This window comes from Sinohyriopsis cumingii, chromosome 5 (genome assembly GCF_028554795.1).
Source record: "Sinohyriopsis cumingii isolate HCF-2022 chromosome 5, ASM2855479v2, whole genome shotgun sequence".
In the NCBI taxonomy this organism is placed as follows: Eukaryota; Metazoa; Mollusca; class Bivalvia; order Unionida; family Unionidae; genus Sinohyriopsis; species Sinohyriopsis cumingii.
Window position 1 is genome coordinate 3,372,251 of NC_142965.1, and position 110,945 is coordinate 3,483,195.

The 110,945-nt window shown below is 39.6% G+C and overlaps 2 protein-coding genes across 3 annotated transcripts; one reads left to right on the forward strand and one right to left on the reverse strand.

Moving 5' to 3' along the window:
• The first annotated feature begins 1,491 nt into the window (after positions 1-1,491).
• On the forward strand, positions 1,492-4,759 carry LOC149798540 (BTB/POZ domain-containing protein KCTD6-like). The gene is made up of 2 exons (XM_089957349.1): positions 1,492-1,782; positions 2,668-4,759. The coding sequence occupies exons 1-2, from the start codon at positions 1,592-1,594 to the stop codon at positions 2,930-2,932; spliced, it is 456 nt and encodes a 151-aa protein (XP_089813475.1). The 5' UTR covers positions 1,492-1,591; the 3' UTR covers positions 2,933-4,759.
• A 32,750-nt stretch (positions 4,760-37,509) lies between these two features.
• Positions 37,510-66,307, reverse strand: LOC149798541 (uncharacterized). 2 transcript variants are annotated; one of them, XM_089956939.1, is made up of 6 exons: positions 66,033-66,307; positions 62,597-62,722; positions 44,986-45,170; positions 43,138-43,338; positions 39,113-39,317; positions 37,510-37,779 (listed from the first exon to the last, which is right to left on the reverse strand). In XM_089956939.1, the coding sequence occupies exons 1-6, from the start codon at positions 66,196-66,198 to the stop codon at positions 37,583-37,585; spliced, it is 1,080 nt and encodes a 359-aa protein (XP_089813065.1). In that variant the 5' UTR covers positions 66,199-66,307; the 3' UTR covers positions 37,510-37,582. The 2 variants fall into 2 exon arrangements, with proteins under 2 accessions (XP_089813065.1, XP_089813066.1); XM_089956940.1 differs by having other exon boundaries at positions 39,173-39,317; positions 66,033-66,306.
• Between the last annotated feature and the right edge of the window lie 44,638 nt (positions 66,308-110,945).

Sequence of the window (110,945 nt, forward strand, 5' to 3'; positions counted from 1 at the left end):
TCTTTTTATAACTGACAGTCTGAATTTGTACTTGTATAAATTGTCTGTTTACATGTAAAGATTTTGTCTGGGTTTAAATTATAAACAAGTCATATACTTAAAAAAAAAAGGAAAACATTATAAAATATGTCCATATCAAAATAATTTATCAGTTCAGGTCCTTTTGATAAAAAGATAGGTATATGCACTTGATGTTAAAAGACACTAACTTTCTAAGGTAATAAAAGTGTACAAAATGAATCAAACTGCATTGTATTGTTCTTTTAAGTGATGTCATATTTCTAATTATTATACTATGTATCATGTCGAGATACTAACAAATAACTGACATAGATGATCATGTACTTTTATTCATACAACACCTGTTGCCAGCTGCTGTGTTTCAATAGATTTCAGTAACGTAAAATATTCCATTAAGACTCTATCGATTTCCTTCACTTTTGTGCCAAAGTGTTTTTATCAGATGCACCTGAAATTGCGGTAGAAATACTTCACCACCAAAATTAAACACTTTTATTTCAAGCAAAAACTTTCAGGCTTGGACATTTTACGGCAAACAAATTTCCCTTTTTGTCAGTATGTGGTTCCTGTCCGAGCTGTTTGATTATAGATGGTTCCACGCAGCAAAGCGAATGACATCAGAGTCTATTTCTCACTGAAGTTTCATGTCGGCGTCTCGAAATTACCGAATTCGATTCGTCTACGCTATAATTTAAACATAAATCATAATGGCATAAAGCGCAGCACAATTCATTAGATACATGCTGGAAAGGAATTGTCTGTGTACAGGTAATCCGCCATATTTGTCCTGAGTTCTGGAATGGTACATGTACATGTATCGGGATGCAAACCAACAGGAATGAACGGGAAGCAACTACATTGTGGCCAAAAATGGCCTCTAGGAAAGCTGATCACACCTTAATTAACAAATCGACTGTTCCACAGGGCATGTCGGCATCGCAATATTTGATGTAAACAGACAACCCTGTTTAGAAATGTATATAGTAGATGTGTTATGCTGTATGTAGATTCGAATGGTGTTGAAATATGTCGTGCGTAAAACAAAATAGGTACTTGTAGCTATATTTAATGACGCAGACCAGAAAGTTACAGACGCGGATATCATTCGCGATGCTGTGCGGAACGAACTATTTATTAAAGTAATGAAATCGCAACAGTTTCATAATGAAAACGCTACTCGTGTAATGAAAAATATGCACCAAGCTAAAACTGTTATCAGGCAATATGAACTCCTATTGTATTTAAAGGCAAACATAAACTCATTTTAATATGTGAACAATGGGAAGGGCATAAATGTAGTTATGGTATATAGTGGTATCTTTATCTGAAGCTATGTGTACCTCTCACACCTACGTTAAAGTTTGTGTTTAGGTCATTTCTATGAGGGGACATCCATGTTACATGCACACCTTTCTAGTTCTAATCTATTCCGGACATTTAACAGACTTTCTTTTGCAGCTCATTAGTCGCTGGGTAACTAACAGGGAGACGTATATCCATGTAATAGGACGGTATTGATTGAAATACATCGTAACAGTATTAATCCTTCTTGACTTCCCTCGCGGAAGCCATGTCGAAATATCACTACTCTGCGGAAAAGGTTTTTAAAGTCAACGTTGGGGGCACACTCTATACTACCACTCGATCTACCCTGACAAAGTACGAGGGAAGCCTAATATCGAGAATTTTCACTGGAGACATGGCGTGTCCGAGGGATGAGAGGGGCACTTACTTCCTTGACAGGGACGGGCACGTGTTCAGGTCAGTGTCTGATACTTGTATTTTGTCTACAGATTTTCATTAAACTATAAATATTTGAATCATTACGAAGAAGCAATATATCCTTGAGTTTGATCTAGAAGCAAAACATGAGTGAAAAAGAGAACGTTATTGCTATAGCTGATATCGTTCTAAAATTGTGTGATTTGTTTATTCTATGCATTGAAATAGGGGGTGAGGTGGACATGGCTGGGTGCACATTTGTCTTTCTTTCATATTTTAGTTTAAAAATTATACAATAGTTTATGGTTATCGTCATAGTAGCAGTTTCCTGTCATCAACGCTAAGAATGTATGCACGTGACTGTAAATGTTAAGAGGAAACTTCTATTGAAAAAAGGAACAAATCAGATGTTTCTTTGGCAAAGAAAGGGTAAGGTAGGTCACGTGATATTGTTCCATCAAGTACGGTGTTATTAATTCAAGCAGATACTTTAATAGGTGTAGAATCAATAAGTATATCACCTTATATGTATTGTTCTATTTTTAGTAACTCAACACTAGCAGAAGTTTTCAGAGGTCCCTACTTCTTGAAGTTTTACTTTGAAGTGTTATCACTTGTGACATTAATAGCCTATTATGTAAAGAATTCATGCATATAACGGATGTAATCTGTATATTTCATTTTCCTTCGAAGTTTTTAATAACCTATCTAAGATTATTGGTCTGCAACGGAAGCCATTTTAAACAATTTGTCTTACCAACAATGATACTTCTGAGCAAAATAAAAATTCCGATACTCTAATAGAAGCTTAAAGCATGACACATATCCCAAAAAAATTCAGTACTAGTTTCCCACCATCGGCCATACTGGCGAACTTGATTCTTTCAAAAAAGTACACAATTTACATCTGTGTCTCTATTTCAGATTCATCTTAAACTACCTGCGTAGTGATAAGCTCGTGGTTCCTCAAGGTTACCGAGACCTAGATATTCTGAAGGTAGAGGCGGACTATTATGGTCTGGAAGGACTAGTACAGGAAGTGGATTCTCTCATAGCCATGCGCAAGCGTAGACGACGCCCTAGGCAGAGGAAGAAATCTAGTCAGAGTGCTGGAGAGTTACATCGTCTGGTTGAGAGGAATGGTGACCTATATTTATCTGACGAGGGATCTGACTATTTCTACGACTGATTTCGATGAGACTGGTTTGACCCAATTTGTGAAAATTTCCGGGATATACAAATCAGTGGAAAGCTTTTCTCATATTCTACTGTTACCGGTGGACAGTAATAGTATCTATACAGCAGAAAATACCACCAAAAAATAATAAAATTTTCCGAAATACCATAAAAATATGGTTGTGGTTTTCTGCGCTTATACCTTACTTTGTACCTTCAAACTAAGTGGTATCTATCTATTTACCGTGAAACATCTGTCTCAGGATATGGATATCCAGTTCTTGATATGTGTTGCCCACCAGGTTATGCGTAGAAAAATCGATTTGTGTCAACCGGTGAGGATCAATGTGACACAGCTGTTGAATTTGCAAAGGAAAAAATGGGTTTTTAAGTTTTCTTCTTTAGAATAAAGTTCTTAAGTATAGATTGAAATTTTGCTTTAAAAATTCACCTTTGTATCATAGAACTTGACATTTTCCGTACTAGATAATAGACACATCGCAACGACGAAGAATTTCAGAATATGAAAGAAAACGAGGTAGTTATCTCACTTTGTCTGTATGTGTAGATAAAAAGAAACGTTCTGTCGATCAAATATGTGATGTGAGTGAACATTTGTTTCTGGTTAATATGTATTTTGTACACAATCATGTACATATGTACATCTACATACTGCATATACTTGAGATTATATCGTGTCGGAAATTCTTGTCTGTTATAGTTTAAAATACTAAGCTTGACTTCATTCCAAATTTTGAAATACTAAGCTTGACTTCATTCCAAAATCAATAGTGTAATGCTGTTGCTTTTTATAAGGAACGTATTATGTGGCTGGCTTCCATTTTATGGATTTTGTTTTTAAAGGTAATTGAAATATATGAAATAAAGATTTGTAAATTTAGGCAGAAAATGGATATATTGAATATCGAAATTCTTCGAAGTTCTAGAAAAAAAAATACGTTCCGCATAAAACTGCTCCTCTACGAAGCACCAGATAAGGGGACACAACTCGCTCATGAGGATGTCAACGATGTTTAATTGCATGAGGAAAAGTTTAAAGCAATTTGTAAAGCCTAAAAAGTGAACTTAAAATAATGATATCCTTTATTAATTTTGTTTGATAGCCTGATCAGGGGAACGTCAAAACAAAGCACACAACAGTAATAACATCGAACATCATGCAGCTAGCTAGGATAGATACGTGACCATAAAAAGGTGAATACAAACAGGTTCTAGACACTTGTCTTATTTGGTAACGAGTATATTCGTAGACTAATCATCAAAGTGATGTTCAGACCTAATCTTTCAATTTGCTTTTAGGAGTTTTTAAACCTAACTTATGAAACCAGTCAGGGAGGAACAAACAGAGCAAGCAATATAGCAACCAGTCAGGGAGGAACAAACAGAGCAAGCAATATAGCAACCAGTCAAGGAGGAACAAACAGAGCAAGCAATATAGCAACCAGTCAGGGAGGAACAAACAGAGCAAGCAATATAGCAACCAGTCAGGGAGGAACAAACAGAGCAAGCAATATAGCAGCTAGTACGTATTGTTAAAATCACGCCATTACGTAACACTGATAATTACTGGGGTTTGTTATTTTATAAATAATAATGGCCATTCTTAACTCAAAATCGACAAAATGCACTGCAATAGTTTGTGAACAGCTCGCACTTTTTTGCAAATAATTGTTGCGAAAAAGTTTAACAATACTGTGGTGAAAACGTTTAACAGGAATAATACTTTATTCTTGGTTCTTTTTTTCTGGTATATGTTCGTCGTACGTCGCTGTAGCCCAAAACAATGGCACCCCTTAACATTGACCCCAAAAGATGACTTGATTTTTAAAAAAAAAATTAAAATAAAATGTACCTGATATAAAATTTATTGTTTCCCTCCTTCTGGGAGTATCTTATGAATAATGCTTCTTTTATATCAAACTTTTGATTCTCTAAAGCTTTCCTGGATATCTTGTCCATTTCTTGTTATTTTGCGATACTGACCTTAAAATGAAAATCAATTTCCTTTTGCAATATCTATAAATACCATTTAAAAAGAACATGTGTGGGTATATATTTATGTGGCGAAAAAGCTTAACAACAATGAAACTTAATTCTTGTTTGCTTTTTCTGGTATATGTTCATTTTCGATCTCCAATATTGTAATTTCGAGAAATTATGTAGCAAACGTTGGTAAAGACGGTCATTCTTGTAGATACATGAATACTTTTTACTAGTGAGACGAAATATTCCTTGCGTAACTCTGTAGTGAAATTAAAGCGTATTAACAGCCAACATCACTCGCACAGTCTGTTTGTATCACACTAATATTTATAAATTTTAAATGGAAAGCACGTTGCTTTACTGGTGGCTTTCTGAAATTAATTGACTAACTAGACAACGTTTTCTTGTCTTAAAATTCTCTTTTCCTTATTTGCCTTTTTCTGTGGCTAAAGAAAGAAAGTTTTGTAGTGAATATCTCAATGATTTACATTCATTGACGAAACTTGAGATCATATCATTACATTGGGGTGTAGGAATCCGCCTTCCTACTGAGACCGGTGTCTTTGTAATAAAGTAGTTTCGGTTTTGTTTGTACTGTTTTAAAAAGAAATCGCTCCCTTGAAAGCTGGTCCATCTTTTCTCGCACCTATTATCCTAGGTCTTTGATATTCTTTTTATCCTGTCATAGCTCCTTAAGTTCATTGCATTCCTCATTTAGTAATGATGAATTACAAGCTAGTAGCAATCAGGCCTAAGTAAAAGTTGACTGACGCCAAATACAGAATTAAAAAACAATAGCATCAGGCCCGAGATTAGGTCAGAGATCAGGTCAGAGATTAGTCTCGTTCAAGAATAAGAAACTGGCAAAGATCTATTGAAATCATGTGAACGCAGCAAATTTAACTTACCAAACTCTAGTGCATTAAAAGTCGCTGATTAGTCGCCCAACTGCTGTTCATCAGGGTCTGGCTCGCCTGAGAGAAAGGTATACTCGAGTACATGCTAAGAACGAAATAGCAAGTGTACTAAAGCATATACTAGTAAACGTAATAATAACTACTTGTAATAAGAACTACTTGTTCGAGCGGACTAGGACCTAGTGAAATTTCCCTACAGAGGTCACAAGACCATTTCTGTCTTGTCAAACGCAAGAACAACGTTATCAGATTTGTTTGTATATCCAACGCAGTAAATATAACCTGTTAAGATAGGACCGATATTAGTGTAGACACGAATATTCTGCAGACAGTGCAACGGTGTTATACAATACGAGCGACACCGACCGGTTGCATTAACAAGTCCATACTTCCACCAGACACTTGCCCCGCATAGGTCATTCGGAGTCACTCGAAGGTCAAATTGGACGAAACTTGCTCGAGGTGTAAATGGTTGTGGAAAGGTCAGGGAAGCAGTTTGCTAACCAATAGAAGGGATATGGAGAAAATGCACACTTAATATTTTTCAACACATGTCCGGGAACTTGGAATGTTTACAACCCCAAACATCAGTACATCCTTTTTGCAAATTAGGTGAAACAAAACAATTATTCGCCATAAAACTGACATGGATGGCGAAATAAACCATAGCGAAAGTATAGTTAATGAATTTTGTCTACAGTTATTTACAGACGTGAATACGCAAACGTGAATACGCAAACGTGAATACGCAAAAACTAAAAAGCGGATACCAAGACATGTTCAAATTGTCTATTTACAAAAGTCATGGTTATGGACATGAAGTGAAAATAAATGCGTTACAAAAAACTTTTGTTTCCATTAAAGAGATGAACCATTAACACTATCGGATATATTGTTTTTTTTTATTTTTGCATTCTGTATATTTAATTAAAATCTTTTATTTTGTTGCTATTATGTATTATTTAATGTAAGTCAATAAAAGACTTTCCCTTTTTATTTTTATTTGTTTTGTTTTGAATAGTTACTGGGTATTGTGTTCTGAATAGTTACTTGTTATTTTGTTGTGAAAAAGTTATTTGCTATTTTATTGTGCATATTTACTTGGTATTTTGTAGTGAATAGTTATTTGCTATTTTGTTGTGCATAGTTACTTGCTATTTTGTTGTGCATAGTTACTGGGTATTTTGTTGTGACTAGTTACTTGGAATTTTGTTGTGAATAGTTATTTGCTATTTTGTTGTGCATAGTTACTTGCTATTTTGTTTTGCATAGTTACTGGGTATTTTGTTGTAAATAGTTATTTGCTATTTTGTTGTGCATAGTTACTTGCTATTTTGTTGTGCATAGTTACTGGGTATTTTGTTGTGCATAGTTACTGGGTATTTTGTTGTGAATAGTTACTTCGTATTTTGTTGTAATTTTTTTGCTATTTTGTTGTGCATAATTACTTGGTATTGGGTTGTGAACTAATTACATATACCTTATGCATCCTGGAAATAAATTGAAAAAGAAAATGTTGGAATCACTTTCTCTGTCTCTTTCTTTCTTTTCTGTATGTCTTTGTGTCTCTCTCAACGAGATGGCAACACAGTTATGTGCGAAAGATTATCCTTGGCATAATCTATAGAAATGTACGGAATTTTATTTTTTGGATGTCTTTTTATTAAAGAAATCGTGTTACATGTATTGATTATTTCGATGTGCATGTGTAATATGTGCATGTATAGGGGAAATTATTTTCAATGTAGTAAGTAAATATAAATTATGTTAGATAGTGGTGTATTTAATATTAGTGACAAAACTATGTTGTTATGGGTTATTGATCACATAGACAAAATATAATATGTGGATATGCTTATGCCATGCATAATAGCAATCTTGTGAATGGCTGAAGTATTCATATGTACACAATAGAGTCAGACATTGTTATGCCGACAGTACAAAATGCCTCTCAGCCAACAGAAATGGTAATTCCCTATCATGATAAATTTAAGCCTTTTGAAAATAAGAATACACTCTATCCTTTTTTCTCATTGAACGATTGTTTTACGAAGGAACATGAATTTTTAATGATGAAGTGAAATGTACTGCCGTCAGGATAAAAAATTACATATAACAATTAGATAATATTCCAGTGGAATTGAAATTCAACATAAACAACCATCTTGTAACCTTATGATGTTAACCTTATCGCACCTGTATCACACGTGGCATACAAAGCTATAGTTGCTTTTGCATCACGATCTGGAATCGAACGAAACCACTTACAATTATAAATCTTTCAAACCTTCGGAAACAACGATTTTATTACCATTTGCATTGCAAATTATTTAGCTATAGGTGCAGAGCGCAAAGGCAAGAGAAATATGATCTTAGGTGCACCTGTAAACAGTCTGCGGAAAACATCACCAAGGCCAGTTTCGTTTTATTTCATGTAAATGAATTTTCTGGTGTTAACAACACGCACTGGCATCACATGTGCACGCGCGAGTGTCATTAAATATACTGGTGAGAAAATACATACCTGGATACATTTAATGTGGCCCTGGTATATGACTTGATATATGACTTGATTCTAACAACCAACCTAAGCCTGACAAAGCACCGATAAGTCGTGTGGATGTTCGACATGCCGATATAGATATCATCTGCTGCCTGAATGCAATTAATCCTACACTCGAAGGACAAATTCCTAGATGGATCATCAACGGGGGCATACAATCAAAGATCGTATCAGTAGGCCACTTCGTTCACTGAACTGAGATAAAATATTTTCATATAAGCAAGCATGGTTTCTGAGCGGACTTTATCCAAATTATATAATAGTCTTTGAGATAACTGGAAAGGAGAAGCTGCTGTTGAAAAATTGGCAAGCGCAGCAATGGAGAGGCTTGGAGCTTCTAGAGAATAGTTGGATAAACAAGTGATGTGGCAAATTTATTAACCAGTGTCAAGAAAGAATTCACCTGGTCGGCTTGATGTGCAAAGAACTAATAAGTTTCATCAGGCTGATATTTTATTTGTTCCACCTAATCGTGTCAAGTGACTCACCTACAAATACGCGTTAATTTGGTAATGATGATAAACTTTAGCACTGGACGGGTTAAAGAGACCGGCACAGATCCAGCAATGAGTGGCCTCAGAAAATGCCCAAATATCATCCTTAGTCATAATTGTGTCAAAGGGATATGAAGGCGGTTGTTCGATGCATTTTTCCGTAACACCAAGAGAGTTTAGAAACACTTCACCTGGGTCCCTATCACCATACAACATTGCATCGTAGCAAACCCAGCTGTGTAGCAACCTGCGTCTGTGTTGTATTTGTTGGAACCATCAGTTTGGGAAACATTGTTTCCCACTGGAAAGTTAAGATATTAAAGTCCGTATAGATGATAAACGGTACTTTTATTTATCGTTGCACCGCTGTAAACTTTAGAATGTTTTACCAGAGTCTGGGATAATCTGGCTTTTTCTGGATTCCACCAAAGTAAACGTTTAGGTCAGTGAGCATTTGTTGTGTGCTAAAAACATGGATGTACTGTCGGCATGGAAAGGTACTAAGGACATGCTTGCTATGGTCGAGCATCATTCGTGAGAGATGTATCAATCAATACATACGGGTACATCGCCTCTGAACCATGCAATGCCAATAAGCCAATATTAACTCGCCTGTTTAGTGTATGTGGGGATAATCGAAATAGATGCAGTCCTTTGTTCCAAACAAACAAATTGATAGCAATATCAAGGCTGAGTCGTTCAAACTTACTGATATCAATAACCTGTACAGAATATTTAATGCTACCAAAATTAAGTTCTCTAATGTATTGTTTGTATTTTTGAGGTTTATATATATTATCGCTCGCTAGATGTAACGCTTACAGAAGACCCCATTCAATAATTAGGGTGTTATTAATCTTTACACTATTCACTTATTGTGGTGGAAATTATGTAGATTCGAGGATAGATCATCACGAAGAGATTTACAACTCAACAACGCATCTCAAGATTCAATCCTGACCCTGTATTAGTGAATTTTCCCAGTGTTTCGAGAACCATTTCATTGCATTGCTCGATTTTGTCATTAATAGTATCGCTGTCTTTGCGGCTAAAGATTATAAGAGGGTCACATGAAGCCACGAGGTTGCGATTTGTAATCCATCCTTGCCATAGTTACTTGCTTACTCAAATGCACAAATAAAGTAATATCTGCTATAAATCCGAAGGTGCCTGTACTCTGTAGTATCGGTACGGGTTCCTGAACGCATCTTTGCAACGATTTTACCTGGTACTTATTTAATCGGATTAATTTCCCGAGAATTTTCAAACTCATCACGACGTTTACGTAACTGAAAATCCGGTATTTGTAACTGCCTTGCTTTCGCGGCAATCACATTAAAACGACGACGACGATTTTGTTCACGGACATACTCAACAGCGATCGCGGCAGAAATACGTCGACGGTCTTGTTCATTCTCAATCACGAGTGCAATTTTGAGTTGCCGGTTTGTGGAGGAATTTTGATATTTATTCGAAGTGCAATTTCACGAAGCAGCCTCACAGTCTATAATACCTAATAGCGTAGGTAATTCGGCTTTTCGCACGCGAAGTTACTTCATATTCCGCTGTGTTGCCATTTGTTTTAAATGAATAGTTGGCATGCTTATATAAAGGAAAATACTTGTCTAACTGAGAAATATTCGTATTATTGTTTTTACTTTACCAGGATCAAAAACTGCAATCATTTCAATCCTGACTATTATTGAAGTAATTTCTGTGTCTATTTACTCAACTTTATCGGGTATTTCAACCATCTTTCTTTGGTGCGCACGGTAATATTCGCGAACATATCTGCATGGCCGACACAATTCATTATATGATTCAACTTCAATACCACATCTGAAATACATTATAGCACCTATATAAATTCGTAACACGAGCAAAGGCGATTTACAGTATGCATAATGGCAGGTTTTGCGCATTAGTTTTGGCTTCATACAATTCTTTTAAAAATCTGAATAAAATATCATTCAAAGTTGTGTCATCCCTAATGAGCTCAAATGACCCATGACCAATAATGCACCAATTCGGAATACAACCAGACATTGTCATTTGTATCGATAACGTCAAAAAAATTGGAGTGTTTGTAAATTTCCTCAACAGTTGTTTTCTTCATTGGCTTTGGCAATAGCTTTTGAGAATTTTCTCAGTGCTTCTGCTGCTCCACCTCTGTTCATGCGTACGTTATTTCGTAACACTTCTGCTCGTTTGTACTTTATTTCGTTACACTTGTGCAACTTCTTTGATTGAGTGGTATCATCTGCATATAGGTCGACAGATAGAATCCAGTTGCCTGGTTTCAGAGGCAGATTTGTATGAAAATGAGAAAGAGGTAGGATTAATTCATGTGCTGATACATATGTCATTAGTTCCTATTTTTAGGAAAGCCGCAATTATTTTAGTACGCGGTTTTTAATTTTTAATAAGTAAAATGTAAAGCAATCATAATAAATATTCAATTTATTGTTAAAAATACAAACTGGTGCGACATTAATGTCTTAAACTAAGTAACAGTTGTGTAAAATTCAACTATTTTTTTCCTTAGAATACAAAGTGAAAATTTAATGGAACTTACAGTACTGTGAATTCAATCTCAAATAGTCCTAAACGTTCCATCACAAGTCCAAAGGTATAGTGTTCTGAATGAATTCCAGTATTGAGTGTGCTGACGTGCCAATAGTCTAATTACAATGCTATAATCCAGAATGTCCTTGAATAAATTAACAATAATCCAAAATTAGTGATTTAGCCCAAACGAGGAAAAGCACTTTTGTAATTCCAATTAATAATTTGTAAACTATATGATTTCTCTCAAGTTATATCTGAACATAACTAATAACGATTCTAGAGCTGAACTTAAAGTAGGAACGAAGAACTTTGTTTATTTCGAAACCTTATATAAAAACCGAAAAGAGAGAATAAGGTGAGCAGAATATGAGTCATTTTTCCCATCAAATTCGGAAATAATGTCTCTTCAGGAACATTCAAGGGGTGGACCTTGAAATCAGATATCAGTAAACAATTTATAACTTAAAAACAAGACAAAAGCAAGAGCGCTTTATATAACCTTCAAAAGTCAAAAGGCCATGTCAATATGATTTCATTATCTTAAAGTATACTCTGTAATCATGGAGAAAAGTTAACTATGTAATATGTTGCGTACAAATTACTCTTACAAGCTACAATGATGGACAAACGCTAAACACACAATATTGATATACATACCAATAGATATCTTTATTTTAACAATATCAATAAATAAAATAGGGCTTTGAGAATAGTTTATTTATGCTTATCAATTTCTAAATATATAAAAAGATTATATTCAAAGAAGTATGATTATAATTTACCAAAATCATGTATTATTATTATTATTATTATTATTATTATTATTGTTGTTGTTGTTAGTAGTAGTTGTAGTAGTAATAGTAGTAGTTGTTGTCGTTCTTGTTCTTGTTGATGTTATTGTTGTTTAAGGTGTAGTAGCATTTATGAGATAATCCTCTTAAAAATATTTGGGAATGGGTTGGTGGTAGGAGGGGTTGGTGGATGGTATATCACGATGAGTATATGTTAAGACATATAAATATAGGAAGGGTTACTGTATTGCCATTAGACCTATTGGTCCCTCAGTATACATGTATAAAGCAATTCAAATTAATGGAGGAAGGACAGCTGTATTGTCGTTAGACTTATTTGTCCCTCGATATACACGTATAAAGCAATTGAAAATTAATATTGAAAAATTAATTGCACTGCCTTTAGGACTATTGGCCCCTCGGTGTACACGGATAAAGCAATTGAAAATTAATATTGAAAAATTAATTGCACTGCCTTTAGGACTATTGGCCCCTCGGTGTACACGGATAAAGCAATTGAAAATTAATATTGAAAAATTAATTGCACTGCCTTTAGGACTATTGGCCCCTCGGTGTACACGGATAAAGCAATTGAAAATTAATATTGAAAAATTAATTGCACTGCCTTTAGGACTATTGGCCCCTCGATATACACGTATAAAGCAATTGAAAATTAATATTGAAAAATTAATTGCACTGCCTTTAGGACTATTGGCCCCTCGGTGTACACGGATAAAGCAATTAAACAGTCAATGATAGCAGTGCAATTATTATCTATGTGATACACGGGATAGAGTAAAGGAGAAAGTTGGTATTCATAAAAGACAAAACGATCATGTCTATTGAATTAGGATAATATTTCAATTGAGGAATTCTTTGTAGAAATAAATACCGGCACACATAAGTACGTACCAATTAAATAGTCTGTGAAGAGTCTGATACTTGATCCTCGTTTAATATAAAATTTAATTACGTATGACGAAAAATACCCACTAGATTAAGTTGTTGATGTTTTGAGGTTTAACGCAATTTTTCAGCCAATATAAGCTTAAAACACAGAGGTCAGTATAATTGGTGGAGGAAGAACACGTACAAACCCCGGTATTAACGACCGGCAAACTGGAAGCCACTGGCAGATTCTCACATACCCACATTGGATGAGCCCGAGAATCGAACCTAGGCGGACAGAACTGACAAGTCAGTGATCAGTAACGGCGACAAAACACCGTTTACTACTTCGTGTTTAGTCCAATTTATTGACAGGAAAACGATTATGCCTCGGATTTGTGCAAATATTCATGAAATGTAATAATGTCAACAGCTTGAGAGAATCTCTCTCCCTCTCTCTCTCTTTCTCTCTTTCTCTGAGAAATGTGATATGAAAGACAAAGCAAGCTAAACTTTTATTGATGTGCAAAATATATTTCATGTGCATCTCTATGACTAAAGTGATTATCGCCCCCGCCCCGCCATATATTGGCATCTATTTATAGCAGTTAGATGCAACTTCGCACGATCCTTAAGTTATTTGACCTATGTTGTCAGATTATATTCAATAACTTCCTTTTGTACTAACAGATTCAATTCATAATATTTTGAGATACATTTTGTTTTGGTTTTGCTGAATTTAACGGTCCTATTACCCCTTATTGGCTCTATCATGCAGTACTAATGGGAGTTTAAGTCCAGTTCTCAAACACAAACGGAGCCGGCCAACACGGACTGGCAGGGCTAGGTATCAAACCCGTAATTTTATAATATACGAGCCCCACGCTTTTCCAGCTTAGCCGAGACATAATAATATTCGAGCAACGGCCTTTGAATTCAATTTTATCCGGGCCGTAAAATCTGTACAATCTGCCAACGAAGTATATGAAAGGAATCCTGAGAGACTCGTGCAGCTTTTTTAATCAAGTATTGTAAAGAAGAGAATCAAAATCGATGGTGTTTGTAACTCTATTTGCACTGTTTTGTTCTCTAAACTGCGTCTTATTAGCATTGCAGTACACAGCACGTGTTTACATTACGAATTTAACTTAACTGTGAACATGCAAAAGTACGATATAAGGTTTTCAGTGCATTTTGGAAGGATATATGCACATGTATAGCATTTGTTCTTATTTTGAGGAGCTGTGGCGTCAGTTTGAATTGCTTTATGCCATAATCATATTCACTTTCAAGCTCGTGTAAATCCACTAGCTGCTATTCATAATTATAGAGCAATCGCAGTTATACTCAGCGATAAAGCAATGTCACTTAAGGGCATTGGCGGGCGAATGCGAATCATTGACGCACCGATAGAAAACATGTAACATTTTCAGTTGAAAATAACCTATTACTTATAGAATGTCTTTTCATCATATTAGCGTTACTCTCACTCCTGGTCAGATTAAAAGGTTTCAATCAAATTCAGCAATGAACTGTGGAATATGATATCACTAACAAAAGATCAGATCATAGGTAGTCAAAATATGAACATCAACTCAGGCATTTCAATGATGACAAACAATCAAAAACAGGCGTTAAACTCAATCTTTCTGCGAGCGCCATTAAAGACTCAATCAAGACTGGTGGAATATTTCCACTTCTTGCAATTATACCAACTTTAGTAGCCGCTGCATCCTCAGCTGTTGAAAAAGCAGCTGTACTTGGTGCAGCTGGAGCTTAGCAGCAAAACAATAATAACAGGAAAATGAATAAAACAAGGGGAAGGGTCTAAGATTACCAGGAACCCATTATCGATATGAAAAAGGTCTGAGACTTCTAGGAACACTTCGTTGATTTGTACAAAGTCAAAATTTGATTTACTTCATGCTGCTAAAAAATTAAGCATAACAAATTGATGCTGCTAAAACATTAAACATAACAAATTTCAAAGGTATTTTATTGTGAGTGATCAATTACCAAAACAACCCCACCAAATTTCAGAGGTGTTTTTTGTGTGTGATCAATTGCCAAAACAACCAAACAATATTGAATCTGGTATTATTAATCTGATAATAGTTCTGGTCCTGGTACTCATTGGGTGGCATACTTAATTACTCCACGTTGAATTATTTATTTTGATTCTTGTGGACTGGCTCCACCAAAAGAATTTTTAAATTACGTAAAAACAATAAACACTCAAGTCAGGTATTCAACATTACCAACAAAACAATAATGTGAAGTAATTTCTGTACTCGACGGTGTGTCATCATCAACATTACCACCTCATAAAGTCGTGCACGATTATACAAGCAGACGCATCGTTTTAAACAGATCTTAAAGTATAATGGTTGATATTTACGGAAGAACTTCATCTAAACAAAAACAAAAAACTAACGGAATAACTCATGAAAATATAGTTAAACAGATTAGTGATGAAATATCTGAATAATTAAATCTTGCAAATGTAGATCCAAACGAAGTGGTTGTATTTCAAGATAAGCAAGGAAAATTAAAGCAAGCAATCTTTCGTTGAAAGATATTATCGTTAAAATTAATGGAGTAACTTAAAATAGAATAGCTGTGTTTGATAATAATGGAAAAATTAAACCTGGTGTTATTATGTCAACATTAGATAATTTTCGTGGACGAGTACAACAATCCGGTGATACAATGACTGGTTCTCTCAGTACTAATACTAAAATTACTGATCTTGGAGAACCAGAATCAGACAATGACGCTGTATCTAAGAAATACGTCCTTCCAGTGATGAACTCGTTAGTTTCAGTTAATAATGAAATGACCTCATTTCAAACTAATTATTCTAATCATGTACAATTGTTTATGAGTTTTCGTAGAAACATAAATAGATCATTTAATGAATTTTTTGGAAGTCCACCAACCATCGTTATTAAACTCTCCGACATAAAACAATATCATCGACAGTGTAGTATATACAGTAGTGTCTGGACATGCATTATGGTCACCACTTAATAAATCTAACAAACATCGCGCTGAGCTTACTGGTATATCCAGGCTCTCGGTACTTGGCGTTGCAACATTTACAATATCTACCACAATTTCACGGCGTTATCCACTTCTGACTCCGTCAGGTGGATCTCCAGGATATATGTTAGTGATGTTGGAGCAAAACGACAAAGAAACATTTACTGTAGAACCGTGGAACCCGAGCAAAAACAACTCGGCTTCATTTATTATTAATGTCTTGAAATAGTCGCCAAATTCCCACCTAATTAAAATAAAATGAACATTTCAATCAACGTGCAACGTACAGCGCAACATTACAGATATAATCAAGTACATGAATGGCAAAAAAAACCTAAAAAATATCGTTGACGAATCTACGGTAAAAATAAACAAATATCTCAGACGTGTAGTTATTGTTGACATAATTGTTTATTCAGTGTCTGCTTTTATCGCTGGAACCGTTGTATGATTATCACCAATAACAACATCGCTAGTGATGGCACCAGCAGTTGTACCAATTTGTGTTTCAGATGCAGCAACAATTGCTGGTCTTCTTAATATCATCGCAGAAAATATTCACTTGTACAAACACAAAATTACATGATTATATAATAAAATTACATACAGCGACACTAGCATACTCCAAATTATCCTTGTTATTATCATCAGGCCTTAGTGATGGAAAAATATAAGATTCTGAGTTCACAGAGATGATCAAAATCTACAAAGTAGCAATGACTGTGATAGAATCCGCGCCTGATTTAAATAATAATAATAATAATAATAATAATAATAATAATAATAATAATAATAATAATAAGAAGAAGAAGAAGAAGAAGAAGAACAAGAAGAACAAGAAGAACAAGAAGAAGAACAAGAAGAAAGAAGAAGACGAAGAAGAAGAAGAATGTTAATGCCGAAAGAATTACTTCAACAGATTGTCGTTAATACAACTCCGTCGGAAACAACGATGATATCAACTAATCCTGAATTTAATGGTAACTTTCCAACTGCAATTCCAGCGAAAAAAATAGCACTATCACAACTATGAGAATGTTGCAGCTGGCCAAATATTACATTAAAATTATTCCGTGGATTGACAGTAAATAATTCACTTGTATTTTCAAATAAAAATAAAAATGATGGAACTCCCGATTGGCAAGTTGTCAGAATTCCCACAGCTAGTTATCAAATCGAACAAATCAACGATGCATTCCAGCGCAGAAATGAATCAAAAATAGTTATCACCATTCACGAACCAACTTTATCAGCTGCGATAGAAATATGTTCAACATATGATGTTGTAGATTTTTATCAATCATCGATCCGATCTGTTTTAGAATATAAAAAACCACCAGAACCAAACTTAACTGAATTCGTCACAAATGAAAAAATATTATAACAATTCCAAAATATCGAGAAGAAGAATCTCCATTACACTCTGATCTTGAACATTTCTATTTTTCTAGGATAGTCAGATCGGTAGGAGGATTTTATGCTGTTAATGAATAAATATTCAAATCATTAACTAATAAAATTAGAAATGATTATATAATATGTCTGCATCATTAGTAAATCTATTTAAAATTATATTCAGGAGTGTCCTAATGACGATGTAAAAAAGAAACTCATTGAAACAATACATCATTTAACTTTAGTTATATCAGACCTTGACTATATTAATCGAACAAGTATTGAGCATATAACTAATGCAGAGATTGCACTGCAACAATATAATAGAAATGAAACTTATAAAGAAATATTTTTCGATTATTACTGAAGCAGAATTACCAACGTTTGCAATACCAGGATATGAAACAGAAGGACTAAAAAGAAAACTCATCATTATCAATGAATATTTTCCACAAATTCTTGAGTCATGGAAATAAAAACACCTCCACCATCAATAATTCTAAGACATTACACCAGAAATTGTAAATATAATTTCAACAATCGCAGTGAATCTTGTATGTGATGTAATTGATGGCAGCTATTAAATAGATCTTGACAAATCTTGTCAGGCCCAGGAAGGACATATTTTATATACATTTACACCTCAAGTACCTCCTGATATTTGATCGTACAAGAGCCTATTAATCATGTTTATTATGTTGTCATAATCCGTTATTATCAAGAATAAATTTCAAACTTACTGACCAGAGCTAACACTTATTGATTTAAGAAATGAAAATCTGAATATAAAGTTCTACGCAAAATGTTAAAAAAGATACAAGGTAAATATTTGTTTCTATTGATTCTTGCCATGACAGGAACCCTAGTTGCCATAAATTTCATTTGTATTACTTTAATTTTCAAAATCCACTTTACTACTTGCACTTTGACTTTCATTAATAACTTTGTCATTGTTATCTGACATACTTTTTTTCAACTGCCTCAAGAGCATGTTAGTAATTTGTTTCTTCTCACATTCGTCAGCTAATTCTGATCTAATTTTCTCGATCGCGTGTGAGAGAGATAAAAAATTTTAAACTTCTGTATCTTTAACAATAACCAAAGATTGGAACATACACTGTTGGGTTTGCTTTATAAATCTGTATTCTGCGGGTACTTTATATCTATCTTAGAATTTTTGTGCTTGCAAAGATTCAAACTCACAAATAATTTTTTTTGGATCAAGCTGATTTTTTATGCAGTCATGTTTTAAATTTTTAATTGTAGAAAAAATATCATTAGTGTCTTCGTAATTCATTATAAAATATATATCTACATATGTATTGTATTAAGCTATTTACAGTTTATAAAGTAGCATATTTACAGCATTGTATATTAAGCTATATGCAATCTTAATTTTAATACATATATTAGCATATTCACAGCATTGTATTAAGCTTTTTGCAGCACTATATACAATCTTAGTTCTAAGGACGGCAAAAATATAATCATAATTATAGTAGCATATTTACAGTATTGTATTAAACTATTTACAGCAGATTATATACAGTCTTAATTCTAAGGACGGCACAATACGTGGTGACATGGTGGGGAGGGTGTTTTATTTTTCTGTTGAAGTTTGTGCATGGGGTGGACCCCCACTTTTGTAAAGAAAAATTTCAAATTATCGCCTCCGTCGACAGTTGTCAGTCAGTCGCCGGACCTCCTTGAGTATGAGAATCCAACACTCTAGCATTGTACCACTGTACACATCTTACAGATACATGTTTCAGAAATTATTATAAAGTTACCTTTGCTGGATTTATAAGTCGAAGTAATGTTATTTTATCAGACGGAACTAAATTAGGTACAATTGTGAGTTATATTGATGGGGAGTCACCGCAGTTTAGTCATTAGTCTTCAATGCTTGCATACGTTTCGATAAATCTATTATCGATGATAGAGCTTCTGAGTTTGCTGTTAGAGTCGCTACGGATTCACTTTATATCAATAAAAAATACAGGATTGCAAAAACATCTACATATCAGCACGTATGCATCATGGGGCGAATGGAGAATAAAACAAGAAAATAAATTTGATTATTCTGAATCCGCCGACGTTGGAATTAAGAATATATATTACCGAAAAAAATTAAATATCAAAATTTTCATCAGCACCATTGTTATATGATCCTGTAGCTAGACATAAAACAGTTTATCTCAATGGGCCTGGAGGTTGTGCGAAAACAACTCGTGTGATTACATTATTCTTGAACTGTTGTTCAGAAATAGTTGTAATAACACCGACCCACAGACTCGCAAGAGAAATGAGAGAGAAAAAATATTAGCTCATGCACTTATCACAATTTTTTTCGATGGAAGGAGACAAATGGACTCCTGAACGAATAGGAGAGAAATTTATTCCAAGGATTATTGTTTGGGATGAAATATGCACCGTCTAATTAGAAACGTTACAAATATTTCTTGATTGCTGTAATAATGTGTGGCGATCATCGTCAACCACCATCTTTTGTTGGATTGTCTGCGCATTAATAGCTGAGATTTTTTTTCTCGATTATTATGAAGAAATAACTGATGATTACCTAGCACTTGATCCAGAATTAAGAGAGTTTAGGAAATTAATCTAGCTAGAATATTTTCTCGAGGCAGGCATACACATACGGATGTAATTTATGTTATTCAGCGATACACACCAATACCAAAAGTGATCAAAGATAACTGCAATAGTTTAGTTGTGTTTAATGGAGTTGATACACTTACTGTGCTAAATGTTCATCAGACTTGGTGTAGTGGGGACAGGGACATGATTAAGTTCAAAACATTCTTTTCATAAGCAACATCTACTCCACACGGATTTATAACAATGAATTTACATGATCCTCGATCGCGATATCGTATAGGTCTTGATAAAATATTTGGCTGAGAGACTGATATAATAATGATTCAATTACTGCAGCAGAGAGGGTGCGACCACAAATAAGTGTCACTACAGGTAAACACAATTTTTTGAAAAACACGAACGACAAAGATAAAGTAACCCACGGAAAGTTGACGTTATTGATCTTATTTCTTTCGGGGTTTTTTAGTGTGAGGTTTTATTTTCATAAATGGACTTTAAAGCAAGTGGTCTGTTCTCCATCTCTGCTGCTAGTGTATTATATTTGCAAAACCGTCTATTCAGTTTTAATTTGTTTCCGGTCAGTCTGATTTGTCATGAGCGCTCGGTGGTAAAATGAAAATTATAAAATATATTGATCTGTGCTGATATAATTGATCTGTTCGATCTTGTGAATGTCAGTTTCAGTAAGTAATTTGATACCAAAGACGATCAATGCGAATGTTCAGTAACTTTCCATTATCTGGACTCGATCACATGAATAGGCAATTTCGGAATAAACTGGGTCATAAAATCTGTCATTTGTGGTATGATGTGAAATATAATCGTAACAGAAGGTGTATATACGGAGAGAACGGAGCAATCCGATTCGTTCCATTTTGGAGTCATCCTCATTTTTTGTGTTCCGATTGTAAGTCTGCAGACGTGTTTTATGTTGTACTTAGATATTATTCGATAGGAAAAACATTTGTTTGGATTCTTCAGTGGAAATAGAAAAATGCTAATTATTTTGACTTTATTATTATTGTGGAACAATTGTGAATTATTCAAAGGAATAATGCACAACGCCATATTGATAACGTCACTGTTCTTGGCAGTTTTGAAATTTATGTAGAAGTTTTCATTGTTACGACCTTCACAAAACTTTATCAATATTTGTTTGGATTCTCTTCAACATACTGTTCTTTTCTCTGACAGTTTCGTTGATAATATTGAAAATGTAATTGTTATATATATATATATATATATATATATATATATATATATATATATATATATATATATATTGCCAGGAATTTTGATAATCATTTGTCTCACTTTTCCAAAAGGACAATAAAACTGCATTTTAGATCTTTGGATGGTACAAATCCTTTATAAAGGTCATATATGCATCAATATTTATTATCATAGATGAAACTAACGTTTCCTTCTTTGATGTAAATGTGAAAGAGTTTGAAACGTTCAAGACCTTGATTAACAACGGCTTTCGACAAAATCATTTCATGTGAAATTCCATAATATCACGGAAAAAGTCAGTTCAGGCTATGTAAAGAAATGACGAGCTGCTGAGTATTTTTCTTTTAGGTATCTTTCAGTACCTTCCACGATTTCAGAGACGTTTTACAACTCGTACATTTTCGGTAACCAAGCATTAACAGTGCGTGTAAAGATTCCAGTTTTGTTTCTCCTTCCAGTGGAGACTGATACAGAAGAGGCGAGAAGGGCTATATCAACATACGCTAAGGATAATAAGTTGACGACAGTCTCTCCCTCAGACAGCTCAGCATAAAGCTACAGCATACAGCGTAAAGCTACAGCATACAGCGTAAAGCTACAGCATACAATCAAACTGAGCCACTTCACATTTCTCCATTCTCTGCCTATTGCTAAACAACTTCTCGACACCAACATGTCCAAATTCGGAAGCAAATAGAACTCGTGGTGGTTTGACTAAACGTGTTTAATTACATGTAACAATGTGATGTAAATTTGGATGGTGTCACATCGACATGTGAAGAATCGCCTTTGATACGTACTGTACGTACTGGTCTCCAATCAAAGCAAATGTCTCGAACATCATACCGGCAAATTCATCAACTGAAACTTTCGTGTGTTCCTTTATTGTATCGGGAACAGACTTGAAATGAATCACGAATAAATCGTCTTTGTCTGGCGAATGTTCCTTCTTCTCACTTGCAGCTCGAGTATCACATATTTTCTTTATCAACTTGAGAAGAGCTCTTTTCACACATTGCAATTGGTGGATGATTGTTCCATCTGGCTTTAAAATTGACTGGCAAGAACACATGGAAGTGTGTATGTGTGTGTGTGTGTGTGTGTGTGTGTGTGATTTGGATTGTTTAACGTAGCTTTAACAGTCATATCGCTAAGATGTTTACAGTGTGGCAGTTTATAGTGATGTCTAGAAATGAAGCATCGTGCCGCAGACACTAGCATGATGTTCCACCCAGTCACATTATCCTGACACCAGGCTGACCAGTCATCGTCTTCGTTTTCCTTGTTTTCTCCTCTCTTTTCCCTCGCAAACTCTTTCTTGATCCATTTTTGATGCCCCTTTAGTCTTGACTGTTGATCCTTTCGAACTTTGTATTCTGTTAATGAGATGTTTGTGTCCGTTTATCGATTCAATATTAGGACAATCACTAGTCATACCAAAATATACTCTCTCTAACTGTGTATCTGTGAAGACTCAATTTTCCTATCTCTTCTGTGGCTGACTCTTACTGCTGCACCTCTGAATTCATTTTTGAATGGGGTGAAAACCTAATGACATTCCTTTCTTGGATGTATCAGACCATCTCTTCTTACAGTACGTTTATAATCATTATCATGGGCCTCTATCCCCATGCATATCTTAGATCATGGGTCGGCAACCTATTTTACATAGCGTGCCACTTTTTGCCGAATTAATTACAAAATGAACGAGCGCGTGCCACCAGTAAGAGAGTCCCACTGTTAAAATCGAGATTTTTGGCTGCCCTTTGCGTGCCACACAAAACCTCTTGACATGCCATCTTATGGCACGCGTGCCGTAGGTTGCCGACCCCAGTTTTAGATGCTGTCTCCTCGTCGCTTGTAACACGTTTTCCTGAGATGAAAAACATGATCACTGTGTACACTTCTTCTTTGCTCGTCTAATGTTGACAAATATATCATTACATTTTATAGTGTGGCAAACGGTTGATTACATGTCTTTGCGTGTATGTGGTAAATCTCTCGGGCAGTATCTAATTCACATATAAAAATATTATCATTATAGGATGTACAGACTAGAGCATGAATAATTTGAACGTGATTTGAATTGTATTTTTCTATCAAAAGCCGCGTGCATGATCTAGCATGACTGGAAACCCCGAATAGCAGTAAAGTCTTCACATGACATGTATTTGGTTTTCATCATCCTTTGAATCCATTGGTTTTGCACTTTTCGCCTTTAATTGGTCGTACACTATATATTTTTGTTATAATACCCAACTACTGGGAAAGCCAATTATCCAATTAGGGCCAGTATAAATTAATGGTCTGTAGTATTTACCTATGGAGTAACTACTTGTAAAATGGTTAATGGGTACCTATGGCGTAACTACTTGTAAAATGGGATATGTGTACGTTTGGAGTAACTAGGTGTAAAATGGGATATGAATACCTATGGAGTAACTACTTATAAAATGGGATATGGGTACCTATGGATTAACTACTTGTAAAATGGGATATGGGTACCTATGGTGTAACTACTTGTAAAATGGGATATGGGTTCCTATGGATAAACTACTTGTAAAATGGGATATGGGTACCTATGGATAAACTACTTGTAAAATGGGATATGGCTACCTATGGAGTAACTACTTGTAAAATGGGATATGTGTACCTTTGGAGTAACTACTTGTAAAATAAATTGGATATGGGTACCAAAACTATCATTAAAATAAATAGCTTCACATCATTATTCTGTTTTTTATTTCATAATATGATATTTAAATAGGTCAGTGGAGAAAAATGATCTCGCCACAATGACGATATCATTTTCATCGCCACAGTGGCAACAGCATAATTGAAACTACTTTCTTTTTCTATTTAGGAGGTATTCTGCCCTTGTTTATGTTAATACGACCTGTATTTTAATATTTAGGCTTATTCTGACCTGTATTTTAATATTTAGGCGCTTTTTTGACCTGTATTTTAATATTTAGGCTTATTTTAGTTTTTCTTCTTCTTTTCATTGTCTCTCCCCCTTCCTCCCCCCCCCCCGCTCTCTCTCTCTCTCTCTCTCTCTCCACCAGAATGAATAGACCTTAAAATGTGTCACGTTTGTTGCCTCATTATTATTCCTGTTTATATTCAATAAAAAGGCGCCATCAAGAATGCGTAAAATTGAACATCAAACCACAGAAAGCATGAAACATATGTCCACTCTTCTATAAATAGTTTTCAGTATGAATTATGCAAATTGTCAGTGGCTGAACTTACACGACCTGTTGCTATTCGATATTCTGTCAACCGTACAGTATCGTAGACTTGTTGCAATCAGCTACAGACGATACACATTTTTGAAACAAATCTCTTGATTACATGTGGTATTAACAATGCTCCTACCTGAAAACGATGTCAGGCATTGGTTAGAGTCGATTATAAACCGAAAATAGCGATAATATAAATTTGGTTGCAGCGTCATTACCGATATAAGCTTGCGAGTCCACAATATTCACGTCTGAATGCAGATATGATAAAACTAGTTACCAAAATCATTGCAGTGAACTCACAATCATTCAATTATGTTCTTTAATGATGTTACAATCTGAGGTGTGTTCGAGAGTATTGTTGTGTGTCTCGATTCCTGTCTCAATACCTTTCGCTCAGTATGATTTGTTTGATTTTATTATGTGGTGATAGTTTGAATATGGAGTGATCACTTTTATGTCTTTTGTTTGACCATGTTTCTTCCTTCATTTTTTTCCAATTCATATGTAACCTAGTCACCTAATATCACACGATTTAGAAAATTCCATCTGTACGATTAAGCAGCAAACGGGGACTAGGCTGTAGCTATGTACGATTAGGTTACAAAGGGGGACTAGGCTGTAGGGCACTTCCGATCAGTATTAAGATGTCCTCAAAATGGCAACCTCAATACACCTGGCACTTCTCCACTATCGTATGTAAATAGCTGACATTATTACATTTGGCTTTCCGTACAACATATTCGGCGGAAATGAAGGACAATATCATTTTTCAGTGCAGTAAACCTAAATAAACGAATACACGTGAAAACCTACGACTACGTTTTAAATACTTTGGAGATCATTTAACAAAAATAATACTGCAATGTATGATAATACTTGCGGAAGACCTCCGTATTACGTCTGTAGTGAATGGGGATACCATAGGGACAAGGCGACTTCGATGTTAAAATTTGCGTATTTTCAATATAGGGACAACATTTATAGGGACAGTGGGAATTAGTATTTTGACAAGGTCTTTGTACTATAGGGACAAAAGGTATAAAGGAGTTGGACTGTATAGGGACAATATGAATAGAACAGGGGTGACGTCACGGTACTGGACACTGGCAACAATGTTGCAAGTGGCTGACCTCAATCGGGCAGAACAGTGTGGCAAGGGGTTGACCTGAATACGCGTTACTCTAGGGACAAATAGAGACATAGACATAGAAACGTGGTTAGAGACAGGGTCAGAGACATACACAAGGGCATATACATATCACACAAACATAGATTTATGGACATAAATCTATCACACGAAAAATCTACTAAAGCATTTTATAGGCAAGAGAGAATAATATCTTTTCGAGGCAATGGAATGGCACTGAAAAGGACCTTTATATGTTTTGTTAACGCCATTCAGTTAACATAGAGAGCATCGCACGGATCTTCTTCTCTTCCTCAAACTTCGTCTGACCTCTTAATCGTAGATTAAGACTCTCTTCAGATAGCCTGGTTTCTCCACATAGATCCTTCGTTTCAAAAGGGCTGTCTCTATGAAATGGGTAATTGCCCATGATGCTCGAATATACAGATAGGAGGGTATACGATTCTACGTTAGTCCACATCTTGTAACAAGAACAGGTGAATGGAATGAGGTGAACCACGGATACTTATAGTGGAAGAGCGGACTGAATTCTTTCACCAATCCTAACACGCGTTACAAAATTCAGTCACGATGTGGAGTCTGTCTTTCAATCCGAAGATATTTGCCTGTAACATCACATTCCCAATGCAGGTGCGCTAGCGTCTGTGCGCAGTGAATCCATGCGACAGGGTTAGAAGATGGCGGAAGCTAAGAAGACAATGATTTGGGGTGCACCGGCCGTGGAGACGAGAAGTGATGGCTTAGCAGCGGCTAATAAAACAACCACAATCCTACTTCTAGAAGAGAACGATTTTAATTGGGATTTAGCGGATTTTATCTCTTCACAAGAATGTGTTCATGTACCTGCACCTTCGCAGATTTCTCCTTCCTTACCGTACGTCGAAGATTTTAAACAGGGTCAGAAAGAAGAATTGGAGAATGTTTTGCAACAACAGAAAGAAGTAGAACAAACCTTTCTCATTTAACAGCAACAGCGAGAAGAAAAAGAGGCAAAAAGAAAACGGCAGCAAAGAGAATTAGAGAAGAATCAATGCATATGAATGAATTAGGACAGTGAAAGTCAAAAGGTAACGGTACTCTTAGACATTTTGGCAGAGTTAAGGAGTCTGAAAGAAATGTATCAGACTTCTTTAATACGACCCAAGAGAAAAAAGGCCTTCCCGAGCCAAACCGGCCAACCCTGTCCACACAACTACTACGCCTGAAATACCCAACCTATTGATTTCTACCACATATCGACATGAGCAGGTCCATAGGTAGGCCATAGTCGTGGCAAAAGTATAAGGCTGTTAAAGCTGATTACTTCCCTTTCCTGATTATTGTTTTTAAAAAAACAATCACCCAACGGTCCTTTTCAGGACCACCCATCTCTCTCGAAAAGAGACTACTCATTATTTGCCAAAATTAATTAAAACCCTTTCTTCCCATGATGTATGTGTGTGAGTGCGTGAGTGTAGGTTCTTATTATGATTATAAAAAATTAAAACCAAGAGACACTTACGTTTTTCTTTCTGTTGTATTTTCTTTAAAAATTACAATCCAATTTCACAACACAATGCTTAGAAAAGTTCATAGACTTCTTTTGTCTTTTCACTCTCTCTTTTCTTTTGAATTTCTTCACTATTACCGATATTTCATCTTCTTCCTCACTTTCTTCTCATCTTCTTTTCTTCTCTTTTTGAACGTGTCTGGTTTCTACCTTTTCGGAGGGTACGTCTTCTTCATGTTAAGAATCCCTCTTTGCCGCCTGCTGCTGCTGTTTCTTAGGGCAGTCTGAAGACTAATGTCCTTTTTCTTGTCAATGATAAAGGGTATCTTGACCTTTGTCTCTTTTGACACTTGACACTTGTCCTGCTTTGACGGTTTGGAAATTCTAAAGACCAATGGCCTTTCTTCTGACAGATATAGCTAGTATCTTTACTTCTACCTCGAAAGAAGGGGGAGTAGTCCGTCCTCTTCTTTGAAGAAAACCTTCGTATGACGCCTTGCAAAGCTCTGATACGGAGTTCTATCTGTATTGGCTCTTCCATCATTCTGGTGGGATTGATAATGAAATGATTTTGATGATGATATGAGTGGGCTAGAAACCAGACCCAGAAAGTCAAGGTCAAAACAAAGTCCACCACCAGCAACCCCTGAAAACTACTACCACATTCGAGAGACGGACAAACGCTCCTCTTGAAAATTTAAAACCACGGTGAAGTTTAACGGTTTCAAGTCCGACTCACCGTCAGAGGAGGCAGAGGGGTTCATAACCGATTTGTGTGATTCTTTGTTAACCACACTGAAACGGCAATGTCGAGCCAACGAAGACGATCGCTTGACACTTTCCATTTATCACTACAGTCTTAAGTCCGCCGTTTGGATCGAGTTTAGCAGGCCATCATAACTGACACCTTCCAAAGTCATCGATAAGATTCAACACGTTCAGCATTCCAACGACAAGTTTCACATCACCGATGGAAAAGCGACACTGTACATGGCCCATGTTTCTCTTCCAAAAGGGACCGGACCCAAACAGATGTTATTGCTGGACGACCTTCACAGAACCAAACACACCTCGTCCGAATTAACAACCCTCAAGACAAGATGTGTTTATTCGGTGCGATCGTGGTGGGACGAACGTATGGCAGAATGGAAAAGAGCTTGGGAAACTATTTGAAAATCGAACCAAGCCAAATAACAAAGAGAAACAGAACTCCTGTTACAGCAAGCGGGGCTATCCAAAGACACTGCCTGTGGCATTCATGAAAGGGAAAAATTGCAAAACGTCTTAGATACACGCTACACCTTGAAAGTACACCTTTAAGAAGTGCGCGGACCACTGTTGTTTCGAGGCGAAAATTTCAAAGACGAAAAGTACATTCACGTCTATCATCACGATGAACATTTTGATGATATTACTAGTATCACCGGACTCCTGGGACACGGTTATTATTGTGAGAAATAATCTATGGGTTTAATAATCGGGAGCAACACAAGCATTGTGGATCGAAATGTGAGGGATGTTTGGCCTCTCAACCGTGTTTTGACGAAGGACAAGAACGAGTACATTGCCTTGCCTGTCAGCGAAGTTTTGTCAGCCTTACCTGTTACCAACAACATCTGAAGACACAAGATACACACTGGAAAAGTGCTTGTCAACTCCTGACATTGGGCCAGTACGCAATCCTAATTTCTGCGTGGCTCATCGAGCGTGCAAGAAGTGCATCCGAGAACCGATCTTTTGTCATTGCCCCCACTGTAGCAAGATTCCGGGAGGACATGAAAAAATCTTTCGGGGACCTAACACGATGGCCTATTTTGGCTAATGGATCTTAGACAATATCAACGATACGTGGAGCCAAGAAGACATCGAACGTTATGGAGATTACCATCACTATGCCACGGTGATGGCTCAGAATTTCTCGAGATACGTTGGGCAATTTTTCTGATGTACTATACGGAACGAAGCACCGCACGTCCTAAACTAACTGGCCAAAGGTTATTTTCCGCACTTTTTCAATGCCGAAGCCAATAAACTCTTCGTTTTAACCCATTTGCCTGATGCTCACTACTACGACTCCGACAACATGCGAACCGAACAACGAGAAGATTTCTACGCTTGGTGCCACACTTACGTTTCGGACCTATTCGACTTTCAGGAAGAAATGTTAAAGATATGATGTGGACATTTAACGACGATGGTGAGGAAAATTTCGAGAATTCTTGATGGAGCACGGAGGGATCGATGCTTTTATGAAAGCCTGCACCATCCTGAAAGCGTGTTCCTTAGTGTACCGCCAACGATTCATGCCCGAGATTACCATGGCATTCATCCATCCTAAAACGACCAATTTTGCCAAACGTCAATACTCAATCAAAGCTCTATGCTGGCTACATTACTTGTGTGACAAGGAAGATAAATGGATCCAACACGTCGGAAACGGAGGAGGTGAAAATATCATTGGAACGTATTCGGTGGATGGTTAGGGCTCAGAAAACCCTTAGATCGTGTACGAGTTTAACGGTTGCGTATTTCACGGATGTCCCATCTGCTACACTCAACGGTACACTCAAAATCAGTTTTTTTACTACGTTTCATGGAAGACTTGTACGAGGGCCCTTGTCAGCGATCCCTAAAGTTAGAACAACAAGGATACAAAGCAGTGGAAATGTGGGAACACCAGTACCATCACCGTTTGAATACCGATCCCGAGTTTAAATGTATCGTCGAAAGTTACAAGTTGGTGGACCCTGTAAATCCACGGGACAGTTTGTATAGACGACGGACGAATGCCACCTGTTTTCGGTACGTAGCCGATGAGGAGAAAGGAGAAGAAATAAAATGCCTAGAAGTGTGTTCGCTGTATCCGTACGTGTGCAAATATTGTCACTTTTCCGCAGGCAACCACAATTGCTGACGAAATACATTGACCTGAACAACATTCGACAATACGAAGGATTGATTAAATGTAAAGTCTTGCCTCCCACGGCCTTGTACCATCCTGTTTTACCGCACCATTGCCAAGGAAAAACTGATGTTTCCTTTGTGCCGTACCTGTGCCGAAACTTGCAACCAAGACCAACATTGTTGGCACAACCAGGAAGAACGTGCCTTGACAGGAACGTGGGTCAGCGTGGAACTGTTCAAAGCTCTGGATCTGGGATACCAATTGTTAGAAGTGTACAAAAGTTACATCTTTCGCAGGACAAAATAGTACCACAAGAGCGACGAGAATCAGAAAGGCATTTTCGCAGACTCCGTGGATGCCTTTCTGACACTGAAACAAGAAGCCACCGGATATACTTCGTGGTGCCACACTCCCGAAGACCAAGATAAATTCAAAGAGACGTACTTCGTCAGAAAGGTTTCATTTTAGACTACACAGAGAAAAACGAAGGAAGGCGTTCGTCTGCCAAAGTGATGTTGAATTGTTTGTGGGGGGAAAGGGTACAACGACCGTGTTTACCCAAGACGGAGTATTTGACAAAACTTTCCCCCTACTTCCAGATGATTCACGACACAACCAAATACATGAAATACCAGGACGTCCTTCGTGAAGACTTGATAATGTCAATTACGAAGAAGAACTGGACTTTGTACAGGACGACGAATTTGGAAATTAAATGAAGCTTTAAACTTGAGCGAAGCTTTAGAACTGGTAGGAGATCGTGTGCTGTATTTTGACACGGACAGGTGCAGGTACATTAATCAGCGTGATCACCGTGACCTTGACATCGAAGGTGACCGTTTAGGAGCCTAGACTGACGAGCACCCCGATGACAAGATTCTAAGTTTTGCAAGTGGCGATCCAAAATTTACGGCTACAAATACCGGGACAAACAAGAAGTGAACACCGAGTGTACAGTGAAAGGATTGACTCTCAATTATCGCACCAGTCAAGTGGTGAACTTTCGGTTATTGAAAGAAGCCTTGCAGTGTGGTGAGGATCAACATTTTAATGTGCCCACCTATGATCTGTACAAGAATATACGTTTATCCACACACCAAATCGTCAGTCGACCTTTGGAAAAACTGTATCAAATCGTGTACTATACGTGAGTACGGCTTCGTAACCACTTCACTTTACCGAACGGACACGTCGATATTGGTCAGCATATAAAACATGAAAACGTCCAAGACCAATAGTTCATTGTGGCTACCATTGCCAAGCGAGGAAGATGAATCCTTTTAAACAGACACAATTCGAGTTCGGTGATTCTCAAGTGGAGTGCCATGCTGTGCCTTGTGATCACAGGTATGCCGTACGCTTGACCTCAGCAAATTAGTACCACATCATGAGAACTTTGCTATGACTGCTACTACTACACCTACCACGGAAAGTAATGCTGACATGCTATCATCATCAACGGGAAACGATGCGGCTATCATCCTACGGATGTCTTCCATACCTGAGCAAACTACTGCGGGTTTCAACGTACCCTCATCGAAATGAGCCTGTGAAAGAAGAATATTCGTTCTTTGCACGTTTGTCTGAATACTGCGACTTTGAAAGTCGTTTCCGAAATTTCCAACGAAAGTAGCCTAAATATATGGGAGGACCTACCCCCGCAGAACTAGCCAGAGCCGGATTTACCTACTTGGGAGAAGGTGATAAGGTCAAGCGCTCCAGTTGCGGTGTCACTTCACCAGTGGGAGCAGAAAGATTCAGCTTACATAGAACATGCTCAATGGTCTCCGCAATCTCACTACCGACCTTTAGTGGGACGACCTCAGTAATCTCTTGATGGATACTTTACAAGAGAACATGACTGTGGAGATGAGAGAACTCATTTACTGAGAGTTTGTCAAAATACTAGTCAAACGCAAAGAATAATTTCATTCATTACGTCACCAATATTTACACCATTGGTACTTGAATGATATAAGAGGACTGATTCTGATGAAAATGTTCCAATGGTCACACAGTGATGAACTAATCAATGACCAGTATGACTGGTTTGCTTCTGATTTTATTTACTACAAGGCAGACGTACTACAATGAATTCCAGATAAAGAGTTAGAGGGTTGTTACCACAATCTTTTACACAAATCAAACTTGGTTCAGAAGGACACTTCTGTACGGTCACTGATGTGCAAGTTAGTGACTAAATAATTAAGATTCGCCACTGGTGTACGATCAGCTCTGTGCAGAAAGAACACTTTTTCTCCGACAAAAGGTGATACAGAAGCTTGCTACCATGCCACGACCGTTATCATTAGCGATAAAACAATTGCCCTGGAAGGAAAAGCAATGACATTATTCAGACTGTGGAGGATTACCAACACTTTTCACGAGCACGGAGTCCAATAAGTATGGCCGTCGTGTGGTATGTGTTTAAGTGACTTCCTTTCTGGGATTTCATTTACCAGCCGATTACCTGTGGGCTCTCTACGATCTGCACCTCACAGTATCACCATAAACATGAGGCTGGCACCTTTTAATGTACACGAGAGATTCATTCTGTTAAAAGCCTTGCGATTTCATTTTGATACTTCTCTACCTCTACGGGAAAAAAAGATTCGTAAATTTTTAGTCACCGAAGATGTTTACGAAGATGTGTGTGTAGCTGTGTATTACACCCTCACTGGCACGATGTACGTGACTGGACAAGTATTGGTTTCGAGACTTGCAAAAAAGAAGCGTCAAACTATGCCAAAGATTTGTGATCATGATCTCCATCCTTCAGTGAAAAAAGTAACTTTTATACCTGTGTTAACCTCAGTGCCAGAAGAACCCGACACCAAGAAAAACCACCCGAATCAGGACAGGACTGTGATTGGCATGGACATCCCCTAAAGGACATTCCGGCAGGACACCTGTGTGACTGTGCGAAGTGGTGTAGAGACTCTAAGAACATTACCCAGGGTCCCTTGGACACAACACCTTAGTCACAAAAAATGTTGTAGAGTTACTTGTTTATATTCCACTTTGATCTGTTTGATGTGTATTTCAACAATGTAATTAACCATTTGGCTTTTATGTGTGTTTGTCTTTCGTGTTCAATTTTTAAAATGTTCTGAAAAATATATATATTCTCTCTTGCCTAAAACAATTTTCAGTCGATATTTTGTGTGATAGATTTATATCTATAAATCTATGTTTGTGTGATATGTCTATGTCTCTGTGCATGTCTCAGACCCTGTCGCTAACAACGTCCATATGTCTACGTCTCTATTTTTCCCTAAGGTAACGCGTATTGAGGTCAACCACCTGCAACATTGTTATCATTGTCCGACCCTGTTAAATTCCTTTTGTCCTGTACAGTCCCACTTCTTTCATACATTTTGTCCCTATAGTACAAAGACCCTGTCTGTAATGCTAATTCCCACTGTCCCTATAAATCTTGTTCCTATAGTGAAAACACCCAAATTTAACATTGAAGTCCCATTGTCTCTATGGTATCCCCATTCACTACTTGTGTCATTTAATATGCTACCTTGGCTAGCAAGAACAATAACTCTTCCGGTCATGTGGGTACGTAATAAATGCAAACTATGGCAATATGCGGCATAAATTGAATTAAAAAGACACAAAACTTTATTTTATGACAACGCGGACATTTATACCAAGGATATCGTTCTAAATGTATTGAGATGGAAGAGGACATTTCTTGAATTGGTCCCTGTCAAATTTCTTAACTTAAGGATATCGTGTGACTTTTTCAGCTATTATTGTTGAATAATTAAAGACACGGATATATTTATGAGCTAGGTGTTTCGGGCTTGTCTTGTTCTTGAAACTGATGTCAGGCATGTACACCTTCCATATTTAGTGTGCAGTATGTAGATAGTGAAATACCAATAGCCGGTTAGGAAGAAAAGCTGGCCTCCCATGGCAGTAAACACGTGAGTTCGGGGCAAGTAGAATATCTGAAAAACGGCTTGGAAGTCAACTTTTTTCAATTACATCAACCTGTTTTGTACACACTCTTTTGCAGAATTATCATCTAGGAAAAGGGCATCACATGGTGTCAAAAATGACCTTCGGGCGTGAAAAAAATGCCAGTATAAATTTGGGATTAGGGTACATAAACTTCTTCTGCTATGAAGTGCCCTTGACTTCTCTGGTCAATTGGATAATATTCTTATGCTTTGTTTTAATACAGCTATCCAAAAAATATGGACATTTTTTTACCTTACTTGTGTAGTTTAGTTTTTACGACCTTTTATGCTAGGCCGGTGAATGCGGCAATTAAATTTGTGCATAAAAACTGTTCCCTGTCCCTAAAGAATTTTGGCACAATTTTAGGTGTGAAATGTATTGTTGAGGTTATATTTGGACTTTATATTTACAAATGCCAGGTAATATTTAGAGGCATTGGTAGGCTATTTTAATTTAAAATTGTCATGTTTAGTAAAGGCGAAAAGGAAGTAAAATTTAAAATATTCTGAGGAAAAGAAAACCAATTCATGGCATTTGTTGTGAATGTCAATCTATTCTGTATATTGACATTATAAAAATCAAACATTCGATCTGTACTATATCCCTTTATTAAAAAATAAAATAATTCTTGAGAACTCAATGCCAGTTTCTGCTCTTCTCTCTCGTTCTCACAGTTTGATACTATATATACAATAATACTGTGATGATTATGCACTATTAGTTTTGTGAGTAAGATATAATTTCAACTTGTGTATGACTCATCATTATGGTATTTCAAGCAAAAAGACACTAAAAGACCTCAGAAGTACCAGGAACAATAAAAAAGTAAATTTATTATTAAAGCTGAATGTTCGCAAACATTTCTATATTACCACATGCAAGAAATATGCAAATTTCAGCTTGATATAACCACGAGGTTAAAATTTAGACCAAAGACGAATATTAAAAGGGTGGACGATGCATGTGTTTGAATGCAAGCTGTGCATTTTTTTTAGATGATATCACGAACATGAGTTCATTTATTATTTCTACACACTTAAAGTTATCAACTACATTCCGCTTTTATATATTTTTTAATTCTGAAAAATCATCCCCTTTTGCTGAGTTAGGTAGGGGTATAACCGGTTCATCCATATTGTCTTCAGCTGATACACTTGTATCAGTCGTTCGACAAAAAAATATGCTTCATTCATATATTTGACTTATTGTTAGGATCGCAAGTGTAAATTGGAGGTATATATATATATTGACCTTGTATATGTGTCATTATATCATTTAATTGATTTAGCAGTGTATTTACCCATTTTCTAGTTAAGTTTTGTGTGACAAATATATGTGTTTTATAGTTATTAAACGTTTATGTTACAAAAACCTTTCTCCGGAGTATGCTGGGAAATATTTGAGGCTTTCTTTCTTCAATAAATCTGGAAATTGCTCTACTAACATTCTTTCTCTTCATAGAATTGTACATTGCCTGGTGTTCGTTCTTTAAAGATGTTTCTAAATGAGCCATATATCTTATCCCCTACTTCAGACTTCACCCTCTCAGCTTACACATATTTGGAGAAAATACTTATCCCTGTAAAAATATATTTATATACGTTATTACCCTTTTCATATTCCTGAAAATCAATAGTGTCTCACTAACAATGGGAATTCGTCATGACATACTTTTCCAAGCATTTTGTTTTCGCTTGTGTTGGCAGATTGTTGACGTCAAACACATTCCTTCAATTATCTGTATTTGATCTTCATTTTGTCTTTAGTTTTAAAATTGATCGCCACAATTGACTGTTGTTTGTTTATGCAGATGTACCTTCAGGTCATAGAATAAACACCTCAAGCGCTTTATTATTTATTTATTTTAAAATTACTGTCGCATTTTATATGAGCTTAAATGAATTTTTTTTAACGTTCTTAAAGAAGTCAAGGAAGTATTTTCTTTTGCAGTATTTTCGTAGCATAAAAACGATTTTGATATATGAAAGTAATTTTTCTTTTCTTCTAGTTTGGATGGGTAGAAGCACAGTGTTACATCGTTGTTTGGATAATCAAAGTATAAGAGAATGCACTTGTTAATGTTACAATATCTACCATTAAACATCTATTATTCTGTCTTTTAAGAAAACAAGGATTTCACATACTTTTCAAATGATTAGTATCTCTTTTCTTATCCCCAGTGGCCCAAGAAAACCAGATAAACTATAAAGTATGAAACACACAGCTCCCGTAGCCTGAGTGATTTCAGCGTCCGCCTCGGATGCGGAAGGTCGTAGGTTCGAACCCCGACCCAGTCATAGCAAATACTTATAAAAATGGTACCAGCAGCTGCCTCGCTTGGCGCTCAGCATTAAGCGGTTCATTTTAGGACTGGTCGCCTTGGTGTCAGGATAATGTGGCTGGGTAGGACACCATGGTACATGTCTGCAGCATGATGCCCCAGTGCCGGACATACTATAAATTGCCATACTGCACTTATCATAGCGACATAACTGGCAAATTGTTAAAGCTACGTAAAATTACAAATCACTTGTTCATCGTTTCTTTCCATAATTGCTTGGTTATTTTCTTCTTTTAAGCGTTTGCAATACCTCTTTAACGTCTTTATTCTCCGTTTCATATTTAATTATTGTGATTCTTGATGTCCTTGTTTACATTTGCACATTTTGTTCCACGTGCCTTTGGAGTTCCCTTCTTGCTATATAAACCACTGTAAATATCAGTACATTACCGTATTTACATTTAAATTTATCCTTGTCAATGATTTCTGCTATGTAAAAGAATGCCATAGAAAAGCCGTAATTACATTAGCGTTTCTATATATGCTCAGTCCTTACATCGTTTGTACTTAGTGCCGCATTTATACATTTTCTCTGTCTTGTTCTCATTGCATATGTCAGGTCATGTTATGGTTTAGTGTTTCAATAGTTTGATATTAAACTACTATAGTTCAGTTTCAAACGAAGGATCTACCTCTCATGATCTTTCAATTTTATGCCCCCATGTTTTGTTGTCTAAAATATTTTGAATTTGGCTGCAGATCAGTTTGAAAATAACTATCATTCCTGCTTCAGGTTTTATTTCCATGTGCCAACCCCCCCCCCCCATCCCCCCTCTCCCCCATGTAGGTTACTTGTTTGGTTAGAAATCAGAAACCATCATTCTACTTATGTGCACCACCGCTACAAAGGTGTCTCAGTTAAGGTTATAGTTTCAGTCTGGTGGTCTTACTCTATAATTCGCTGTCACTAATTTTGGTATTAACCCCCCCCCCCCCCCCCCCAAAGAAACCAAACAAACAAAAACAAGCGAACGGACGTCAGATCAATGTAATATTCAACTCCTGGAAATATACAGACCCTCTAAAAAAGATTAGCACGGACGTCAATTAAATGTTATATTTAACTCCTGGCAATACACAGAGCATCTCAAATAACAGATTCGCAGCCGTCAGCGCCGTCGTCCCAGTAGGGTCGTAAGGTGGGGAAACCTCAACCACATCTCCGCCCACAATGTTAAGACCACGGCATCCCCTGATGATCTCCAGGCCTTGGATTGTTGTTAGACCGCCTATTTCAGGTGTTCCTGTCCAGAAAGACTGAATTATTATTGAACTGTAAAATCGCTAGAGACAATACAGCCATGTTGTGCTATCCTTCTTACATGAATTAATATTGAAAATGTTATTTTGGATTGAAAATTTAGAAAGCTGTATAAAACGAATCAAGTTTATATACATAGTGTAAGTCCTTTATGTGCCATAGTATCAAATATAAACTCTCTGACAAGTTCTGAATGTAGATGAAATGTAATGTAATGTCTCACTCCTAACATTATATAGCATTGGTCAAAAACATTTTTGCAATTTCTTAAAGTTTTGACGATAGGTTGATGGAGTCTGCAGTTCTTGATTAAAACTTCACTGGATTAATTTACTAAATCTATTAAACAAAATATTCTACAATAATGTTAAAGTGGACAAAAATAGTTTGAAAATCTGACTACCTGTCAATTATTTTCCAAATTATACTAACGTCTCCAGCTAAATCCATTTGTTTCTTCTCTCCTCAAGTGGCAAACCCTTTTCACACACAGATACGGACATGAATATCTTTCACTCGAGAGAAATGCTTCGACGATAAAACTGCGAGCGGTATTTCCCATTAATTAAATGTCTCAAGAAGCTACGAACAACGAAGTTGTCCGAATAAAACTAACTCATTTTCTTCTTAAAAGTATTTTTATAACAAAATCTCAAAATAACATTTCACTCGACTATGGCAATTTTAATATTATTGCACAGTACGTTTTATTTGTCTTAGCTATCTTTGTCTGTAGCGAAGTCAAGCGGAACAATGTAGACATTGAATGATAAATGTACTCAGTTTTATCGTCATAACAATGTGCAGTGCATTAAAAAGTTTGGCAACTGAGATATAAAAAATGCGGATAATATGGCACATTCACTCATGTCCCTAACGTACATATGGGTATACTGCTTTATATATCACGGTTTGAATGTCTGAATATGGAAACTGCGCAACAAATACATTCTTCCTGATACAAAGATTATTACTTTCTTTGTTTTGTTCTATTTATAAATTGTATTGGTCAATGATAAAATAAACGTTTTCGAATGATTGCTAGAAGCACATCATATGCTTTCTTCAGTAACTGCCTTGATCAATATCTTGAGTCCTCGGACTTAATGTCTCCTATTTTTTGACATTCATATTTTCTACGCCGTTTTCAAATTAAATGTTTTCTGTTTCCATTTCCTTAAATACAGCCACCAAGTGTTACTTCTCTTTATTTCTTATCTTAAATACGTATCGAAATGATTCTTATGAAAACATGATCGATACAAGTTCAAGCGTGTATGTTGGAGAACTTATCAGAGGTTACATTATTGAATTACCTGTTCCTGGGGCATAAGCGGGTGAATTACCTGTTCCTGGGGCATAAGAGGGTAAATTACCTGTTCCTGGGGCATAAGCAGGATCAAGAGCATCAATGTCAAAGCTAATGTACACGGGCTTGTCTCTCATCATATTCCGTACCTCCTCCATTAGCGGAGTCAGGGACCTGTGCCAGCACTCCTCGACTGGGACAATACGAAAACCCTGAAAAAGAGTCATATTTACTCCGTACAGGTATATATTGTTTATTATATCGCCATTCTAACTGCAAGAATACTGTCCTCTCTCTCTCTCTCTCTCTCTCTCTACACCCACATATATTAAAATTATCTATAACATATAAGATAATGCTCTCTATTCGTATTTAAAAAACTATATTAGCATTATCAAGCTTTCTTCTGTAGAATACCGAGTTTCCTTTATATTTGGTGCATACATATATATATATATATATATATATATATATATATATATATATATATATATATATATATATATATATATATATATAATTTTTTTCTATAACTAAATGGGGTCATAACAATTAAAAGACAAATATGGTACGTATGCACCCCCATGGAAGGCTCTAATGTGGGTAAATCAGTGCAATGACTCAATGTTGAAGACGCACTCAAGTGTTCGCCAAATTTCATTTTCGGAAAAAGCGAGGACTTTAGTAACATTAACAGATCATTACGTCTAAAATCAAATTAAGTCTCGCTACATTTAAACCCAAAAGGACAGTTGTGTCTTATGAACTGGTATCGTGTATTTAGACTTTAGATAAAAGAAAGACTTTTTGTAAGGGAAGTTTTCTTTAAGCAGGTTTTATCTCCACATGGACAAGTTTAACTTTATATCTTTATATTCAACATTACTGAATGAAACCTGTAAATGATTACAAACGATGATAATTATCATATATGAGGCAATTAGGATTTCTAACATACCTCTAAAGTGTTTCCTATTAAACCAATGTAATCAATCAGGAATCTATCGGATAATCAATCGTATTAAACTACAGATCTAGAGTAGAGTTGATGGGCATATTCTCTTGACCTTTCGAATCGCAAATCAAAGTACAGCTTTCATATTTCATAACTTGGAAAACATAGTTCGAAACGTATCGTAAATAAATTTAACTCACTGTAAAAATAAAAGTAACGCTTTATCTGATAGGCCACTAAAATAGGCGGATTGATATAATTCAAAGGTCTCCTAGGGACGGGATATCTTGATTTGAATCATTACTTTGTAAGTATTGATACCGTGTCATACCATATGAATATAATGCCGACTATTGATACAGGTGTCATACCATATGAATATAATGCCGACTATTGATACAGGTGTCATACCATATGAATATAATGCCGACTATTGATACCGTGTCATACCATATGAATATAATGCCGACTATTGATACAGGTGTCATACCATACGAATATAATGCCGACTGTTGATACAGGTGTCATACCATATGAATATAATGCCAACTATTGATACAGGTGTCATACCATATGAATATAATGCCGACTGTTGATACAGGTGTCATACCATATGAAAAAATGCCGACTATTGACACAGGTGTCATACCATATGAATATAATGCCGACTATTGATGCAAGTGTCATACCAAATGAATATAATGCCGACTATTGATACAGGTGTCATACCATATGAATATAATGCCGACCTTAGCTCAAGAGCGCACTATCTATATGTATTGATGGATAATGTATCTATACGAAGGCTACTAATGAACAACAAGAGTAACTAAAACTATATATATATATATATATATATATATATATATATATATATATATATATATATATATATATATATATATATATATATAATGTTTTGTGTGTGTGTGTGTGTGTTAAAATCACAAATGGCTGGGCTTTATTAAGTCGTATGGAATGTAAAATACAATCTTTTGGGTAGCTGGCCGAGTAGCTAGTTTTCATTGAACCATAAATACATGAAAATATATATTTACATGTACCAGAACGTATCGTACAGTTCTGTGTTTTGACACTCCCTTGTTTAGACGCAGTGTAATAAACCCTCGGTTCTTTCAAAGATATTATGATCGCAATATTTCTTCACACCTGTGAACAATAACCCAGGTAAATAGAGAAAGTTGCAGTAAATACAGTTATTAAAACTTTTAAATTTAAACAGATATGCATGCTGTGAAAATTACTCCATATTTTTGTACAATCAGTAAAGTTTCACAAAAAAAATCTTACAAATTACCCTAACTGGGCACATGAACTTTCCCCCAGTTATAGCTATTCATTTACCTACAAAGTATGTGACATCAACATGATTGATGGCTTACAACTGCATCACTAAGCCTGTTCAGAATGGTATACTGGATTATAAGAGTTTTAGTTGGAGTTCTCATTATTTAATTTCAGATTTGGCTCATTATTATTACTTGTGCAAATCAAGTGTGTGTGTGTGTGTGTGTGTGTGTGTGTGTGTGTGTGTGTGTGATTTGGATTTTTAACGTAGCTTTAACAATATTTCAGTCATATCACTACAATGTCTGCAAATCAAGTAAAAAGAAACTCTCACCATATTTCTATATCAAATACAATGCAATCTGATTTTCTGTCTTTTTCCTTCATACTGGTAACAGTTTATGTCTGATGGTAAATTATCAATTTTACTTGAATGACTTTTTAATGTTTTATTTTTATTTCTCTTATTATCTTAATCTTTAAATGTAATTAATCTTTTTTTTAAATTTGTAAATAGTGTTTATAATAATTAACAACTGAAATAAAACCGTTCTAATATACCTTGATATCTTTTTTCCCGAATATGTACACTGTGAATGAAATAACTTAAGGAATACTGTAATAGGTTTGGAAGATTCAAACAGTAACTTAAAGTAGAACACTTTCCATTTACTCACATTGCCAATTATTTTAACAGTTCATACATTAAATAAAATATTTTAAACTTTCTAACAAAAACTGGTCTTATAATGCTGTCAGGATTCTTACAGTCAGACTATGACAAGAACACTGTCTCAAAGTAAAATGTTGCCACTGATCTTACGTACAATAGTGTCATGACGAGATTGGATTCATGGAGGATGCGTGACAGCACAAGACGTATCACTATTAACTTTCCGACAAGGGACCGACTGGTTGTAAGCATTCCAACAGCGTATGAAAGACGATATAATTGCCAATTTATATTCATGCTTTACTAAAGGAAATTAGTTTTTAAATGAAACAAATTTTACCAGTAGGAATGGAGTATATTTCTCAGTATGTAAAGAGAGGTGCCTAAGTGCGTAAAAAAATATGACTCGTTCTTTTAAACATTATAATTCTTTAATTAAAAGAACGCTTTTGCTAGCTAGACAAAACGTTGTTTAACAGATAAATAACAGTTGTGAGGCATATTCACAGCTAGACAGGATGTTGTGTAACAGCGAAGTAACAGTGGTACGGCATATTTATAGCTAGACAAAACGTTTTGTAACACGTAACAGTGGTAAGGCGCAACTATAGCTAGACAAAACGTTTTGTAACAGCTAAGTAACAGTGGTAAGGCACAGCTATAGCTAGGCAAAACGTTGTGTAATAGCTAAGTAACAGTGGTAAGGTACAGCTATAGCTAGACAAAACGTTATGTAACAGCTAAGTAACAGTGGCACGGCATATTTATAGCTAGACAAAACGTTTTGTAACAGGTACGTAACAGTGGTAAGGCACAGCTAAAGCTAGACAAAACGATTTGTAACAGCTACGTAACAGTGGTGAGGCACAGCTATAGCAAGACAAAACGTTTTGTAACAGCTACGTAACAGTGGTAAGGCACAGCTATAGCTAGACAAAACGTTTTGTAACAGCTATGTAACAGTGATAAGGCACAGCTATAGCTAGACAAAACATTTTGTAACAGCTAAGTAACAGTGGTGAGGCACAGATATAGCTAGACAAAACGTTATGTAACAGCTAAGTAACAGTGGTAAAGTACAGCTACAGCTGCATACTTGTTTCTTTCCCCAGTCGTAGTCTTGTAATGAATAGCACGAGCCTCTCAAACCAATCTGAATCACGCGGGTGCCATCAAGACACCCTTCTTCAAAAGCTCTCCGAAAGGGTGTTCCGTGTGCAATCTTCTCTCCCAGCATTTCATCATGACAATCTGCATGAGCGTCTACGTGAACCAAACCAACAGGTCCATGCTTCTCCTGAAGAATATACAGCAACTAAATCACTACAGTTATTCGGCATGCTGTGTTCACTTTGTTGGGTTACGTGTTTAGTCTCTTACAAAACGTAACAAGAAAAAAGTGAAGACAACAAGCTTTATAAAATTTAACAAATAATTTATTTCCCTGAAAAAAAAACAACTTAAATGAGAAAAAGAACTTACGGTTTTACGAATCAAATATAAATAAAAATAATCCAAGAATAATCTAAGAATTAAAAAATAGATGTCCTAGGAATAAAACGTCATAATGAAACTGAGTTCGAATTCCAATGAAATCCAAAATGGAAGGCGATGATGCATGCTGTAGTCTGCGTCGTACTGATGCGTCAACAAGTCTTTGTTGAATCACAGAAAATAATATTCCAGTGTTTGAATTCTGTGTAAATTTCGATAAATGTCCTTGTCCCAAAATTAATTTAGACCACTAGTATTTCCAGCGAAAATAAACTCGAAATTCAAATAAATTGAAGAAAACAAAATAATTAGTCCAAAACTGGTCACAACATAAAACACTCTAACATCTCAAGTGTTAAGGCACTAATGACTATTATTTCTCCAAACATCAATAATAAATCTAGCTACAATGCAAAACATGTCCGGATGTAAGCCAACCCTCTGGAAAAACCTAATTGATATATGTTATTTTTCACGTACTCCAAATATAGCATCGATTCTACTTCATGAATATTACTCTGAGAAATAATACAATTCTTTTTTTTAAAGTTGTTTACTTCAACTCTTACTAGTCCTAAATCAAGGTCAGGAACTAGGTCAGCATTAGACACAAAGTTTCTATTATTAGTTATTAACTTTGAAAAATCAGTCAGAACTGAACAATATCAAATCTAGTAATACAGTTACATTATAATACTGTACTGGAATGAAAGAATTTAAAACTAACAAACAAACAATTAAATTAAATCAAATATACATTAAATCAAGTACACATAACAGTAGTTATACCGTTTTTCAAAAAAAAAAACATTCTACTGCGAACACTCTTAGAATTACGTTTGTGTTACTAAGGTAACAGTTCATAGTATGAAGGGTACTGCAATCATTGAGTTTGTTAAGTTCGTAATATCAAGGGACAATTATACCCTTTGGGGTTGTTTAGTTCATATTATCAAGAAGCACGCATATCCTTGAATTTGTTAACTTCATAGTATCAAAGGGCACTGACAGCTTTCAGTTTGTTAAGTTGATAGTATCAAAAGGCACTGATAGCCTTCAGTTTGTTGAGCTAATGGTATCAAAAGGGAGTAAAATCCTTGAGTTTGTTTCCGATTAATACTTTGTTAATATATAACAAAATGCTTCAACAAGCATGTTAGAAAATAGTTTTAATCATAAAATGGAACATCTCAATAATACCTGAGACAAATTATAATGCATTTACATCACGCTAATTGTTGTTGAAGTCATGGAGCTCTTACCATTCAATTTTAAGTGCTATATCCTTTGCAAGAACAGTATGTGATTCTGGTGTACCTAAGCATCGATAATTTGTAGCTAGACTATACACACAACTGTCAATTCAACCCGATGTACATATCAGATCTTAAATTAGGTAAGCGATACAAAATTACTTGCTCTTAACACGAAGACCACAGTGGTATGTTACCTTGATAGCCTGCAGTATTGGATAGGTCATTGTATGGTCACCGCCAAGAACGAGGGGTTTACAGTTGTGGCGGACAATCATCAGGATACCTTTTCTAATGTCTTCAACTGCCTTTGGAAGATTGTATGTGTTAAGATTAATATCCCCAACATCAGCAACATGGATAGACTCGAAAGGACATGCTCCTGTTTGATTGGAGAATAAGTTCTGAGCTAGATTGTTTTAGAAATGTCATTGCAACCAAATATGGTCCAAATACGGACATTTATCTACATATTAACAACGAAACCTAGTTAGGCGTCATGTGTAGGTAACATGGCCTCTTAATTACCATTTGCCAGTCAGCTATCGGATTTGCAAAGCTGAACATCAGATCAGGTGTCATGTTTCTAGGAAATGCCTGTTTGTATGGCAATAAGGTGGCCTCAAAAAGGGAGATTACTTCGTTCGCCGTTCTCATTTGACTGTTGACTCCATCATTTCGTTCCTACCGCTTTTCTTTCGATGTTATCTTTAACACTGAATAATGGACAGACCACAGATTAAAATATGCAGTCTCTTCTCTCTGTCTTACTTACGCCTCTGTCTGTCCGTCTGTCTTTCTCTCTCTCTCTCTCTCTCTCTCTCTCCGTTACCAGTAGGGCATACATATGTGCAACTTTTATTTCGGCATGATTTGGTAAACATTGAATCTTGACGAGCAGCAGAGAGACTGGGCCCACCAACTTTTTCGTCCAACAGGACCATCTATCAAAAACTCTTCTGACAGAAGTTCTTATTTCGCAAAATAAACCCTTCTAGCCAGAAACTATGATGACTAAATCCTCTTTTCTGGCTAACGGGGTTATTTCGACAGCGATAACCAGCCGCTATAAACAATAGTTTCTTCACGGGGTGACGTCGACGACGACGTTGGTGGCGTAGTCTCTCTGCTACTAATCATTTTAGGATTTGGAAACGCTAGCGTTTCTAGTTAAAAAATGTATCTAACCCAACTCGGTATCGTGTCCGAGGATCATGTAAATTTATCGTCACAAACCCGTGTGGTTTTCGTTGAGCATGACTAAAGAAATTTTTTAATTTATTGAGGTCCATGTCACCACTGCACCAAGTCTGATGAATATTTCTCAGCGTGTGTGCGTCAACTCCGTTAAACACTGCAAGAACGTTACAATTATCTCTGATCACTTTTGGAATTTGTGTATACCGTTGAGTCACATAAATGACATCAGTGTTTTTATGACGCCCACGGGAAAATATTCTCGCAGGGTTTGTTTGTTTATCCAGCATGACATCATCGTACACTACTAGATTATTAATTGATCCATCGATGTCATCAATGCCAGGTGCATCATTTATGTCAGTTATGAATTCAACTACGTTTTCGTCGGCCTCAGAAATGCTTGCATTTCCAATGATTGTTTTTGCACTTTCGTTAAAATCTTTTAGCACTTGATAACATCGCTGACGGTGCTATCAAATATAATTTATCCCACTTCATCCACTTCATTATCAAATTCAGCAACAACTGTGTCTTACCCGACCCAGATGGACCTATGATAATCATTCGAACAGAATTTGGTAGCACTGAGTTATGCTTGATTGGCTGTCGTCGCTTTGTCGCGGAAAAGTCAGTGATTTCCATTAGATATATCATAAAATAATATGGATTTATATTGTGTGAAATGCCGAGCACGTACCCCAACTACGGATACGACAACAATTACAACAAAAAATAATCAACAAGCGCTCACGGGTAAGTGTGAACGATGTGGCACAAAAAAATTTAGATTTATTAAAAAAAAAGCGGAGGTGATATCGCAGCCAAGTTAACAGCGCTGCCAGGAGCTCCGTGGGCTAAATACCCAGGAGAAAAACATCTTCCAGGATATAATCACTGTGGTCCAGGAACCCGACTTAATATCAGACTTGATGCTCAGGATCAACCAAAACCCGGTGAGTATCCGATAAACGCTATCGATGCAGCGTGCCATGCTCATGATGTAGCTTACCGAAGCAAGGATTTGCAACAGCGCCATCTCGCGGACGTGAAATTAATTCATGCGTTAAATGCCATCCCTGATAAATCTTTCAAAGAAAGGTTAGCATCCTGGTTGATAAAAACTGCAATGAAGGGTAAATTAGCGTTAGGTACTGGTATATAATGGAGTCGATTTATTATTCCCCAAGCGGATATTGGAGAGGTAACGCAGCAATTGATAAACTTGCCAGCGCGGCATTAGTAACACGCGCGGTTGCCAAAAATTGGTTATCCCGACAGGCAATATGGCAAATTTATCTACCGCGCCCCAAACAAATTCACTTCGCGCATTTCGATGTTAGTGTGCCAAATGAGGTTCATCAAGCTGATATATTATTTCTGCCACATGATACTATCCGAAGACGCACATACAAGTACGCGTTACCCATAGTTAATGTTGCCAGTAGATACAAAGATGCGGAACCGTTAACAACTAAAACAGCATCTGAGGTTGCTTCTGCGTTTGAAAGAATTTATCGGCGAGGACCTCTGCGATGGCCACATCTGCTACAAGTTGATCCTGGCAAAGAATTTCAAGGTGCGGTATCATCGTTGATGAAACAACATAACGTCACCATACGACGAGGACACACTGAAATTCACCGTGATCAGGCAATTGTTGAGCGATTCAATCGAACACATGCTGAGCGGTTATTTGGATATCAATACGCGAAGGAATTCATTCAGGATACTAGATCGCGCGAATGGGTTGCAAGATTGCCAAGCGTGATAGCTGCGCTAAATAATGAAATAACTCGAACAACCAACATGAAACCTTCCATCGCGATCACAAAAAAATATATACAAATACAACGAAATAATATTTCAACACAGCCAGTGTTGGGTAATGTCACAGTTAGATATTTATACGAACCAGGCGAACTTGAAGGTGGTAAACGAAGAGCGACTGATCCCATCTGGAGTGTTACCACACATAGCATATCCACCGTGACAAGATCCACTGGCAGACCAGCAATCTACGGGTTGGATTCAACTGCTCCTCAACGCGGATTCACCCGTGAGCAACTTCAGGTAATTCCCGAGGACACACAATTGCCGCCAAAATCACTGAAGTGACTTAACTAGCGCTGGCACCCCGACGTCGATTACACTCAAGACAGGTCAACATGACATTATCACGTGTATGACCGCGATTGTTATCTTTTCTGTCTACGGTAAATTGTCTTGAATTTTTATTCGAATACTGCCATAGCATTATACAATTACAGCTCGCACAGTGATTATTCTGCTGTTGTTTCAGCGCAACAACGAAGTCAACATCAAGATCAAAATCGCGATTATTTTTTTTGTCACTCTGTTTGTAACCGGCGAGTTTTTTTCTTATTACATCACCATCGGTGATGCTGTTGTTTTCATTGTTTGATTTAAAATCCGAAGGATTTTCCAAGATAATTCTTCGCAGTTGAGATATTCTTCTGACTCTGGACACCGCCAAGTAGACTAGGTTGGACCATTCGATTCGATCATCAATGATCCAGACAGTTGTATCTGAAATAGTCAGTCCTTGAGAACAATGAATGGTCATTGCGTATCCTAGCGTCCACGGGGATTTATTCATCGCTAGTGCATCCTCAACTGCATCGATGTCAACTAACACAATATCATTCAATACTAAATTCTGTTTCTCTGTCTTTCCTGGAATATCAACATCTATATTTTGTAGCCGTGTATCAGTTGGTCTATAACATAACGGCGTTGGCAGCATTGGAAACTTTTTTTTTGTAACTGAAATAGCTGTTGTTGAAGTGTGTCTCTGACTATCTTTCTACTCGCCACTATCAAATCGTCTGGTTTCCACACTCGTAAAAAGTCACTCATCAAAGTTTCAGGAATCATCTCGCGCATGATTTCACATTGAATTTTATTCGGTTGTAGCCTGATTAGTGTTTTAAATTCTTTCAGCGTTGCATCAAGTGCTCGGTAATCATCAGTTACTTCTTCGTGATAATCAACAAAATTCCTCAGCCAATCATGCGGAGATGCGCCGACAAACGGAGGTGGTTGACCGTGATCGCCGCACATAATCACTGCGGTATTTTTCGTTAGCAGCCAATCAAGAAATGTTTTTAACGTTTCCAGCGGCACCGTACATATCTCATCCCAAATTATTATATCATTGATATATTTTGTGCCCATTCGATCTGGCGTCCACGTACCGCCGCTGTATTTGAAAAAGCTGTGATAAGTACAAGAATTGACTCCTCGCTGTTTCATCTCTCTGGCAAGTCTGTGTGTAGGTGTTAGCACAATCATATCTGAATTCCGAAATAATTCAATCGCTCGAGTTGTTTTACCAGACCCGCCCGGCCCGTTCAAATAAACAGTTTTATGTCTGGTGATTGGATCATCCACAGACGGTGCGGAAGATATTTCTGGCATTGTTGATTTATAATAATCGTCCTCGATTGCAACATCAGCGGATTCACAATACTCGTGCAACATCTCGGCTTTTATTCTCCACGAACCCCATTTATCTCCGCCGCAGAATTTCATTATATCGGTCAGTGATTCTGAATATTTCTTGTCGATGTAAAATGAATCCGTGGCAACTCTGACTGCGGTGTCAGGAAATCGATTTACCATCGATAACAAATTTATAGAAACATAAGCCAGCATTGAAGATCTCAAATGTGTGTATTGAGGCGATTCTCCGTCGATATAACTTACAATTGTGCCCAACTTTTTCCCGTCGGACAAGAACACATCCTCCCTGTTACAAAATATGTCTCTGGCAACCGCGTCGGCGATTATAAAATCCAATTCAGCTTCATCGATAATCAACCGCGAGTGATGCATTTTATGATCAAATGCTGCACCCTGAGTCAATTTACCGATTATTCTTCGTCCAAGATCTTTCGCTGTGCTTTCACTGTTTTTGAGTCTAATCTTGAGAATTTCAGGAGCTCCTTCGCGGATAGCATCAATAGGAGTTTCTGGACGTGCTTGTGTCCATTCTTCGATAACTTCGTCGAGGGTTACACGTTCTGGTGTTGGTAACCAAACTGATGTCTGCGGTCGATAACATATGATTGCTTCGCTGACAGTCAACGATACCAGTATGCCGTTGTCAAGCATGTATCGCAGCAACACCATGGGTACCCAGCGCTTTTCGACGAAGTGTCTGCCAAACCAAACATAACAGCACGGATGAAGTCCCGTGGCGAATTCAAACAAAGTCACACGAGCAAATCCTGTCAGGTCAGCGTCGGGTAAACTGCCGTTTACGGCGACTCGTGTCATCGAGTTCGTGGGGTGTCCAAACCGCGCAAAGTATTCGCGGCACTCGCCGTTTCCGAGAAAGCTTCCTGGGTAGCAGGCAATCATATCCACGGAAATCATATCCCGGTAGTCATATCGGGTGTTCCACAACCCGCCATGACCATACTCGACACAACTTAATTGTATATCCGAAAGAAACTGACTTCGGGTTGGTCTCCACGAATTTCTTTCTCTGGCGGCGTGAGCGGCAACACTTGGAACTGTAAAACAATTAACCAATAATTGCTCATCGCTAGCATCTCTCATATACGTTTTTGCGAGTTTTTTCATTTGTTGGTGCAACGATTCTGTTCTGTATAATTCTCCGTTGGGTCTCACAAATTGATCATAGTCGCCATCTTCGGAGCTCCTAAATAACCACACCGACACAGGGTCGGTTTTACTCAGCACGTAAATAACCTCGTATATGTTTCCACGATAAAACTTGACAACACGGTCTCGTGGAAATATTGTAACCGCATCAGTCCACGCGTGCGAATTATGACCAATAATTTCAATCGGTGTTCCTGACTTTTTATAATGCTTCGAACTGTATAATATTTCCCCGGTTAGTGTTTTTACTGTTATTGAGTATTTTAATTTACTTGATAGCGCAGCAACATCATTTATTGTTGCCCCGGTATTCTTAACCGATTCAACCCATGATGTTATTTTTTTACGTCGCAGGTCGCTTAAACCGTTTCCTCGTTTTGTGTTCTTAAAATGTTCCATTACTCGCTCGGCTACACAATTCAACACCGTCGAAGTTTTCATCGGAGCGAGTTTATCAATTTTTGGTTTTTTTTACCGGGTATATTCCATAAATGACTGCGGTTACAGGATACGCTCGAGCGTAATATGGTATATCAATCCCGGTCAGCATTCCTGGTTTACAATTGCTGCTTAACAGAGCGGTCTTTCCGTTAGCAAGAACAGGGTCGAGTTTGTCACGGATAATCCACGTATCGTCTTCAACGTTGACAATAAATTTTATTCTGAAAAAATATTTCTTGTCGCGTTGATGAAAATTAATATAATCAATAATTGTTTTTGCTCGGGCATCAGTCATTGTAGCATCGATGATGTCCTCGTCGCGGATAATTTTAAATGTCGACCATACATGAGATGCGCCGTTGTCGCGGAATTCTTTTTTACCCTCGTTGATAATATCGAACAGATCAGTTAGATGCCGTCGTCGTGGATCCGGGTTTAGCCTGTCAAGATCGAATCTCCCGGCGCCAACTGCGGTTAGCCCAGAAAACTCCTCCATTGTTATATTTAAGACAAATATTTAAATAAGAAAATATTATATATACAATGAACAACTGCAGATGGTTAAAAGTTGGATCTGTAACAGTCTGTGGTAAGCCCTGTAGGAAGGAATTCTGCGGTGAACATATACAGAGCATCAAACGAGGAAGTACAGGACCTATTCGCTGCCTGCGATGTGGCATTGGTGTCAGAGGTAAAACACAATTATGTGCGGGGTGCGGGGGGAAACGATACCGGGAACTCAAGCGATATTACAATAAAAAAAATAACGGAGACGCGCTAAAATCGGAGAGTGATTATATAACTAGGTTTTCAGACAAATTATAAATTAGACAAATATATTATTATATAAATGAGCCAAGAATTTGTCTCACATCCAACCATTAAAAATTACGAAGCATCTCGCGAGGGAATAGTTAGAAATAGCAGATTGAAAAAACCAGTTGGTGCTGTTACTAATTCTGGTTATCTCCAATTTTCTGTTGGGAGAAAGAGGTATCTTAATCACAAGTTTGTGTTTGAGGTATTTAACGGTGAGATCAAAAGAGGTCTTGTAATTGATCACATTGATAATAATAAACTTAATAACTCTCTTCAGAATTTGCAAGCCATTACTCAGAGCGAGAATTCTGCACGAGGTGGCACTGGCAAATTTGCAAAAATCCCAAGAGCTGTAAGATCTCTCAACAAAAATACTAACAAAGAAAATACATTTCGCTCAATGAGCTTAGCTGCGAAGTATTTTGGTATTGAACCGCGTTCGGTTCAACGTGTCGCAGAAAATGTTATCAAATCAACTTTTTCAAATAGGTTTGATAGCTGGATTATATTTTATTATGTAGATAACTCTGCAGTGACTGCGTGAAAATCCGAAAGATTTTTCAAGTCAATGATACAATTATTTCCCCCTTGACGCTGTCAAGGATGTTACCTTGACAGCGCGTTAACACTTCCGCATTCACAGGTAACGAGCAGACGATTTTCTGCACAAGGAAGTAAATAACTTCCCTTGTTTCCCCTTGACAAGTCAAGGTGACAGCGCAAGAATGATTTTATCTTCCGGATTTTATCAGGTAAACGTGTATTTATCTTTTTTTTTTTCACAGACAATATTGCTATTTTATTACACTTGTTCTCGTTTATGGTTCATCTGTGGTTTCCACACGATAATATTTAAGAATATACGTTTTAAACAAATCACGCTGAGCTATTTCTGGACTTTCAAGTATCAGTCAGTTTATATACAATATCGTCCTAGTACCATATTGGGGTTTCGAAACCCAACGAAGTTGCACACGTACTCTGTTATCGCCCCGTTTCGGGGTAACCTTTTACCCGGAAACAGGGTTGATTTCAGGGGGTAGTGTGCAACTTGTTGGATGCAGAATTATAACCTCGCATTGTGTTTGTACCGTCTTAGGATAAGTTATGTGTTTGTGCCGTCTTAGGATAAGTTATATGTTTGTACCGTCCTAAGATAAGTTATATATACAATTGTAAAATACAATTGCTGTAAATAGCTTCTACTGCTGTAAATACAACTGCTGCTGTAAATATGCTTCTACTGTAAATACTATCTGTTTGTGCCGTCCCTAGGATAAGTTAGAATTAAGTTATATGTTATGTGTTATCCCCGTATGAGCCTTGCTAGCATATCAAATGGTAAGCTAGGAGGTTCACAAATGGGGAATGTCTCGTCGTTTCGCAAACACACCCTCTGGGCCTTCTAGACTGTTATTTGGCAGTTTAGGGGCTCAATCGGGGGTAAGTGTTTCCGCCCCTTCCTGAGTTTGGTAGGATGTCATAAGACACCCTAGAGACTCAGCGAGATGTGATGTTTTTTTAATTTAAATATTTAAAAATATATATAAATATGAATCAAGAAAATATCAATAATGTGATTGATGCTATTCAAAAATTAGAAAAACAAGGATTTAAAATATTACTAAATGTTGAAACTATTCTGTCAGATTTTGAATCATTATACGAAGCTAAATGCGCAGGGCGTTATATTCTTCCTGCTCAATATCGATTCATAAAGATGATCCAAAATAATTTGTATAAATCGCTGGCCAGCGTAGCGGAGACACAAATAAATGAATTTGTTCCACTGTCTCGTGCAGTCGAAAAGATCAGGCTGGCACTGGCAGCCGAGTATGAAACTAAAAAAATAATTAACAATCGGGTCCGGAAATTAAAGCATTGTATGTCCGTTGACGAGGTCAAGGATGAAAATTCAGAGAATTTATCAAGCAATGATAGCTTTGTCACCGATGACGAAGTCATTCACGTTGACGAAGTCAACGGGAAGTAAAAATACCTCACCTTGATTGCATTTTACCTGGAAGTGAAATCGAAAGTAAAAAAAAAGTAATATTTTTTTTTTACTGTGTAAATTATGCAACTGTCCGATTTCGTTGGTTTTCATAGCAAAATACCGTTATGAAATCGGGAAAATGGTCAGTGGTAAAAAAATATATATAAAGTAAAGAATTTTCACTGAAGTATCTTATCAAGATGATCCCGTGAAATGCACGCGTGAGCAACATTGAGGATTTGGTCTGCATCACAAGTAATCATCGTGATATTGTTTTCGCGGAGTTGCATCAGCTGAAAATCTGTCAGTAAAAAGTCATCATTGCCGTGTTTATCGATGATTATTTTAACAACGCCCGGGGAATGATTTCCGGTAAATATTTTTCGGATGAATTCTTCAAGCGCACGCTTGTCAACGATGGAACATTTCACGTGTTGATACATACTATTATTTTCGTGTTCATTTAATATAATTTATTATGACAGTGCTGTCGCTGATGGTGATGTCGTTAGCGTTTCCCACAGTTCTATCATCGTCGTCGTCGTCGTTGTCAGCGAAATCACTGTCAGAGACATCTTCATCACTGACAACAAAATCACTGTCAGAATCACGCTGTGATTCACAATCACGCTGTGTTTCCACGCTAGCGTCAGAACTGTCAGAGAGATTTTCATCATCATCATCATACTGTTGGTAATTCGAAGATTTTTTGGACATTATTATGATATGATATTATTAATTGAAAGTCCTTGAAAAATACTTTGTATTTTTACGATGGAAATCGTTTCACGATGAAAATCCTTTAGGATGAAAGTCTTAAAACGAAAATCCTTTAGGATGGAAATCGTTTCACGATTTCACCAGCAGATGAATACTAACAGTCTCCCCACGCAGGTCCAACAGTCTATGTTGTTGGTCAGTGACTTTAAAATTCATCCTTGTTAGCGTCGGATTATGACACCGAAGAAATACTGGATTGATTGGCTCCTGCACAATTAAAAATCCAGGCGGTTGTGTAGGAGTAAACGAATACAGTATAAACCCTTGCTGGGCTTGATTTGATATTGTTGTGTCTATGTTGTAACTGCCATCGATGACATCACATACAAGATTGACCGCGACGACATCAGTGATTGCTACGATGCCCGGAGAAATATGCCGGCCATCGCTCGCTGTGGAATTATCATGTGCCAAGATAACGGGTTCTGGTAGTGTTCGCGCGTGTTGTGCAAGTATGTCATCGAAGTATTCATCGACGATATCAGTGACGAATTTTCGCAAGATGACCGGGGAAACATATCCTGGTAATTTAAAATTCGGCAGTTCAGCTTCGGTCAGCGAGTACTTATCCAAAAATTGTTGTTTAATGATGGAGCTACTGTCGGTTACTACCTGAATCATTCGTTGGTTAATATATTCCATATCTGCGGCAATCTGATTTAATATTTCGATTTGCTTAATAATTTCTCCACGTGAACCTGTTACATCAGAAAGATGTTCTTGGAAGCGTTGCCGTAGATGCGCTAGTTGGGCACGGTGCTCCACATTAATAGTTTTAAAAAGTTCAGTAATTTCGCTCAGATAAACACGAAATCCTAATCCTCCCACTCCCGTTGAATATGTTGCACGAGTAAAAGTCAACACAATATCGTCGCCGTCACTAAGAGGCGGGATCCACCTATCCACCGTTGCACCTTTTATATCATCCAGACGCGGCCTATAACCGGGGGTAATTCCGTGATATGACTTCGCGTCAGTGATATAATCGGATTTTTCGGGTGCAACGGGTGGTGTCGGTGGTGCCGGTGGTGGATTTCGAGGCCACCCTAGCACGGTTCTGATTGAACTGTTATAAATGTCTACGGCGTAACCCGGCGCGGAGATTTCGATGATCGTTGACAGCGTTGGCTCGTGTGCAGTGATTGATATTTTTGCTTCTTTTCCGGTGATACGTTTTATTTGACGCTGTATTTCTTTGTTGATTTCCTCTATCTGATAACTCCCAGTGGGTAACGCAATGACGTTCCAATCCCGGGTTCCATCAGTGTTATTCTGATACGAAAAAACAAATGAGTTATTTGGCAACAGTCCGTGAAATGATGTCGACCTGATATTGGGCCAACTGTGATATACTCGTAATTGTGCCAACGCGATTTCACTTACTGGAATTGCAGTTGGAAAATTAATGCTGAACTCTGGTTGCGTCGAGGATATTGATATCATTGTGGTCCTTGTCGGAGTTGTATTTGCTGCTATGTCCAGCAGCGCTCGATGCTGAAGTGTCTCCATCGCTATTGTTACTGTTGGTTTTCAAATGAAAACCGTTTGCGGTTTCAGTATTCGCTGCGCGCTCGTAATCGTTGTAAATGCCAGACATCAGCGTGAATTCAGAATCTGATATGTTGTTGTCGTCTACGCTGGATGATATCAACGAGGACAATTTCGAGTAGGCGCTGTTGGCCGCGTTGGCTAGTTGCTGATACTCGTGTAATTTTGTTATCGCACACGAGAATATTTTTTTCGCGATGATGTTGGCAACTCCCGCAATCGTCGTTGAGGCCGAAATCGCGATGGGGATAGCGATTGCAGCAGTTACTGGTGTCAGCGCAGACAATAGCACACCAGTGGATGCAACTACCGCGGATACCGAGTACACTATTGTGTCTAGCACAGTTACACGCCGTTTGTATTTTTTTATTTTTGTTGCGCATCTGTCAATGGTGTTTTTCAACGTTGATTGCCATTCGCGTACCTGATCATATCGATATTGTTGAGCATCTGGAAATGTTTCGGATTTCAACGTTGTCGTTGACATTATTCAATTACGCGGTAACCAATTGAGGTGTTTCTGCGACGAATTCCAAACACCACCAGTAAGATGTTGCGGTTAATTTCTTGTCTGCGGCTTCAAGTATAAATATTTCTTCGGTTCCGCTGTTTAGTATTATAGTTACAACCCCGGAATACTTATCGGTGGAATGTCTCCAGGGAAACGTTGTGAAGATTTCAAATTTAGCGGCGGAAAACACAGACAACCTGTACACGCCAGTGACCGTTGCTGTGTATTTGATAATATTATTTTGTCGGGACCATGTTGCGAATCCCGATGATACCGTGAATACGATGTTGGTGATATCCCCGGGGGTAACTGTAACGGGGACTTTAATCGAACTGATTTTGTTAACGATCTCAGGAATTCCCGATACGATATCCTGCTGTGTTTGTTTGATCGTGCTGATGTCGTTCTGTACATCGGTGAGTTTCACATCGACGACTGGAGCAGTTCCAAAGAACTTATCCACGGTATCACTAGTTTTTTGAAAGTTTCTTTGGAGTCTTTTAAACCCGTTCACGTGAACATCATACTCTGACCGCAGCGTATTTAGTTTACCGTTGACGATGTCCACATATTGTTTGTTTGACGCATCCTGGTCGGATTCGGGATTCGCTAACGCGGTTATTTTGTTGCCGCTCATGCGGAGTTCGCCGGTCATTACGTCGCCGGATTTTGTTACTTTGTCGCGGACTAACGGAATAACGGTGCTGTACTGCGCGTCGACGTATTGTTTATTTGCGGCATCTTCGGGACCTATTGGATCCACTAACACAGTTATTTTGTTGCCGTTCATGCTGAGTTCGCCGGTCATTATATCACCAGTCTTTGCTACACGTTCCCGGGCGACTTTTCGTGCATCATCTCGCAGCATCGCAATTGATATCGACGAATCTCTGATTCTGCCGCTGTCGGTGAACACAACGATGTTGTCCGTGACAGCTCCAATAACCCTGCGAATTATGTCATTCCACTTAATGTTACTGGTTCTTAGTTTGCCGTGCCTGTCCTGAAAAATAACAACCTCATCTGGGTCTATCCCGGTTAGACTTAAAAGATCATCAATTTCATCTTTAGTGGCATACTTCGATAAATCGACGTCTTCGCGGCGCTCCTTGGATCTGCTTGATCTTCCGTAAATATCAACCATTATCTGTTATGGGGTTGTTTAAATTTGGAGATGATTTTTCAACGTGTATTCGTGCACGACTTTATGAGGAGGAATCGCTGGATGTTTTGTTATCGCGTCAAGAACATTCAAAACCTCTTGACCACATATCGGAGGATCGGTTAGTGTTTGTGTTGGTAACGTTGACTGCCAAACTGGAATTGGAAATCCTTGGACGTACCTGAGAAATTCAACTGGCGGTGCTAGCCCGTACGAATCGAAATAGACAATTCCACGCGGATCGATCGCGTAAGCAATCCAATGAGTCCCAGGGCCTTCTCGGTTGTCAAGATTAATAATTCCTGTTTCTGGATTATTCGGTCGTGCTGGTAATTCATCTCGCATAAATACACCTTTGAAGGATTTTATACGTAATTGTTTAGCAGCATCGAGTAGATCAAAATTACTCGCTGGAAGCTTCAATGCTGGAAGTGTTTTCAAAACCTTTTTGGGTACCATGACGCCGGAGTTCCTGGAAGTCTTAGACCGGATCCCTTTTTTTGTATCCTTTCCCGGTGGCTTTCTTTAGTGCCATTCCAGCTGCGGTTCCAACAGCTCCTAACGCGGCTGCTTTTGCGACTGCGGGAGCAGCAGCAGCTATCAGTGCTGGTATTGCTGCGAGAAGAGGAAATATACCACCGGTTTTAACCATATCTTTGACCGCGGCCGGAGAGAGATCAAGTCGAACTCCAGTCGTTGATTGCTTCGCGCTATTGAAATGTTTTAGCTGAGTTTTGGTCAGCGACAGCTTGTTTGGACCTCCCGCTAGCTGATCGTGCTTTAACGTTATTGATGTCCCACATGTGCTCGCGTTCTTCGATTGTAATTTCTTCGCCTGACCAGGAGTCAGAGTGACATTAACATGATTGTATGACATTTTATTTAATACGAGATTGATCTAATTGTTTACATATTTTCCACTGGTGCATCGATGACTCTCATTCGGCCGCCAACACCCTCAAGCAACATTGTCTTATCGGAAAGTATGACAGCGATCGCTCTAAAACCACCAGGAATTGCAGGTGGACCAACAACTGCAGCTGGTATAGGACCGTCTATACGAGCTTTGAAATGTAAATCAACAACAGATTGTCTAACAAGATCAAGATGTTCCAACGAAAAGTAATATATCGGATACAACGTTGTAAAATCTTTTTGTGATATTTGCAGACCAGTATCCACGTTAAGGTCGCGTCCCATAAATGACATCAAACGATGATACGCACGTGCAACACGATTACCCTCGTAATCTATTAATATATCCTCGGATGGTTCTTGATGTCCATTTATTCTCAACGAGACTTCAGAGACATTAAGATTGTCAAATACCATCGGATTTCCTTCCTGACGGTTTAATCTATTATTATTCTGAAATGCGATAAAGATATGTCGTGGTGCTGCTAATCCACGTTGCGATGAAATATGCCACGTGAACGATCCAGTATTATCGCCCTGAAGAGTGTCTGTGGTTGTCGTTTTCCAGGACAGTAGTGTTTTACCACCTGTATCCATAAAAGAAAGTAGTTGTTGTTCTGCAGCGATTGACGGAGACATCACTGGCATCCACTGCGATAATTTAGTTAACGTCACTCTACCAACGTCAGCAACATCAGCATTTCGCCAGATAGCATCATTATCATCACCTTTTCGTACAAGTACAAATGTGTGTTTGGAGCCGAATATAACCTTATGGACCTCTCTGCAAAATCCAAAAATATGAGACAGCGGAATCACACATGAGAACTGACTAGCAACATTTAACATGGTTCTACGCGCTGCAAATCCTTGATTATGATTCGGGTTTGGAAAATATAAATCTTGAACATCAGCATTAGCGGCTCCAGCATTGTTCCGTGGTTGTCTAACAATATAAGGACCTTGATCAGCAACGTCCCTGGTATCCTTTGCAAACATCATTGACGGTCCAGCTGATCTAGTATAATCATCCGAATATCTTGCTAAACCGATAACTGTTGTAGCAACGTCGATATTATCATGAATTGTTTCAATTTCTTTTCCATCTATCATGTATATGGCGCTTTTAAATAACGCCATGATGCCGTTGTTAACAAAACCAACTTTATCAGCTGCGTCATAAAGGGTGTTATCATGTTTTGTAAATCTACCCTCGACTTCTATGAAAGCCTAAGCGGGTAAGAAATATCTACTTGTATCCTGGACTTGCAGTTCAATTCGCCCACGCTGATCAGGAGTACGAGCATCATAAGAATAATATTGAAAATCACGTAAAGATTCATCCCTAAGTACTGGTTTGGACATATTAAACGCGTCATTGAGTTTGGGTGCAAACATTTTATTATGAATACAACGGTTTAAATAAAAAATGTTTGTCACCGTCGGAAACCACTACCGGCTATCAAAATAGCGGTTAAACTATCTTGCAGCGCTTTGGAGGCAATTCCCGTTGTTGCGAGCTCAGTTAATTTTTGATTTACAGCCTTATTTACTACGTTACTAACATTTACCGGCATAGCTTCGGTGGATGGTAGTTTTACTGGCGGTTGAACCACACGTGGTTTTCCTCGTATCAATTGTGCTATTCTATCTTTGATTGATTGAAATACTTTCCCGGCAAGATTACCAACAGCGCCAATGGATTTATCCCTGACAACATCAACAGCTTTCATTGCGAATTGTTTTGCTAACGGTCCTGCCTTTGGAGCAATCCTTGTGACTAAATCTCTGACAACATCACCGACTCCATCTCCGTAAACAACCTCGTATACTGGTAATCGTGAGTTTACTACTCTAACCATTCTTGGCCTGTGAAAAGAATCATGTAGTATCATTTTATTTAATTATTGTTTCTCTAACTAAAATTATCAGTCGCTGTAATAACCGTATGCGAGTTCGTTAATGAGTTCTCTATAGATGTGAGAATCCATGATGCGGCCGCGAAATAGTCGCTGACAGATATCAGCCGCTTCATTAATTATTTCCGGAGAGTTATTTCCGGCACGTTTTCCTCCGATAAGCACTTCTAACCGAGATACATCAGCGATGATATTATCGGGGCAAGCAATAAAACCAGACCCGGTTTTAGGTTCAAGCATCCCCAATTCTTCAGGAACATCTCCTTCTGGATCAGAGTAAGACGGCGCTGGTTTCTCTTTTTTAGGTCTTCCCTTTCGTTTAGGTGGTTCAGATGGCGGTGATTGATCTCTCTCTGCGGTAACTTTCTTCTGCATTTCCTTCGCTTGTATTTTCTCTTTTTTCGCTTGTTTTTCTGCTTCTTTTTCATCCCTTAATTTTTTATTATACCCAACTATACCCGTTTTTATATAATTATAAGTATCATCACCCTTAGATATTCGGGGAATATCTCGATTTACTTTATACACATAATCAGCCCACTCGGATTGAGACATACCCTTGACAGCTTCTGGTTTTAGAAATTGGTGTCTGCGACGATAATTATCAACAATCCAAACAGAAAACTGCTAAAGCTCATCTAAGTTACTCAATGGAATACTTTTTATTTCGTCGATACCATCTTCGGTAAATTTTTTAAGAAATGTTTCCTTGACAGTTGCAAGTGGACCTACTGCACCTGGACCTACTGCACCTGGATCAGCTGCGGCTGCTACTTGTTGTTCACTAAGTTGTTTTATTGCCTGAAGCAAACCCCGCTCTGGTTTTCCGCCCTCAATTGCAGCCTCTTCTTCAGTTCGTCCTTTGATAGCAGTTAAAACCTTTCCAGTGACTGTAGTGATAGGTTTAAATAATTCCCCTGTGGTCGTTGCGAAGCCTTCCTGAATTTGCTGCCGTGCTTGTAATTTTTGTCTGACACTATCACGGACAGGAAGAAAATTTTTTATTGCTTCAAGTCGTTCTCGAGCTAGTCTAGCGGAATGTGCTTCTCCGATGTTGGCCATTATTGTTAACCCGAATTTTTAATTCACAACTAAAAATCCTAAAATGATTAGCAGCAGAGAGACTACGCCACCAACGTCGTCGTCGACGTCACCCCGTGAAGAAACTATTATTTATAGCGGCTGGTTATCGCTGTCGAAATAACCCCGTTAGCCAGAAAAGAGGATTTAGTCATCATAGTTTCTGGCTAGAAGGGTTTATTTTGCGAAATAAGAACTTCTATCAGAAGAGTTTTTGATAGATGGTCCTGTTGGACGAAAAAGTTGGTGGGCCCAGTCTCTCTGCTGCTTGACGTTTACCAGTAGATTCTAACACTCACATACAGTATTAATATTTACTTTCAGAAATACTGAAATTGCAATTTCTACGGCAAATTCAAGGATCATCTCTGAAATACTAGATGTTTTTCTTTCCTTTTCCTTCTTTTTAATTCTTTATTTCTCTGACTCTTAATTGATTGATCATTTAATATACTGACATCATGCAATATCATATGTTTGTATTGTCTGTATCGAGCTAATTTATATCATCGGTATCGAGCAAATTTGTATCGTCTGTAACGAGCTGATTTGTATAGTCTGCATCGAGCTATATTTCACAAATATCGGCGATTCAATATTCTAAATAAATTTAAAACAATCCAAAATGAAGGTAAACAAATCTGTATACGGTTTTGGGGAATACCAGAATGTTGCTCAGAAGATTACACATAGAAAGAAGGATTATCGAGAACGAGTATCATGAACATTTAATTCTGATATTGATACTACCCACCAAGAAATCAATCAGTCAATCAAAGAAGCTTACCCGTGGCTATGTTGTTCTTCCGTATCATGCATGATTCAGTTCTAATCTGTCTTGGACCCAGCCGTGCTCCGGATCTGTTGGATGTCCCTATGTCTAGAGGTATCCCAACAAAACAGGCATCAAGTCCTGTATAAACATTAAGAAAAATGAATGGATATATATATATATATATATATATATATATATATATATATATATATATATATATATATAAGCACTCACGACCCCCAAATCCCCTCACTCCTAGTCCCAAAACCAATACCCCCATAAAAATTAGCACATAAGTGATAAAATGTAACTATGGTCCTATTGACTGCGCATGCGAGACTTACGTTATTTCATGGACAGATATGGTTTTAGATATAACTTCACCAACCTGTGATTTAAATGAGAAATGGGAGTGATCTTAATGTATATATATTGTATGTTATACTCTTTTAAGACTAAATCGGTACGCTAATAGTTGAAAATATTATCGTCAGCTTCTCATTATGGTCATTAATATGAGTGTATTTATGTCCGCATTTTCTAATCAAGAAGCACCTTCAGAAGTAAGCTTAAAAAAGATTATGAATGCATTGATTCCGTCATTCGCACGTTACTTTACTGGATAGAATACGGCAGATTCACTCATGCGCAATAAGGAATCAAACTCAAAGAATTCATGTACAATAATTTCAATTATGGTGCAACTTATATATATATATATATGTGTGTGTGTGTATGTGACTAAAGAATGCACGCATTAAGGGCTATTTTGTATTAGTAATTGGATTAAAAGGTGGGTGGGTGTGGTCACTGTTGCATTACCCATTAAGCCCACAAAACGCGTGCTTTGGCACCAGCCGAACAGGAGCACCATAAATAAAATCAAATTAATTGTTGATGCTAAAATCGAATAAATTATATTTCGACATGCATGTACGAGTATTGTGATTTGGAAAGATGTCAACACTGGTGATTTCCCACCTTTTTAGCTTTTAATATTGTTTTCATTTTAGAGTTTCTCATTTGGAGAGTGGGGCACCATACTATTGTCCGTACTTAGGGCTCTGGAGGGCCTGAATCCGGCACTGGGTGTGGTATAGTTAAATATCACGTATAGTACGTAATAAGTTCAAAGTTCTGTATTATTAACTTTAAAACCTTCTATTCAGTGTTTATTGGACTAACAGGCATTTGATATTGCAATACGTCACGGCATTGAGATAGTATTTAGCTGTTGCACCGTAATTATCTTGTTGCACGAAGAATAATCAAGATGCAACGAGACTTACATTTCAAATATACATTGAGCCTTGCATACGATGTACACACACACACACACACACACACACACTGGATTGTATCTTCTGTCTAATATGTCACATATAGGGAAATAGTTAACACTTATTTATACAGTTATGTATATATTAGTGGTGATTTAGTGACACTTTTATGTATTTATTATAATTAGTTATGTATGTTGTTTTTGTATGACATTTCAACACTGGACTGGATAAATTAGTTTGTATCGTTGTACAGTGCATTCATTTGCAAAGACACAGGTACTGACAAAACAGGATACAAGGAGGCAGTTGAATGTGGCAGGTGGTCTACATAAAGTGAAAATATTAGAACAAAGTCTTAGATTTTGTATACTTTGCCTCGAACCCATTATTATGATACCAAGAAAGTGGTTAGAGATTTAAACTCAAGATTCATTCATTAATAAAGGTAAGAAAACTGATACAATAGATATTTTATCATGCACATAAAGACAGGTGAGCAGTGAGGACATGAATATTCCATCCAGAGTCTTGATTTTTGGGAACATCATAATGTTTGAGACTAAAATTATGATTTTTAGTATTATTGCCAAAGTATGTGGAAAACTGTGTTGTTGTCTTCATCATAAAATGCTTACGAACAAAATACAGGCCTTCCTACCTTTTTTAGGAATTACTGTCACGGTTTTTGAGGACTAACATTTTATTTGCATATATACTATGTACTGTTCTTAATTCATTGTCACTACATACAGGCTGTACACTGCATCAACCTCTGTGGACAAAAAGGCATGGTATTGTTTTTATTAGAAGTTTTTCTTTCACACACTCAATGGTAAATGGTGCACCTTAATTAGCTGAAAGAAATGGGACATTCTTATTACCATACCTTTTAGCCATTTCTTCACAATCAGAGTACCATCCCCCACCCACTTGTATGGAATTGTACATTCGCAATAGTCCTTCAGGAATTACAGATGGCAAAGGACTACAATGCTGTTGGGCATTTCTGCGCACCTAAGGTTTCCGTTTCTAATACTGAAGCAAAACGCATACTGAATTCGACTTATTGATGAAAATAAAATACAGCAATGCTTACCATTTGAAAAGATACAAGTGTCACAATAATATTATATTCAAAATAATATTATTTTTGGACACAGGGGATACCAACCCCGTGTTTTCCTGACTCGCGATATGTCGGCCTATTCTGCGCACAGCTTTGAAAAGATGTCATGTTTATCCATCGGGCTATATAAAATGAAATACATTACATTGGATTGGTTCTGTCCGCAGTTCAGTCGAGTAATTAGGTCAGGTTTATAGTTAGCTTTACAAAATTCAACGTAAAAATGCCAATAAATGGCAAGAGATATTAAGCAAACTAAACCGATCTTGTAAAAAAGGTAGTAAAGTTCAACATTTTATGAAAAATAATCTGTTGGAAGAGAAACGACAATGAATAGGATGCAATGTGTTGACAACGTCTTCTTCAAGGGGAAAAATTAGTACAGAATTTAGAAACAGTCTATACACCGGTGAATTTCTTGAGAATTTATGTTTTAGCGAGCAGCAAGTTGACACGTTGGGTAGCAGACGATATTGTAAGTGTGGGACAACTTCTTGCAAAAATGAAACTTGGATTAAAATGCAGTATTGTTTTAAGGTATACATTTCCATCTTTTATATAATTTATTTATTTATATGATTCTTAAAGATACATAGTAAATCGGATTTTCTAGTTTACCGGTTCAAGAAAGTCATGGAGTGGATTTTCATGTAGACATTTAGAAATCACATTTTCATGAGCATTTCGAGTCGATATGTAGGATATTTTTGTACATTTTATGAATATCACTTTCCTTGATTAAAGTACGATCGTTCTTTCTTGATACAAAATGGATTTTTGAACCAAAATAACACGTGATCCAATGTTTACAGAAATGACTTATCGTTGCGCAGAAATACCCGAAGCGCAGAACTGGCCGACATGGTGGTATGTCTAGTAGACAAACGCTTTATACGCCTAACAATCAATGGACAAAATGTTTTTAGATCCGTCTACATGTTGAGTAATTTTTTTACTTTAGTGATGAAATATATTGAAATATCCTGCTGAAAAGTGAAACACTGTCTATTGTTAAAGAGACCATATCAGTCAAACAAACCTTCAGCAGTACTTTGCACTGGAAGTCGCATCATAGACGCCAGCCCTCCGGCTCGTATCATCTCATGTCCAGAGAGTGGTTCATTGAATTTTTGTAGCCATGCGCTTGTAGAAAAGAGTTTTTTCCAATTTCTGGCACTGTGGTTGAATGCTCTTAAAACAAACATTTCAGAAAATAGCGTGGATCAGGTTTTCCACTCTAGCTGATGTTTAGTGAGAAGCGTGACTCCAACAGTTGAAAAATAGGTCAGAGTATCTGGCTGATTACAGTCATAGTGTGTACTGATCCTAGTACACATGTACACCTGTATATACCATGTCATTCAGAAAGCGCGTGGAGTGTGTGTGTGTGTTTGTGTCTCAGGGACGTCATGGGGGTAAGTGGGCCCCCCTATGAGTTTGCACGTGCTGTAAAATTGATGTAGCCTATATACGAAAATTAACAAGCCCGTCAAGTTTTGGCCCCCCCCCCCCCCCCCCCCCGCTCGACAAATTGAAATGACGTCCCTGCTATTACTATCTGTCTAATCTGTTATTCAGCCTGAGCCAGCGCGTTGATATTTGCATGAATCAAGTTTTGGCCCCCCACCGAAAAAAGTTGAAATGACGTACCTGGCAGAGGCGTAGCTATGATATATTGCGCCCGGGGACGAACTATAAAATTGGCGCCCCAGCTCCCTCCCCCTTTAATCACATTTTTGAATATTACCCTTGTTTACTTATTATAATGTAACGTTGTAAGCCTCATTTTGGCGCCCCTGTACCTTGGCGCCCCGGGACATATGTACCCCCCTGCCCACCCACCCCGGCTACGCCTCTGGTACCTGGTGTGTGCGTGCGCGCGTGTGTGTGTGTGTGTGTGTGTGTTTCCGTGTGTGTGTGATTTGGATTTGTAACGTAGCTTTAACAATTTTTCAGTCATATCGCTACGATGCCTGCCGTGTGGCAGTTTATAGTGATGCGTAGCACTGGGGCATCATGCTGCAGACATGTAGCATGATGTCCTACCCAGCCACATTATCCTGACACCAGGTCGACCAGTCCTAACGTTAACCTCTTAATGCTGAGCGCCAAGCGAGGCAGCTGTTCGTACCATTTTTGTAAGTGTTTGGCATGACTCGGCCGGGGATTGAACCCACGACCTCTCGAATCCTCGTGGAATATGCATAACGTGTGTGAAGACATGCGTGTACATTTCTGAAAAGTTCCTGCACTGATTAAATTGTGATAAATTATGTACATCACAGTTACGATACCGTTCTCTTGTATTACAATGGTGGCGGTCTTGCCTGTGTATTTTCCCTGCAATTCCTCTTTATGATGATCCTTCCATAGCGCTGCCGGAGGTGATAGCTACTACCGAGAACTGTATTCGGTGAAATTGCCTTCAAGTCAAGTAAAGTAATTGCAAACTACAAGAAATTAAAGCAAATGCTGCTATGAATTTTTTTTCGTGCGACAGAAATCTTTATAAAGAGTGTGTCAACATAATATCCTTCGAACAAAATCGCATTACCACGACACATACATTAACACGACACATGCATTAACACGATACATGCAATAACACGACAGTAGTGAAGGGGGACGATTCAGGGACAATGGGACTTATCATTAAAAACACCCCTGGGACGATATAGGGACTATGTAAATTTAACATGGGGAAAAATCGTGGGACGATATAGGGACAAGGGGAATTAACATGGGGAAAAATCGTGGGACGATATAGGGACAAGGGGAATTAACATGGGGAATAAATCGTGGGACTGTCTAGGGACAAGGGAAATTTAACATGGGAGAAAAAAGCAATTCTAGGGACAAGGGGAATTGAACATGGGAAAAAAATGGGGTAGGCAATTGAAACTCTATCTCTTTTCGAGAAATGTGGGTGGCCCTGAAAAGGGCCTTTGGGTTTCTTCTTCTTCTTCTAACTCGTCCACTTCTTTATCCATCCCCTTATTTTTTCCATCATTCCTTTCTTCTTCTTCTTTTCATTTTCCGGTATCCAGTCCGGGTGACCCATGGCTCGGAACTTCTGTTGGATTTTTATCCAGTTAGCGTTCAGTTTCTCTAGTTCTTCCTTTTTCTTTCTATTTTCTTCTTCTTTTCTATCTTTTTCCCACCTGTCCTTTATTTTCTCCACTTCTTCATCTATCACCTTTCTCATCTTTTCTTCCCCTCTTTTCAATCTTTCAACACTCCTTTTGACAAAGGGCCACTCTGACCTTTTTCCTATCTCTTCCAAAAACCTTCTTACTTCTTCTACCTTCTCCAGGGCCTCTTTTAATGTCCCCACTCTGACATAAGGGGGATTTATTAGCCCTCTCAATCTCTTCACTTCTTCTTCAATTAATCCTTCTATCATCTCCCAGGCTAATTGTACGTAGTGCACACTGGTTCTTAACCTCCAATCTCTTTCAATCCTTTCAACTCCATATTCACTATCCACCATCCAAAAATAAACATGCCTTAAATCATTAAACAGTTGGGACACTTCCATCTTCTTTTTTTTATTCCTTAGAATGGTGCGAACGACGAACTTTGTGGGTTCTTATAGTGAAAGCGCGGACGTGATGGAAAACATCCCCCTAAAACAAAATTGATATTACCTAGATCATGACCAAACAACGCGCGGACGTGAAGGAAAACATCCCCTACTTTTCTCATTTCATATTATCTATTATCCACATACGAGAACCAGCAATAAACAAACCCAAAATCTACTATTTACACACAAATCATTAAAACTAAATCCATAATCTACTATCCACACAAACGTACGTGAGCGCTTACAAAACCCCATAATCTACCATTCACACAAACCTACTTGATCACTTACAAACACTAATACATACACTCGCAATTAGAAAAAAGAGTCAGTGTTTATATTCACACTACTCTACCTACACACATTGGGAAATCGATTACTATATCTTTTCTAGAGATTGGGGTAGCCCTGAAAAGGGCTGCTTGTTTTTTTTGAACTCCATGACACCTGGTTAATGATGGCACCTTCCAGGCCTGGCACCACACACACATCTTCTTCCCAGTCTCTTTTCACTCTTTTTTGGGGGAGAGCAGAGGCGGGATAAGTGGCTTCAGAATCCCAATTTTCTGTCTCTGGGATTCTGAAATTTCCTCTCTCCTCTTCTTTGTTTCTTCTCTCCTCATCTTCTTTGTTTCTTCTTTCCTCCTCTTCTTTGTTTCTTCTCTCCTCCTCTTTCATCCTTCCCTCTTCTACGATGGCCTCTGCAGCCAGCTCATTCACTATACGCCTGGCATATTCCAGGTGTACATGAAGTTCAAGCAGTTTAGCTAGTCTGGTGTTCATTCTGGTGGTGTTGATCAATCAACAAGGTAGCTAGACTGCCGAACGATTTTTAATTTATACTGAAAGCGCGGACGTGGTGGAAAACATCCCCCAAAACAAAATTGATCTTACCTAGATCATAACCAAACAACGCGCGGACCTAAAAGAAACACTCACTCACTTTTTTATACTACCCATTACTAATTTAAAAATTTTCATTAATCACTTCAATATACTATCCACATAGGCAAAGCAATCAAACCCCAAATCTACTCTCCCCACACGTCAAACAGCAAAGAAACATTATCATAATCTACTATCCACACAAACTTACGTGAGCACTTACAAACACACAATCATATACACAAACACATACACTCACACTATAAAAAAGAGTTAGTGTTTATATTCACACTACTCTACATACACACATTGGCAAATCGATTGTTATTTCTTTTCTAGAGTATGGGGTAGCCCTGAAAAGGGCTGGGTTTTTTTGTTTGCTATGGCAATCTTTTAGTTTCTAAGAATGCGACGTCCTCTGAAGATAGACTTTCTGACGATAGGTCTGCTTCTTCGGAAAGAGAAGAAGAACTCTTTGGTGTCGATACGACAATCGACAAAGCCTCTGTCAGGTTCAGGTTCCTGCTGCTGTTGTTGCTGTTGCTGCTCTCTCTGCTGTTTCTGAAGTTTGTACTTCTCTGTCCATTCTTCTTTCTCCCTGTTCACTTCTTCTCTGAAGAGCTCTTCTATCAGGTCATCAGTGACTTTTAACATTCTCACATTCTCTATCTCTTCTGGCTTCGGTATCAGACTGTGTCTGACCCTGTGCAAATTCACGTAGGCTTCGTTTAGCTTAGCTAGTTTGGAGCAGATCTTCGTAGGAGGATGAGTCGACAATGAATGGTTAGACTGGAAACTTCTCCGGTTCTTAAAGTCAAAGCGCGGACCTGAAGGAAAACAGCCCTCTATGGTTTTCGAGTCGCAACGTTCAATGAGTGTCATGAGAGGGATAGTAAGAAGTCAAAGAGCATGAATCAAGATTCCTATAGCCAAACAAAAGACAAAGGCATTTTTTTTCAAAACACAACATTTTTTTATTCAAAATCACTTAACACTAACAAACAACTATAACATTTTTAACAATAATCCAAAAATTTTTTTTCAAAACACAACATTTTTTTATTCAAAATCACTTAACACTAACAAACAACTATAACATTTTTAACAATAATCCAAAAATATAATATCAAACATTTTTTTTCAAATCACAAACATTTTTTTCAATTAACACTCTACTTTAAACAGGGCTGACAACGTTGTGAATGAAATTGTGATTTCCACTGTTGGAAGTCATTAGGCCATTGATGGACACTACGTTTCCTAGCTTGAGACAAAAGATAAGCATAATGGTCACAAAACCATTGATCTACTTTCACATCGTTTCTAGAAGAAGAACGAAGATCAAAATGAGTCACTAAATGTTCTAAGGAATAGCCCAGGCTGCGATGATGCATAAAATACACACAATATTGTCCACACACCAAGGAATCTGTGCCTTGTAATTTCACATTATTGAATCGGGTGGTCTGAGCATTTCTTCTCATAAAGTCAATGATATCGTCTTCCAAAGAAGGCAATCCGTACGAATCGAAATATTCCACACATCCTTCTTGTGGAAAGTAGACGGCTACCCAGTGGGTTCCTGGGAGATGACTGTCGTCCGTATTGATGACATAAGCTAGATGGTCTTGAGGTTTGCGATGAGGAAGTTCATCTTTAGCACAGACGACAGGATTCCAAGAAGCCGTATACGAACTGTGGTTCAAAAGATAATAAAGTTCCCAGGTATCCATTGATTTGTGTTGTTGTTTTTTTTTCTTCACAGGTAATGATAAGTCATCAATTCGATCCTGACTTTTTGCTTCAAAATGTCTGACAAGTAAAAGGCGTTTAGATCCGACTTCTTACTCTGGTCAAAGAGAGATTCGATGCGACGGCGCTCCAGAGACGTTAATGGAGGAGAAGAATGTTTATCCAAACCTTTATACCACTCGTTCAACACGAATTCTATCTCGATGACACCCCAAGCTTTGTCCAGATATTCGTCCAATTTTTCTTCTTGGCTCAACATCAGACATTTGTCGTGTTGAATTTGACTGGGATGATCGTTGTGACATCCATAGCACTCTTCCTTGATCAATTCTTTCATTACATCTGTCAGGAATGTAGCAAAACAGGAGACTAAATGGGCTTCTTGTTCTGGCCATCTTGACTTCATCATGATAACTTCTTCGTCTTGGGATTCTTCTTCTTCTACCACGGTCTCCTCACATTCCATTTCCAAAGTTTCTCCACTAGGTAAAGAGGGATAACAGTCTTCCATGGCTTCTAATAGTCTAGAATGACTTCTCTCAAACTGTTGATTTCTATGGTATTATCGAATTCTGCATACAGGAGGACGTTCACCGTCTCTGGTAGATTTGTAGTAAACTGAATTTCCACACGAATCTGACCAGATTTTATAGGGTGGAAATGTCCCTCGTCGCTGCCTTGGTCTGGAGTGAAATCGAAAGCCCACAAAGCGTAGCCTCCTGCGTCATCCTCGTACGTAATGCCGTGACTGGTGTTGGTTCCTAACTGACCGGTAGCTTCGTACAGGGACAAGTACGACCTCAAGTAATTCTTCGCGGCACCAAAGTTAGGTTCGAAAGGTCGGGTACACAAGGTTTTGACATCGCGACTGACTTCAAGTTTGGACACATTGTAGGGTTGAAACTCAAAAGGGTTTTCGTTGTAGGCTCCGTTGAAGGCTGAATTCTTGACGATAGCAACGATTAAACGCTTGGATAACTGTCCTTGGAACAGATGATCTTCGATCATGGATCACTGTCCAGTGGGAATCGTGAACGTTTTCACTTCCACTCGTCGGATCGGATACTTGGCGGTCGTTCTGCTCAACGTCTGACTGATGTCGTTTCCCACTTTAGGCAACACTTCCACACGACGCACGTAGAGTCTGGCTTCTTGAATGATAGCTGTGTAAGTGGCATCAGCTGCAGCCATTAAATGGAAAGAGGCACTGCTACGATTAAGTCTCAGGCGGATATCCACCCCGTTCAACAAATATTTTTCTTGTAACCACATGTCTAGATGCAAGCGATCCCTCAGTTCTAAACTACGACTTTGTACAATTTTCGTTCGTCGTTCTACAAATCCCGTTGTATTTTGAGCATCCCCAGCAATTGTAAGGCTGTTGAACTTAGTCGCTTTGTCAGGTTTCCATACCACGCAAGCATCCAGATGAGTGTTCTTGGCTTCTTTTCCGTACGTCAAGAGATTTTCCAGGTAGGCCCGATAAGGGTAAGTATCCATGCTGCTGCTGACCAGTTTGTTATTCAAGTACAAGTCCACTTCGCTAAACAAGGAATGCATGAAATTATTGACGGGAGCTACTGCTTCATCAGCGTCTAGGTTAGCGTTGGGTGGTTTTATCACTTTCACTTTCAAGTACAGGTAACTGCTATTCAGATCGATATAATCTTCTGGCTGTCCTTTGATTTCAAACTCGATGGGAGCGGAATCCGTCAAAGAGGAGACGGGATGAAATTACACCCACTGGGATTCTTGCATGGTCATCATGGTGGGGGGCATGGCAAACAGTTCCAGTTCTGACTTGGAACAAGCACAGGACTCTCGGTGCATCATTTTTTTCTGTTTTTCAATAATCGAAAACGTCTAAGTCTCGAACGGTTCTTCTTTTCTTTGTCTTTCTAGCTTTAGACGTGTGAAGTCTGGTGAAAGGGTGTTTTCTTCGTCGTCTCTTTCTGCCTTGTCCTTGCTGAATGCCTGACTCGGTAGCGTGCAGGGCATTTATAGGTGTATCTCGTCGGCCCAAAAGGTCTTTACCCGTTTGCATCAAGACATTTTTGCCTGCCATCAAGAAAGCTTCTTTGGGGTTTTGTTTGTCGATGATGACATTTTGGAGAAATTCTTTGCCTTGTATCAATGCCGCATCTTTCAAGGCGTGCAATCCGCGTGTCACCATCGGTTTCAACACCGGGGCCACCGAACGAAAAGCCGATTTTAGCATATCTCCTAAACCGTGTCCTCGCTGTCGAGCAACCCCTCGGTACACTGGATACATGACTTACAACTCGTGAGAGAACCGTTTTCGAAAATGGAGTTTCACCGTGACTTTTCCTTTGGTGAATGGAATATTTTGTCCCAGATCTCCTTTTATAGCAATGTTGACCGTGTCCAAATACGACTTGTTGACAGGCAAATAGTGAGGATGTACAAATTCGCGGTGAACGTGGTAAGTGTTTCCACCTTCCTCGTCAGCGACCGTGGCAGAATCCACTTTGAAAGGAATGCCACGCAGTAACGGTACGGAGGTGTGTCCCACCACGTTGTACTCCACCACATCGGAGTACACAAATATCAAATTCAGTCGTTGGTTCAGTTCTACCGGGGCACGAAAAAACTTGGCAAAAGAATCGTTGTCGTAAATGACTGATGATTCGGGTTTTTGTTCTACTATCTTCCTCAGCTCCATGTCCCCGCCCAACATGGCAAACAATTCAGGACAAAATAAAATGGACATGATTTTACCCCCTTCAGGAAATTTCATGAGGAAGCGACGAGCTACTTTATGGTACTCCAGGGTGACACTTTTTTTGACACTCTCCAAAGCTTTCAGAAACACGACATCAAATCTGGAGGCTATGGTGCTCACCAAATGTTGACCACTAAAATAATAGCCTGGGGGAATGAACAAGTGATAGGTGGTCCACTTTTGATTTTTTGTGCTAGGAGTTTTCTTGACATATTTGACATGGGTACCCAAGTACTGTTGCAATGAATCGTCATGAACTTCCACCGTAAAAAAATTTTGATTGGGAAGGACATTGAGGACTTGGGTTGGGTGAATGATTTCTACTAAAGCCACTTCCCAATGGGCTTCGTGATCTAATGGGATGGCCTGAGGTAATTTGGCCGTGTAACAGCACAACGTGTTGTTGGGAAACACCTCCATGGAACTGTCACTGGGTAAGGTTAAGTAAAATTGGTTTTGGTGACTCATAATTCCAGAGTTCTGTGGCTGTCTGAGGGGTTACTGGACGTCAGAGGCGTGTCTCCGCCTAAAATGGGGTTGTTGTTTTTGTTATTGGAGTGGTGACTGGCACTGGCACTGGACACAAGGTTCCCGTGGTTCCCGTTCGAGAATTTCAGGGAGGGATTTGGAAGCAGGTAACAGATGCAACTGCTCAATAAAATGGTCCACAATTGTTTGTCTCCTTGTTGCAAACTCAAATTGGCAATGGCTGCCCCGATGACACAATACACCACGAAGATTTGGCAGAAAAAGACGATTTACGTTTTAGGCACACGTTCTCCACACCACACCCACAAGGGTTGTTTTTGTAAATCTTGCAGAGAAGAACTAGGTGAAGGAGTGGTCGACGTAGCTGCGTCTGTGTGAAAGGGCATGATGGTCACTTCTTTTTATAGTCGATGACTTGCGAAGCGTCGATCCAAGAATCAAAACTGGGTGGATATCCTTTCCAACGTACTTTGACTTCTTTGACACGTCGTTTGCCCACTTTCCGGGTTCTGTGTTCGAGAATGCTTTCGATGTCATACACGTCGTCTTCTTTTTTGGTGACACGTTGTAACTCGGGCAAATAAAACGTTCCTTTGAGCACTTCTCCGTTCATGTCTTCCAATTTATAGACGGCAGGATGACGGCCATGCACTCGTCCAGTGACACGAAACAATTCGGTCGTCCAGTTAGGTAAGTAACCTTTGTCGAAAGTGCGCTTGGTTTTGCCGATGCGCACCCAATCTCCTACGGTCAACTCTCCACTTTTCTTGGGGACAGCCTTCGTCGGGGACGTACCAAACAGGCGCTCAAACACCAGCACTTCGTTGTCGGGAGTCACTTCTTGCGGGGCACGTCCAATGCTTCGATGGTAAGATTGGTTGTACGCTTGCACCAGGTGCGGTAAGATGTCGATGTACTTCAGAGTGTGGTGATGCGCAAAATATTTCCACATGCGTTCTTTCAAAGTGCGTTGAAAAGGTTCCACGATGCTGGCTTTGGTTTCGGGATTCTCGGTGGTAAAAAAATGACTGTCACGTTTCTTTAATTCTTTTTGGAAAGCTTGGTTCAGAAATTCGGTGCCTCTGTCCGTTTGCCATCGAAGAGGGTGACGACCGCTTTGTTTCAACACTCGTTGCAGGGCTCGAACTAACTCGCTGCTCGATTTGGAAGTCAAGGGTACGACCCAGGCAAATTTGGAAAAGACGTCGATGACACAAAACAAATATTTGTAGCCAGGATTGTAGCTGGCCAAATGAGAGACATCGGGTAAATCGGCTTGCCATTGATGATCGATGCCTTCCACTCGAGTGCGACTTCTGGCAAACTTGCGTCGAATGGGTTTGTGTAAAGTGTAGGTAGCTTGTTCTTGTAACCATCGTTGCACTTGAGGTAAACGGAGACTTTTCAGTCGAGTTTTGGCAGCACGATACAATTTTTTAACTCCTGCGTAACCTGCAGGATGCGAGGGATCGTAGAAAATGCTGGCTAACACCTTCTCCATTTTTTTTTTGGTGTGTTAATAAGTTATCCACTCTTCCGTGATGCTACGTTGGGTGGGACGAAAGGGTGGCTTAGAAACGGATTTACGTGTCCGATGGGCTACTGGAGTAGAAGTCCCATTTTTTCCAGTCACGGACATCTGTCCAATGGGGGTGTAAGTCACAAGCTACACACACATCGTCATACACGTCTTCGGTAGCCAAAAATTGTCGAATCTTTTTTTCCCGTAGAGGTCAAGAAGTATCCAGATGAAAACGTAAGGCTTTGAGCAAAAGGAGTCTCTCGTGAACATTTAAAGGCACCACTTTCATGTTGAATGGGGTAGTAAATACTGTTCGTAAAGAGTCCACAAAGAATCGGCTGGTAAACGAAATCCCAGAAAACAAGTCACTACGACACACACTATGCGTCGTCCCAAATTGAATGGATACAGTTCTTGTAATAATCGATGGTAATGATCCACGGTTTGAATATGGTCATTGAGTTCCTTCCACGGAATCTGTTTAATTACATGTGACATAAGTCGTGGCAAGACAGCCTGTTTTTCTACTCTCTTTTTTTTCGGATGCAATACACGTACTTTCTAGCCAGACATCCTCGTTCTCCAGTAGGGAATCTAAATCTTGCATACTGTAACCTAAACGTCAGAGTTTGTTTAGAAGTTTCCTCTTCCGCTAAGTAGATTCCACGTGACACACCGCAACTGAAGCACTTGACTTTATCTCCCTCGCCCAAGTAGAACAATCCGGCTCTGGCTAATTCTTCGGGGGTCGGTCCTCCCAGATACTTAGGCCATTTTCCTTTGAACGATTGAAGACGATTTTCAAAGTCGCAGTATTCCGACAAACGCACAGGAAACGAATATTCGTCTAACACAGTTTCGTTTCGATGAGGGTTGGGTGACATGGACAGGAGTTTGCTCAGAGCTGGATGAAATCCGTAGCGGGGTAGACGTGAAGGTGAACATCCATCTTTAAAACGAAACCCAGTAAAGTGTCCAAGAGGACGAGCGGCATCGCTTTCGCATCCCTCAGGTTTGGCACGCACAGCATCACTTTCCATGATAGAGGTAGTGAGAACAAAGTTCCCATGATGCTTTACGGCATCGCTAAGGTCACAGCGTACAGCATAGTTCCCATCGCAAGGCTCACAATCGCATTTCACTTCAGAAGCCCCACACTTGAATTGTGCCTTTCTAAACTTGCTGTGTGTTTCTCTGAAAGTATTCATCTTGTTCGCTCGATCTTGGTAGGTAGTCACAATGAACTATCGATCTTGGCCATAGTCCCTTTTTATACTAGTCGCAATGCAGTCTCAAGCTTGTACATCGTTCCTTTTTTATGTTTTTTATGTCTAGTTTTGGAAGGTACCGTCTCTAAGGTGCCGTCAAAATTGTACCGTAGTGTCATGGGTGGAAAGGCCATAGAAAGGAAGGACAGTGTGGAGAACATCGAGTATGTTCCAGAATAGCTGAATCTTTGTAGATACATAGATCCATTCGTAACTTCAGTCCGCAAGCGAAACACTGTACTTCGTATCCCAATCCTGACTCAGGTCCCAAGTAGACAAATCCTGTCCTAGCTAAAATATGCGAAGAAGGTAATCCTTTCCTATCCGTAGGCCATGCTTGAAATGTGTCCAATCGACGGGCACAATCACAATAATCAGGCAAGAAAACAGGAAAATGGTTGGGTTTGAACTTGGAGTTCTCATCGGGTTTCTCACTCGATTCTTGCTGTGTCGAAGTCATCCTTCTGGTGGGTGGCTATCCGCTTACAACCAATGTTTTATACCAACATGTTCATACGGCAAAGTAAAGTGGTTGGGCCGTCGCACTCGCTTCTGGTACACGATTTGATAGACTTTTTCCAAGGGTCGACTGACGATGTGGTGATTGGGTAAACGTACAATCTTGTTGGGTTGATAGGTGTTCACTTTAAAGTGTTCATCCTCTCCAGATTGCAAGGCTTCTTTTAATGCCCCAAAGTTGACCACACGACTGGTACGATAATTCAGAGTAAATCCTTTCACTTTACACTGCGTGTGCACTTCTCCTTGTTTGTCCCGGTATTCGTAGCCGTAATTTTTTGGACCGCCACTGACGAAACTTAGAATCTTGTCGTCGGGATGCTCGTCTGTCCAGGCTCCTAAACGGTTTCCTTCGATGTCAGGGTGCTGTTGACTCGGGTGATGGATGTAAATGCAACTGTCCGTGTCAAAGTACAGGACGCGTTCCCCTAACAGTTCTAAAGCTTCGTACAATTTTAAGCGAGCATGAGCTGTCACGTAAGCCGCAATGATGACATTTCCAAAAGGGTCGTCTTCTACAAAGTCCAGATCTTCTTCGTAATTGACCAAGATGAAATCCTCGCGAACGACGTCCACGTGTTTCATGAATTTGGTTTTGTCGTGAATCATCTGGAAGTAGCGGGAAGGTTCTGTCAAATATTCCGTCTTGGGTAAACACGGACGTTGTGCCATTTTACCCCACAAGCAATTTAACATCACTTTGGCAAACGATCGCCTGCCTTCGTTTTTCTCGATGTGATCTAAAGTAATGCCTTCTTGTGCCCAGTATTTCTCTTTGAATGTCTTTTGGTCTTCGGGAGCGTGACACCAGGAAGGATAGCCACTGGCTTCTTGTTTTAGTTTCAGAAAGGCATCCACGTAGTCGGCGAAAATGCCTTTCTGCGTGGGGTCACCCTTGTGGTATTGTTGTGTCTTTGGAAAGTGACAAATTTCGTACACTTCTAACAGTTGGTATCCCATGTCCAGAGCTTTGAACAATTCTACGCTGACCCACGTCCCCGTCAAGGCCCGTTCTGCCTGGGTGTGCTGACAAGGTTGGTCTTGGTTGCACGTTTCGGCACAAGTACGGCACAAAGGAAACATCAGTTTGCCTTGGCAATGGTGAGGTAGCACGGGATGGTCCAAGTTAGTGGGAGGCAAGACTTTGCACTTGATCAGACCTTCGTATTGTCGAATGTTTTTCAGGTCGATGTGTTCCGTGAACAATTGTGGGTGCCCTGCAGGAAAGCGACATTATTTGCACACGTAAGGATACAGCGAACACACGTCCAAGTATTTGATTTCTTCTCCTTTCTCTTCGTCGACTTGGTACAGCAAACAGGTGGCATTGGTCCTTCCTCCGTACAAACTATCCCTCGGGTTCAGCGGGTCCATGAACTGGTAACTTTCCACGAGGCGTTTAAACTCGGGATCGGTTTTCAAACGGTGATCGTACACGTGTTCCCACATTTCCACCACTTGGTATCCTTGCTGTTCTAACTTTAGGCGTCGCTGACAAGTGTCCTGGTACAAGTCTTCCATGGTTCGTTGTAAAAACTGATTTTTAGTGCCACGGTCAGGGTAACAGACAAGACATCCGTGAAATAAGCAGCCGTTAAACTGGTACACGATCTTGGGGTTTTCTAAGTCCCAGCCATCGACCGAATGCGTTCCGATGGTCTTTTCGCCTCCTCCGTTGCGGGCATGCTGAATCCATTTGTCTTCCTTGTCGCACAAGTAATGTAACCAGCGTAGGGCTTTGACCGAGTATTGACGTTTGACATAGTTGGTCGTTTGAGGACTGATGACAGCCACGGTGTATTCAGGCATGAATCGTTGCCGGTACACTAAGGAACACGCTTTGGCAATGGTGCAAGCTTCTTTCAAAGGATCGACCCCTCCGTGTTCCATGAACAGTTCTCGAAATTTTCCACAGCAACGTCGTAAAATAGCAACGTCGGAATGACAATACTTTAACATTTCTTCCTGAAATTCGAAAGCGTCGGAGACATGAGCCTGGTACCAAGCGTAGAAAGCTTCTCGTTGTTCGGTACGCATGTTGTCAGGGTCGTAATAGTGAGCCTCATGCAAATGGGGTAGAACGACGTGTTGATTGGCTTCCGTATTGAAAAAGTGTGGAAAGTACCCTTTAGCCATTTCTGTCATTCGAAATGTTTTAGGCATTGGACTCAAAGGCATGGCCAAATAGCTCATCGAATCTTTAAACTGTACTTGTGTCACTTGCATAAAAATGATTTTGGCTCCGTTGAAAGTGACTTTAGGACGCTCAGTGCCTTGTTCCGTATAGTATCTCAAAAGAAACTGTCCATCGTATCCGGAGAAATTGTGAGCCATCACCGTGGCATGACGATGACAATCTCCGTAACGTTCGATGTCCTCTTGGCTCCACGTCTTGTCGATGGGGTCTAAGACCCATTGGGCGAAATCGGATAGCGTGTTCGGTCCCCGAAAGATTTGTTCACGTCCTCCAGGAATCTTGCTGCAATGAGGGCAATGACTGAAGATAGGTTCTTGAATGCACTTCTCGCACGCTCGATGAGCCACGCAGAAATTAGGAATGTGAATGCCGGACTCTTGCATGCATTCGAAATCGAAAAAGATGAAATTGCCTTTCTTCTTGTGTCCATCCTCTTTCTCTGGTGGGGGTTGGTATTTTTGCACGTAGCATTCGTGTTCCAAGTCCACGATGTGGTGGCAAATGTTTTCTTTCCTGAACATACGTGTGCCTTGGCATTATTGGTACGTAGGCCTTGTCCACACGTGTGGCACAATCTCAGCAGTTGACAAGCACATTTCTGCTGTGAACCTTGCGTCTTCAGATGTTGTTGGTAACAGGCAGGGCTGACAAACGTGCGCAGACAAGTTGAACAATGCACTGGTTTTTGCCCTTCCCTCAGACAGGGTGGAGAGGCCAAACATCTTGAGCATTTCGATCCACAATGTTTGTGTTGCTCTCGATTATTATAACCATGGTCACATTTCTCACAGTAATAACCGTATCCCAGGAATGCAGTAATATTGGTAATGGTATAGAAATGGTCATCGTGATAATATACATGAATCTATTTTCCATCCTTAAAGTCTTTCCCTCGAAACAACAGAGGTCCGTGCACTTCTTGACGGTGCACTTTCAAGGTGTAGAATGGAGCTAGGACATCTTTCAATTTTTGCATTTCAGGAATGCCACAGGGTGTGTCTTTGGACAGGCCAGCTTGTTGCAACAGGAGTTCTGCTTCACTTCGTTGTTTGGCTCGGTTCGATTTTCGAATGTTCTCCCAGTCTCTTTTCCATTCTACCGTGTCGTTCTTGTCGGCATAGGTTCGTCCCACCACGATGGCTCGGGCTAAACACATCTGGTCTTGAGAATTGTGAATTTGGACGAGACTCTTTTTGGTACTGCGAAGGTCGTTCACCAATAACACCTTATTGCGTTGTCCGGTCCCTTGACGAGGAGAGACGTGGATCATGTCCAGTGTGGCTTTACCATCGGTGATGTCAAACTGGTCATTGGATTGTTGCACGTGTTGAATCTTGTCCATGACTTTGGAAGCGGTCAATTCTGCAGGGTTGCTAAACTCGATCCAAACAGGGGATTTCAAACCGTCGTGTTGTATGGAGAGTCTCAAGCGATCGTCTTCTTTGGGTTGACATTGTCGCTTGAATGTGGTGAGCAAAGAATCCCACACCCCAGTGATGAACCCTTCTGCTTTCTCTAACGGTACTTCGGACTTGAAATCTTTAAACTTCACCGTGTATTTGTAAGCCGTGGTTCTAAATTTTCTAGAGGAGCGCTTTTCCGTCTCTCGAATGGAATAGTATTTTTCAGGGTTGACTAAGGGTGGCGAACTTTGTTTAGAGGGTTTGGATTCTGGTTCACTCATGTCCTCTTCAAAATCACTGGCATGAATTTGTGCCAAGACTTCAGCTCTGGTACGAGGCGATAGATCACGTTTCTGCCTCTTACTTTCTTCTTCTTTCTTCTCAAATGAATTGGATCGTTTCATCTTGAGTGCAAAACGTCAAATGACTCAAGTTCAAACACCATAGACTAATTTATAGTCATGGCAGACCAGCGTATATGAAAGGGTGTGTGTCTTGTCCTTTCACTATTCATTTCACTCTCAAACCGAGCACAACGATGGAAGAGACTAGCCAAATTGAACGTTTCATCAGAGCTTTGCGAGGGGTCATTAGAAAATTCTCTTCAGACCAGCCGACGGACTACTGTCCTTCCTTTCGAGATAAAAGTCAAGATACTTGCTATATCTGTCAAAAGAAAGGGCATTGGTCTTCAGAGTGTCCAGACCGTCAAAAAAGAAAAACGGGCTAGAAAAGACAAAAGTCAAGATACCTTTTATCATTGTAAAGAAAAAGGACATTGGTCTCCAGATTGCCCAAAAAAGAAACAAGAGGAGTCAGAAGAAGAGAGAGATTCTTCAGAGGAAGAAGAGGAGGAAGATAGCAGACAGTTGAAGAAAAAGAAACAGGAGAAGAAAAGAAGAAGGGAAGAAAGTGAGGAGGAAGAGAAGGAGGAAAAGACTGTGACGGTGAAGAAATTTAAAAAACAGAGAGAGTAAACAAAGAAACAGAAGAAGTGAATGTACTTTTTAAAGTGCTCTGTTGTGAATTGTGAATTGGATTGTAACTATTGATAAAAGAATAAATTAGGTATAAAAAGGTAAGTGTCTTTGGATTTTTATTTTAAAATAAAAACGTACACTCACGCACTCATACACAGACACGTACTATAGGGTAAAATGGTTATTTTTATTTATTTATTTATTTATTTTTTGAGTTATTGGCAATTGAAAGTTTATCTCTTTTCGAGGAATGTGGGTGGCCCTGAAAAGGGCCTTTGGTTATTGGTGTAGGGGTGAGTTTAAGCAATCAACTTTAACTGCCTTAAACCTTTGCCACGGCCGAGGCCTACTTCTGGACTGCGTACTGTTGATGATGATGATGATTTGGTTGAAATCACTCAGGTTGGTACGGTAGGCTTAGTCACAGGGTTGGCGTATTTAGCTCGGGAAGGTCGTATTCTCTTCGGTCGTAATAAAGAAGTCTGATACATTTGTTTCAGACTTCATAACTCCGCTAAAATGTCTAACAGTACCGTGACCGTTTGATTTTCACCCTCTTGTTTCTTTGCTGCTACTTCTTCTTGTTGTTGTTTTTTTCTTACCTCTTCTTCTTGCTGTTGTTGCTGTAGGAGATAAGCTTGTTCCGCTTCCTTTTGCTGTTGTATAAATTTCTCCAATGCTTCTTTCTGTCTCTGTCTAAAATTCTCCACTTGCGGTAATGAAGAAGGAGACGAAGATTCCGGAACATATTCTTGCGAGGTAAGAAAATCCACAAAATCCCAATTTACCTCTTCTGAAATTAAGTCCGGGTTCCCTTGGGCGGTCTCCATTGCTGGTGTACCCCAACTGATCGTTTTCTGAGTTTCCGTCATGTTGAATCACTGTCGCATGGATTGACACCGCACAGGCGCTAGCGAATCTATGTAGACCACGTGACGTCACAGACTGCTCTCTTCGGATTGGATGCGGACTACCTGAATTTTGTGACGCGTGTTTGGATTGGTCAATGAACTCAATCCGTTTCAATCCTTCCTCTACCTATAAATAAGCGCAGTTCACCGCATTGATTCACCTGTTCTCGGCGCCTCAAGATGTGGACCACAGTCGAATCATCGACCCTTGTTTCTTCAATGATGTTTAGGACGGACATGCTAATGTATGTCCGATCCAAGTGGACAGTTGTCCACAAGTCAGACACCAGTCTGTGGATACGAAGAGTCTATGTGGAAAGACAAGAATGCCTCAAGAGGACTCTGATTTATGGACCTGCAGTAAGAAGCAGCTTGAGGACAAGAAGATGCCGTAGATGCCCTTTATGTTAAGGGTATATTAACATAAACCCAAAGGCCCTTTTCAGGGCCACCCACATTTCTCGAAAAGAGATAGAGTTTCAATTGCCTACCCCATTTTTTCCCATGTTCAATTCCCCTTGTCCCTAGAATTGCTTTTTTCTCCCATGTTAAATTTCCCTTGTCCCTAGACAGTCCCACGATTTATTCCCCATGTTAATTCCCCTTGTCCCTATATCGTCCCACGATTTTTCCCCATGTTAATTCCCCTTGTCCCTATATCGTCCCACGATTTTTCCCCATTTTAAATTTACATAGTCCATATATCGTCCCAGGGGTGTTTTTAATGATAAGTCCCATTGTCCCTGAATCGTCCCCCTTCACTACTCACGACACATACATTAACACGACACATGCATTAACACGATAACATGCATTAACACGACACATGCATTAACACAACACATACATTAACACGACACATGCATTAACACGACACATGCATTAACACGACACATGCATTAACACGACACATAAATTAGCACGACACATGCATTATATATAATGCAGCAACAGTGGTGTAGGCTACATGGCGATTGTTATGTCCTTCACCAGTCTTTAGGCGGAATAAATAATTTAGTTAGTGATACTAAATTCGGTCAGATTATTGTTCGGGTCGCCAAATAACCTCAGTAGTAATTATATGATAAAATATCAATTTGATATACTTGGTTATTGGTCATTGTAAAAGGGGAGCTCTACGGATATTACGTACTTTTGAGAAATTGACTGGTGTGAGGGGAAGTTATTTGCATTTGCAACATGCACAACGGAGAAGATGTTTTTTATACCTCAATGCCACATTCATTTACTGTGGCTGAAATGTCTTTGCATACTTTACTTGTGGAAACTGTAAACGATCTAGGCTCTAAGCACACAGCTCGAAATATCAGTTTGAATTTGTATGTGTGTGGGGGGGGGGGATATTTAACGTTGCTTTTAAAAAACGTCAGTCATATCGCTGCGATGTCGGCAGTGGGACAGTTTATAATAATGTCTAGCAATGGGGCATGATGCCGCGGATACATCGTGCAAAGAAAGATATATATATATATATATATATATATATATATATATATATATATATATATATATATATATATATATATATATATATATATATATATATATATATATAACAAAACTTATCGACTCGTTTTTGTTAAAATTTATTGGTTTTTGATAGGTGTACAATGCCAAGCTGTATAATCTGTGACCAAAAATTACACACATCAATCATACACCTAAATAAAGGGAATTAAAAATTCTTTTACGTAAGATACATACATAGCCAGGATAACCAGTGAGGTCTACCTGGGAATCTCTGCAACTGTAGAGCGCCACCTAAACGAAGGAAGCTCAGAATATAATTCTCAATGGCGACGAATTACATCCGAGGTGTCTTTCTCGACTGGAAAAGGCCGATGATGTTTCGACTGACAATAAACAAGGAGCTGTACACCGCCGCAGTAAACTATTACTCATTCGGACCCGAGCTATGTATGCATAACAAATACATGCTTCAGATATATGGCGGCGCATTAATTTAGAGGTAAAAAATATCATATATTCTCGGCAAACAAAAGAAACCCAATCTATTTTGGACCACCTCGGTTTATTATATGATTGGATCAATTGTCGCAATGACCAAGAGTTTAAGAATGGAAGAAGAAAAAAATATTGTTCGAGCATTCGTCATTCGTCACCTCTCGGTCAATCCATGTTTCATAAATAGCCGAAGTTGTCCGAATTGCAGTCGAGGTTGGATACGTTGGATTGACCTTGAAGTTGCGAATGAACTATTACTCTGACGACTTTCTCTGATAAAATACCTATCGTTTTCACGACGCATGGTTATTTTGCCTGGCAGTATGGAATACATTGAACTGAATCAGTGACACAACAAACAAACAAACAAAAAAAAAAACAAAAAAAAAAAAACAAAAACACGGTCATGCTGATTACTCCACTATCATGTTGATATGCACGTTTAAGTTGTTAGTGCCTTTCCTAGCAAACTCACGCGACACACTTGTAAGAGTAAATGCAATCATGAAAAATACGTCTAGAGCTATTTAATTGAGCTGTACCCTCAAGATCTTAAATTACTGAACTACAGTTTGAATCCATATGACGGCACGTGAAGAACTCTGCGTGTACAAATTCAAATCACAATTTCCATATGTCAACTACAGGACACCTTGATAATTATGTTAGTAGATGTTGTACCTTTTAAAAATGTCAATGACTTTATGCATTTCGCAAGGCATTTAAAAAAATGTTAAATGAATATTTTTATATTATCACCGCACTTATTTGGTGTAATTTAGCGCGAGAGATGTATAATACATGTGTGCATTTCGTAAGAGGCAACTATTGTTGACAGAATGTGAGGTGACTCAGTGGTTAGCGTGCCGGACTCTCGAACAAAAGGATGTGGGTTCGAATCTTACAATTGGTTCAGCCAGGGTCGGTTTTTGTGTGGTGTACTTGGGCATGGCAGTTTGTTCCAACTGCCTCGATACTAAATAATCCTTGTTGTTGTTATGTAAAACATCAAACCAAACATTAAGTCACAAATCTCTCTCGTGTGTATTTTGGTTTTACACGTTTCACTTCATTGTGCTTCTGCTGGCTTCCATATTATATGCCTTTTGAAATGGCAAGCTTTTGCACTTTTATTTTAGTTGATGAGTTCAGTAGTATGACAATAGGAGTTTTAGATTTTTGTTGCCGCTTCAAGTCAAAACCGTTTACCTCCATGATTTTGTCCTCACGTAACATGTGCACTCCCACGAATGCAAGTTAGAAACAGGTGCATTTGCAAGAGCATATTCATGTGGTGCTGAAGACCTCGACCTAGATGAGTAATCACCAAACCTGCTATTGTAAAAGTACTCACGTCTATGGGATTTTCCGTCGACGTTACAAGTACAAATAAAAGTATAAGCGCAGGTACAAGTACAGCACGGATATTGTGCAGGTGAAACGCGAATATATCCATTAATAATTCTCCTGATTTGCATCAACGCTTGCGTGGTAAACAAAACAATCACTGATATTGGACTTGTTGTTGTTGTTGCTGTAGGGTTTAACGCCTTTTTTTTTAGCACAAGATAGGATATACATGGCGGCCAGCATAAATGGTGGAGGAAGAACCCGGGAAAATCCCGGAAAGAACAACCGACCCACAAGAAGCTACTGGCAAGCTTTCTCACATACCCACATTGGCCGAATCCGAGACTCGAACCCACTGAGACCGAGGTGAGATGGCAGTGATCCGTAAAGTTGAGAGCTTTAGACCACTCAGCCAATCGGGGCCCCTATTGGGGTAATATTACATACACAGCCTTTACACACGAGTGTCTCCCCAAATACAAATACAAAGACAGATACAAATACTTAAGCGAAGATAGGGTAATACATACGCGAAGACATACGTGAATTTACATTTTTGCATCAAAGCTCTCGTAATAAACAAATATCAGTTCAGTCGCTGTTTGGCACTGCTTCATTGCTGATCGATCGATATTTCCAGACATATTTCGTATGGGCTTATGTGTTATTTCTCTGAAGAGCAGAGTTGCCTCTTGAATAAGGATGTATTAAATACTTTTTTCAGAGTGTGTTCAATTCTCAAGGGAAAAAAGTGATTTATCGACTTAACCCAAATAGGTATTGTTTTGGTATGTCTATTTTTTCAGAGCTGAACTGTACATTTGTTGCCTGTATACAAGAGTCGGCCAAATTGATAATTGTCAATGGTGGGAAACTACTCTAATTACTGCTTTGCGGAAGTGCTATAAATATTTGAGTTGCTGAACAAATCCCTTTCCAGTTTTAATACACTCTAATCAGGTGCGACGAGTAAGCCGAGGCACCAATGCTGTATCGTGACAAGGAGGTGGTTGAGATGTTTCTTACATTATTCGAAATTGCAGCGAAATGCATCAGACAGCAGCTCTCCTCCCCTGCGTATATGTTAATAACTTATGATAGCATTCGCGGTTTTTGGGTGGCTACTCATTGTTGGTACTCAAGCAGATAAAAAACACAGTGGTAGTTCCGTATCTGCTGTAAGTGTTTAGAATTCATCTGGCACAGGTGTTGTAGTTATGTACTCGGTGGACTTTGGTCCGCCAAATGGTAACGTGTTGGTTGCCTTGGAGTATCAACCAGTTCTGATATTGTACATGCATCCATTGTGAGAGTAGACTGCATCATCAAATAGGTTCCAGTTTTATTCATATCCGGCTAGGTACATCAAGCCGCTGAGAAAAGAATTCCAAGAGCAGGATACGTCTTTGTATTTTTTCCTGTGTTAGGCCTTCTTGGAAACTGAGGGAGAACTGATGCAGGACGATGATAACGGTGCCGATGCCAAGGTTCAGTTTGTTAGCAATGGCATGATAGCGTTGTTTGACAGTGCACGACATTCCATTTAGGAAAGGGAATCGAAGAAATTCTTGACAATATTGACATTTCCACTACAATTATCGGACTCCCGAGATACAGCGCCGATTGCACAAAGTCTGCTGGTTGGTCTCTGCTGTTTCTTAAGGATACATCCGATTATGCAGATCATAAACCGAACACTTTTGGAAACGTCAGAGCCGAAGGAGGAAATGCTGACACGTCTGCTGTAATTAAATCAAACAACACTTTTAACCATGGGTTTTAACGCCGCCGACAACAACATCAAAGAGTCTCGTTAACGTTTTCGTGTGCTATACCCCTCAATTATATATTTGGGTTGCATATATTTACAAGGCTAGCCAACCGCACAATCATATTAACCCGATGGAGGTGCAGCTGGCTTTTAAAGTTGACTTGTCAACATTAATATTTTGGATGCCTGCGCTAATCTCTTCACTGACCAGAGAATTACATTTGCTATCGTTTACGCAGTCTAAAACCGCATCAAAGCTGTCGTTTCTCATCGCACCACAGACTCGAAGCGAAGCTCTGTTCGTTGTCAGTTTACATAATAAACAAGTACCAACCAATGACGTTTTACTTAACTTTGACGAGAAACAGGTTGTACGTGTATACCAAAAGTTGTGGTTGGACATAAACCAAAATCAAAACATTGACACATGCATGCTGATTTCCCATCACGACTTTTTTACGTTGTACCCGGTTTATTACCTTTTCTTGGGACACCTGGAGTTGTTTAGGCAGCCCGTGGTAGATAAGTATTTTCATGTGTTACTAATGTCGCTAATTCTACTATTTCGAAAGCTCTGAGTTGACCCTCTCCGATAAGCTATTTTTGTTGGAGGGCCCGTGTGGTCGAATGCATGTCACTGTTTACCCTATAGCAAACTTGTAACTTCTGCGTTTTCCACAATATAATGATGTTCTATCACGAAGTTAAGTTTTGCATCATCCCAAAGCATCTTGCAAAAGACAGAACCCACATCAGTTACACACAAAATCAGAGGTGACACAAATGCAAAAAGATTGATGGAATAATTCCATTCCTTGCAATCATTCCAGCATTGTTAGATCCTGTGACTCCTGCGTTCGATGGAAAGGTCTTAGACTACACGGAACGACCCGCATAATACCCTGAGGCTGAGGTCTTCGACAACATTGATACAGCTTGCCAATGGACACGCGTTCATTGTCCAGGTTTGATTTACTATCTATGGTAAAGTCAGTCAAGGATTTCTTTACGTGGGATTAACTTGACTCGATGGTCACACGCACAATGGGAATCGGTATGATTGGCGTGGATTCCTCAACAGGACCTGACACTCACTGGGTATCACACTTCGTAATGTCTAAACATCTATTGACTCGTTCGGGCTAACACCTCCACTTGAAGTTGTTGATTATTTAACCCAAGATGGTTGACGGCAAAGGTTGTGTTATTCAAAACTGAGTGAAAACTTCGGCTGCATGGCCCATCATGTGGCCGTCATGTTATTAAAGTACTGTGTGCACTCGAGCGTTTAAAAAATCTGCAAGCGCTTATTGATTTTACATTATAACTGACATAGTATGCTTAGTAGTTTGGAATATGCCCACTAATATTTACGGACTCAAATCAACCAGACAGGTCGCTGTTGTGGATCTGAGCAGGTTTTCCTCTAAAGTGGATTTGACCGAGATTACTTTCCGCGTCACCGGTCGAACTTGTGATTTTTGAAGATCAAACTAGAAAGCTGAGAACATCCAGTGTGCACATCAGTATGTTGTGATGAAACTGTGAGGTGCTGTTGCAAAGAAACTATCCGAAATCACTGAAATCACGGATGCTGGAGTGTCGACTGCGTTTCTCAAAGAGTACGTCGATACTGCCAATCCAGAGATGAAGCAATAGGTGATATAAATATCGTAGAGGTGCCCCCTCCCCCCACCACGCGTTTAGTAACCTCATGAGTAGTGAATAGGGTCACCCTAGCGACAATGGGAATTAGCATTACAGACCCCCCTGGGTCACTCTAACGACAATGGAAATTTAACATGGAGAAAAATCGTGGGTCACTCTGGCGACAAGGGAAATTAACATGGGAATAAATCGTGGGTCTGTCTAGCGACAAGGGAAATTAACATGGGAATAAATCGTGGGTCACTCTAGCGACAAGGGGAATTTAACATGGGGAATAAAGTTTGGGCTTGTCTAGGGACAACGGGAATTGAACATGGGGTTTTTTTTGTTTTTTTTTTTTAAATTTTAAAAAAAAGGGGTAGGCAATTGAAAAGTCATTCTCTTTTCGAGAAATATGGCTGGCCCTGAAAAGGGCCTTTGGTTTTTCTTCTTCTTCTGCTTCTAATTTCTTCTTTTTCTCAACCAACTTCTTATTTTCTCTCCTACACTCTTTCTCTTCTTTTTTTTCTCCTCCTCTTCTTTCTTCTCTTCCTCCTCTTCTTTCTTCCTCTTCTCATTTTCTTCTTCTTTTTCAATTTTTTCATTCCATTGTCTTATTCTTATCCTTTCCTCTTCATCCTCCTTCTCCTCTTTTATCTCTTTCATGACACCACTTATTATGTCCTTTACTTTTCTCAAGTTATTAATTTCCATCTTTACACGATGGGGACTATAGGAATAGTGGTATTCATTGAGTCTTACTAACATCTGCTCCATCATTCCTAAATTGTCTAAAACGTCTTGTAATTTTTGCATCTTGTCAAGTTGGTTCGAAGCCATCTTCTTTGTAGGATGGTTTGAACGACGAATACTGTGGGTTCTTATACGAAAAGCGCGGACGTGAAGGAAAACATCCCCCTAAAAACATAAAAATTGATCTTAGCTAGATCATGACCAAGCAACGCGCGGACGTGAAAGAAAACATCCCCCTACTTTCTCATTTCATATAATAAAACCTAAACTATACTCTCCACATACGCTAAGAAACCCATAATCTACTATTCACACAAACATACCTGAGGTCTTACAAACACTAACACACAAACACATACCCTCACATTTTTTTAAAAAGAGTTAGTGTTTATATTCACACTAATCTACCTACACACATTGGCAAATTGATGGTTATTTCTTTTCTTGAGTATTGGATAGCCCTTAAAAGGGCTGTTTTTTTTTGAACTCCAGATGCACTTATCTAATGATGGCACCTTCCTGGCCTGGCGCCACACACGCATCTTCTTCCCCAGTCTCCTTTCACCTTTCTTCTGGGGAGCGCAGAGGGAAGATGATTCGCTTCAGCACCCCAATCCTCTGTCTCGGGAATATTGTACGACATCCTCTCTCCTATTTTCTTTTCCTCCTCCTCTTCCCTCTGTCTTCTCTCCTCCTCTTCCTTCTTTATTCTTTCCTCTTCTACTATAGCCTCCGCGGCCAGTTCATTTAACAGGCGCCTGACATATTCCAGATGTATCTGGAGTTCAAGAAGTTTGCTTATTCTGCTATTCATTCTTGTGTTGATCAATCAACAAGGGTAGCTAGACTGCCGAACGAGTTTCAATTTATAGTGAAAGCGCGGACTTGAAGGAAAACATCCCCCTAAAAAAACATAAAATTGATCTTACCTAGATCATGACCAAAAAAAACAACGCGCAGACCTAAAAGAAACACTCACTCACTTTTTTATGCTACCCATCACTATTTTAAAATTTTTTATAAATCACTTCAATAGACTATCCACATACGCAAAGCAATCCAATCTAACCCCAAATATACACCTCAAACGCCAAAAAAGACATCATTTTAATCTACTATCCATACCAACCTACTTGAGCACTTACAAACACAAACACACAAACACATACCCTCACATTTTTTAAAAAAGAGTTAGTGTTTATTTTCACACTACTCTACCTACACACATTGGCAAATTGATGGTTATTTCTTTTCTAGAGTATTGGGTAGCCCTGAAAAAGGCTGTTTTTTTGTTTGCTATGGCAATCTTTTTTAGTTTCTAAGAATGCGATGTCCTCTGAGGATAGACTTTCTGGCGATAGGTCTGCTTCTTCGGAAAGAGAAGAAGAACTCTTTGGTGTCGATACGACAATCGACAAAGCCTCTGTCAGGTTCAGGTTGCTGCTGCTGTTGTTGTTGCTGTTGTTGCTGCTGTTGCTGCTGTCTCTGAAGTCTGTACTTCTCTGTCCATTCTTCTTTCTCACTGTTCACTTCTTCTCTGAAGAGCTCTTCTATCAGGTCTTCAGTGACTTTTAACATTCTCACATTCTCTATTTCTTCTGGCTTCGGTATCAGACTGTGTCTGACCCTATGCAAATTCACGTAGGCTTCGTTTAGCTTAGCTAGTTTGGAGCACATCTTCGTAGGAGGATGAGTCGACAATGGATGGTTAGACTGGAATCAACCCGGTTCTTAACGTCAAAGCGCGGACGTGAAGGAAAACATCCCCACACGGTTTTCGAGTCGCAACGTTCAATGAGTGTCATGAGAGGGATAGTAAGAAATTAAAGAGCATCAATCCAACATTCTTATAGCTAAACAAAAGACAAAGGCATTTTTTTTCAAAACACAACATTTTTTATTCAAAAATCACTTAACACTAAACAACTCTAACATTTTTAACAATAATCCAACAATATAACATCAAACAATTGTTTCAAATCACAAACATTTATTTCAATTTACAGTCTACTTTGAACAGGGCTGACAACGTTGTGAATGACATTGTGATTTCCACTGTTGGAAATCATTAGGCCATTGATGGACACTACGTTTCCTAGCTTGAGGCAAAAGATAAGCATAATGGTCACAAAACCATCGATCTACTTTCACATCGTTTCTAGTAGAAGAACGAGGATCAAAATGAGTCACTAAATGTTCTAAGGAATAGCCCAGGCTGCGATGATGCATAAAATACACACAATATTGTCCACACACCAAGGAATCTGTGCCTTATAATTTCACATTATTGAATCGGGTGGTCTGAGCATTTCTTCTCATAAAGTCGATGATATCGTCTTCCAAAGAAGGCAATCCGTACGAATCGAAATATTCCACACATCCTTCTTGAGGAAAGTAAACGGCTACCCAGTGGGTTCCTGGGAGATGACTGTCGTCCGTGTTGATCACGTAAGCTAGATGGTCTTGAGGTTTGCGATGAGGGAGTTCATCTTTAGCACAGACGACAGGATTCCAAGAAGCCGTATACGAACTGTGGTTCAAAAGGTAATAAAGTTCCCAGGTATCCATTGATTTGTGTGTTTTTTTTCTTCTTCACAGGTAATAATAAGTCGTCAATTCGATCCTGACTTTTTGCTTGAAAATGTCTGACAAATAACCGTTTCTTCGTTTCGTCTCCTCGCTTTGATTCAGGAGAGCTTGGATACGATGGATCTCTTGAGTGGTTAATGGTGGACAAGAATGTTCACGCAAGTCTTTATACCACTGGTGCAACACGTCTTCGTCCGAGATGAGACTCCAAGCTTCGTCCAGATACTCGTCCAATTTTTCTTCTTGACTCAACATCAGGCATTTATCGTGTTGAATTTGACTGGGATGATCGTTTTGACATCCATAGCAATTTTTCTTGATCAATTCCGTCATTTTTTCGACCAAGTGTTTGGCAAAACAGCAGACTAAATGGGCTTCTTGTTCTGGCCATCTTGACTTCATCATGAACACTTCTTCTTTTTCCACGGTCTCCTCACATTTCATGTCCAAAGTTTCTTCACTAGGTAAAGAGGGATAACAGTCTTCCATGGCTTCTAGTAATCTAGAATAACTTCTCTCAAACTGTTGATTTCTATGGTATTATCGAATTCTGCATACAGGATGACGTTCACCGTTTCATCAGGGTCTCGGTCTTTAAACTGAATTTCCACACGAATCTGGCCGGATTTTATAGGGTGGAAATGTCCCTCGTCGCTGCCTTGGTCTGGAGTGAAATCGAAAGCCCACAAAGCGTAGCCTCCTGCATAATCCTCGTACGTAATACCGTGACTGGTATTGGTTCCTAACTGTCCGGTGGCTTCGTACAGGGACAAGTACGATCTCAAGTAATTCTTCTTGGTAAAGTCAGGTTCGAAAGGTCGTGTACACAAGGTCTTGCCATCGCGACTGACTTCGATTTTGGACACGCCAAAGTGTTGAAAGTAGAAAGGATTTTTTTCGGCAGCTCCGTTGAAGGCTGTATTCTCGACGATACCAACGATCAAACGTTTGGGTAACTGTCCTTGGAACAGATGATCTTCGATCATGGATCGCTGTCCCTTGGGAATGGTGAAGGTTTTCACTTCCACGCGTCGTATGGGATACTTGGCGGTCGTTCTGCTCAACGTCTGACTGATGTCGTTTCCCACTTTAGGTAACACTTCCACACGGCGTACGTAGAGTCTGGCTTCTTGGATTTTGGTTTTGTAACCGTCACTATCAGCCAATAAATGGAAAGCGGTACTGCTACGATTCAGTCTCAGGCGGACATCCACCCCGTTCAGCAAATACTTTTCTTGCAACCACATGTCCAAATGCAAACGATCCATCAGTTCTAAACTTGTGTCGACTCCCGTGATTCTCTTTCTTCGTTCTACAAATCCATCATTGTTGTCTTTCTTTTCATCAGTTTCCAATATTTCAAACTTGGTAGGTTCGTCAGCTTCCCATACCACACAGGCATTGAGATGAGTGTTCTTGGCATCTATTCCGTACGTCAAGAGATTTTCCAGTAGACACGATAAGGGTAAGTATCCATGCTGCTACTGACCAGTTTGTTATTCAAGTACAAGTCCACTCCACTGAACAAGGAATGCATGAAATTGTTGACGGGAGCTACTGCTTCATCGTCAATAGGACCTCCAGTCTTATCTAGAATTTTGACTTTCAGGTACAAGTAACTGCTATTCAGATCGATGTAATCTTCGGGCTGTCCTTTGATTTCAAACTCGATGGGAGCGGAATCGGTCAGTGAGGAGACGGGGTGAAATTCCACCCATTGGGATTCTTGCATCGTCATCATCGTGGGGGGCATGGCAAACAGGTCCAGTTCCGTCTTGGAACAAGCGCAAGATTCTCGGTGCATCATTTTTTCTCTTTGTCTCAATAATGGAAAACGTCTAAGTCTCGAACGGTTCTTCTTTTCTTGGCCTGTCTCGTTTCAAGTCTGGTGAAAGGGTGTTTTCTTCGTCGTCTCTTTCTGCCTTGTCCTTGCTGAATGCCTGACTCGGTAGCGTGCAGACATTTATAGGTGTTTCTCGGCGACCCAAAATGTCTTTGCCCGTTTGCATCAAGACATTTTTGCCTGCCCTCATGAAGGCTTCTTTAGGGTTTTGTTTGTCGATGATGACATTTTGGAGAAATTCTTTGCCTTGCGTCAGTGCCGCATCTTTCAAGGCGTGCAATCCGCGTGTCACCATCGGTTTCAACACCGGGGCCACCGAACGAAAGGCCGATTTTAACATATCTCCTAAACCGTGTCCTCGCTGTCGAGCAATCCCTCGGTACACTGGATACATGACTTACGAGTCGTGAGAAAAACGTTTTCGAAAATGGAGTTTCACCGTGACTTTCCCTTTGGTGAATGGAATATTTTGTCCCAAATCTCCTTTTATAGTAATGTTGACCGTGTCCAAATACGACTTGCTGACAGGCAAATAGTGAGGATGGACAAATTCGCGGTGGACGTGGTAAGTGTTTCCACCTTCCTCGTCAGCGACCGTGGCAGAATCCACTTTGAAAGGAATGACACGCAGTAACGGCACGGAGGTGTGTCCCACCACGTTGTACTCCACCACATCGGAATACACGAACATCAAATTCAGTCCTTGATTCAGTTCTACTGGGGTACGAAATAACTTGGTAAAAGACTCGTTGTCGTAAACGATGGGTAATTCGTTTTTCTGCATCATGGTCATTCTCATGTTCATGTCTCCGCCCAACATGTCATACAATTCAGGACAAAATAAAATGGACACGATTTTACTCCCGTCAAATCTCATCGAGAAGCGACGAGCTGCTTTGTGGTATTCCATGATGACACTTTTTCTGACACTCTCCAAAGCTTTCAGAAACACGCCATTAAACCTGGTGGCTATGGTGCTGACCAAATGTTGACCACTAAAATAATAGCCTGGGGGAATGAACAAGTGATAGGTGGTGTACTTTTGATTTTGTGAACGGGTTTTCTTGTCATATTTGACATTGCTATCCATCCACTGTTGCATTTGCTCGTCATGAACTTCCACATCAAAAAACCTTTGATTGGGAAGGACATTGAGGACTTGGGTCGGGTGAATGATTTCTACTAAAGCCACTTCCCAATGGGCTTCGTGATCTAAGGGGATGCCCTGAGGTAATTTGGCCGTGTAACAGCACAACGTGTTGTGGGGAAACACCTCCATGGAACTGTCACTGGGTAAGGTTAAGTAAAATTGGTTTTGGTGACTCATAATTCCAGAGTTCTGTGGCTGTCCGAGGGGTTACTGGACGTCAGAGGTGTGTCTCCGCCCAAAATGGGGTTCTGGTTGTGGTTGTTGTTGGAGTGGTGACTGGCACTGGCACTGGACACAAGGTTTCCGTGGTTCCCGTTCGAGGAGAATTTCAGGGAGGGACTGGGAAGCAGGTAACCGATGCAACTGCTCAATAAAATGGTCCACAATTGTTTGTCTCCTTGTTGGAATTTTAAATTGGCGATGGCTGCCCCGATGACACAATACACCACGAAGATTTGGCAGAAAAAGACGACTTGCGTTTTAGGCACACGTTCTCCACACCACACCCACAAGGGTTGTTTTTGTAAATCTTGCAGAGAAGAACTAGGTGAAGGAGGAGTGGTCGACGTAGCTGCGTCTGTGTGAAAGGGCATGATGGTCACTTCTTTTTATAGTCGATGACTTGCGAAGCGTCGATCCAAGAATCAAAACTGGGTGGATATCCTTTCCAACGTACTTTGACTTCTTTGACACGTCGTTTGCCCACTTTACGGGTTCTGCGTTCGAGAATGCTTTCGATGTCGTACACGTCGTCTTCTTTTTTGGTGACACGTTGTAACTCGGGCAAATAAAACGTTCCTTTGAGCACTTCTCCGTTCATGTCTTCCAATTTATAGACGGCAGGATGACGGCCATGCACTCGTCCAGTAACGCGAAACAATTCGGTCGTCCAGTTAGGTAAGTAGCCTTTGTCGAAAGTGCGTTTGGTTTTACCAATGCGCACCCAATCTCCTACGGCCAACACTCCACTTTTCTTGGGGACAGCCCTCGTCGGGGACGTACCAAATAGACGCTCAAACACCAGCACTTCGTTCTCGGGAGTCACATCTTGCGGGGCACGTCCGATGCTTCGATGGTAAGATTGGCTGTAAGCTTGCACCAGGTGCGGTAAGATGTCGATGTACTTCAGAGTGTGGTGATGCGTAAAATATTTCCACATGCGTTCTTTCAAAGTGCGTTGAAAACGTTCCACGATGCTGGCTTTGGTTTCGGGATTCTAGTGGTAAAAAAATGAATGTCACGTTTCTTTAATTCATTTTGGAAAGCTTGGTTCAGAAATTCGGTACCTTTGTCCGTTTGCCATCGAAGAGGGTGACGACCGCTTTGTTTCAACACTCGTTGCAGGGCTCGCACTAACTCGCTGCTCGATTTGGAAGTCAAGGGCACGACAGAGGCAAATTTGGAAAAGACGTCGATGACACAAAACAAATATTTGTAGCCACGATTGTAGCTGGCCAAATGAGAGACATCGGCTAAATCGGCTTGCCATTGATGACCGATGCCTTCCACTCGGGTGCGACTTCTGGCAAACTTGCGTCGAATGGGTTTGTGTAAAGTGTAGGTAGCTTGTTCTTGTAGCCATCGTTGCACTTGAGGTAAACGGAGACTTTTCAGTCGCGTTTTGGCAGCACGATACAATTTTTGAACTCCTGCGTAACCTGCAGGATGAGAGGGATCATAGTAAATGCTGGCTAAGACTTTTTCCATTTTTTTTTGTTGGTTGGTGTGTTAATAAGGCACCCACTCTTGGAGGATGCTACTCTTTTTCTCTTGGGGTACTTTCTTGGATTGCAATGCTTTGCGTGTGCGACCGGCAAAAGCTGTTGAAGAGGAGGATATCTGAGCAAGGGATATCGGTTCTTGTTTCACTTCTGTCTTCACTTCTGTCTTCACTTTCTTTTTCTCTTGTGATGAAGAAGGGGTGGCCATCATCTTTTTAATCCATCCAATTCTGGAGGTAGGTGGTGTTGTTAACTTGCGTACTTTTTCTGGTGGAGTTTGAAACCCTTCTTCTTCTTCTTCTTCTCCTTTTTCTGTCTTGGTCACGGGTACTGGTGGTACTGGTACTGGTACTGGTACTGGTGATGGTGCTGTACTTTTCATCAAGGTCTTAAAATCTTTCAGAGTGGGTAGAGCTGTTTCGTCTAAAGCTTTCTGGTGAAAGAGTTGCAGTCGTTGCAAGAGTTGACCGTACATTTGCGATTTTTCTGTTTCGGACAAATCTTGGCGATCCATTAAGGACTGCAATTCGTGTTGTAACTGGGACATCTCGCTCAAATTGGGATTGGGAGGTAAATGCGGGGTACGTTTTTCTTGCCACCGATGGTATTCCATCCATCGTTTGTAAGGCACTAAAGCTAGTTTTCGTCCTTCCATGGGGTTGTCAGGGGTCAATTCTGAGATCTTGGGACGTCCGAGGGCCTTTTTATCTTGCTCCCACCAGTCCTCCCAACATGGTTCCCAAGACTCCTTTCAGTATGGAACCTAACAAGAGAGGCAAAATGCCTCCACGTTGGACCAACATCTTCTTCTTTTGACGAATGGGAATTTTCTTTTGAACCATTTGGCGAAGAACGTGACGATGTTTGCTTAAGCATTGTTTCTGGTGTTTGGACAAAGGGATCGTGCCTTTCAAGACGTTCAAACAACATTCGCACACGGTATCGATGACCTCTTTGGAGGCCGATTGAATGAGTTTTTTTCGTAGAGGTGGAGAAGCTTTGGACAGGACAGATAACATGTCCCCATGTTTGGCTAAACGTGGTGGCAGTCCTTTCCTTTTCTTTCCTTGGGGTTTTCTGGAGGGTGACATCTTTGAGTCTTCAGGAGCACCAAAAAAACACTGATACCCTACTTGGTCACAGGCCTTTTTTATACTGGAACGCGTCGCCACTGATTGTCTTTACGTCGTATCAGTTTGAGGACAGGCATGACACGTCGTGCAGGGGTACGTAACGGACTAAATCGAGCCAGTTCTTGCTTGGACAAATCCAGTAAACTTTGTAACATGCCCGATCTTTCTTGGACTTTGATTTTGGGAGAAGGTACTTTGTGAGCAGCAGCCACTGCCACTAAATTGGAGGGTCCTGCCACTGCTGAAGTTCTTTTGGGGGTCATAAACGGAGAAGTTCTTGGTGTGATCAACGTCTCCAAGTACTCTTCAGTTCTGGGTGTCATTAACGGAGAAGTGGATAAACGTGAGGCTTCCGGAGACGCAGTCACCGCTGTGGCAGGTCGTGGTTTGCGAGTGTAAGGTTGCGTCCTGGCCGAAGTACCTCTCTTGCGACTAGTTTTCTTCTGTGGACTTTTCTTTTTCTGGGGACTTTTTTCTGTTTCTTTTTCTGGGGGCTTCTTTTCTTTTTCCGGGGTGGTGTCTGAGAAGAGGAGGGTCCCGCCACTGGAGAAGTTTTTCTTCTTGGGGACCTGGTCTTTTTCTTTTTCTTCTTCGGGCTTTGTTGGACTTTTTTCTTGGGTATAACTTTGGGGGCATTAGGATCCCATCTTAAGAGAGGGCGAATGATGACCCCTCCTAGAGTACCGCTCCCTCCAGGTTTCAAAATGATTTGTTTTTTGGTTTGAGTGTCGATGCGGGGATCGGCCAGTTGGACCAAAGCGACTTTGTTTCGATCGAAAAAGCGTTTGGTTTGATGAGGAATCTGATGATTCCTTGGAGTATTTGACGTGCCGTCACCGTGAACCATCGTAAGACTTCTTTGAGACTAGCTTCTAAGACACGGGCTCGTGTTTGTAGATTTTTTTCTCGACTGATGCCATACAAGGCACGAATCAATTTGACGGGAAGATGCGACTGAAGGGACGTCATGTTCACACTGTGTGAGACAGACGAAAAAGGGTCTGAGGTTTTTATAGATTTTTTTTATGTGGAGTGAAATGAAGTCGAGGACGGAGACGTGTACAGGACAGGCCCTCCGTCTTGGCACCATTGGTGAAACAAGTGGGTACGAAATCGCAAATCCTCGGGGGTCGTAGGTTTCAAATCGACGAGTAAATAGGCGTGTGGAGTTTGAGTGGCATCGTCGTACGCCTGAGTCAGCCAAGGCGTTCCTAACTGTTTGGCTAAGACTTGCACTTGCGATTTATCTCGAGGGCTTTTAAACAAGACCACGTAATGCGCATTGAGACTGATGGTGCGATGGGCTTTACTTTGTTGAAACAAATTTTGAGTGATGTAAACGACACTGGCATTACGGTGATGCCCTTTGCGCGTGAACCACAGTTTAATTTCTTCTTCGTCTTCTCCTAACATGTCGTCGAAAATGACCAAATGGGTTTGACGGGAGTCAGAGACGATGCCGTCGTCTTCTTTAGGAATGCCTTCCACAAACACGATGGAATCGCCTTGACTTTCTCGCAAGAGGCTGTACGCCGATTGCCACTCTTTGTAACACCACACGATCCGCTGAGGTGGTCGATCGATCAAATGATGTTTATGTTCGATCAAACGTTTGACGAATTCGGTTTTGCCTGAACCGCTAGGTCCAGCAATGAGCATGTTAAAGGGATGGCGAAGATACAAAGTCTCCCAACTGGCACGATCTAAGTGTTCGTCGATGACTTTGACAGTAGAGGAAGAGGGAGCAGAGACAGCAGAGGTAGCCATTGTGTGAGAAATGTCACTTGTGACACGAAAACAAACAAGACAAGAGTTTATATACTTTTTCAGAACACGTTTATTGAATGTTTTTTTTTTCAAACATGAATACGAAAGACAAAAATACATAAAAGACAAAGGCTTAAGTACAAGAATAAAAGGCACATGATAACCATTAACGTGGAATAAAAACAAATGTCTGTACAACAACATGTTTTGGGTAATGTTCTAACCAGTTCTATAGTAGGGGGTAAGGTCACACAAGTGTCCTCCCGAAAGGGTCTTTCAGGCCTGTCCACGACAGTCCCGTCCTGGGTGACGGATTCTTCTGGCACCGTCACTAACACGGGTTGAAAAGTAACTTTTTTCCTTGAACAACTCTCGTGCATACTGGGCCACTTCTTGGGTCCAAGCCTCAAAACCCCATTCTTTCCAGGCACGGACATCTGTCCAATGGGGATGTAAGTCACAAGCTACACACACATCGTCATACACGTCTTGGGTAGCTAAAAGTTGACGAATCTTTTTTTCCTGTTGAGGTCGAGAAGTATCCAGATGAAAACGCAAGGCTTTGAGCAAAAGGAGTTTTTCGTGACCATTTAAGGCCATTGAGTCCACAAAGAATCGGCGGGTAAACGAAATCCCAGAAAACAAGTCACTAAGACACACACCACTTGTCGTCCCAAATTGAATGGATACAGTTCTTGTAATAATCGATGGTAATGATCCACGGTTTGAATATGGTCGTTGAGTTCCTTCCACGGAATCTGTTCAATAATATGTGACATAATCCGTGGCATGGCAACTTGATTTTATAGTGTCTTTGTTTCGGAAGCAATAAAGGTAATTTCTAACTAAACATGTTCGTTCTCCAGTAGGGAATTTAAATGTTACATACTGTAACTGAAACGTCAGAGTTTGTCTAGATGTTTCGTCTTTTTCTAAGCAGATTCCATGTAACAAATGTTGGTAATCCTTTAACTCGTCTTCCTCAATACGTTGCAGTAAGTGAATCTCGAAGTAACCAAAATTACGAACGTCTAGTCCATCATCATCCCCAAACTGAAAGTGTTCAACAAGGTCTGACCACTGAAAAAATTTCTGACGAATCAGTCCTCTTATGCCATTCAGGTACCAGTGGTTAAAGATCTGGTAACGTAACGGATGCAATTGTTCTTTACGTTTGACTTGTATTTTCACCAGTTCTCGGTAAATCCTTTCTCTCAACTCCTCAGGCAAGCCCAAAATGTTCTCTTGTAAAGTATCCATAAGTATATACACTGTTTTTGGAATCGTTGGGTGGTGGCCAATAGCCTCGTTTAACTTTGTGCCTGATGTAATATCCACTCATAATCAGTCTTCTTGTACTTTGGAACAGAGCATAATTTAAAAACGGATGAATCACTTTGAGTTTGCGTTTCACTTGTGTTTTGATCAGTTCTCGGTAAATGCGTTCTCTCAACTCCACAGGCAAAGCACGAATGTTCTCTAGCAAAGTATCCATGAATAGGTCATACTAAATCCTCTTTGGTCTGACACAAGAAATGTACTCTTTGCACAAACATGGTTTTACTTCAGTGTCGAATTTAAATCGTTTAGTCACTAATTTGCACATTACAATTCGTTCAGAAGTTTCCTCTTTCACTAAGTTGACATTGTGTTCAAGATGTTGGTAATTCGTTAACTCTTCCTCTGGAATTCGATGCAGTAAGTTTACAATGATGTAGGTAGAATCGTCCATAACAAACCGATCCTTTTTAAAACTAGAGGATCGTTGATCAATGTCTGTCCGATGGAACACTTTAAATTGAATCAATCCTTGTATAGCCTTCAGGTACCAGTGGTTCAAACACCGGTGACGTAACGGATGCAATTGTTCTTTACGTTTCACTTGTATTTTGACCAGCTCTAGGTAAATGCGTTCTCTCAACTCCACAGGCAAAGCACGAATGTTCTCTTGTAAAGTATCCATGAACAGATTATGGTAAGTTACTTCAATGTCTCGGTCCCACTAAGGGTAAGTAATGACAATTCGGTGACCATCGAGCATGTTCTACGTAGGCCGAATCTTGCGGTTCCCAGTGGTGAAGTGACACACCGCAACTGAAGCACTTGACTTTATCTCCTTCGCCCAAGTAGAAAAATCCGGCTCTGGCTAATTCTTCGGGGGTCGGTCCTCCCAGATAATTAGGCCATTTTCCTTTGAACGATTGAAGACGATTTTCAAAGTCGCAGTATTCCGACAAACGCACAGGGAACGAATATTCGTCTTTCACAGGTTCGTTTCGATGAGGGTTGAGTGACATGGGCAGGAGTTTGCTCAGGGCTGGATGACATCCGTAGGGGGGTAGACGTGAAGGTGAACATTCCCCTTTAAAACGAAACCCAGTAAAATGTCCAAGAGGACGAGCGGCATCACTTTCGCATCCCTCAGGTTTGACACGCACAGCATCCCTTTCCATCATAGGGGTAGTGACACTAAAGTTCCCATGATGCTTTACGGCATCGCTAAGGTCACAACGTACAGCATCGTACCCATCGCAAGGCTCACAATCGCATTCCACTTCGGAAGTCCCACACTTGAATTGTGCCTTTCTAAACAACTTGTTATGTGTTTCTCTGAAAGTATTCATCTTGTTCGCTCGGTCTTGGTAGTCACAATGAACTATCGATCTTGCCTAGGGTTCCTTTTTATATACAGACCAATACCGACGTGTCCATACGGTAAGGTGAAATGATTGGGAAGTCGAACTCGCTTCTGGTACACGATTTGATAGACTTTTTCCAAGGGTCGACTGACGATGTGGTGAGTGGGTAAACGTACAATCTTGTTCGGTTGGTAGGTGGTCACTTTAAAGTGTCCATCCTCTCCCGATTGCAAGGCTTCTTTCAATACCCCAAAGTTGACCACACGACTGGTACGATAATTGCGAGTCAGTCCTTTTACTTTGCACGTCGTGTGCACTTCTCCTTGTTTGTCCCGGTATTCGTAGCCGTAATTTTTGGGGCCGCCACTGACGAACCTTAGAATCTTGTCGTCGGGATGCTCGTCTGTCCAGGCTCCTAAACTGTCTCCTTCGAGGTCAGGGTGATGTTGAATCGGGTGATGGATGTAAATGCATCTGTCCGTGTCAAAGTACAGGACGCGTTCCCCTAACAGTTCTAAAGCTTCGTACAATTTTAAGCGAGCATGAGCTGTCACGTAAGCCGCAATGATGACATTTCCAAAAGGGTCGTCTTGTACAAAGTCCAAATCTTCTTCGTAATTGACCAAGATCAAATTCTCTCGAACGACGTCCACGTATTTCATGTATTTGGTTTTGTCGTGAATCATCTGGAAGTAGCGGGAAGGTTCTGTCAAATATTCCGTCTTGGGTAAACACGGTCGTTGTGCCATTTTACCCCACAAGCAATTTAACATCACTTTGGCAAACGATCGCCTGCCTTCGTTTTTTTCGATGTGGTCTAAAGAGATGCCTTCTTGTTCATAGTATTTCTCTTTGAATTGTATTTGGTCTTCTTGAGTGTGACACCAGGAAGGATAGCCACTGGCTTCTTGTTTCAGTTTCAAAAAGGCATCCACGTAGTCGGCGAAAATGCCTTTCTGACTGGGATCACCCTTGTGGTATTGTTGTGTCTTGGGAAAGTGGCAAATTTCGTACACTTCTAACAGTTGGTATCCCATGTCCAGAGCTTTGAACAATTCTACGCTGACCCAGGTTCCCGTCAAGGCACGTTATTCCTGGGTGTGCTGACAAGGTTGGTCTTGGTTGCACGTTTCGGCACAAGTACGGCACAAGGGAAACATCAGTTTGCCTTGACAATGGTGAGGTAAGACGGGATGGTATAGGTTCGTGGGAGGCAAAACTTTACACTTGATCAAGCCTTCGTATTGTCGAATGTTTTTCAGGTCGATGTGTTCCGTCAGCAATTGCGGGTGCCCTACAGGAAAGCGACAATATTTGCACACCTAGGGATACAGCGAACACACGTCCAAGTATTTGATTTCTTCTCCTTTCTCTTCGTCGGCTTGGTACAGTAAACAGGTGGCATTGGTCCTTCCTCCGTACAAACTATCCCTCGGGTTCAGCGGGTCCATGAACTGGTAACTTTCCACGAGGCGTTTAAACTCGGGATCGGTTTTCATACGGTGATCGTACTCGTGTTCCCACATTTCCACCACTTGGTATCCTTGCTGTTCTAACTTTAGGCGCCGCTGACAAGTGTCCTGGTACAAGTCTTCCATGGTTCGTTGCAAAAACTGATTTTTAGTGCCACGGTCAGGGTAACAGACGGGACATCCGTGAAATAAGCAACCGTTAAACTCGTACACGATCTTGGGGTTTTCTAAGTCCCAGCCATCGATCGAATACGTTCTGATGGTCTTTTCGCCCCCTCCGTTGCGAGCATGCTGAATCCACTTGTCTTCCTTGTCGCACAAGTAATGTAACCAGCGTAGGGCTTTGACCGAGTATTGACGCTTGACAAAGTGGGTCGTTTGAGGGCTGATGACAGCCACGGTGTTTTCAGGCATGAATCGTTGTCGATACACTAAGGAACACGCTTTGGCAATGGTGCAAGCTTCTTTCAAAGGATCGACCCCTCCGTGTTCCATGAACAGTTCTCGAAATTTTCCACAGCAACGCCGTAAAATGTCCATGTCGGAACGACAATACTTTAACATTTCTTCCTGAAAGTCGAAGGGGTCCGAGGCATGAGCCTGATACCAAGCGTAGAAAGCTTCTCGTTGTTCGGTACACATGTTGTCGGGGTCGTAATAGTGAGCCTCAGGCAAATGGGGTAGAACGGCGTGTTGATTGGCTTCCGTATTGAAAAAGTGAGGAAAGTACCCTTTAGCCATTTCTGTCATTCCAAACGTTTTAGGCATTCGACTCAAAGGCATGGCCAAGTAGCTCATCGAATCTTTAAACTGTACTTGTCCCACTTGCATGAAAATGATTTTGGCTCCGTTCAAAGTCACTTTAGGACGCTCGGTGCCTTGTTCCGTATAGTACCTCAAAAGAAACTGTCCATCGTATCCGGAGAAATTGTGAGCCATCACCGTGGCATGACGATGACAATCTCCGTAACGTTCGATGTCCTCTTGGCTCCACGTCTTGTCGATGGGGTCTAAGACCCATTGGGCAAAATCGGCTAACGTGTTCGGTCCCCGAAAGATTTTTTCACGCCCTCCAGGAATCTTGCTGCAGTGAGGGCAATGACTGAAGATAGGTTCTTGAATGCACTTCTCGCACGCTCGATGAGCCACGCAGAAATTAGGAATGTGAATGCCGGTCTCTTGCATGCATTCGAAATCGAAAAAGATGAAATTGCCTTTCTTCTTGTGACCGTCCTCTTTCTCTGGTGGGGGTTGGTATTTTTGCACGTAGCATTGGTGTTCCAAGTCCACGATGTGGTGACAAATGTGACATTTTTTCTTTCCTCGACATACGTGTGCCTTGGCAGTATTAGTACATATGCCTTGTCCACAGGTAGGGCACAATCTCAGCAGTTGACAAGCACATTTCTTCTGTGAACCTTGTGTCTTCAAATGTTGTTGGTAACAGGCAGGGCTGACAAACGTGCGCAGACAAGTTGAACAAGGCACTGGTTCTTCGCTCAGACAGCGTGAAGAGGCCAAACATCCTGGGCATTTCATTCCACAATGCTTGTGTTGCAGTCGATTGTTATAACCATAATCACATTTCTCACAATAATAAATATATCCCAGGAATCCGGTGATAGTGGTAATGGTATCGAAATGGTCATCGTGATAATAAACATGAATGTATTTTCCGTCCTTAAAATCTTGGCCTCGAAACAACAGAGGCCCGCGCACTTCTTGAGGGTACACTTTCAAGGTGTATCGTGAAGCTAGGACATCTTGCAATTTTTGCATCTCAGGAATGCCACAGGGTGTGTCTTTGGACAGGCCAGCTTGTTGCAACAGGAGTTCTGCTTCGTTTCGTTGTTTGGCTCGGTTCGATTTTCGAATGTTCTCCCAGTCTCTTTTCCATTCTACCGTGTCGTTCTTATTGGCATAGGTTCGTCCCACCACGATGGCACGGGCTAAACACATCTGGTCCTGAGGGTTGTTAATTCGGACGAGACTTGTTTTGGTGTTGCGAAGGTCGTCCACCAATAACATCTTTATGCGTCCAGTCCCTTGAGGAGGAGAGACGTGGGTCATGTCCAGTGTGGCTTTTCCATCGGTGATGTCAAACTGGTCATTAGATTGTTGTACGTGTTGAATCTTGTCCATGACTTTGGAAGCGGTCAATTCTGCAGGGGTGCTAAACTCGATCCAAACAGGGGATTTCAAACCGTCGTGTTGTATGGAAAGTCTCAAGCGATCGTCTTCTTTGGGTTGACATTGTCGCTTGAGTGCAGTGAGCAAAGAATCCCACACCCCAGTGATGAACACTTCTGCTTTCTCTAACGGCACTTCAGCCTTGAAATCTTTAAACTTCACCGTGTATTTGTAAGCCGTGGTTCTAAATTTTCTAGAGGAGCGCTTTTCCGTCTCTCGAATGGAATAGTATTTTTCAGGGTTGACTAAGGGTGGTGAACTTGGTTTAGAGGTTTCAAATTCTGGTTCACTCATGTCCTCTTCAAAATCACTGGCATGAATTTGTGCCAAGATTTCAGCCCTGGTACGAGGCGATAGATCACGTTTCTGCCTCTTACTTTCTTCTTCTTTCTTCTCGAATGAATAGGATCGTTTCATCTTGAGTGCAAAACGTCAAATGACTCAAGTTTAAACACCATAGACTAATTTATAGTCATGGCAGACCAGCATATATAAAAGGGTGTGTGTCTTGTCCTTTCACTATTCATTTCACTCTCAAGCCGAGCACAACGATGGAAGAGACTAACCAAATCGAACGTTTCATCAGAGCTTTGCGAGGGGTCATTAGAAAATTCTCATCAGACCAACCCACGGACTACTCTCCTTCCTTTAGAGATAAAAGTCAAGATACTTGCTATATCTGTCAGAAGAAAGGGCATTGGTCTTCAGAGTGTCCAGACCGTCAAAAAAGAAAAAAAACAGGGGCTAAAAAAGACAAAAGTAAAGATACCTGTTATTATTGTAAAGAAAAAGGACACTGGTCTCCAGATTGCCCAAAAAAGAAACAAGAGGAATCAGAAGAAAAGAGGAATTCTTCAGAAGAAGAGAGAGATTCTTCAGAGGAAGAGAGGGATTCTTCAGAGGAAGAGAGGGATTCTTCTGAGGAAGAAAGAAGACAGGTGAAGAAAAAGAAACAGGAGAAGAAAAGAAGAAGGGAAGAAAGCGAGGAGGAAGAAGAAGAGGAAAAGAGTGTGACGGTGAAAAAATTCAAAAAACAGAGAGACTAAACAAGGAGACAGAAGAAGTCAATGAACTTTTAATTAAAGTGTTCTGTTGTAAATTGTGAATTGGATTGTACAAAAATGGAGAAAAGAATAAATTAATGATACAAGGTAAGTGTCTTTGAGTTTTGATTTTAAAATAAGAAGCTACACTCACGCACTCATACAAAAAAGGTACTACAAGGGTAAAATGGGTGGGTTATTTTTTTTTTGAGCTATTGGCAAAATTGAAGGGCTATCTCTTTTCGAGAAATTTGGGTGGCCCTGAAAAGGGCCTTTTTATTTTGGTGTAGAGGTGAGTTTAAGCAATCAACTTTAACTGCCTTAAGCCTTTGCCACGGCCAAGGCCTACTTCTGGACTGCGTAATGTTGATGATGATGATGATTGGGTTGAAATCACTAAGGGTGGTACGGTAGTCTTAGTCACAGGGTTAACGTGTTTAGCTCGGGAAGGTCGTATTCTCTTCGGTCGTAATAAAGAAGTCTGATACATTTGTTTCAGACTTCTTAACTCCGCTAAAATGTCCAACAGTACCGTGACCGTTTGATTTTCACCCTCTTGTTTCTTTGCTGCTACTTCTTCTTGGTGTTGTTGCTGTTGTTTTTTTCTTACCTCTTCTTCTTGCTGTTGTTGCTGTAGGAGAAAAGCTTGTTCCGCTTCCTTTTGTCGTTGTATAAATTTCTCCAATTCTTCTTTCTGTCTCTGTCTAAAATTCTCCACTTGCGGTAATGAAGAAGGTAACGAAGGTTCCGGAACAAATTCTTGCGAGGAGAGAAAATCCACAAAATCCCAATTCACCTCTTCTGAAAGTAAGTCCGGGTTCCCTTGGGCAGTCTCCCCTGTTGGTGTACCCCAATGGATCGTTTTCTGAGTTTCCGTCATGTTGAATCACTGTCGCATAGATTGACTGCACACAAGCGCTAGCGAATCTATATAGACCACGTGACGTCACAGATTGCTCTCTTCGGATTGGATGCGGGCTGACTGAATTTTGTAACGCGTGTTCGGATTGGTGAATGAACTCAATCCGTTTCAATCCTTCCTCTACCTATAAATAAGCGCAGTTCACTGCATTGATTCACCTGTTCTCGTCGCTTCAAGATGTGGACCGATGTGCAATCTTCTACGCTTGTATCTTCCATGATGTTCCGGACGGACATACCCATGTATGTCCGATTCAAGTGGACCGTTGTCCACAGGACGGACACCAGCCTGTGGATACTTAGGATTTACGTGGAGAGACAAGGATGCCTCAAAAGAGTCCTGATTTACGGGCCAACAGTGAGACGCAGCCTAAGGACAAGAAGAAGACCAGTGCGGTGCCCTTTATGTTAATGGATACATTAACATAAACCCAAAGGCCCTTTTCAGGGCCAGCCATATTTCTCGAAAAGAGAATGACTTTTCAATTGCCTACCCCTTTTTTTAAAAATTGTTTTAAAAAAAAAAAAAAAAAAAAAACCCATGTTCAATTCCCGTTGTCCCTAGACAAGCCCAAACTCTATTCCCCATGTTAAATTCCCCTTGTCGCTAGAGTGACCCACGATTTATTCCCATGTTAATTTCCCTTGTCGCTAGACAGACCCACGATTTATTCCCATGTTAATTTCCCTTGTCGCTAGAGTGACCCACGATTTTTCTCCATGTTAAATTTCCATTGTCGCTAGAGTGACCCAGGGGGGGTCTGTAATGCTAATTCCCATTGTCGCTAGGGTGACCCTATTCACTACTCTCATGGAGGCAAACTCAATGAATATTAATCAGTTAAGTTAAGGAAGAATTAACGCGATAGCCTGAGAAATTGGCCGACCTGCGTTCAGTTTTCCTGACAGTGGTCATGATGGACCCAAACGCCACACCAAACAAATACGCGAGTCTGGATCATACTTGTTTATAACAAATGGAAATACTGGCGAGCAGGGTGAAATAGCGATGTTAATAACTCATCATCGCTATCGTAATTTACTACCACACATATATCACATATGACCAAAACCAGCATTGGTATCCGTCATGAATTGTTTACATTCAAAGTCATTTTCATAATCATCATCATTGATCGCCGGAGATGAAATTCAGTTTGAAGCAATCAGCATTTGTCTTGACGTATCCTTGACCGTCTTTGGCGTTTCTTTAAGATGAGATTTATAACTTCAAATAAGTGGATTCTGATTGCGGTGATGATCGGCTGAGCGGTGATGCTAACATTGACAGTAATGTTGGTGCCGCTTGTTAATGATGTGGAATTCGCTGACAAACCGTTAATTGTTAAAACAACATTGAAGAATTTGTCGATCAGGTGGTGGATGAGCAAATAGTGGATGCTAACACTGATGGCTAGTTCGTCTCATTGGTTTACGAATATTTGCTTTAGAGTGGTGTTACTAGACCCTCGTATGCGATCATATATAATCGAAGCGAGAGTAAGATAGAAACTGACCATAGGAACTAACATGATGTACCACTATCAACGTGAGACCAAGTTTGTAGTCTTAGCATTAGCATGTGAAAACAACTACTCTGTCCTACTGCGCCAACAGACATGAAAACACGTGGGGATTAGTTCTACAATGACGAGGTGATGTTAACCGAGTTTCCACCCTGGATGCATTTCCCGCTGATTATGTTGCACCAGCATTGACTCA

Coding starts and splice junctions, on each gene's coding strand:
- LOC149798540 (XM_089957349.1), top strand. CDS start 1,592: ATGTCGAAATATCACTACTCTGCGGAAAAGGTTTTTAAAGTCAACGTT. Junction 1,783..2,667: donor AGGGACGGGCACGTGTTCAG/GTCAGTGTCTGA, acceptor TCTCTATTTCAG/ATTCATCTTAAACTACCTGC.
- LOC149798541 (XM_089956939.1), bottom strand. CDS start 66,198: ATGTTTGTTTTAAGAGCATTCAACCACAGTGCCAGAAATTGGAAAAAA. Junction 39,318..43,137: donor ACGACTGGGGAAAGAAACAA/GTATGCAGCTGT, acceptor ACTCTTTTTCAG/GGTTTTCGTATTGTCCCAGT. Junction 37,780..39,112: donor CGCTTATGCCCCAGGAACAG/GTAATTCAATAA, acceptor CTTTCTGGACAG/GAACACCTGAAATAGGCGGT.